Raw genomic sequence first — 144,179 nt, 5'->3', positions numbered from 1 at the left:
GGTCGACCAGCTTTCGACAATGACCTCTAATCTGTCCGTTGTGATTTGACGGCCCTTTTCAATTGATTCTGGACACTGCACAATTCTACATTCTCTGTTTCAAGGAGATCACACAGAAGCATCTTTATTCTGAGAATGAACTGTATGTGACACGGCCTGTTGTTTATTATTTTCTTTTCGTCTTTCACTGTTTTTCTTTTTACTCACAGACAAACATGGAGTAAACTTCCGGCTGACCAATGGCACTGGTCCACATGAAGGGATCGTCGAGTATTTTTATAATGGGACATGGAATCGCGTTTGCGGAAGAGTCTTTAAACTACCACACGCGAATGTACTCTGCATGAGCCTTGGATATGACCGTGCTTCTGCAATATTTAAACAGGGTGGATTCGGCGAGGCGACAAACTATACAAATGTTTTCTTCGATTCAATGGTCTGTAGTGCTGCCGCTGACTCTTACCAAAAATGTCGTCTGTACAAGTACCGACCTCTATATTGTGCAGGCGGATACGGTGCGGCTGCAATTTCGTGTGATAATCGTAAGTTCAAAGAACAAGTTCTTTGCCAAAGGGGTGAATACTTTAGAAGCAAAGATATTACAAGGGGAAGATCGGACACTTGGCGATTTTTTGAAACGCTCAATAAATGCTCATGGGAAATGACGTCCACTAGCGTTGAGTAAGTAAACCTTCGCACATCGGCACGCTGATGTGTATAAAACATTTTGGGAAAATAAGAGCAGGGATGTTGGGAGAGGGCACAAGCAGGGGCGGAAATCTCCCCCAAAAGGTAGGGGGACAATTAAGGGGCTGGAAAATTTGGTCTAATCATCAGATGGACTAACAACATTCAGGCTAAACCCACTTAGTCCAATTCTCTGTTGGTCTGATGACCACTTGGTCTAATAGCCAATTGGTCCAATGACACTTGGTCTAATCGTCACTTGGTCCATTATACATTTGGTCTATATTGAAGTTGGTCTAATGTGCAGTTCGGTTAATTTCCACTTGGTCTATTTTCCAATTCGGCTAATTTCCACTTTGTTAAATTTCCAGATAGTCTAATATTCATTTCGTCTACATGCCACTTGGTCTAATTTTTTGGTTTGGTGACTTGTTCTCAATTTTCTGGTGAAATTTTTAAAGTTACTTTCCGCACGACGGCTTCGAATCTTGCGCCCCTCGATATTTGAGTACAGTTAGAGTGACGTATATTTCCATACCCAAATTTTGAAAATATGGGGATTTTTAAAAGCCCGTGGCGATGAAAAAAATATATTGGGGGATTCTTTTTTCTGTTAATTGTGATTTTTTTAAGGTGAACTAAGTGCAGTCACTATACACGCTCTTTAAGAGCTGAATTAGCACTTCATTTTTTAGAGTGTATATATATATATATATATATATATATATATATATAGTGCGTATAAAAAAGTTTACACTTTGAAAGAGCCCTGGGAATTAAAATATATACAACATGTGGGTAATTTTTTCACATATAATCTTGGGGTTGGATCTCATCTATCCAACGAAAATAAAAAATTTGACAGAATGTTACACTTGAGTGATCACTGTTCATTTTTGTAAAGCTCACAGAAATCTGTTTCCGCAGAAATGCTCGTTTTCACGCTGTGTCAAGGGGAAAAGGCGAATTCAAACTTATCTTGCGAAACATTTCTCATACATTTCCCTTTCACCTTGAGTCAGTTGAAATAAAAACGGATACATGCAAATATATGTTAACAATTTGCCACCAAAATTATAAATTTAACATATACTTAGCTCAACCTTCACCCCATTTGTGCCAGCTGGATCTGAGGACATAACTTAATCTAAACAAAAGCTTATATCAGACATCTGCAGCAGTTTTTAACTAAAATTTTATCACTTAAAGTGGGTTTACATTTCATTTCTCATTTAATACTTGTTTCTCCACTTTTCCAAGCTTGACAATGATTAACAAAATGAAAATCAAGCCTAGGCCATTTCATGAAAATCACAGCTCAGTGTAAAGCAAATATCGTCACGATGGCTTCGGTGTGTGGGGAGTTGTGTGGAGCGCAATGGCTCTATTCGAAGTGTTTTGGGCAAGGAAACAAGTTAAACAGGGTAAAGATATCTTCAAATTCAATTTTACTAGCTAAATTTTACATGTTCTTCATGATTAAGGTCTATTATTCCCATAACTATTTCAGAGTTCTGCCCCAGCGCAAATCATTTTTCACTAACTTTGCAAAAGTAAGTGGTGCTCACTCAAGCGGAAATGTTTTTTGACAGTTATATCGTCATTTACTCTAATGGATCTGTATCAATGTTAAAATGTGGAAAAATCTTCAGGATACTACAAACGTATAATTTTACAGGAATTTTTCTAAGTGTAAACTTTTTTTTGATACGCACTGTATAAGAATAAATGGACATTAGACCAAGTGTGAATTAGACCAAATAAAAATCAGACCAAGTGACGATTAGCCCAAGTGGTCATTAGGCCAAGTGGATATTAGACCAAATAGAAATTACACCAAACGGTCATTAGACCATATGACAATTAGACGAATTGGATATTAGACGAACTGGTTGTAGACGAAATGGGTTTAGACTATGTGAAGTTGGACGAACTGATAAGTAGACCAAGTGCTATTAGACCGTCCGAAATTTCACCGGTCTATGTACTGTCCGATCTTATCTCTGTTTGAAGTCAAAGGCCTAATTACACCAGATCCGAATCAGCTGCGAATCCATCCGAATACACGCATTCGGGCGGTTTTGTAAGTATTCTGTTCTCATCCCGCGAGTGCGAGAAAATTCAGGAAGGATTCGGGAACATTCGAGTCCACCGACACCATCCAAATTAGGCCGAATTCGGCTAGAATCATTGTTCGAATTTAATCGGGAGTATTCGGTTTTGGTGTAACCCAGGCTTAAACCACAGGTTTCTTATTCCGAATTTCAAATAAATCAAAGTATAATTTTATTCCAAAAGGCGATACGACCAGATTCCGCTTTTCAGTAACACCCCTTACTGTCCTTTTCTGTAATCTTGACAGTACTTTTGAATTAATTCAATCAGAACGTTTGTTAATCTAGAAATTAATTTCAATTATTAAGAAATTGTTACAATTATAATGGCCATGGACTTTGCTCCGTATGGAATGAAACCTTATTCGAATGTCTATTTTTACGTACGATTACATGGAAAGTCAGCATGATACTTTACAAAATATTTCTAGTAAATTGCATTTTACATCTTTTCTGATGTTTATTCATTCACTATTGAAACATTTTCTCTCCCTCTCCCTCTTATAAAGAGAGTAAAGTCCTTTTGTTTTCTGTTCCAAAAGGAATTAAATCTAAACGTATTAAAAATGATAAAACTCTTATTTGTGTCAAAATTTGGTCTGATAAAGTGAACTTGTAGACATAACACACACTTGCGAATTCTAAATATTAGGTAATGTGGTAAAATCAACATATTATAGATGGCCATACTGGATTTAACTCTTTTAGAAAGTAAATTTGTAATAATTGTTTTTTTTCTCAATCTTCCATAAAATATTTGCAATGCGATATCATGCATTTGATACCCTTGTCTAAGATGTACATATTTCTTTTTTTTACGTCCGAAAACAAATAAGGCCTGGAAATGCAGAAGGGTATTAATTGTTCATTTGTTGTCGTACTAACGAACCTTGTTTTATATTCGGACTTTTGAACCTTCGGAATGGCAAACCTTATTTCATTCTTTGATTAGCGAGTACAACTCAAGCCATTTCTATTTGGACTAACGAACATGCGGAATAATGCTACAAGTTTGTGGATTAGGTTACCCTTGTTTATTTTTCTGACGAAAGAGCAGCTTAGAATATATGCAATTTTATCTCATAATATGGCCCAATATTGGGCTAAAGTGGTAAGGGAGACACAAAAGCCCATGTTATTACATGAAACCATAATTGTCTTATATTTCCATAATTGAAGAGTTTAGTTGCAAAAGGGGTTAGGTCCACTTTGGACAATTCCGAGTAAAACCATGTTTTTTTTCTTACCTATTGCGATATTCTTATGAGAAAGTAAATTGTCATGACATGCATGATGTACTACCTAATCATGTAAACATAAAATTGAGTAGAAAATAAATAAGTCTTCAATTTTTTACTATATATTTAAAGAAAATATCATTGTGGACCTAACACCTTTTGCAAGTAAACTGAAATGAATCCAATCTCTTTTGATTAAAAGAGTGATTTTTCTTTGCCACTTTTATTCACGTTTTCATTTCAATTTCATATTTTCTTTCGTATCATCAGAGTGACTAAAAATTTTAGAGACAGAAAACAATAAAATTTATGAAAAAATGGACCTAACCCTTTTTAACAAATGAGTTCTTTAGAAATTTTGTTGCAAAAGGGGTTAGGTCAATTCCAAGATTTTTTTTTAATTCTCCCATATTGCAATATTCTTATGCGAAACTGAATTTTCATGATACGCTTCAATGAGAACATGAAACTGCGTATAAAAGAAATATACATGTCTTCATTTTTTTGTGATATTCTATTCCAAAAAATAAAAATCTGTGTGGACCTAACCCCTTTTGAAAAAAAGGGTGTTTTTTTCTTTGCCATTTCAGCTCACATTTTAATAGGAATTTTAATTTTCTTTGGTATCATCTTACAGAGCTACTAAAAATCTATACATTGAGACATTTCATTTCATTCATTTCATTTATTTATTTCACCACGGTTAAAAAGCCCATTCAGCATAGCTGTTTTTCATTGGGGCCGTGATACAATATACAATATTCAATACACAAAAATGATCATAGTTTTTAAGCAAATAAAGTAAAAAAATATCAAAATATTACACGGATACAAACAATTAAAGTGGATAAATAGGCCTACAAAAAAAAAACTATAAATAAACTAAAACTACACAAATCGTTATCCCTTGTACCCCTTGCGTTTCCCCACCCTTCCCAAGTGAAATCATTATATAAATCTTAATATGTCTGATTAGAGATTTAATTAAAGCACATTAATAATGGTAGCTTCATTTAAATGTAGTCTTAGTTGTGATCTGAAACTGAAAGTGGACATTATTCCTTTTAGGTCATTTGTAAGATTATTCCAGGCAATTGCACCTCTATATTCTAATCGCCTTTTCCCATAATTTGTTTTTACTTTGGGGATGCAAAGACTATAATCCGATTTGCGTGTTCTATAGTAATATATTTGATAATTAAATCGTCTACTTATATATTCTGGAACAGCTCCATACAAGATTTTGTGAATTAGCATTATCTTTCTCATTCTAAGCCTTTCAGTGACTTTGTCAATTTTTAATTGACGATAGAGGTCTTCTGTTGGATACCTTCTGGATACCATCAATACTAATTTAAGAGCTCGTTTTTGTAACAAAGTTAGTTGTTCTATATACCCTTTACCCGTATTACTCCAGACTCCATCACAATAGTCTAAATGACATTGTATAATAGTTTTATACAAAATTAGGGCATGATTTTGAGATATATAAAGTCTAATTCTTTTCAAAAGATACATACATTTAGCAATCTTGGATTTCATATGACTGATATGAGCTCCCCAATCTAGGAATTCATCTAAAACAACTCCAAGATATTTTGTTTTAGTAACTCTTTTTAGCAATTCGCCATTCAAGGATACAGTTATGTCATTATCAACTTTGTGTATACGATTTCGGGTACCAATAAGAACAAATTCACATTTAGCTATGTTCAACTTTAATTTGTTACATGCAAGCCACTCTGATACTGCTTGGAGTATATCAATAGCATTTTTGGAACTGAAATAAATGCATGTATCATCAGCATAAAGTGATAATTTTGAATTTTTAATTACTTTACCAATGTCATTTATATAGAGAGAGAATAACAATGGTCCAAGCACTGAACCTTGTGGTATGCCACATTCAACGGTAGCATAATCAGAGTTGACACCATTCATATAAACGTATTGAGATCGAGAGGATAAATATGACTTAAACCAATTGAGGTTGACACCTCGTATACCTATAAAGTACAATTTATCGAGGAGAATCTTATGCACAATACTGTCAAACGCCTTTTTCAAGTCTAACATAATCCAGTAAGTAATCCCTCATCAATATTCTTTAAAACATCTTCTGTGAGGTTTAAGACTGTCGTGTGGGTAGAATGTTGGGGCCGAAATCCCTATTGATTCTCAACTAAGATATTATTACCTGTTACATAATTATTTATACATTTGTTCAAAAGCTATTTTTTCGATAATCTTTGCTAACACCGACATAGGAGAAATCGGTCTATAATTTGCCATCTCTTCCTTATTTCCCTTTTTAAAGATAGGTGTCACTTTTGAAACTTTCCATTGCTGTGGCACATTTCCAGTTTTTAAAGAAAGATTTACAACATGGTGCATTGGTGAGATTACGTAAGGAAGTACTTCATGAATGAATTCAGCAGTGATGTTATCTGGTCCACATCCCTTTCCCTTGGGCAATTTTTTTAATAGATCTTCTACCTTCTGGGGTGTTACTTCATGAAATTCGAAGGAAGTGTTTATTCCTTTCAAATAATCTAATGCAGACTTGTTAGTATGTGGTATCTCATGCTGTACTTCCTTACCTACGTTAATAAAGTGATTATTAAACGCGTTTACAATTTCTTTAGAATTTGTTATATAATTACTATTATTTACTTTAACTGAGTTGATCACAGTGTTTGTGTGTTTGTTTGGTAATAGAAACTTAAGGGAAGCCCACATTGAACTCTGATCTCCATTATTTTCATCAATGGATGATGCAATATATTCACGTTTACGTTGACGAATATGCATTGTTATTTTGTTCCTGAGTGCTTTATACGCAGACCAATCTTCGTGATTCCGAGATTTCCTAGCTTTTAGTTTTAATTCATTTCTGTCTCTTATTAAATTCATCAATTCTGGTGTCATCCAGGGGGATACTTTATTCTTGATTCGATGTTTCTTGGCTGGTGCATATTTTTCTATCAATTTCAAAATGTTTTGATAGAAGTTATCACAAGCAATTTGACAATCAGTGGACAATAATACATTATCCCAGTTGATTTCTTCGAGCTCTTGTTTTATATTATCCCAGTTTACCTTTCTCCAGTTACGAGAATATTTGAACTTGTGTTTGTGGGGTTCATTTTTATGTCTGCCTCTAGCATAGTACACCATATAATGATCACTGATAGTTTATTGGACGATTACAGATTCTTGCATTTTTGTACAATCATTAGAGATTATCAGATCTATTAGAGTTTGTGATGAATCAGTTACTCTAGTGGGGTATTTAATGACTTGTTGGCAATTAAAATCTTTAATGATGTCACATATTTTTTCTGCCTGCCACCTTTTCTTATTTGGTCACATATCACAGTTAAAATCCCCAAACATTATGAACTCACTTGCTGTGTCTTCAAGCGTTTCAAAACATTCTCGTATCTGGGTGAAAATTTCCGCTTTCGCACTTGGTGGTCTTTATACCGTTACAACTAAGAATGGCTTCTGTTTTTCTGGAGAAATCTCTGCAACCATATATTCAAGACTGTCATGCATCAAGTCATATCTTATTCGATAATTCAAATTCTCATTGATATACATAGCTATACCTCCACCTGATCTATTTCTATCAAGTCTTACTAAGTTAAAGTTCATAATACCGAGTTCAGTGTTTTCTATCAAATCATTTAAATGGGTTTCACTTAGTGTAATTATATCAATTTTGGTACTAAGTAACAATAATCTGAGCTCATCAATGTGCTTAATAAGAGAACCGATATTTAGATGAGAAATTACAATTCCTTTGATGGATTTTATACTATTTAACTTTTCTTCAACATTCTCAGAATATACGAGAATTGAGTCATCTTCATTAGGCATGGTTGTATTAGATAAATCATGTTGCCTTGATTGGAATTCGTCTTGGTTTTCATAAAACGGAAGTTCAGAAAGAAGACATGGGTCACAGATCCAGTCACATTCTGAGTTAAATACAACTTCAGATACAGATGTGCAATTAAAATGACACCAGGTTTTACAATTCACACAGAGCAGTGCTTTTTTATTACATTTCACTGATTTTCTACAAATAATGCATGGATATTTCACAGACATTGAAATTAAATCCCTTTTACAAAAACTACCTTAAAAATTATTATAAATTTAACAAGTTATAGAAAAGTACATATATTAAACTCTCCCATAGAATTCAATATATTGATTAAAACGATATATCTATGGAAATATAAGTGCAAATGGTCCAATGTTTAAAGTTGTTTATAACGAATTAGCGTTTAGGAAGATTGTTATCTCCGCGGATCCCTCGCGTTATAAACTTTCCTCCTGTCGCCCGGATGAGGGCAACAATCCTCCCATCTGATGACCAGGCATCCTTCACCGCTTGGTTTGCTCTTGTTTTTGCGAGAAGGTCCTGATTTTTTTGAGTTAGGTGCTCTTGTATAGACATACGCGATCCTTTTAGTAGTTTACGACTTTTTATGACGGATTGTCTATGCTGGTACGACACGAACTTTACCAAAAGTGGTCGCGGTGCTGTCGATCTGCTTGATTGGTTCTGGTCTTCTCGGCCGGTGCTTCGTGTCTGCATGCGCCCGCTAGCTGGCGTCCCATCAGACGCGTCGCCTTGGTTACGACGTTGCAGACGATGTGTTCGATCAAGAGCCGAGGGATGCAGATCAACACGTAGTTTTTCCCGCGCGATTTTGCACACTACTTCGGTGGTGTCCTCTCCTTTTGTCTCCGGGACCCCAAAGAAGAGTAGGCAATTCCGTTTTGAGTACTGTTCCAGGTCGTTAGTTTCTTTTTCTAAGTGTTGGAAAAGGGATTGGTATTCATCAATTGCTTCTTTCAGCTCTTTGATCTCCTTTTGTTGCGAATCCCGATCAGTTTCTAATTCCATTATTCTGCTTTCTTGCTTCTCAAGTTGACTAATTACTTAGCGAACTCATCACTGGCCGCTTCTTTGACAGCTTTCCTGATAGCTTCGGTCAGCCGTTCACTGGTCATTATTTTTTCAATGGCCTCATCGATGGCATTCTGATTCGATTTAGAAGTTGGCGCCATTATGAATGAAGGAAAGAAAAAGATGGTGGCTGTATATCTCAGTCGTCACCCCTGTTTCTGTGGTCTATATTTAGGCTACACTCGTTAAATATCACTGTATCGTTTATAAAATGTCTCGAAGAGCTTAACACAATAGTGCGTTGATTTATTTATTGATTTATTTTTATTTCTTTAATCACGAATACTTTCAGGTCCTTGATCACAAACACTTTTAGTTCACATAGGTTACTGCGAAATCGAAGGCTCACAATTTCAATCCAATAGCAAATACATCATGGGATCCGCGAAAGTTGGTAAAATATAGTAAAATATTACATCATTGCTATAAGCGTTACATCAAGAGTTAATTGATATTAAAGAAGTGACTGCATATCCGTCAGTTTGATTTACACGGCGTTCTGGTAACGATTTAGTATGTATAGACGTAAAGGCTTATAGCGTGCGTGTTACTGACTGCCAGTTCACGAGAGTTAGTTGTCAGATTAAAACAATCACTTACTTGACATTAAAAACACGAGGTTTCCTCCAAAAGTCAAGAAACTTATCCTCACTTCTCCAATAAAGACCTGATTCAAGGTCTGTTGTGAAAATATGACTCCAAAATTTGTATTTACGATGAAGTTTTATGGGAATCCGAGGCGGCAGCCGACTAAGCTTGTCATACGTCACGTCACAAATACAAATTAAATTTGATGAAAAATGGACCTAACCCCTTTTGCAAGTGAGCTCTTCAATTATGCATATAATAGGTCTCTCATGTAGAATAATGATTGTAGCATTGATTATCAGTTGTCTTTCTCATTTTTTTCAATCTTGGTGAATAATGTTAATAAATATATTTTCGTATTCTAAAATAAGAATAAAGACAGGGGTACACCAAAACCAAATTCACCTGAATAATTCGGACCGATTCTAGTCGAATTCGGCCTAATTCGGATAGTTTCAGTGAATTCCCGAATTAACTCGCGTTCGCAGAGGGAGAACTAAATGCTCCCGAATTCGGATGGATTCGAACTGATTCGGTTCCGGTATAGCTTGATCTATGAATTTTCATGAAGACATGCGTAGAACTAAATACACTGAAATAATGAAAAATATTAAAGTATGACTTTGTTATTCCTCATCCGATATAGAGGAAATTTTCTGTACTTGTCTGATTTTACTTTATTTTACTATTATTCTCAGCCTGGCGTATCCCTTTGAGTGTTAATAAAAAAACTCGGTTAAAAGGGCCGCCGAGTACTCGTGTCATCTTGACACTTTTTTAAAATTATTTTTTCTTGTGCGAATTCAGATGAGTATCTACCGATTCGTCTGTCTGGCGGTAGTGGCGAACACGAAGGACTTATTGAGGTATTTCATGGCAGAGTCTGGGGCAAGATCTGCGCTAATAACCAATGGAAATCCGAGTCCTCTGACGTCGTATGCCGGCACCTAGGCTATGACCATGCTTTTGTCATCTACTATGACGACACGTTTTCCAATAATATGACATTCGTGCAGTATGATCAGGTAGACTGCGCAGGCTCGGAAACCAATCTTACGTCATGCACATCTTACAGATATGAAGAAGGGTACTGTAAAGATAGTGCTGGAGAGGGCGCAGGTGTGACATGTGTATCAAGTGAGTTTCCTTTTTTTCAATCATCAAATCGACACAATTATTCTAATGCCTGGAATAATCTACTGCTAGTTTATGCCAAAAAAGCTAACTGATCGGTTTAAAACAGGATGAAAAAAAAATTGAATTTCTCAAAAATTAAATTAGTGAAATAATATATGCGGTGTATCACCATTTCTGTTTTTTATTGTTTTGCTCGAGATTTTACTATCCGTAGCACGTTTGGGTGAATGTGTGGGCAGTCCGGAGACAACTGGCTTAGACTAAGTGAAACACAACAGAAAAAAACCTAAGACTAAGTCAGCCACAGACATTTATTTATTTATTTATTTATTTATTTATTCATGTTTTATTTATAACAAATGATAAAATGAGGTGGAGGGTAGTTCGGTTCAGTTATAAAACTGCTTTACAACGAAGCCCTCCGCCTTTACAAACATAAAATAGAACATAAACATGATAATATATATAAATAAATACAAGTGAAAATTAACATAAAAAGTTATAATCTATGAAATAAACAAAAAAGAAAACAAATAAACAAAAAAGAAAGAATACTAGAAGATACTTTGTTATAATAAATGTTTGGCCAATAGGTAACCTCGTTTAAAAGAATTTATAGAATTGGTGGATTGAACTGAAAATGGGAGTTTATTAAATAGGGAGCTTGCTTTATAAGAGAATGACTTTCTTTTGAATTCAGTTTTGGGGAATGGAATGTCGAGGAGAGAATTTAGTGCATAGCGGGTACAATATTTAAAGGTGCGATAAGTAATAAGCGATTTTAAATAGTTAGGGGCGTTTACATTAATTATTTTAAATACTAATAAACAGTAGTGATATTTTAGTCTTTGTTCAACGGATTGCCAATTTAGGGTTGTAAGAAGTGTACACTGCGGTGTATTATAATCCTTATTTAATATTAATCTGGCATATCTATTTTGTAATTTTTGTAGTTTGGAAAGATTTGTTTTTGAACAACTTCCCCATGCAGTGCAACAATAATCAATATGTGGTAAAATTAAAGCAAAATATAAGGTTACAAGAGTTTTATGGGGTATTAATTGCTTTATGCGGCGAATACATCCAATTGTACGTGATATTTTATTACATATATATCTTACATGGTCAGACCAGGTCAGTTGCGAGTCAAGTATAATACCAAGATATTTCATTTTATCAACACATTGCAAGTGGTTATCGTACAATTTGATCTTGAATTGGTGATTATCTAGCTTTCTTTTAGTGCCAAAAGGCATGACCATGGTTTTCTGTGGATGAATATACATCTTATTAATATCAAACCACTTGCATATTAAATCAAAGTCATTTTGTAAATTCAATTGAACTTCAGAAAAGTTATGAGAATTGTTAAAAATAACGGTATCATCTGCATAGAGTGAAATTTTGGAATTTTTATGAATTCTTAAGTTGTTAATATCGTTAATATATAGACAAAAGATCAAGGGGCCAAGGATTGACCCCTGGGGCACCCCTGATTTCACAGTTAAAAACTCACTACAATAATCATCTATATTAACACATTGTTGTCTTCCGACCAAGTACGATTTAAACCATTCACGTACCTTATTATTCATACCATAGAAAATTAGTTTATCAAGTATTATTTCGTGTGGAATTACGTCAAATGCTTTTTTTAGATCATAAAATATAGCTCCCGTAATCTGACCATGATTCATATTTTCAAACAGGTAGTCAGTAATTTCTGTAAGGCACGTGGCTGTGGAATGGAGTGGTCTGAATCCAGATTGACGTTCCGACAATAAATTATTTTGGTTAAGATACGAATACAATTGTTTGTGTACTGCTTTCTCAAGGATTTTTGACATAGAGGGCAGTATTGAAATGGGCCTGAAATTGTCAACACTGAGCGAGCCACCCTTGTGAATTGGCGTGATTTTTGCGACTTTGAAATCAGATGGAAATTGAGAAGTTTTTAGTGATAAGTTAAACAATTTAGAAAGTGGTTCCGCAATTATATCAGCAGATACTTTTAGTAACTTAGGATGTAGACCGTCCATTCCTACAGCCTTTTTACAATCAATATTGCGTAGTTCGTTTTTGACAAATTCAGATTTAATGTCTTGAAATTCAAAAGAATAATTAGTTTGAGTTAACGTTTGTAAATCGTTAAAAGCACCGTCTACTGTGTTGGAACTTGAGCTTGTTTGTAGGTTTGAGCCTACTTTATTAAAAGCTTCATTCAATAAACCTGCCACCTTTACTTTGTCAGATATCATTTCTTCATCAATCAGGATTGTGTTGTTTATTTCCTGTTTCTTTGATGGTAAAAGCCCTTTGAGAACTTTCCAATTTTTATTCAAATCATTTCCACATTCTGAAAACTTATTCAGGTAATATTCTTTTTTAAGAAATTTGTTCAAATTATTTGTTCTGTTTCGATAGTACTTAAACTTTTTCCAATAGTAATCACTTTTCGTTTTATGGAACTTTTTCTTAAAGAAATCACGGTCACGTGCCAAATTTATGTATTCATTTGTAATCCAAGGTATTCCATTTCTTTTTCTTCTGACAGAAATAAAAGGTGCATGTTTATCACTTAAAGTAGTAAACAAAAATTTGAAATGAGACCACATTTCGTCAACTTGAACGTTTTCGTTATTGAAATCATTCCAGTTTTGATTTTTCAAGTCATCTCGAAATCTGTTTTCATCAAAGTTGCGAAAAGACCTAAATTTACTTATTTTAGAATGAAACATTGTGTGGTTGCCTTTCACTACTACAAAAGTCAAACAGTGGTCACTAAAACCAATAGAGATTACACCCGACTTTACACTTTCAATTGAATTTGAGGTAAGTATTAAGTCGATGATTGTGCTACTGTGAGGTGTAACTCTTGTGGGGTCATTAATTAACTGGTTAAGCTGATAAGTATGACAAATATCCTTAATTATTTTAGACAACGCATTATTATTACTCATGTTGCAATTGAAATCACCCATCAAAATGATATTATTTGATAATGAAATTACTTTTTCAACATTTGCTTCAAGGGTGGTAAAATAGGTACTTGGTGAGGAAGGCCTCCTGTATAAAATACCAACAAAAATCGAACTGCTATTTTTTCTTTTAATCTCCAGCCACATAACCTCAAGTTCTTTGGTTTCCAGATCCATTCTTCTCATGTAATTAAATTTCTCACTGATGTAACATCCTACACCCCCACCAGAACTTTCCCTGTCTTTCCTTTCAATCTTATAACCGTCAATGGATATTATATGGTTTGAACAATCATCGTTCAACCATGTTTCTGATAGTCCTAAAATATCAAAAGGATTTGACATAAGAAATTGCTGCACATCTGTAATTTTATTTCTCAAACTTCTGATGTTTAGATGAGCTAACTTAATGCCTTTATCATTTGGAAAATCAGTAGGTACATTGTATGCATGATCATCAACTTGGGTATTATTTGGAAAATGAGAACAATTCATAACATAATTTTCTCCAGACGGAATACATTCCTGATCCCAAAAGGGAAATTGTTTCAAAATACACGCGGTACACTGCCAGTTTTCGAAAGTTTCGTTTAAATCATCATATTTGGATTTGGGAATTCCCTCGCAAACTATATGTGCCCATTTTTCACATGAGGTACATAAAAGGGCCTTTTGGTTACTCTTTACTGGTTTATTACATTTACTACACGGATACTTGACCATAAGAGGTGATACAAACTCAATAATTGTTGATAATAAAAAAAAGTAATACCATGTAAACATAAATTACACAAAAAATACACACAAAAAATCTTAAAAGATTGTATATAATAAAATTTGATGAATCGAACAATCAAAGAAAGTCTTCCTAACAGAAAATAGGTGGTCCATATTATCAATGAAGGAGCTGCAAAGCAAAACATAGGAGTTCCGCTTATTTGTCAGCTATATAATGAAATGATGATAATTCATTTTATGTCATTTAAATGTTTATGAGAAACGGAGGTCACTTTCGTTACGGATTACTTTATTCATCGGTTTGCCATTGTTGGTTGTTATTTTTGCTATTACTCGACCATCACTGGACCATACTGATTGTACATTCTTGTTCTTCTTTGCGCAGTTGAGCAGGTTCAGATTGTATTTTGTCAGTTGTTCTTGGATAACCACCCGAGTACCTTTCAGACGACGACGTCGAGAAATGACTGCATGGCGAGTTCTGTACGAAATAAATTTCGCAACTATTGGTCGAGGGCGCTTCGATGTTACTTTCCCTTTTCCATTCTCATTCTGTGCTTTATTGGGGTTACCCAACCGATGCGAGCGATCAATATCTTCTTTGGAGATCTCCAATCAAAGTTGATCACGTGCTATTTTGCAAATGAGGTCATCCGTGTCTTCGTTTCTTTGCTCTTCTACGCCAAAGAACTGCAGACAGTTTCTGCGCGAGTACTGCTCCAAATCCTCAGTTGATAAGCGAAGATTATTAATTGTTATTTGTTGATCATCAATTATGCCGGAGAGGCGACTAATCTAGCTTGATCTTTAATCTCGACTTCATTATCTACCATTCTCTTCTCCTGATCATTCAAACGATCAAGAAGTTTGCCAAATTCCTCCTTCACTGCTTCGTGAACGATTACATTGATAGACTTAAGCAGATCTTTGTTTTCGTTTTTAAAGCGTGAGAACATGTCATTGATGAGCTTGTTGGTGGCGTCATCTACCTGGTTGTTTGGCGTCGCCATATTGGAATAGTGTGAGGGTATTTCAGTCTATCAATGATAATTATCAATGATAAATACTCAATGACGAAAAAAAAAACGGAATGACGAAATTTCGTTAACACTCCACCTCACAGTAGAAATCTGTTGTATATAAGTTACATGTAAGTTGACGAAATATAATGCATATAGATTCAGTTAACTCCGAGTATGAAGTATTGCAGCAATATATAAGGAACTCATATGTTATTCAGAATGTTTGTACTCACATCTAATCTCCAAATAATTCATGGTATAAAATAATGTCAATCTTGCAGTATAATAAATATACCGTTTACCAAGCACATTTCACTCTAGTCGCGAAGTATTGGAGAACGCATAATTCCGTAGTATATGTATCACAATCAGATACATGTAGTAGTCTGTAGCTTGCCGAAGACATGACAGGGTCCTGCTTCAGTATTTTGACAACAATGTGCAAAAATGAATAAAAATTGGACCATCTATGATGCTGGTAGGAAAGGTGTGCCTCAAATCCTACAAACGAGTCATTTTATCATTCAGTTGATAATAAATTCGGTTTCTTGTTGAAGTTTTTTCTGGTTCAACGGAAAGCGTGTAGGGTGCGTCCTTCGTGCGTATATAATAATACACGCACACAAACACACCCAAAAAAAAATAGAAACGAGGTAAGACCAGGGGCCCGTTGCAGAAAGAGTTGCGTTTTAACGCAAGTCAAAAAATCAATAGCATGTCTCAAATGCGCGCTGTTGATTGGTTGAAAATCAAGTTGCGCCTGATTTTTAGAGTTGCGATTGATTGCAACTCTTTCTGCAACGGGCCCCAGACCGGTGCTAAGGTTTGCACACTGTTATTACGATTCATGCGATCTGTTTTAGATATATTCATAAATCACTGACATTTTTTTCAATATAAATATTATCATATTGCTAATACAATTGTATTTGTTATCGTGAGTAATGGTAGTATCTGTATTATGATTTTTTTTACCATAATCCTCATCATTCTCGTTATATTATTATGAAGGTGAGGCACCTGAGGTAAGAGTCAGGCTGGAAGGGGGAAACGGCTCTCATCAAGGACTGGTCGAAATCTTCGTTAGAGATGACTGGCGGAAAGTGTGCAGTAAAGGATTTAGTTTCAATAGAGGGGACGTTGTCTGCCGTTCCCTTGGATATAACAGAGCTTTCATGGTAATGGAGGATGGCAGTATGGTATTCTCAATACAAAATGGTACAGCAATCTTCATTGACAAGTTAGTTTGTACTGGTGAGGAGCACGATATCACCGAGTGCAGAGCGTATCGACTGAAGGAGAGGTTTGATTCTACGTATGGTCCCGCCGCTGTATTTTGTGAACCTGGTGGGTGTTTCATAAAGCTGTTCGTAAGTTAAGAGCGATTTTAAGAACGACTGGTCATCCTTTCTTGTGGTAAATGGTATCTTCACTGGTGATGGTTAAGTGCGTAAGAAAGGTTCACCAGTCGTTCTTAAAGTCGCTCTTAACTTACGAACAGCTTTATGAAACGGCAACCAGGTTGAGATCATTGTCTTTTATGTTATGTAATCATTTCATACAACCCTACCTCGTTACAACGATCTTCACACTGGCTTCAAACACCATACAGTCCCAGGACTGTCCCAAGACTGTAGCGGGATTGCCTTCAGTGTGAATTCTCTGACCCGCAATAGACTATCCCGGGATAACCTCGCCTCGCTCTAACTCCACAACAAACTTTTGCTATGGGCAAGCCATATAGCAATAGCAGCGGGACAGTCCCGCGGTTTTCCTTCCGTGTGAAGGCACATCGGGATAAACCATTTGTCATATATATGTAAACTATATGTTAGGACGTCGTGGTATAGCGGTTATGACTCTCGTCTTTCAATCTGAAGGACGTGGATTTGATTCTCCGCCATCTAGTATTTCCGGTGAATCAGAGTCACTCACAGGGTCACAAACCTTCACGTGTTTTGTTACGGTGGTCATAAAAATCACTTGCTACTTGCTGCAGTGTGAATGGGTATATGGAATTTATCCCGGGACTGTGCCGGATTATTTTTTTCTACTGTAAATGCATTTATACCGGTTTATACCAGTGTGGCCGTCCCGCGAAAGCTCCGGGATAAATTTGAAAACCAGCGCAAAGACGGTATAGTAGTGTACTTCTTCCGCAAGTCCATAAATCCCGCTCCTCTATGAGCAGAAGGTTAATCGCCTGAATTGTTTCCAAATGGTAACTGATTATTCTGTTGTATCATCCAATGATGCAAGATGAATATTTGATTATTTGTGAATACGTAGAATAGGCCTATCTACTTACTGAAAAAGAGAGAATATTTTCTCAGTTAAAGTGTCGTGTTCTTTCATCACAGGTGAATCTCTGAACGTCCGTCTCGTTGGAGGTAGAGGATCTTATGAAGGCCGCGTCGAGATATCATTAAATGGATCTTGGACTTCCATTTGCGCCAAAGAGCCTTGGATTGAGAAAACCTCTGCACAAATTTGCCGTGTGCTCGGATTCGAAGCCGGTGATTCCGTTGCTTTTTACGATGACAACCGCTTTGGTAACCCGGAAGGAGATTTTCACATCGATACTCTGGAGTGCAAGGATGAAGAACCTGTTAGTATAACCAAGACGTGTCGTCTTAGAAAATTCCAGGTCGGCTATTGCGACGGTCGATATGCCAGCCTGCAATGTGATGAGCGTAAGTAACTATGTACAAATTAAACAGTGAAAAGCATCGTCAGGCTGATTCATCTTTGTTGCGTAATGCCGTCAGGAATCTTTGGGCGGGTGATAACCCCATTTTTTCCTTCGAGTTACTTCACTCATGTTGCAGTAATACCAATTAAACCAAATAGAAATAGATCGATGGAATGTCAATGTAATTCAAATAGATTTGTTGCCGGTCTGAATACTCTGGGGTGACTACGACGAAATAAAGCGTTCTCAATCGACTGTCGGTGTATTGTGCTCAAGACGGATCAAAGATTCAGGGTTCCTTTCTTCAAGCTGTTTGTCAGTTACCCGATACTTTACACACGACTCGGGATCCATTCTTTAATTGTTTCCCACAACCTGGTTTTCCAATCACTTTGATATCCATCAGCTAACTGTTCAAACCCAAGAATTGTGGGATATTTTTCCCTCGGGGGGGGGGGGGGCACTTACATTGACGAGTGGATACCATGCGCGACCCCAAAAACACGTATTAAAAAGGATGTCTTTTTCAAGATAGGGCAAGGGTGTCAAAAGCACTAAAATAATGAAAAAGAATTGTATCTATTTTGGTATGAAAGCTACGTGTTTAGGGTCAAAAATTTTCTGGGACGATCAAACAAAATTAAAATGAGTAGGGCCATCCTCCCGTTTTTCATTTATCAAATCACATGTATCATTTTATATGTATTGTTATTTGTTTTTTAACGGAAATAAATTCAATTCAAATTTTCTTGTCTCTTCAATGTTGCCTGGTTTATTAGTTTACCTTATGATATTGTAACCCAACCGACTTTCTTTCCTGACGAACTGGTTCGTTTCGGCTGCAATATACAACCAGTTGGTGTAAAGTCCGTCTTTTTCACCTCCGACTCTTTGCTCCTTCTCAGTAACTTAGATCATATCCCATGGAACCAGGGGCGGAAATCTCTCCCAAAAGGTAGGGGGACAAGGAACTGGAAAATTTGACAAGCAAAAAAAAAAAGAAAAAAAATTCATCTCGTCCCAAAACGCACGTTTTATTCCCATTTTGAGTGATGTATTTCTTAGCAACACCAAAGTCAAAGTCCCAAAATAGTAGGGGGGACATTTGATATTGTGTCCCCCTACTATTTTGAGTAGGGGGGGGGGGCACGTCCCCCCCCCTGGGATTTCCGCCCATGTATTGAACCGAACAACCATGTTGAAGACCGAATACCCAATATTTTCTTGAGGTTTGACTGTTTCTCTTGATCTAACTCACTGTTGACTTGACTTGATTTTACTTTGTCGGTTGTCGCTGATCTTAGTCTTCTTGACTTTTTACTTACTGTTCATATTGATTGTGAACGGTTTCTGTCTTTTAGTGAGAGGTTGTTTGATTAGATCTAGTTTTTATCTTTCTTTTCCTTTACCTCACTATGGCTGCTAAGTATAGTGGTAATGAAAACTCTTCCATACATGATTCTCAAGGACAGGGTTCCACTAGTACTGGTGTTCGGCTTCCCCAGCTGTCTCACTCACATACAAAATGTATTGGTCCTTGACAAACTAGTTACGAGGATTCCATCCGTCAGACTGAAATGCTAGAATGTGATGTGTGTGATGGCTGGATGTGTTTCAAATGTCTTCCGTATAACAAAACAGAGAGAAAAAAAAGTTAAGTAAGCCTGAGATACAGTGGAATTACCCTTCATGTGTGACCCTCCCAGCAATTGATCAGTCTGATAAGTCTTCAAATAGACTTGCCAGCATTGAAAGTTAGTTGGATCAGGTGATGACTATGTTTCAGAATAGCTTTAAGATGTCAGACAAGCTTGAGCAAAAAGCTGATAAGCGTGAGGTTGAGTTCCTTCACTCCCAGCTCACTTCTGTGCAGTCTGACTTGGATTTGTTGAAATCGAAACAGCTAAGGGGTGCTGAGTCAGGTGTTGATTCGTTTTCTAGTGAATTGGATGAGAAGAAGAAGAGAAAGTTTAATGTTATGATCTTCAATGTTCCAGAGAGTGACAGTGCTGATGGTAATACTAGGAAGAATGAAGATACGGAGAATGTGAAAGCTGTACTTACCAGCATTGAAGCGGCGCCAGTTATCACAGGTTGGAGACGCCTCGGTTCATATAAACGTGACTCAGCGACAGCTGCGCCGCGCCCTTTGCGCATCAGCACTGATTCTGTTACTCAGAGGGATACAGTTCTGAAGTCAGCTCATCGTCTTAGGGAGTTTGATGGTCTGAAGAGTATTAAGGTTAGGCAAGATCTAACTCCGCTCCAGGGAAGTAAGAAAAAACTTGATGGAGGCTATAAACAAGAGGAAGAAAAGGTCCTTTCAGCAGGGCGACCTGTCTGCAAAGTGGATAAGGAGAAATGGAAGGGTTGTGAACGTCGGAAGGTACCAAGCTTCTCCCATGAGATCAGCGCAGGATCCTCGCCAACCCCAGGAGATAGGGCAGCATGTAGCTGGATCTGGCAAGTAAATGCAGATCCTAGTAGTCTCAAGTGTATGTAGATACGTTCCTAAATAAAAGGCATGAGTCACAAGTTCTCATTTCTAAATATCATCCCCATGTTATTGGTTTGACAGAAATTAAACTAAAAAATTCTCGTTATAGTATATTTTTGGCTTAAGTTCAGCTAGATGGTTATGAAGTTTTCCACTACAATTAGAAGACGGACGTCGAGTATGTTTGTATACATCTTGTTCTTTGAAACCCGGGTTATTTACTGGTTTGTGTATGGATTTAAGCAGGCTGTGTTTGCTCAAATTCTTTTATCTGGAAGCATTAAACTTCTAGTCGGTTTAGTTTATCGCAGCCCAAATAGTAATGACCTTGAGAACGAACAGCTCTGTTCTACTTTACGTGGGATTGGTTCAACCTGATGGGAGTACTGCTACTTCAAATAAAGCAAATGCTGAAGTTTTGCAGGATGCTTTCAGAACAGATTTTACTCAGGAGAATATGAATGACATGCCAGCTCCCCCTGTGGGGGGTTTTATTGCTCCGTTTGATGACATAGAGATATCCTCCAATAATGTATTCAATCTTCTGTGATCAACACTCCCACTGGTCCGAAGCTTGCAGTGTAATACCCTTGGACAGTGTTCTCGGCCCATGTTGTTTTGTTTTTAATGTATGTAAATGATCTCCTAGATTCAGTGCAGACTTCAGCCAAGCTGTTTGCTGACGATACTAAGTTGTATGTTCGCTTTGATGTTCCAGGGGCTACCGGTAAATTGCAAGATGATTTGACTGAGCTTGAGGCCTGGGCTGTGAAGTGGCAGCTACGTTTTCACCCAGATAAACGTACTGTTTTTAAGATTGGAAGAAGTAGGTCTGACTCTGAGTATCATATGATCAAAGGTTCACAATCGGTTGTTCTACGTGAATGTGAGAGTGAGAGAGATTTAGGAGTTCAGTTAGACTCGCGTCTTTCTTTCAAGGAGCACATTTCTAAAGTGGTGTCAAAGTATTATAGACTGCTTAGTGTATTAAAAAAAAATTGTGTACATTTGGATAAGACCTCTATTAAGCTTTTGTTTAAGAGTATTATTCGCCCAATCTTAAATTATGGCCAGGCTGCGTGGTCACCGTATAAACTGGGTGAGCAGAGGCGGTCAGTGAGTGTCCAAGGTAGAGCTACTAAATTGATCCCAGGTATTAAGCACCTATCATACCCTGAACGTCTTCGCCTCCTAAAATTGCCATCACTCACACAAAGACGTGAAAGAGGTGACATGATTGACGTGTACAAATATCTGCATGGTTACTATGATACAAGTTCTGAGCTTTTCTGTCTGAGAAATGGTGGTAAAACACCTGGTCATTCCTTAAAGCTAGAGAAAAGATATTCACATCTTGATGTGCGTAAGTTTTTCTTTGCTAACTGAGTGATAGATGTGTGGAACGGTCTCCCAGAAGATGTGGTTACTGCTTGTTCAGTGATTCCATTTAAGAATAGACTGGGTAAGCATTGGGAGAAGATTGCCTATGATTTTGAGTGATTTTCGATTCTCGTGTATTCCCATGGATTTTCTTGCTGTCTACGATACCCCTGCCACCCTCCCTGCCAACGTAAGTAGCGCATCTAATTTTGTTTGAAGGAGAGCTGCAATAGACATTCTACTTTGATCGATGAACAGACTTAGTCCTACAACATCGTTGGAGTAAAATAAACTAAATACAGAATAATCCCATAACCTGATGAGGGTTTCCGGAAAAAATTCCTATTCAAAACAATGGACTAATCTTGTTTAGCGCAAGAACTTGCCAGCAGTCGTCATGAAACTATGCGCAATATTGGGATTGTCCTTTTTCAAGCAATCTGCTTATGATGATAATCCTCCTGCAAATTGTGAATATCATATAATAATGTGTTAATTAGTTAATCATTTTTGTCTGGAATTATTTTTTTAGTACACTTCATTTATGACTCATGCCAAAAATGCTAACATATTATGTTATGGAAAATATATTATACGAATGGATGCAGAAGAAAACAATAAATCAAATCAAATATACGAACACCACACTATGAATATGAAGCACAACCCGACGTATTGAAAGACACCTAGCAAATAAGATAAAAGCAGATATTACAAATGTGCATCCTAGTTTACTCTCATTATTTTTTAAAATCAATGACAATCTATTGTAAAGTTTTTCATAACAACCCAAATTAGTTCGAACCAACAAAATCTTAAACCAATCTCGATTTCGTATCTTATTTGAACATGATTATGCTAAAATTAATAATATAACTATACCAGACTGAAAAAATCGTGAGAATGGCCTAATATCACATAGCATATTATGTTAGCGAATGCAATGTACAAATCACTATTGTTGTTTATTCTACAGCCCCCACAACCATGGAATTTACGACACTATCCTCTACGAGTGATGTTACCACAACGGTTGCCACAACGACTACTGAAATCACAGTAACTACCCCATTACCGTTCATTAATGGTGCTGCTGCTACATCATCTGTGATCGAGGACGTTGCGACCACAGTTACTTCGATGAATAATGTTCCTCCTACAGGTACTGAAGGAAAGATGTCAAGCGATGCCACGGAAAAATCAGAAGCAGAAGTAGATTCCACTTTACTTTTAATGATGGACCTTACTACTGCAGGTACCGAAGATACCGGTATTTCAGTACGAACTGGTACCGTGTCTACATTTTCTGGAACTAAAGAAATCAAACCATTATCTACAACAAATGGAATTGAAACTACGGGTAATGCTGTCAACGGAATCACAGATGAACCTACTCCGATCGTTGATGTTTCTAATTTTCCCCACGACAGGGCAACCACCCAATTATATCCAATGAAAAATGTTGCTACTATTACTGGAAGCACTGGAATAAAGGCAATACGAAGTAATGATGTATCTGGGGGTACTGATTCATTTGATGACAGTCAGGACAATGCTTTATCTACTATTGGGAATACGAATACTGAAAATATAGAAATTACTCAAATAACTAGCATGTATGACGATGTTAATTTACATACAGGAACTAAACGAAAGAAAGAGAATGATGTTGCAGCTTCATCTGATACAGCCACTGAATCTGTCACAATGAATTTTACTGATGACGCCCCTTCTCTAGGTACTGGAGCTAATGAAACTACTAAATTACATTCGAAAAATTATGTTGATCCTCCATCTACTAGATCCAGGGAGCCTACCACATCAGCATCCGGGAATGACGTTTCCCACTTTACCGGAGGCAAGGGAACCACTGAAGGTTTACCTTCACACGGATATATGTCCACTCCACCCGATGAAAGAAAAGGGACCACTGCAAGAAGTGTTTTACCTGCAACAAACTTTGTTTCTACTATAGTTAATAACTTGAGCAAAGGACTTGCAGCGTTAGGCACAACGGAAGATGAAGATACATCTGGGACTTCTTCCAAGACCAATTCATTTTCACTCCAACCAAACGATAAGGTGGGAAGTGATTCGAAATCCCCGCTGTCGACTACAATGCAACTCAACTCAGAAAGTGGACATGACTTAGTACCAGGTGATGTTATCAATACACCTACATATGCAATGGATGCGGAGGCTTCAGATACAGTGTCTATCACAAAAATGTCTATCTCTACCGAGAGTCAAGATTGGACGGTTATCTATAAGACAAGTGTTCAGACCAACATCGTGACCGAAGTAGTCGTAGTTCCTGGCACTGGACCAGACAGATTGACTCCTGATCCTACATCGATGACTATACCAGATGAAATAATGACGTCGATTGGTGAGTATTATTGCATCACCCATTAGAAATGTACTTCCTTTTGATAAATTCCGGAAAGATAGGTACATCCAAGCTGTCTCTGAAATAAAAGCCTTTCCCTTTAATCAGTTGCGACTATGTAGCTTGCTACCATTGGCTTAATTAGACAGTAGGCCTCTTAAGGGTATCTATCCATAGAAGAGGGGCATACTTAGGTAATGGTCTGTGAATATTCATATGCCAAAGATGTATTCCTGTTATGAAGAGGGTTAATGTAAGTTCTACATTTGTTGAAACTTGTACCACCATAAAAACTTTTGACATGCTAAACCGAAATTAAAGAGGAGGATATAATGTAAATGGCCTTTTAGTTTCTTTTGATTTTCACTCTGCAGCAAGCACCACTACACGATTGAAAGCAACACACCCGATCTCGATTTCATTGTTGCCACCGAGAGATAATTCTCCAGAGTCGTTTCCAACAGTGGAGGAGAAAATAGAAATTTTCACAACAAAGGAAAGTATGGTACAAGTGACATCGATGGAAAAATACAGAACCAAGCCTATCCCGACGACTGAAAGCAGTATGGGAACATTTCTGGTAACCGACAAAATTGTTGGACAATCATCAAATACAGATGGCACCCAGAGGGGACTTGTAGCTACTGAAAATGAGCCTTCTTCATTTGCTTTGTCTACACAGAATATCAATAGAGTCAACAATACAGAGAATGCGTACTCGACTGACAAAATAACCATTTCGCCAGATTTTCAAGTAAGCATTATCTTTAACGATCGTACAATGAATGTAAATATCTTCCTCCTTACCTAAAATATCTCTCTTTGATGGAGTCATTAATTTGGATATTTAAATTCCGACATCTACAATACTTTGATCATCTGTGCCACTGAAAAATGTCTACCCTTAAAATAGCAGAAATCAAGGATTGCTTGGGAACATAATAAGCTTTCTATGACAAGCTGTAATTCAGTAGTCATTGGAAATTTGCATCCTCTATTTAAAATAAAATAGAATGATGAGATCAAAGTGTAACACCCTTGACATTGTAAACCAATCAGATCCTAGGATCATTGTAATAATCATATGCAGGTATCAATGCTCTTGATACTGTCAATAATTGCATTTTATCTTCAGAATGCACATGAAATTAGAGTACCTGTTAAAATAATGCAAATCATATGTTTTGTATCTTACAGAATTTGAATTCCAGCCAACCGCAGACAGCTAACACTTCACATATCGGCATAGTACTCTACACTGGATCCATCTCTCAAGTTGGGAATGTTATCCCTCTTATGATATATCTCTTCTCTCCGTAAGTGCTTCATCGGTGGCTCCGGGACCATCCTGATCAAAGAGTTGGGGTGGAGCAATTTTTTAAATACAACGGTTTGCCCCTCCTAGTTCTGATCAGAATGTTCCGTTATGCTCCATCATGTAACCTCTTGCAGATAGACTTCTGGGGGCGTTTCATGAAAGGACTTGTCAGACGTTTTATCCGACAAGTCCTGTGTTGTCCGACAGTTACTATAGTAACAGTGCTTCTCAACCAATCAGAATCCAGGAAAGTTGTCAGATCTGACAACTTGTCGGACGAAAATATTGATGAAACGCCCCCCTGGTATTGCACTGACACCTTTCATAAAACAAGGGATTTCCATCAGTTCTAGGAATTACATTAGCAACGCTTAACGTCGCATGAGCAGTGGCGGAACGAGCCGGGTTTGTCACAAAACAATATCACGTTCCATATTGTTTGTGCACAATCACAATTGTAGTCGATCCCCAGTTAAAATTTGGACGTTTTATGAATGTTCTTAAAATAGTCCAAGTTTGCTATCTGGACGTTTAGTCAAAACATTTTTTTAGGACGTCCGTTTGTGGAAGGTTTTCGTTCTTTTTAAAACGTTTTAAATGTAAAAAAACATTCAACGATTTTAAGGACCTGCTAAAAACATGATGAATGTTATACACGTAAGAAAGCCTTTTTAAAATATTCAAAACGTTCTGTTCCGCGGACGTCCAGAGAAGATCCGGTATAAAAAAAAACATCTAAAACATTGATAAAACGCTCAAAAATGGTTCAAAAAACATTTTACGAACCTGTCGGAACGTTTGAGAAACCTTACGATTCCTTCTATCGGAGACCATAGTACTGTGTTGAATCCAGCTGGATCCGTCACTGATGGGGAAGGATTCATATCGATTTTCCATGAATCTCAACTTTGTGATAGTTCAGAATAATCAGACATCGAGGAATCAGAGTACTTTTATTTTGTATTCTCTATAATTCTCTTCATACTTATGCAGGAAGCTCAGAAACTCAACAAGGGGCAAGGTGTTGATCGGGCAGTTTGTCTCGTTGCTTTGTTTTTACGTCTCCTTCTTGTGCCTCGTATCACTTGATCATTGGCTAACTTACCCGGCGGAAGTAAAAGGGAGAGCATGTGTGGCCGTGTTAGTGATTTGCCACTACACTGCCTTGCTATCCGCATGTTTGATAACATTGCGTGTCTCTGAGATGTATTTTACCTTCATTAGGATCCGAAACGTTCAGTCCAGGTCTTACCGGCAGAAGGCTGCGCTATTGGCTTTAGGTAATTTGCTTTAATTTATATTGACTCATTTTCACGCTGTCACGGCTTGCTGTACGCTAATCAAATTGTATGATTATGTCGTCCGCCAAGAAAAAAGGCTTTCCATGAATGTCATATACATGTAGGATTTTAAATATAATATTGTAATAATTAAATTTTATGATAATGCAAACGATGTGCTGAATTGTCCTCATTTTTTCATCTGAACGGTGAAAATTAATTTTCATATCCCATTTGTTAAGCGTTGTGGCCCAGTCGATTAGTCTTCTGACTTTGAAACATAGAGTCATGGGTTCGAATCCTAGCCATGGCGTAATTTCCTTCAGCTAGAAATTTATACATATTGTGCTGCACTCAACCAAGGTGAGATGAATGGGTACCCGGCTGGATTAATTCCTTGAATGCATGAGTGCTGAAAGGTAGCTCGAGCTAAAGCCGGGGTAATAACGATAATAACATTAGGTCTCGGAATAGAATATTTCGAGATAGATGGCGCTATGTAAAGACCTATTATTATTTCTAAGATAAAACATTAAGGCTTAGACATTATTAGTATAGATTCCATTTAGATTCCTGTACCGCTTTATAATGATATTGTATTATAATTTTATGTTTGTTTTTTTTCAACTGCATAGTCTTTTATCTGCCTGGCGTTGTTCATTATAATTTCGTTGGACGACATAAAATACATTTTCTAAATGTAATAGAAAAGTGTACAAAATGTTGCTTTTATACTCACTTTTCTAGCTCTCCCTGCGTTCCTCGTGTTTATCACGACTTTGTCTTCAACGAGTGATTACGTTTTCATAAAAGGGTGAGCAGTATTATACTTGCCTCATGTGAATATTGTGGAATAAACGCTGCTATCATATCGAACCAATCGTAACATTCCTATTCCCCCATTATAAAAGGAAAAGTCCACCCCTACAAAAACTTGATTTGAATAAAAAGAGAAAAAAATCAAGCATAACACTAAAAAATTCATCAAAATCGGATGTAAAATAAGAAAGTTATGGCATTTTAAACTTTCGCTTCCTTTCACAAAACAGTTATATGCACATCTCGGTCAGTATGCAAATGAGGGAACTGATGACATCACTCACTCACTATTTCTTTTGTATTTTATTATATGAAATATTTTGATTTTCTCGTCATTGTCGTGTGAAACGAAGTTTCATTCCTCCCTGAACATGTGGAATTCCATTATTTTAACATTTTGTGGTTCAGGCAAGGAGGTCCTAATCGTCAAATTCGTAAAAATTGAAATATTGTATAATTCAAACAATTAAAAACAAAAGAAATAGTGAGTGAGTGACATCATCGACTCTCTCATTTGGATGTAACTGGCTCGTTCATATAACTATTTTGTTAAAAATAAGCGAAACTTTGAAATGTCATAACCTTCTTATTTTACATCCGATTTTGATGAAATTTTCCGCATTGTGCTTGTCTGATTTTTCTCTATTGATTCAAATCAACATTTTTCTGAGGTGGACTTGACCTTTAAGTGTTCTTATGCCATATATTTGTTTGGCAATGTTTTCAGGGTCATGAATGTGTAGGTCAACATAAGGTTCCGTCTTGAATTCATATAAGTTCCTGCTTCGTGACTTATTTTGAATAATTATTGCTGACCTTGCCAATCACTCTCCTGGTTGATGTTTTGAATAATGACATATCACCTAAGCAGGGCCCTGGAAACGTGTTTTTTTTTTTGCTTGGGATGCTAATGTAAATTTGGCGTAATGTAAATAAAGTAATTTTGGTCGCATGGCGGCTTAAAGTTTGTTTTGACCCAAACTGGAAATATGTCGCCTTGAAACTTTGCGAACATTACAAAGGTTAAAAACTGTAGACCTGAAGAGTTTTTCATTAAAAAAAATGGCGGTATTCATGAAATTGTAACATTAATATTTGCCAATCTGAGGATAGTATAATGGCAAACTTTGCAGTCTTTTATGTCAAATTTGCCGATTTTTGCTTTTAATCTATAATTAATATAAAATTTTCGTGACGTGTGCATCCTCTATACACTAGGAAAAAAGAATGTGGCGTATATTAGAAAGGAAGGGCAGAAAAGTTTTCACTGTCAATGCACGATTTTTGTTTTCTCTTTACAGGTGCCTCTCATACACACAGTCTTTGACAGGAGGCGTTTTGATCCCTTTCTCTCTTATTTTCCTGACCAATGGAATGATACTGATCCGTTTAAAATTTCCTCCTAATCGGATTTCACCTGAACCTGAAGAAGAGGAGGGCGATAAGGGAAGTAAAAAGAGCATCCGAAATTCGATTATAATTGGCGATAGCATTTTATTGTGTCTTTATTTGACTATTGGACATGCCTTTTTATTTTTACCTAACGACCAAAGTGTCGAGATTATTTTCATTGTATATATGGTTATTCATAGTATAATATTTACCGCTTTACATTGCTTTGTTCCAACTGAACCACGTAATGAGATTAAACGAATACTGAATTCGAGTACTTCGGTGAGCATCCCATCATCCAAGAAGAGTGGCCAGAAGCGGATGGGTGATAATTCCCAGCGGGTGAATGACCTTGCTATCAATATTGATGCAGGGACTGAACCGGAATCTTTCATTCGCCATTCGCCAGAAAATGACCTCCAACTTTGGCCAGATAATTTACGAAATCCTGATGAACGCACTCTTGAACTCAAGCCACTCGGATCGCAAATCCTAAGATCCGAACCGATTTCAAAATCACCAGTGTTTCGTCTGCCACCTGTGCAAGTCGGTGATCGAAAGCGGTCTGAATGTGGGATGGACACCTTTCATCAATCGGACATTCCCCGGTTACCAGACATTCCAGCGAAGTCCTACCTTACAGATGCTCACCAAGTCCAAGAGAGACCTTCGTGGGACGAAACCATGGAGGAAATGTTACGTAATACCTCACCAAAACGTTCTCTATATCACACACAACAAGAACATATTGAATCTGAAATCGTAACACCTGAGGATTTACCGTCATCACAATTGTTTCACCTACGACCTGAGGAGAATCCTGACTACAAATCGATTCAAGGAGGCAACCAAGAGTCTGGCTGCGGAACCAATATCTCTTACCGATCCGCCAACTCTCGGTCACCTGGAATCCAAATTAATCCTGGCCACGACAGCGATCGTCCAATTGCGCATGATTGGGACGATGATATGGAAGGAATGCTGCTCAATATTTCATCCGACGATGCGAAAGGCTCTCGGTGTCACCCAAAAGATGAGCATCTTGGATCAGGAATCGTAAGACCTGAGATCATTTCACCATTGCCTCCACAATCTGAGAAAAACACTGACCTTGAACTCTCCCGGAAACGCGACAGAAAGTCTGACCCTGCAAAGCAGAACCCTTGCGTATCCGACGTTCGTCGGTCACCAGGCATTCACATGAAGACCATCCTCAGTACTGATCACTCAGTGAAACATGCATGGGATGAATCTATGGAGGAAATGCTTTTCAACATTTCGCCAAAACCGTTTCCGTTTCACACTCAAGATGAAAACCTTGGATCAGAAATCCCATCACCTGAACTCAATTCCTCATCACGGCGCTTTCGTCCGCATCCGGGGGAAAGCCTTGGTCATACGCCAGCGCATAGACGCTGCCTAGAGCCTGCCTCTGCGATACACGACTCGCCCTGCTCATCCGACAGTCCTCGATCACCAGGCATTCAAAGAAGTTTCAGCCTTATCAATAATTACGCTGTTACACAAGCACTTGATGGGAGGAGCCATGCAGAGAGGTCCCGACCACAGACGACCAATGGGAATCCATACTATATTTCTGACGCGAAAAGATTGCGTAACAAGGATTCTTTCCTCTGATGCTCTCTTTTCATGAATAAATACGAACCATATTTTCAACTGCAGATGGTTCCTGGTAAACGCTACTACATCTTCATAATCCACGTGGAGAGTGTTTAATGATAGTTTGATTCTAGTGCAGGTTAGAGCATACATTGTATCACTATCTAATGATCTAAGCGCTTGTAGATTAATTATTATCCAAGTCATGGGATCGATTGATTGATCGATCGATCGATTAATTGATTGGAAGTGCCTTGGCCAAGTGGTCTAAGACGCCTGGCTATCCATATAAAATCCGGGGTTCGATCCCCGGCCTATGCCCGTGAGCAAAGTATTTAATTTACAATGCTCTTTTATCCTGCCTTCAAATAAATGGAAATGCTTTATGCATTATTGGTAATTTGGTGTGCACTTGTTTTTTAAAAAAAATTGATTGATTGATTGATCGATTGTTTGTTTGTTTGATTGATTGATTGGTTTATTGATAAATTTTATTTCTCACAATAAAACAATACAAAATGTGTACATTCAATCAGTCATTCCCGCAATATGGTATGCACAACATTCCTGGTAGTCAGGTCCAGATTTTTAAAAATGTGCTTAGAAAAAGTGCTTTAGGCATTTTGTGTTAATGCTGATTTATCAATTGTTTTAAGGTAATTCAGGGGTGCTGAATCCAAAAATGCTGTTTGCCAAACTTGATTCCGACGTTTTCATCCTCAAATTGGCAAAAAGAAAATGGCGGCATATTTAATGCAGTTTCCCATATTAAACGATCTTTATGGGTGATTATATTTCAGAAATTGGGATCTACGCGTTATTTTTTATACCTAGGGTTGCAAACATAATGAGTCCGATTGATTCGTCAGCCATCTTTAATTCCAAGATGGCTGCCATGGTTCACAGCTGCTGATTGATATTTAATAATTTGGCCAAATGTTTTATAATTTGGGGGCGATGATGGCATATTTACATTGTGATATCTTTAACGTGTCCGCCATTTTGCCTTGCCTGCATAGCAGAAGTAAGACATGGACGTCGCTTTTCCAATGGCGGCGATGACCCTGGCGGCGGCGCTTAACTGAGGTTAAGAATTTGAAATGTCATAACTTTTAGGGTATAGTTGTCTATTTCATGAAACTTAGGCATGTTAGGATTAAACAAAATATATTGAGACAGGTTTTACAGTTACAGAAGATCGTCAAGTTTACATGAAAATAAAACATGGCGTCGACAACGGCAGCCGTTGTACCATCAACTCCAAAAATAAAGTAAATCCTCAAAATCGAAATCAAATTCATCAAAAGGCTTTCAAGGCAAATAATGAATCAGGACAGGTTTACAAGATAGTCAGTGAGTGTGTCAGAGAATCAAGAGTCAGAGAAAATGACGTCAATAATGGACGTCAGGACGTTGTAACTTTGAAATGGTCCAAATTCATTATATATACACCTTGTAGAAATACCTTTGGGGTCTACCGAAAATAAAATAAATCATATGAAAAAATCATGCTTCCAAAGGGAACAAATTATATTGGAAAAATTTCAAGGTTTATCAGCTGTGCAGTTTTGCAAAAAAAAGATGACCTAAAAATAGTCATCATAGTTTTTATTTTTAAAAAATCTGGATGCAAAGTGCATACACTATCTACCTAGAAACATTTTTGTGTCTTTCTCACGATTTCAAGGTTCAAATAATATAAGTGAAGACGAATTACATGGATACACCACAGGGCCGTCGCCAGGGGGGTGCAGAGGGTGCGAACGCACCCCCCTTCAGAACCAAAAAAACAAAAAAAATTTAAAAAAACAAAAAAACAAAAAACCGGAGGGGGTAGGGATACTTGAGGGCTATATCCATTCTGGCCGGCGGGCTATATAACTGCATGAAATTGAGTTAATACGTTGTTTTTTGTGTTTTTTTTCATAAAAAGCACCCCCCCTAGAAAAAAGCTGGTGACGGCCCTGCACCATTGTCCATTTTGTAGAAAATTGAAGAACGCTCCAAAAATTACATTCCAATTGGCCACCATTGATACAAAAACGACAATACTTCATATCTCATCTAGTGCCACTATTTTGGTGTGTCTGTTTAAGAATCGTGACAATACATTTTACAAGAATTTGTGACTTTATTAGATGGTAATGCAACAATAAGTAAATATCCGAAAAACAAATTCTAAAAAGTAACGTACACTTTCACCTAAAAAGTTCCATAATTCACTGATAATTTCAAGACATGTCATTTATGTGCTCAGGACTATCCTATGGTTTCAAGATTACGGGACATCAGTCATTTTGGACTTTTTACGACTGACCATCCTTTTTATTTGTCCCGATTATTGCAGCCTTCAAACCACAAAGTGTAGATTTTGTTCACCTAATTTTGACTATTTTTAGGTGATGGAGGGCTTTTTAGACTCATTTTGAAAGCGATCTTTAAATAATAGGTCAAATGGGCAGCTTCATACCATTGTAAATAATAAAAAAGTAATATTTAAACCTTGAAACCATAGTGTAGACAACAAAATCATATCTCCCGGATGGATTCTAAATAGATTATGCCAATTTTTAAGTATCAGCAGCCATTTTAGACTCCTTAATTGGAAGCCATCTTGGATTTTTAGACATACGGGACCATTGATTGCCCTTGTAACTTATCCTAATGTATTACTTGACCATTTAAATCAAGGTTTAGACAACATAATCATACACCCCAGGCGGACATTAAACAAACTATGTCAGCTTTTTAGGTAACAATAGCCATTTTAGACTCCAATCTCGGAAGCCTTTTTGAATTCCTGGACATGCTGGACCTCTGACTGTCCATGTAACTTGTCGTAATTTATTACATGACCCTTTAAACCATGGGGTGAACACCAAAATCATATACCCCAGGCTGATATTAAACAAACTATATCAGTTTTTTCGGTAAGAAAGGCTTATATAGACTCAATTTTTGGAAGCCATTAAGGATTTTTGGACATAATGGAACCAGTAACTGTCCTTGTAACTTGTCCCAATCTAATACTTGACCCTTTAAACCATGTGTTATACTAAAAAAATCATATTCTCCACGCGGTTATCAAACAAACTATGTCGGTTTGTAGTTAATGACAGACATTTTATTTTCCATTTTTGCACACCATCTTGGATTTTTGGACATAAAGGACCATATCATCTTTGTTACTTGTCCCAACGTATTTCTTGACCCATTAAACAACGGGTTAGACACCAACATCATATCCCCAAAGCAGATATTAAACTATTTCGGATTTTAGGGTTTTTAGATTAAAACAGCTATTTCAGACTCCTATTTTGAAAGCCATCTTGGATTTTTGGACATAGTGGAGCGCTGACTGTCCTTGTAACTTGTCCCAGTTTACTTCTTGACCCTTGCATATCACCAATGAATAAAACCCAAATAAAAGACCCTAAAAAGGTAATAGATGAATTGTGAATTTTTAGGATATGGCAACCATTTTTACGCAATCTTTGATTTTCAGGTACCCTGGGGTGCTTATGTTTACTCTTTCCTTTTACCCCATACACCATTGAATGCATGTATGCACCGAAAAAGTGTCTAGGGTAGAGAAACTGCCGGTTATTTTAATTTTCAGCTGATGGCGGCCATCTTAGACGCCATCTTGAAAATAACCACTTTCCCGGATCTGGATTTTGGTGAATTTTTACGGTCATTCCTGAGATCAAATAATACCAAAAATCGTTGACAAACATTTTTGTTCCACGTTTTGGGGGTCAGAATAGAGTAAAAATGGGTGTAGAATGGCGGCCATATTGTTTTTGCCAATTTGAGGATTTTAATATCAAAATCAAGGTTGGCAAACAGCAAATTTGGGTTCAGCGCCCTCAAATTATGCTAAAACACTTCTAAAGTCCGCATTAACACGATTTGCCTAAGGCAGTCTACTTTTCTCAAATCTGGACCTGACTATGGTAGACGCTACATCTTCATAATCCACGTAAACAGAGTTTAATGATAGTTTGATTCTAGTACAAGTTAAAGTATACATTGTATCACTATCTAATGATCTAAGCACTTGTAGATTTATTATTACCCAAGTCATGTGATTGATTGACTGATTCATTCATTTATTCATTGATCGATCGATTGTTCGATTGATTGATTGATTGATTCATTCATTCATTCATTCATTGATTTGGTTTATTGATAGATTTTATTTCTCACGATAAAAACAATACGGAATTCAATCAGTCATTCCCGCAATACGGTATGCACATCCTGGTGGAGTATTCTAGCTAGTCACCAATGCCGCGACAAGCTAAAATGGTCCTAACCATGCCTACCGGGTTCCATTAAGCTTTTGGGTGGGAATTAAGGCCTGTTCCCACTGGCCGACGGACACAAAACGTACTCATAACGGATACAGCAGACAAGCAAAATTTCGGAATGGCACCATCTCTCCACACATTGGACAAAACGGGCGAACAATAAAATCACATTGGACGGATGCTCGATGGACAACGAGCGTATAAAACACGTATACAAAGAATAAACAAGAGATACATAACGTTTGCCAACGGATGTCAAAAATTTTCCGTTTTACACCCTCTTTGCATTCTAAGTGCAGTAGGACCCAGCCTTAAAATAGCGAGGGATTAGACCACATGACACTCTGATCGGTACTTCTTTGCTTTTAGTGCCTCTAAATATCCATTATCATTATTATTATTATTTAAAGCCATCAGTAACATTAGAGGTTCATCATTTAAAAAAAAATGTTATCTAACACCCCTACGAAAAATAATGTTTCTTTAAACAGAAGTTGAAAAGGTATTACAAAGGAATCTATTCACTCATACCATATAAGGAGCACCACCCCCCCCCCCATCGGATGAGACATCCCAGATTTTAAGGGACAGTTTCGTTTATTACCAATGTATCCCGCATCTCAGAAGACCCTGTCTGGGACGCCGTTCGTCGTGCATTTCATTATTTTGAACATACTTGAATGAGCACATTAAAAAAGTACAATATACTCTACATGCGTACACACTTAAAAAGTAAAATAATATAAAGACTCGTGGCATAAATTTTCTCAAATCTTTCTTTATTGTATATGAATTTGTTCGTGATTTCGTGAAATCTTGACCCCGTCTTGCAAAGAGTTACGATCGATTCAATCAACTGCAACAATGTAAAGCCAGCATCGTCAACATCTAAAATACATATTCAAACTATTTTCAAGATATAATGTATAATCATACATTCACTGTTTTCTTGACAATTCAGTATGCTTCTCCTTGTTTTCAAATGGCATTGCGCAAAATTCATAGAGAAAGAAATGATGTCATTGATCGATTATCGTATACATGAAGTTAATTGGATGAATTGTAAATATTTGTCAGACAGGCCCTGTTGTACAGAGATAAGCACGTTTCGTTCGTTATCAGCAGTAGATATGAACGTTGCGTGTGAGCGTGGATGCTCTTTATTAAACATTAGGCGGCAATTAATCGCTTTTAGTAGTAAGTTGTCGATTACACAATCACTTACTGACTTTCTCGTAAGTCGTAGGTCCTTTGTCGTCACAATCACTGTGTCCGTTTTTTTTTCATTTGGTATCTTGTTTTATTTGGGTTTTTGAAGTTTTAATACGTTGACGGCTTCAACGTCACTTACTAAAATTGGAGAAGGGATGCATGTTCTGATTACTAGAAGATCACTTAGGCCTATGCTAAAAGTATTTCCCATTTACTGACACATGTTGCAGCCAAGTTGTGGAATCAACTTCCCCAGTCACTCCACTGCATTAAAGTGCATGACACTTTTAAAATGCATCTTAATACCCATTTGTTCAACCTATAATGCCTTCGATATCTAAATCCAGATTTATTAGAAGTAAAATTTGTTTTGTATGCATGCAAAGTACTCTGAAGGCCCGTATTCTGAACTCGGGTTTAAATTAAACCCTGCTTTTAAGTTGTGGTTTAATTATGGAAAGCCAATGGGGGGCACAAATATTTGAGCTCATTCAAGCATGAAATATGTTTTCTGTTCAATATGAAGCATATACAGAATGTTAATCTTCAAAAACAAGATGTAAATACGTAAATAAAGTTATCACATCAGTCTGAACGAAACAAGTCGAATCAGCGAGGAAGTTACCTACGACAGTGTTTCCACTTTTAAGAAATTTCCGGAATTCCGGGAAATTTGGAACATTTTCAGGTAATTTTCGGGAAATGAAAAAAATACCAGGACATTCTGGGAAATCAGAAAATTACAACTACAATTTAAGTTGTAGCAACTTCAATATTCATGTTATATTTAAATTTGTATATTTATATTTGTATCTATTTTTAAAAAGTGATTTCAACAAAAAAAAGTTAAATTCCTTGATTTTGGTCTCTTGGACCGAGTTTAGGCTCGCTTTGTTATTGTCCGATTTTGGTTTTAAAAAAAATCAATTTTAAAATTACAGGAAATATATATGAATTTTCAGGAAATTTGAGATTCATTTTCGGGAAATTAGTTTTGGATCTGTCTAAACACTGACGTACGATTAAGATTATTATTGCTGCTAATCTGCTCAGTATTTACATGCGTTAGTAACATTAACATTTTTAAATGTCTCTTCATGTTAATGAATTTACATTTCAGTTTCAAAGAGAATTACTCTGATTGCACTCGAAAGTTTTATCATGCTATTTTCACAGGTTCGTGTTACGGGCCTCATTGATATTGTGACTATCTAGATATTTTTTGTAATATTTGTAACTAATAAAGACATTTGTCTGCTTTACAATTAAGTCTCTCAGTACCTATTTTTCACGTGTCATTAATGTTTATCAGGCTGTGGTTTTCGAGGACAGGCTTAATGCGCGATTAGATGAATCCGACTTCCTTGACTTCAGAGCGATGTAAGCTCTGATGGTCAGGGGAGGATTCAGGGGGCGCATTTTCCCGGCGAAAAAAATGACAAGCAAAAGAAAAGTCTTCACTTTCAAAGGGGGAGAAACACATTTCTTTTATGACGGAATTTTAACATAACAAATTTTAATTGTGCCTCTCAAGGGGGGGCACTGGCCAGCTGTGCCCCTCCCCTGGATCCGCCAGTGGTGGTGGCCATTACTTCCTGTATAAAAGGGAAAACCGTATTCAATGGGTTATCATATTTCATCCCTTTTCCATTCCATTTTCTACTTTTTTTCTTATACAGACTTGGGTCAATGCCGCCACCTATATATATAATATTAATTGTTTTTACATTATCCCAATTAATTCTAGTTTCTTTTAGAATAATTTATTTTCTAAATAAAATTCTACTTATTTCTAAAGATCCTAAATTTAGTATGCATGTGCATGTGTGTTTGTGTGTATGATTGTGTTTTAGAGACGTGTATGAATCAGATAAGATTACTTATGTCTAGTGTCGACGTTTTAACGTCAACAGTTAGTTTTCGCAAACCTTATTGGTGGATCACTGGCAATAAGCCAGTTCATGGATAGCTGATGATCAACTTTTCTCAAATGACTTTTGTTATTTTTCATTAGGATAAGCGCTATCATTTTGCGTAAGCTTTACCAGTAGATTATTCAAATTCTAAGAACAAAAGGCATTGTATAGACCAGGTGACTAGAATAATATTTCAGGGATAAAGTTTGGATTTTTTTGGTCTGCCTTTGGCACATTTGACTATTGTTTAGGCTACTGTCTAAATACCAGTGATTAAGAAGGCTCTACTTATTACTCTTCAGCTTGGATGTGATAAAATGAATATTTTTAAAGGAATACATGAATAATCATCAAATCACATATGCCTATGTCAGTGAATTTGAAAGCCACCTTCATGGTTTATCTCAAATGACCTTTTTCTGCTCATGTGCAGTTTACAATCGTGAACAGGCTTATTGATTCCATGAGTCAGATCACCTCTCCAGCTATTTCACATGCGCTGATATGTACACAGCGCATGCAATAGGCCTATCCGCCTGAAACACATCCAACTTTGCCCGTTTTTTTCTATCCCTGCTCCTCCTACACAAACGATATGCCTCTAGCACACAATGTAATGGACATTGTTTTACTTTCCCCCGAAATGGGGGACTAGGTTCAATTTTTTTTTTTGGGGGGGGACCACTTCCATATTGACGAGTGGATACCAGACGCGACCATGGGGTTTCGAAAGGCACCCTAAACAAGGGAAGCAAGTCTTTTCCAGATTATGAAAATGCATCCCTTAACAAGTATTTGGCTTATGAAACCCTTAAGTATTGGAAATGTATCCCATTTTTAGTATTTTAAACATTGTTTTTGACACCCTTATAACGTTACATATAGGCCTATACGTAACGTACTTGCCCACTCTTTCCGTTTTTACGCTTGGTCGCGCCTGGTATCCACTCGTCAATGGAAGTGCCCCCCCCCCCCCGGGCGGCCAATCGAGCTCTGGGAGGAACAAAATGTAGCTCTGGAAAGCCGTCCTAAGTCGGATATGTCGCTGTTACCATAGCATTTCGCACACGGACCGCAGATTGGTGTTTTCATTGCAGATGCGAAAGCTAAACGAAATCCTCATGTCACACAATTTAAATTGCAAGACAGACTTTTACGACGGGCCCAAATGTCTCTTCCCAAACCAACTACCGTTATAAATATGCGTTCGCGTTTGAGTCCATCGAAAAGTGGGGACTGACCGACAGACGTGGCTAAAGCTTGAACCTGAATCCTCCACATCAATTCGTAACTTCCTCGGATTACAGCTGCACGCCACAACTGTTTTCATGGGAAACACCTTTACAGTAAATCCTATAAAAGATGGAGGAACCAACAGAAGGGGATATAATAGAGCAGGGTCCCGTCTTACAAAGAATTATGATTGATCCAATCAATCACAACTATGGATAGCCACCAACGTCAACATTTAGAATATACGTTTCTTCGAAATATTTTCGAGGTATGATGTATATTCATACATTCACTGTTTACGTGACAATTCAGTATGCTTCTCTTTGTTTTCAAAGGACATTGTGCAAATTTCCTAAAGAAAAAATTATGGGATTTATGGATTTCCATAAACTTGAGGTTGATGGGATCAATCGTAACTCTTTGTAAGACGGGGCCCAGAAAATCCAAGCAGATAACAGCGCAACATCGTAGAAGATCACTCGACAATGAACGTAGGGGACTGTGGTATAATAAGTGCTCAAAAGTCAAGTAAGTACTAGTAATTCTTTTGCTTTTCCCGTCTGCTGCAGAAAGACCAATCATCTTGAAAACGTTTCTTTCTAAGAAGATTATAAACGTATTTAATAAAAATGTGACGGGGTGTTAATACTCTATGAAGCATGTACTTGTGATATTGCCCAAATATCATGAATATTAATTACATATGGGGCCTATTAATGGTTACGGTAGGCATAATAAATTATGCACAGAAGAACAGTGTAAACATATATTTGCAGAGATTATAATGATGACATAGGCCTGCCTTGGCCTGGTATCAAAAAACAATAAAATCTGAATAGAATATATTCTTACTTTTTCATGGTTAACGTAATAGTTGTTTTTTTGCTTTTGAACCTTTTTACTAACAAAAACAATAAGACATAGCGAGGATCAATGGATGGATAATGTCCTACTCTGACCTACCAATGCCATATGCATCTGAAGGAAGTGACACTCGCCCCTCCTCCCATTGTATTACATCAACTTGCAAATTTCGAAACGGAATAAGAAATTCAAAAAGAACAAAATAGAAAAGTTTGTTAGTTTTTTATTTCTCGTTCGAACAACAGGCTGGCCTACCTAAAACATTTTACGCATTTTTATTCTACAGAAAAAACAACAACAAATTATGAGTAGGCTCATACTCGTGTATATGACAGACCTGTAAAGAATATTATTGAACAAACACAAAAAAATACAATATTACTGTTAAAAATAGACTTTAAAAACAATTTTGGTATCGTGAGTACTGGAGGAGGAAAATGCATGCCATTACCCTTAAAGCACTTTAATTCGGCTTAATTTTGCATAGTGTATTACGTTTTCATGCTAAACACTCTAAAACCCTGTCATTCTGTTTAAAGCTGCCGAGTACACATAAAAGATTCAGCCTAATTGATCTCTATTTCCTGCTGCGATCACGTTTCTAATTGCAGTTATCCCGCGACTTTTCTACACGCTTTTCGAAAGCAGCAGAAGTAAAGGTCCATTATTTCGAGTAAACTCATTAAACACGCTCAAAGTTTCTGGAGAGAAGAGTTAGAAAATGGTCGTCGCAGAAGACGGGTAATGTTACCCTCACCAGTGATTTGAAAAAAAAGGTTGATCTTATGATAGTAAGTATTGTCTTCAAGTCTGTTTCGCAGAATGGGCGATAGGTAATCTCAGTGGCGGACCGTGACCCCGAGGAGACAAAGCATTGGGGGGGGGGGACGGCATTGTTCACAAACAATGCAGTGCCCCCCCATGCTTTGTCTCCTCCTGGTCACGGTCCGCTACTGTAATTTCATGAATGTGTCCGATTTGATGAATTGTGGGCTAGACCCCCCCCCCCCAAAAAAACCAGCAATTAATAGTAATTTGCGCAACAATTGTAATTGGTCGATATTTTGCTTCTTTAACATTTTTTGCACACACAACAACGTTCTCCAACATCGTCATTTTGCGATCCTATCTACAACACAGAAAATCTATTGTCAAAAACCCTGAACGCAGACTTGTCGAAGATCGTTGAATCAAAACAGGAGTTTCGTCCTGGACTCTAGACGTCAGTACAGAATCTTACGACAATCTGCTGTCTCGGTTCACCAATTTTCGACAAAGACCTCCCAGTACTCAATACACTGATTCGAAGATATTTTCAACAGATCTTCTATGTTTCAGAATCCGCCACGTCGCTATTGAGAACACCTAAAAACAGGCAGGCCTGACACATACAGATTCCAGGGCTCCGTAACACAAAGATTAGCGATCAATCGGTAAATGAACTGACCAATCAATATCAATGTAACACGCGCATTAGGTTTAAAATATTGACCAGGGACCAATCAGTGCGGTTCTTTCATATTTCCAATTCATCGCTAATCTTTGTGTTACGGAGCCCTGATGTCCTTATCTCCTTTTCATCCAAGAATTGGTATTCAGACTCAGTAAGGAACCAATGATTATATGACTTTTATCCGTTGAGGGGCAAAGCAATTGAGTCTATTTATTCAATCATAGTAAGATGGCCTTCAGAATGTTCAAATTCAATATCTTCGGGGGGGGGGTAAAAGTATGTTGAAAATCCCACGTAAAATCGTGAATTTCTATTCCTTTATTTATCTAATTGGAAAATAGATACTACCTATCAACTTATGAACTTGGGAATCTTCTTGACGCTATTTTGTGCCCCCTCGGATAGCTTAAGTCCCTTTTACACATTCACGGATGCAACACGGATCATCACGGATCTCAGTCCGTGATGATCCGGGGTGCCAAATTTGTATTTTCCTAGCATTCCCGGAGTGAGTACGGAGTTAACTGGTTATTAACACGGATATGTACGGAAAAGTACGGAGTCTACAAGGATAGGCAAGGTAGCAATAGGGATCCTGTTTGATATGCTCCCGGAGCCAACACAGAATACCCGGATGATCACGGATGTTACTGGGTCTTTACACGGACCTTACCACTTCTTGTCGCCGGCATCTTGCTAGAATGAAGTTTCGTCCCTTTTGCAGCATCTGGAGCATGCTCGTGCTTGGTTATGAATACGGACTATTGTTCATGTACGCAAACAATACAAACATTTGACCCGGATAAAGCCGGTATCAACAAGGATCACCCGGTTCTTACAAGGAGCCTCCCGGATGCATTCGGTAGCTACACGGATGTACAAGGAGGCTACAAGGATGAACACGGATGATTATCAGTCCGTGTACTCCGGGATGAAAAATTGAACATGTTCAATTTTTCTCCCGGACATGCCGGTACATCAAGGATGGCGCCGGATGACTAACCGGAGTGTACACGGTATAGTCCCGGACTGTACACGGATGACCCCGGATTGACAATCCGGGATGATCCGTGTTGCTTCCGTGAAGGTGTAAAAGGGGCTTTACCGTTTCTTTAGCTTCCTTAAGCCCCTTTTACACCTTCACGGAAGCAACACGGATCATCCTAAACTTCATTCTAGCAAGATGCCGGCGACAAGAAGTGGTAAGGTCCGTGTAAAGACCCAGTAACATCCGTGATCGTCCGGGTATTCCGTGTTGGCTCCGGGAGCATATCAAACAGGATCCCTATTGCTACCTTTCCTATCCTTGTAGACTCCGTACTTTTCCGTAAATATCCGTGTTAATAACCAGATAACTCCGTACTCACTCCGGGAATGCCAGGAAAATACAAATTTGGCACCCCGGATCATCACAGACTGAGATCCGTGGTGATCCGTGTTGCATCCGTGAAGGTGTAAAAGGGGCTTTACTTATTCCTTTTTTGGGTGTGTAAGTCTATCCGATTAAACGCCTTATTTATAGAAAATATATCGTATTCCTTAGGTTTTAACACGGGAGTTCGTCGGAGAGATGGATTGAATCTTCGATAGGTGGAGTGCAGATTTAGAAGAACAGAATTTTGTTGAAGTACTTTGGAAGACCATGGATGTGCTTTGTATTCTAATTCTCTCACTGCTCATCCGTGAGGGCAACTTGATATCTGGTAATTTTTTTCAAGGATTTCAAACCATGATATAATGCAATACGTGATGTGATTCTTTTCAATAATTTCTTGATTGTCTTAGCATATATACAATTTGGACTATTCCATGTAATAAAATGCTAAGAAGTAGTCGATGTGTGATATCATTGACCATCTAATTTGCGTGTCACCCTCTTTTGTGCGAACTGTTTTCTGAAACTCAGCGAAACCTCCAAAGTGTTTTGACTCTCTTTTAATTTCTGAAAATATCTGAATTAGGCATGTTCTACTGTTTTATTATTTAATTTATTGATATTAATCACCCTTAGCGCAATGTTTCTTTGACATAGTGCTTGTAATTTCATGTCATCACACAAATGCGTTTTCATGGATTGCGGAGAGTATGAATGGGATGTTTAACAAAATATGGCTGATTTTTTTAAAGGGGGCGTTGGAAATGCCAGGGCACTTAGGCTGAGAAATCAATAAAAATGTAAAATAGATTATGGGAATGCAAGCATTGTTTTAAACAAAATAAATTTGCAGTTTCTTTGCCATTTCTTTAATGGGGCATGATTAAAGAGCAGAAATGGAATATTTGAAACATGCGATTTTGGTTTTGGAATGAATGAAATATGAATGAAAATGAATTTTCTGGTATCCTTTCATCAATGTTTTGTTTACCCAGTCATGTGTGAAATATGTATCGCCAGAGGTAGAAGATAATCTAAGCTTTACAGATTTAATATGTTAATCATATCTATGACTAATTTGAATAAAGCATTATCAATCGGTTTTGTTCCCTTTTTGAAGTGCTGTAATGCAGATATCTGTTCAAAGAGACATCACTTGCAGATCTATTTTTGTAGAGTCTGTCAATGAAAACCCCCGGATGATTTAAAAAATATCGGAAATTTAATGTGAATGTTGCTGGCAGCACAATCAAATTTAATCAAATGTCTGTTTTGGTCTGTCTTTGAAGAATTCGACGTCGAGCTCGACCAGGGATCAGGCGGATATGACGGCCGTGTTGGGATTTACTATAACAACCGGACGGGTTCGGTATGCGGCAATGACGAATGGGATCAGTCAGACGCAAACGTAATTTGTCGGGTTCTTGGATATCCACACGCGGAAAAGATCTACACTCTCCCATCACAACAAGAGAGCATTTCGGACACGGATAATGGAACTCAACTGGAACGAAGACCTGTTCACTTTAAAGCGCTTGGTTGCAGGGGAAATGAAACGAGCATCGCTTCGTGCCTCTTTGAGGTTGACGATGGGAGATGTGAGTCCGATGCACGCGGGGAAGCTGCAGTTTCTTGTGAGCATGGTAAATCTCTTTAGTGTTCTGGGGGTGTCTCAATTCGCATACATTCGTAATTCCGAAGCTTCGTTATTCCGAAGGTTCGATATTCCGAAGGTTCGTATTTCCAAAGGTTCGTAATTCCGAAGGTTCGTTAGTCCGAAAACTAAATGATTAACGAACCTTATTTCGTTTTCAGACAAACGAACCTTCGGAACAACGAACCTTATTTCGTTTTCGCATAAACGAACCTTCGAAACATCGAACCTCATTTCGTTTTCGGAATATCGAACCTTCGGAATAACGAACCTTCAGAATAACGCCACAAATGTTCGGATTAACGAACATCGAGGAATAGGCAATTTACGTGTTTCGGAATTATGAACCTTTGGAATAAAGAACCTTCAGAATTACGAACTCAAGTGTAACCGTCTCAATTAAAGATCATGCTGACAATGTGATTTGACAATAAAAATGATATTTATTTCCTCGTGTCACTCGATATAGGTATTGAAGAAAAACAATAACTTAACATTTACAATCACAACAATAATTTGAATATTTCCAGTTTCATATGCAGATGTAACAGTTACGCTAATTCATTAACAATCCTTAAATAGATGTATGAAGAAGAATTAAACAAAAATGCTAAGAGGAAGCGCGCTTATGTGCGCGTCACCACTAATCACAAATCCCACTTTTACATCTCTTTGATAAAAACACCCCCTATTTATTATAAGAGAATTATCAAATTAAATTCAATTCGAATTAAATATGTTGATATTTTTTTCATCAGGCAGAATAAAACGAATCCCAGTGCTTGTTGAGATTAATTGAAGACGCTGTACTTTCGTTAATACTGAGCAAATTCAAAATGATGATAGAAAATTATTTCAGGCGGTTTTGTTTAAAGTGAAGTAATCCCATCGGTATAAAGAACTAAAATACATTTTTATTCAATCGAAGTTCTCTTAAAAGTGTGGATGTGTAAGAAGAAGAAAACCTCACCCCTTATGATAGTAAATCAAGCACTCACAAAAATGATGTTTGAATAGGGAACGATCGGGAGGAGAGACTTGCTGGTCACAGTTCTGTGTGCGCGCCCTTCTAGGCAACCCAGATTGGCTGGCTCCTCCCAAAATGCGCATTTGAATGTCTTTGACAGATGGCGATATACAAATGCTGTGCACTATCATCATCATCAACTCAATTTGGGTAACAGTCGCGCGAAAATTGTGGCATATGATATCACGCGCCTTCTCTTAGCGAAAATGGCTTGGTGGTGTTCTAACAATGTGCAGTAATCTGGGAATTGAGGAACTTGTCAACAACATTTTCGTCCCACAAGTTGTCAGATCTGGGCCCAGTCTTACAATCCACCAGTGTCATATTTGTTTCTACAGGAAGTTTGCAAAATGACCTTGTAAAACAAAAGAGAACGCACCAAATTGTCAAGAAATAATGAATGTACATTTATATGTAGATATTTTTTGAGCAAATATACATTTTATATGTTAACTTTGCTGGCTTTCCATAGATGTGATATATCGGATCAATCACAACTCTTTGTAAAAACGGGCTCCTGACATTTTTTCTTGATTTGGATTGGCTTGGAATCAATATTACTAAGGTACTGTAGGACAAAGTTGGAGGCGTCGTGGTCTACAGGTAATGACTCTCGTCTTTCAATCTGAGGGACGTGGGTTCGATTCCCAGCCATGGAATGTTTTCCTTCAGCAAGAAATTTACCCACATCGTGCTGCGCTCAACCCATGCGAGGTGAATGGGTACCCGGGAAGAAATTCCTAATAACATTGTTGTAATATGCACTTGAGTATAGAAGTATAGAAATACATATAGTAATAGCGCAATATAAATGTACAAAATTATTATTATCATAGTAGGAATTTCACGAAACAGAAACGCTCCCCTGGAGGTGTGTTGGTCATTGCATGGACCTATTACATCCATTTCTTATATATATAGGCATATATATATATATATATATATATATATACCGAGCATGGAGCTCGATTATGCTCAACGAATTAAGGAGGGAGATTGTCAGCCAATAGAATTTATCATCTTTTAAAACTAGTTATAGTAATAAAATACATCCATTCAACAACAGCTTTGGTAATTGTCACTACTATTTATACTCGAACAGTGAAGAACGATTAAAGGTACATATCCGATATAATCATACAGTTGTAAACATCGTTATTTCTCAGAAAATAGTGTTTATATACATTTTAAATAAAATACGTACATAATCGATTACAAACGATTACTGACTTTCCCTATGCAACTATTTACATGGATAACAAAATTATTCTACGCTCTTCACCGTTCCAAAACCATGACAAGCATTAAATAAACCTTTCATTTCGTTAATATATATATATATATATATATATATATATATATATATATATATACAGTGTTAGTATCCCATAATTAGTAACCAACTGGAATAAAATTATTGGAAATTATTTTTTGACTGATTTGAGTAGGTATGGGTGTCAACATTTACCAAAAAAAGTTAGGAAGGATATGGGTTGGGGAAAGTGCTTTTTCAAGGTCAAATGTCAATGACCTTTTTAAATATAATGTGTCATGGTATCTCCCAGATAAAATACTACAAGTTGGTGATCATGGTGTCAAAATGCACAGGTTCTTACAAGAAGATCAAATAAAATAAAATCAAGTATCTACAATGCTCATTCACCGATGAAATTCAAGGTCAAAGCCTTTCAAAGGTCAATGACCTTTTTTACACTATATACCATATACGGTATAGTGGTATCTCTGAGATGAAAAGGCACAGGTTGGTGATCTTGGTGTCAAAATGCAGTCGTTCTTACAGGAAGATAACATGAAATAAAATTAAGTCCCCAGAATACACATTAACCAAAATCATTCAAGGTCAAAGCCTTTCAAAGGTCATCGACCTTTTTAAAAATATATTCCATATACCGTATATTGGTATATCTGAGATGAAAAGGCACAGGTTGGTGATCTTGGTGTCAAAATGCACAGATTTTTACACAAAGATCAAATCAAGTACCCACAATGCTTATTCACCAATGAAATTCAAGGCCAAATCCTTTCAAAGGTCAATGACCCTTTACATTATATACCATATACAGTACAATGGTATCTCTGAGATGAAAAGGCGCAGGTTGTTGATCATGGTGTCAAAAATTCACAGATTCTTACAAGAAGATCAAATAAAATCAAATAAGGTACCTACAATGCTCATTTACCAATGAAATTCAAGGTCAAAGCCTTTCAAAGGTCAATGACCTTTTTACATTTTATACGGTATAATGGAGGTTATCGATGGAGGGTGCAGGTTATCGATGGAGGGTGCACTGCTGCTGCTGCTGTGTAGCAGTGCTCTCCAAGTTTACCTCCGTGGACTTGATTAACACCTTAGATGTCATGACAATACTGTTACACCTTTTTATATAACCCTCAGGGAGTCTTTTGAAGATACTTTTGTGTTTTGAACGTGCTTTTTCATGGATTATGTGACCGTTTTCGCATGAGGATATTTTGTGTTTCATGACTTTCTTCTTGCTACCTACTCACTGTTGTTTGAGTACATGCAGCTACCTCTACAAGGCGCAGAACTTTGATGCCCACTCAGCCATGATATTGAGTAATTAATAACTTTTTTTGCTACACAAAGGGAGTGTTTAGCACTAACAATTACAGTTATATAAAATACTTTCACTTCTGCACCACATATACTCAATCATCTACTTTTGCCGTTTGGATGTTCTCTCCTATTTTTGTCTACACTTTTCTGCACACATTTGTCTATGCACATTATTCCTCTCACTTCCCTGCTTACACTAGGACTATTAACATTCCTTTATCTTGATGACCTCGTCGATATTGTTTTATTTCTCTCGCTCTGTCTCTCTACACATGTGTGTTCATGGACCTACTACTCTAGTCCATGGTGTGTCCTAGAAGCTGTAGTCTTCCGCATCAGGCGTATTTCTTGTGTTTTTGAAGAGCATCAGATTGAATTGTATATACACTTGCTTATATAGCGCTTTATATCAGAAGTCTCTAAACTCTTCAGTAATGCAACAGAACTACCCTGGCTTTGGCAGAGAAGCTGTTACGTGTTCAGCGTTCCAAGGAATAAATTCCTGCCAGCTTGGTTACCCATTTACCTCACCTGGGTTGAGTGCAGCACACTGAATGTGGATAAATTTCTTGCTAATACAAAAAATGCATTTATACCAGCTACAATTCTCACTTTTGGACATGGAAGATGCAGGCGTATACTATACAAGTGCTTCATGGACCCTCCAGGACATTATTTACTTTTGTTGAGTCAATGAATAAGATGTAGGCCTAGACTCGTTTGTGTGAGTGGGGAGTGGGGAGGGTTGTAAGGGGGTGTGTGTGTGTGCGTGGCTCATATTTATGTCATGAATTTTGTTTTCTATTATTTGTTAATTTCATTTTTATGTTCTTTCCATGTCTCATCTGGTTTTGAATATGTTACTATCAAATCCTTTAAGCGCGTAAAATACTTTCGCTCTCGGATTTTATATTATCATAATTCTGTGGCCACCTTTCAAACAGCAATATATCAGGAACATAATCAAGTCTTTTTTCGTGTTTTATTGTCTGGCGACGTTGAAACAAATCCCGGTCCAAACTATAAATTCCCTTGTGGTCATTGCGAGAAACCCGTTAAAAATAACCAAAATGGACTGTTGTGTACCACTTGTCAAAAGTGGTATCACACTAAATGTCTCGAGATCTCTTTAAATGAATATACTAGGCTGTATCAAAACCCAAATGAGAATTGGATATGTTTAACCTGTTCATTGCCGCCACTTTGTGACTCAATTTTTACACAATCCTTAATTGATGTTCAACCCACCTCAACAGTTAATGCACCTCCTATCCCTGAATTTAACACACCTACTGGAATTGATAAGGCTATTTTATACAAATCATTTAATGATATATTTAAAGCAAAAGGGTTGCATTTCGTTCATTTAAATATCAGATCCATTTTACATAAAATTCCTGAACTACGCGTCCTTCTCTATGAAAGTAGAATTTCAATAATTGCAATTACAGAAACATGGTTGAATTCGTCCATAAATAATGAAGAAATTTATATCGATGGTTATTCTATATTAAGACGAGATCGTGCAGGCAACCATGGTGGTGGGGTCTGCCTTTATATTAAAAATGATATTGCATTTAATCTAAGAGAAGATCTTACACCTGATGGTATTGAATCATTGTGGATCGACATTCTATTACCACATACAAAGCCTATTACTTTAGGTGTAGTCTACAGACCCCCCAGAGACAATCACTTTATTGATTCTCTCCATGATATATTGGACATATTAACAAAAGATGATGAGGTTATTCTTTTAGGGGACATGAAAATTTTTTATTACAACAATCAGCACTGACCAAAAGATACAAGAATATTTTGAATTTATATGGTTTGAGCCAACTTATAACAAAACCCACCCGAACTACACCTACCACTTCTTCATTAATAGACCATGTAATTTGTAGTAAAGAAGAAAATATTTGTCAAAGTGGTGTCTTTGAAATTGGCTTAAGTGATCACTTTTTAACGTATTGTTCAAGGAAACTTATCAGGCCTGTATTTGGGCAGCATAGAACTATAAGCATTCGATGTATGAAAAACTATTGTGAAAATGATTTTAATTTCGCTTTATCTCAAATCAATTGGTCTGTTATATTTGAATGTAATGAAGTGAATATTGCTTGGTCACACTTCAAAAGTATTTTCATGTCAGTAGTTGATAAGTGTGCACCTTTAAAACAAGTAAGAATTAAGCAAAGAACAGAAAGATGGATGACCAGTGAAATTATTGGTTTGATAAGACAACGAAATATAGCTTTCAGGAAAATGAAAAAAGATATTGGTAATTTAGAACTCGAAAGGAAATTTAAACTATTGCGAAATGTGGTACAAAGGAAAGTGAGGAAAGCTAAAGACGAATTTTTCCAAAATCAAATTGAAGACAATAAACATGATTCTAGGAAATTATGGAAAAATCTCAAAGAGTTAGGTGTAAAAAACAAACAAAAAAATATTCAGAAAAGTGTTATTAATATTAAAGGGGAACTTTGTCATGACAATCTAAAGATAGCTAACGAATTTAACAATTATTTCACAACAGTGGCCGATAAATTAGCTTGTGAGCTCCCCATTACGGACAGAAGTGAGTTTGGGGCCGACAGTCCTAATTTAAAAAAACTTTACGACAATAAAGGTATACAAAAAGGCTGTTTTAATTTTTCTCCTGTCACAGAAAAGTTTGTATTAAATGAATTATCCAAGTTGAAAATATCAAAAAGTACCGGACTTGACTTGGTTCCTGCTAGATTTTTAAAGGATGGTGCAAAAAACGTCTTTATTCCTTTAACTTACATTATTAACCTATCTATTTCAACTTGTACCTTCCCTGATGAAATGAAAATCGCTAAAGTCACACCATTACACAAAAAGAAAGACAAAACTCATGTTGGGAATTATAGACCTATTAGTGTGTTAAGCATAGTGTCGAAAATTTTGGAGAAATGCGTGTATTCTCAAATTGAGAAATACTTTAAAGAATACAAAATCATTTATGAATTTCAGTCTGGTTTTAGGAATGGTTATTCTACTGAAACATGTTTAATTCACTTGTTGGATTTTGTTAGGAATGAAATTTCCGAAGGCCGTTATGTTGGAATGGTTCTTCTTGACTTACAAAAAGCATTCGATACGGTTAATCATGAAATACTCTTAAAGAAATTAGAAGTGATGGGTTTGAATTTAGCATGTTTAAATTGGTTTAGGTCTTACTTGACAAATCGCCGCCAAGTGGTATCCATGCAAAATGTACTCTCATATTCTATGCCTATAAAGTGTGGAGTTCCTCAGGGGAGCATATTAGGTCCCATTCTTTTTATGTGCTATATCAATGATATGTGTATTTGTGTTAATGAAAGTAAATTACTTTTATATGCAGACGACAGTGTTTTACTCTATTCTGATACAAGTCCTAAGCTGATCGGTGAAAAACTTAGCTTAGAATTATCAAATTGTGTTAAATGGATGACAGATAATAAGCTTAGCTTACATGTTGGTAAGACCGAAAGTATTTTGTTTTGTTCGCGGGCTAGGTCTAAGCATACAGATGATTTCAATATATACTATAACAATCAATTAATTAAGAGACAGAATTCCGTGAAGTATTTAGGCCTGATATTAAATAGTGATCTCTCATGTACATGTATGGTTGACTCTATTGTCAAAAAAGCTAATGCTCGCTTGAAATTTCTATACCGGTATCAAAATTGCATGAATACGAAATCCAGACGCATTTTAAGCTTTTCATTAATACAGTGTTTATTTGATTATGCTAATGCAGCATGGTACTGCAGTCTTGGAAAGGTTGATCAAAAAAAGTTTAGAATTATTCAAAATAAGATTGTTAGATTTATTACTTGCTTACACCCAAGAACACATGTTGGGAAGAATGAAATCGAAAAAGCTGGCCTTCTTCGCATAGACTTGAGGTCGCAACAACTTATACTTCACCATGTTCATAAAATTTTCTATTCAAACGAATATCATTACATCTCAAAAAACTTTACACGGTCATCTAATATTCACGAGCATGAAACAAGAAATAGTCTGTTTAACTTTGTTGTACCTATGAGAAAAGGTCAAATTGGCAACACATTTTATTATAATGGTATACATTTTTGGAATTCCCTCCCTAATCATGTTAAATCGGTTAAGACTTTTACACAATTTAAAAGAGTATTGATACAACACTTAAAAAATGTCCCCACTCTGTAATGTTAAATATTCTTTCTAATTTCATGTGTATCATGTAGTCTTATATATAACTATTTAGTTATGATTTATTTTGATAATCAACTTGTTTTACATTTTATCATCATCTTTTGTTGTTTGCGTGAAAGTTTGATGTCAAACTTATTTGTACTTTTTCATATCTTAGGTTTTACGATTCATGAATCTTGTATTAGTTACGATGCATTTAGCACTATTTAAAAACTGATTATAGTATAATTTTCATATGTAACCTAGAAGTAATGATCGTTTACTCAACCTGTTTTACAATTATTTTAATCATATTTTGCGTAAATGGTTTTTATGGCAAACTTATTTGTTTTGTCTTTTCATATATTAAGTTTTACAATTCTTCGTGTAATTTCAGTGGTCTAGACTTAATTGATGTAGTTTGTAGATTTCTATAGGTGTTTTTCATATATGTACATTGTTGTCAATTACTGATGTAAGGACCCCATTGGAAATAAGCCATCTCGGCTTTCATGGGCAATCCTGTCAAGGTATACACTACTGTTCATATTTTCATGTACTTGTTCACAGTTACCTGACAAATAAAATCAATCAATCAATCAAACATGTATCTCTGAGATGAAAAGTCGCAGGTTGGTGATTTGGTGTCAAAAAGCAATTTTTGCAAGAAGATGAAAAGGCACAAAATAATCATAAAGAATTAACCTTCACCTTTGATATCCAGAGTCAAAGGTCAAAAGTTAATAAATATTTATACATCCATGCATGATTCCCCCCCCAAAAAAAAAAGAAAGATAGTAATTCATAATTATTATATTCACATTTTATTTGTGAAGTATAGAAAGAAAGATACCTATTTGTAATGAAAACTTGGATGTTTAATAATTTCACTCTGAAATAAGGATAAATAATGGCGGCCATGGAAAAAATATTTAAGGGTTAGAAGTCAATCAACTATATCAATAACGTCAGGGAATTTAAGTAAATAGGCCGATAACTCGATAACTTCATTGTATAAAGTGATTCTGATGGGAAAAAGACTGACCTGCATGGAAAATGAACACAAATTTAATAGTTAATTCCTTGACCAATGATGACGTCAAAATACAAGTTTGAGGTGAAATCGATATCAAATAGCACTTTTTAATATATATTATTGTAGTAATGCATTGCCAAAAGTGCAAAAAAAATCATGTATGATATAATCTAAAATGGTTAAGTTATCTAAAGTAGGCATTTAGATATGCATTTTATAAATATAAATCAAGGTACTAATTTTTCTGTAGCAATAGGTCACTAACCTCAATTGCTACAAGTACAATCAATACTATAAACTATAACTTAATCTGTAAATGGAAAGGATAGGCCTAACCCTAATGGCATGCATCATCTAAGAACATTTTCATATAGCCAGGGGCAATGGTGAAGAATTAAAATACGGCAATCAGTAGAGCTGCAGCTTTTGTCATAGTAAATGAAGTTAAGTGTCTCAAATTCAGCAAAGAGTAATTAAACTTTTGAAAAGCTTCTGACATTTTCAGGACTTTGATCTGGCCCATTCAATGAAAGCTTAATAACGTTCTGTCAAGGGATATCAGACCAGGGTCTATATTATTGCTGATATGTTGCATAACTTGATTCTCAAGAACTGGACGTGATGCTGTAGGAGTTTTGTAAGGTCAATGGATGTGTACTTTTAAGCTATTATCTCCTTTTGAATTTCATTATCATATCATATGCCTAATTCGTGCATGATAACACTCAGTTATTCTGGACCAAATAATGATCCTTGTACAAACTGACACCTAGTAGAAATAGTATCATGGGTGACGTACGGCAGAGAGCAGATATGAAGTTTTGTCCTGCAACATTAGCATCTCAAGAGATTCTGGCAGCTCGCAATGAGAGGTAATTAATAATAATACGGGAATTCATCTTTGTTGAAGTTGATATACATTCAGCTCTAATGATGGCCTTCACTTCATCATCCCTCTGCTGTTTGGAAATGCTCTAAGATGATGCTAGCTGTGACATGAGAGTTAGACCTATCCTACTCATTTTCAGAAGATTCTTGTACAAATCTTTGCATTTTGGCACCAAGATCACTAACCTGCGGTGTTTTATCTCAGAGATACCATTATTATTATCTAATGTCAAAAAGGACATTGACCTTTGTCTTTGAATTTTAAGGGTGAATGTGCATTGTCGATACTTAATTTCATTTTATTTGATCTTCTTGTAAGAATCTGCGTATTCTGACACCAAGAACACCAACCTGCGCCGTTTTATCTTCGAGATATCAGTATATAATATAGTATATAATGTATAAAAGGTCATTGACCTTTGGCCTTAAATTTTATGGGTGAATATGCATTCTATGTCCTTAATTTTATTTTATTTGATTTTCTGATCAGAATCTGTGCATTTTGACACCATGATAACCAACTTGTGCCCTTCCATCTCAGAGATACCATTATACAGTATGATATTTATAATGTAAAAAGGTCATTGACCTTTTGAAAGCTTTGACCTTGAATTTTATTGGTGAATGTCCATTCTAGGTACTCACATTCATTCTATTTTACCTTATTGTAAGAATCTGTACATTTTGACACCATGATCACTAGCCTGTACCTTATCATCTCAGAGATACCATTATACAGTATGGTATATAATGTAAAACAGGTCATTGACCTTTGAAAGGCTTTGACCTTGAATTTCATCAGTGAATGTGCATGCTAGGTACTTAATTTTATTTCATTTGATATTCTGGTAAAAATTTGTGCATTTTGACACCATGATAACCAACTTGTGCCCTTCCATCTCAGAGATACCATTATACAGTATGATATTTATAATGTAAAAAGGTCATTGACCTTTTGAAAGCTTTGACCTTGAATTTTATTGGTGAATGTCTATTCTAGGTACTCACATTCATTCTATTTTACCTTCTTGTAAGAATCTGTACATTTTGACACCATGATCACTAGCCTGTACCTTTCCATCTCAGAGATATCAGTATACGGTATATATGAAAAGGTCATTGACCTTTGACCTTGAAAAAAACCATTTTCCCCAGCCCGTATTCCTCCTAACTTTTTTTTGGTAAGTGTTGACACCCATACCTACTCAAATCAGTTGAAAAACCATTTCCAATAATTTTATTCCAGATTGGCTATTTTGAGGTCTAATTTAGGGATACTATGTGCCCCAGAAAAACGAAACCGAGATTTAGAGATGATTTATCATAACTTAATCATAAATACAATAGACAAATGACCTACCATTTTAAAGCTTAGAATCTCCTCTTCCATCTGAAATTAATTATATTATTTCTCATTTACGCATGATAGAGCAAAAACAATTCAAAAATAGGATGCCAAAAACTCATTTGGCTGGGGGTATCTGAATTTCAAAAAGAAAATCACATGACTAAAAAGTTCAATATCTGCCCTTGAATTTGTTACCTTAATCACAGAAAATGGTCAAGAAGTAAAAAAGTTATGATCCCTCGAAACAATGCTTGTATTTCAATAATTTCATTAAATAAACGTGTTTTCACTGGTTTCCCACAGAAGCTAACCCATGGTAACAAAAGGCTTAATGCATGGCTGATCGTCAACAAAACGGATTGTCGACTGAGTTTGAACGCTAGCCTGTAAAACCTCTTCATTTTATGAAATTATTGAAATTCAAGCCTTATTTCAAATAACCAGAACTTTGTTATTTCTTGACCATTTTCTGTATTTGAGGTATCAAATTAAAGAGCAGGAAATGAACGTTTTGAAAACGTGGTTTTCCTTTTAAAACCGAGATACGCCCCGCCAAGTGACTTTTTGGTATTTCCTTTTCAAATTGTTTTTGCTCACTCATGCGAGAATGAGAAATAATCTAAGTTATTTCAGATGAAAGAGGAGATTCTAAGCTTTTAAATGGTAGGTGATTTGTCTATTGTATTTGTGATTAAGTTATGATAGATCATCTCTAAATCTCGGTTTCGTTTTTGTGAGACGCACTGTATATATATATATATATCGTCGGCCTTATGCCAAAAGGGCCTTAACCCGATTTTAGGGGTTCTGAATATTTTATAATAAATTTAACACATTTCATGTAAAACTTAATAACTTAACACGTTTATCGAAATTGGCTTCAAAAGCAAAAAAAACGACCACAAACTTTTGATTATTAGAGAGGCCAAAACCTTTAAACGCCATTATCTCAGAATGGCCAAAAGCAGTTGAGGCCCTTTTGGCATAAGGCCGACGATATATATATATATATATATATATATATATATATATATATAGTGCGTATCAAAAAAAATATACTGAGAAAATATACTGAGAAAATATCCTGAAGATTTTTCACATATTAACATTGGAACAGATCCATTTAAGCAAATGACGATATAACTGTCAAAAATATTTCGGCTTGAGTGAGCACCACTTACTTTTGAAAATTTAGTGAAAAATTATTTTCGCAGAACTTTGAAATAGTTATGCGAATAAAAGTAGACCTTAATCATAAAGAACACGTGGAATTTAGTGAGCCAAATTAATTTGAAGATATCTTTTATCTTTTTTAAACTTGTTTCCTTGCCCACAACACTTCGAAGAGTGCATTGCTCCCAGCCCAACTCCCCACACACTGCTCAGGTCAGCGTGACGATATTTGCTTTACACTGAGCTGTGATTTACATGAAATGGCTCAGGCCTAATTTCCATATTGTTAATCATTGTCAAGCTTGCGAAAAGAGCGGAGAAACAAGTATTTAATGAAAAATGAAATGTAAACCCATTGTAAATGCTGGAGATGTCTGATATAAACTTTTGTCAGATTCAGTTGTCCTCAGATCCAGCTGGCACAAAAAGGGTAGAGGTTGTGCTTACTTCGTGCTGACATTTCAATTTGGGTGGCAAAATTGTTACAAAATGCTTGAATGTATCCGTTTTCTTTCAGTTGACCAGAAGTGCCAGGGAAATGTATGAGAAATGTTTCGCAGGTGGGTGTAGGTGTGCGTGGTTGGGCGAGTTCGTGTGTGTTTACCCCTTTTTCTCGTGTGTTGTTTCTAATTTTAGATAATCATGTCCGTCTGTTGTCCCATTTGTCGTTTCCTAGGCAAGATTCATGGCTATATACTTTTCATTTATATTTTCCCTATTTATCTTTGATTTCTCAATTCATGTATTTCTGCCATACTCCCATCGTGGATAATGATATCGATGTCATCTTGCCCGTTATTTTCTATTGTGTGTGTGTGGGGGTGTATATTTGATTTCTATGGAAGAAAAGCACCAGGTTTCTGTTTTTTTTTCTATACTTTGTCCCCCTCTGTTTTACACGCAGAAACTGCGACATCTGTACGTCTCACTCGCGGAGAGACCCCAAATATAGGCCAAGTAGAGATCATGGTGAACGGATCGTGGGAAGCCCTCTGCGGAAATAACAATTGGATAGCTGATGTCGCGGAAGTAGTTTGTGGATCTTTAGGATACGGACGGAGCAACGTATTGACGCGACGAAACTTATGGGGGGATTCCGATGTCGATATTACCTACACTCTAATGGATTGCCATAGCATGGCCTCTAGATTACACGAGTGCACCCTCGGTAGGGTTGGGGAATGCCAAGGAAGCAGGTACGCCGGAGTAGCATGCGACACATGTAAGTATCATTGGAGTGGGTTGTCGGAGATGCAGGGAACAGCTCTATTTTGGCCTCAAACTCGACACAGAGGTGCTTTGGCACAGTGGATAAGTTTCCGAACTTTGAACCGAGAGGCTCGGGGTTCGAATCCCAACGCAGCACTCGCGTCCTATTTTGCAAGGCGTTTAGTTGCATTTGCCATTCTCCTCCCAGGTGTAGTATTGGCATCCGGTAGGAAGAAATTCTTTGAATGATGGAACTCCCGATAAGATGGGGTAATAGTATGCAACGCTTAGAATCTTTGAATTAAGCGCTATATAAACATTGCGTATTAACATCGTTTACCGTGTTTACACTTCATCGGCTTTTGGTTCAGAACCGAAAGCCGATGCAGAATCGACTTTTGGTTTGCGTTTACACATTGTTACAGCTTGCGTTTCAGAACCGCGAGCCGATGCAAAAACCTGAAATGATACGCACACCAACAATATACGTCATAATAAAGACAACGCTGGATCAGTGCGCTTACAATTACGTCACAATGGTAAAATAAATGAAATGGGCACAAATTGCCGATGCAGAATCGGCTCTCGGTTCAGAACTACTACTTTGGTGGTGCGAATTGCCGGTTCTGAACCGCGAGCCGATGCAACATACTCACGTTTACACGCTATGAAAAAAGCTGATGCTGAATCGGCTCGCGGTTCAGATCCGCGAGCCGATTCAAAAGCCGATTAAGTGCAAACACGGTATTAATCATCATCGTCATCATCATGGAGCCGTGGTGTAGTGGTTCTGAATCTCGATATGTAAACAGAGGGTTGTGTGTTCGAATTCCACCGCGATCTGGCGTCCTTTGGCAAAGCGTTAATCCACATTTTGCCACTCTCGACCCAAGTGCTAAATGCTAAATGGGTACCCGGTAGGATGTGAAAGTCGTAGCTTGCCTAGTACTGTGTGCGCCTCATCGGCAACTGACTGGAATACTCCCAGGGAGTGGAGGATGTGCATACATTGTGTGCGGGAATGAATATGATGACCGGGGTGATAATATATCGTAAAAGTGCATAGACACGTCGTTCCGACTTTCGGGCATGTTTGCAAGATTGTCATCATAAACTTTGCTTCATATTGGATATGGTTAAGACCAAGTCCGATTGAGAATATAAACGACAATGTCGAAATCGAAGCCGAATTAGAGCTCTTCCTGTGGCATTCAGGTGGTCGATTAATTAGATGGTGACACGACAGTTTCTCCTGCAACATTAGCTTCGGTCTTAATATCTCGGAGAACATAGGGTAAGAGTTAGGAATGTAAGAGTTTTTGGTTCAGAATAATGTAAAAGTATTGATTAGGGTGTATTTAGTTTTGGAGGTTAGATTTTCTGTTTGGCTTAACCTGCATGTTTGCCATCGGAGCAAATGTCATGGAACCAATTAGATATGCGACCTGCCACAGCTTACAAACAATAAACCGCCATGAATGAATTTTGAGATCCCCAATAAATTAGAAAATGGGCATCTCAACCTTCAATGATAGATAGGCCTACTTTGTTAATACTGAGGAACAGTTTCAAAGTTCACCGGAAAAGCTTTTTTGGAAATAGCCCAGAAAGAAATTTCGTCTTCAAAATATGAAAAGAAGGAAAATTAGGTATTCTGAAAACGTAGCGGTAATTCTTGTTCGTCGTACTTTCTAAGTTTGAACTTGTTAAGTTTATCGAAGACGAGATCCAAGATTTTCTCTGACATCATTTTTTCCGCCGGACTACTCGGGCTTTTCACTGAGATTGGATGCTTGAACGAATTCAAACCTTCAATTTCTCCTTATTGCACTAAACTCTCGATAAGTTAAGTATTGATAGCACAGCTTGGCAAAGATAGAGCTGAAATCAGCCTGCAATCATTTGCACACATTGCTTTTCGGAGTGCCTACAAACAGCATGTACCGCGAAATCTAATGTATATTGTACTTACGTACATTGCGACGCCGCCGTCCAAGTTTGAATTTTGCTAACTTTTAGCCACCTCAGATCGAATTCGCTCAAATATTCGGTGAATATATTGTAATTTAGTGATATTCTAGATTGTATTATGAACTCAATTTCAGAGCTATCTCTCTAAGTGTTATTCTTCCACTGATTGTGCCCGTGAACTGACTCTTGTTCATTTAACAGGTGTTACTAAAATCTTAATGTTCTTCATGAATGAATGAATGAATGCAACATGAGCCATTTTCCACCGAATAGACACGATTTCATCCACCCATCATATTATTTCATTGTTATGTATGACGTTATGTTTTTATTTTCCCCTCCTCCCCTGCAATTATTTACCCACCCCTATTCAATTCAAGATATTTTACCTAGTTTCTAAAAAAAATTACACCATAAAACAAAAACACCAAATTCCAATTCACGAATAACATATTGCTCTTTCTTCTTTGTTGGTAATCTGTTCTAGTCCAACTCAATAATATGAGTCTTCGATTGACCAATGGTACCGGTCCTCATGAGGGTCGAGTTGAAGTCTCATACCTTGACAGATGGAACGGCCTCTGTGGAAGGAAAGTGGATCGTACCAGAAGCGACGTTCTTTGTCGAAGTGTGGGCTATGATCGAGTGTTTGCAGTGTTGCAGCATGGGGCATTTGGGGAACCTTCAAACCTATTCTTCGACCGCATATTCTGCCAAACAACTGATATGTTTCAGAAATGTCGTCTCAGCGTCTATAAGGACAATTACTGCATAGCTGGTTTTGGCGGTACTTCAATTTCCTGTGACACTCGTAAGTAGTGGTATATATACTTTTGCACCTGGATAATCAGGATTTATTTTTATTTTCATCCTTTATTACCAATGTATTATTATTTTATTTTAATCTATTTATTTTTTATGAGGGGGTTTAAAAAGGGTGATGACATCGCAAACATAGCGGGAAGGGTATAGTAAGGTCATTAAAAGTCACGTCCATCCCGGAAAATTGATGATATTAATCAATAGAGAAAAATCAAACAAGCATTACGCTGAAAATTTCATCAAAATCGGATGCAAAATAAAAAAATGTTGCGACAATTTAAATTTTCGCTTATTTTTCACAAAACAGTTATATGCGCATCTCAGTGATATGCAAATGAGAGAGTCGATAATGTCTCTCATTCACTATTTCTTTCTTTTTTCGTTTGAATTTTAATATTTCAATTTTTACAGATTCGAAAATAAGGACCAACTTGACATAATAATAAACTGTTTAAATAGTGGTAATTCCATATGTTCAGAGACGAATAAATTTTGTGTCACATGTCAATGACAATTTCATACAATAAAACACAAAAGAAACAGTGAGTGGGTGACGTCATCAGTCTGCTCATTTGCATCCTGAATAGGATGCGCATATAACTGTTTTGTGAAATTAAGTGAAACTTTTAAATGTCATAACCTCTTTATTTTACATCCGATTTTGAAGAAATTTTCAGTGTTATGCTTGTTGAATTTTTCTCCTTTTATTCACATCAAGTTTTTACCGGGGTGGACTTGTCCTTAAAATGCGTTGTGATAACGGCGTCAAAACGGGACATCGACCGGGAAGAAATTCGTTCCAGCTGGACGTCGCTCTTGATACTAGACCCTGTCGTTCTTGCTACGAATTGGCAAACCTACAAAGCGAGCACGACTGGGGGAAATAAACAAACGTTTTGCACGGAGCCAGCGAAAAATACTTTGCAGTACTTTAGTACGACTGGAAAAAAAATGGCTACGCTCATACTACATACTTCCTCCAATTTTTGTTTCCATTTATAACAGCCAACACGTTGAGCAAAGTCTCCCATTATCTTTATGAAAAGTGAGTGTTACGCCTCACTGGCAAACCCTTTCTTGTGCTCTGTTATTCTCAGATTTTTGACTGGTTTAGGCAAATCCGTTAATTATCATCTTGTAAAATTCTATTTGTTGAAACAATTTGATGCCACTGGACTGTTTTGGACTTGTAATCTAGTTGCTTCATGGTGTTGTTGCTTCATCAAGTTTTTGAGTTCTTGTCTCCTCTACCTACAGTCCACAGTGTAGCCATATAGGGAGGAAGCATATACGCCTCCTACATGGACATTGACTTCATTCACTCTTGCTGATCCAAATGATGAATAGGATTAATCTATTGTTGATCTCATTGTACCTCTATACACAATGGACCTTAGCAGATTAGCAAGTATTGTTCTGATATTTGCTTGGATCTTGTGTATGGAACTACGAATCTTGAGCTCTAACCAAATGACAATGAAAAAGGATGGACATGACCTCTGCACTTCGACAGATAATCATATAATGTATGACCGGAACTTTCTTCTTTAGTCTCAACCCAGAAAGAGTGAGTTTGGCTCAACTACTGACTGCAACTGAAGGCGACAAATTTTGCATCCGCGTCTCAAACGAAGGGACTCTATAAATGGAACTCGCTTCAGAGTGCATCGTGGAAAACGAGGAGGAAGAAGAAACGTCATCGTAGGGCATCGGGAATCATGTCCATCTTCCCGTCAGTATGGTGCGAATCATGACAACCTGGTTGGTGTACGCAGCATTAGCAAGAATGCACTTTGTGTACTCCTTAATGCTCAATCAGTTTGCAACAAGACACAAGAGAGTGAATCTTTCCTCATTGAAAAAAGATAGATGTCTTGGCTCTCACAGCGATTTGACTAAACGAGGGAGACGATACTTCTTTCAAAGGGATATAGTTTCATCTCAGTCCCAAGGAAAGGAAGGGGCGTTGGAATTGGTCTTAAACACACAATCAAATCTAGATTTTACCATGCCCTGTTGAGCATTTCAGGAGTTTTTAATGTGCCAAGTTCCAGTTGAACATATGGGAAATAAATGCCTAATACTAGTCATAGTATATACAGACCACCACCGTCTAATCAAATGGTCTAATAAGACATGTTTCTTCCTGAATTTATGCCTTTTCTTGACGAGCTATCAATAGTGAATGAAGACTTCGTCCTCATGGGCGATTTTAACATTCATGTGGATGCTCCAGATAATCCTGAGACAGTGAACTTCTTAAATGGACTTCATGACAGTAGCTTCATGCAACACACCAGCCAACACATATGGCAGGACATCTCATCGACCTTATCATCACAAGTTCCAAGTGTGAAACGGTCAGTAAAGTGAAAGTTGGGTCATTGTTATCAGACTATGCTGCCGTTCACTTTCTCTGTAAACTTAACGAGCCAACGCAGCGCGTCTTGGTTAAGAGATACAGGAAACTTCGGTCGATTGTTTTGCCGTCTCTCTTGGAGGATGTTGAGACATTGTTGAGTCGGAGAGACTACATTGACTTAAACGTCGACCAACAAGCAAAGCTCCTCCACACTGCAATGAAGGACACGGTCAATGCTTATTTTCCAAATAGACAATGAACCGCGAGCAAATGCCTATGTATACTTCTGACATGCGAAAATAGAAACAGCGCAGTATGAGGGTTAAAAGACGCTGGAGGAAGTCTCGACAGTCAATCGGCAAAGTTTCATCAGTGAGCGTAGTCTCTGTTACAAGTCATGTCTATCTATGCCAGTGACCCAAATATTTTATCTTGGTCATGAATCTTTTCCTTTTGTCCAGAGTTATGCAGTGCAGTCGGCTATTAGCACATTTTCATTTGTGTGTTTCATACCTTGCATAACTCGGTGTTAGGCAGCTTTAAATAGACTCTCTTCCAAGTTCCGAATTCTGATCCGTATTCAATGCTAGGATGGTTCAGATAGTTTTCTTGCAAGGTTTTTGTTATGAGCAGATGAGTGCAATATTTAGGTAGCTTGGGTTTAGATGGGAATTGTTATATGAGGAATCCTAGTTAGAATTGATAGTTGTCACTCTAAGAGTAGCCGCAGCAGCTCTTCTGCTAGGGTTTGGTAGCATGAGCTAGGCCGACATGGTCGGGCGACGGCAGCATGTTTAGGCTGTACATCTAGAAACAAGGCGTGGCAGTTATATTTTTCTAGCTATTTTGCACCAAATTTGTCTGTACTGGATATAGGCTGCTCCGGTCTTCCAAGCTTTCTTGTCACCAGTTAAAGTGTAAGTGAATTTGAAGTGTTACTTCTTTATAATAGTGTTATTAGGCAAATTGTTGAGAGATATTAATGAAAAAGAAATGAAGATTTTGGCTACATTGGCATTGCAATCATTCAAGTCATTGATGATTGATTTGAATTTGTAGTATTACATATGTATGCATCCATTAAATGGATCAAAGAGATTATAGATACCTAAAATCTCATTTGACTCGAAGCTGAGGTATATTATTGCAAACATTTTAAAGATTATATTCTTGTAAGTTCGATTATTATTCTTAATTGTCAAAGATATTTATTGCTCTTTTCCAAAATGGATGTTGCTTAGTATACACTTGCTTGTTATGTAGAAACGGCTCTTCTTAGGGTAACAAACGATATTTTGATATCATTAGACAGAGGTGAAGAAGTTATTCTTATATTACTAGACTTTTCGTCAGCTTTTGACACCATTAAACACGACATTCTCCTGAAACGTTTAGAGTATATATTTGGGATACGTGATCTGGCTCTACGATGGTTTCATTCATATCTTTTAGGTCGAAGCCATCGTGTCGTCATTGGAAGTGAGAAATCAACTTTCCACTCTTTAACTCAAGGTGTTCCTCAGGGATCTGTACTGGGGCCGATCTTATTTACACTGTACACTTCCCCACTTGAGTCAATCATTGATAAGTTCAAAATACAAAAAATGTTTTATGCGGATGACACACAACTGTATGTTACCCTTAAAAAGTTTAAGGATTCTGACCCCACTGCTGAAATTACACAATGTATTCAAGAGATTAAAGAATGGTCACAGATCAATAGCCTCAAACTAAACGGTGAAAAAACAGAGTTTTTACACATTTCCTCACGTTTCCGAGAAACAGAATCAATCCAGATGTTAAAACTTGGTGGAATGGACATACGCGCAAGTACTTCTTGTAGAAATCTAGGAGTTATATTTGATGATAAATTGACATTCGATGAATTTATATCCCAAAAATGTCGCTCTGCATCATATGCCTTATAAAAAATTGGTAAACTTCTTGAATTCTTGGATAAACCCACCACTGAAAAATTGGTACATGCTTTTGTTTTATGTCACATTGATTTCTGCAATAGTCTCCTTTCAGGATTACCTATTAAACAAATTAAAAAACTGCAAACCATTCAAAATTCAGCTGCGAGATTAGTAACACGAACACGCAAGTATGAAGCAATTACTCCAGTTCTCAGAGAATTACATTGGCTCCCTGTCCGTTCCCGGATTGTATTCAAACTTCTAGTTTTTGCACACAACTGTTTTTATAAAATTGCCCCGTCCTATTTACTCGATTTAGTTTCATATTACCAGCCATCCCGAAATCTTAGATCAAGCTCAAAAGCATTATTTGTTGTTCCCTCTGTATTTACAGTCATATGGTGAGCGTGCTTTTACTTATGCCTCTGCTGTCCTCTGGAATGCTTTACCGAATTCAATGAGATATCAAAGTGATTTATGTACATTCAGGAGATCCCTCAAAACATATCTTTTCAATGCATAAAAAAACTAACTTTGAACTAATGGTCCAATCTAAATATCTCGATTACTTTATTCTTATATACCTTTCACTATTTCTTCTTTAAGCACATAGGGACATGCTATGCTATGTGTGATGCGCTATACAAGAATTGAGCATTATTATTATTATAATGTTACGAGAAATCAGGAGTTATTTTACGGAAATAGCATGAGGTTGAATATTCTTGATTGTTCTTGTGATATTTGATATATTTATAGTATAGAGTTGAAGCTTATGTTTTGTTAGGGACAGGTACTTTTTATGCCTTGGTATTGTGTTATCTGTAGATGGCTTTGACGTTGATGTTGATGCCGACAGTTTTAAGGACATGATGTTGTCCATTGAGTGAAGGCGTTTCTCAAGCATGGAGGTGTAAACCCGATGTAAACTACAGTGTGATGTAAAGTCTACACTAGTCAAGGTGAACGTCGAAGAACTTCCGCCATGTTAGACGGTTGATTCGAAAAAGTTCTTCAGATCAGGTTCCATATTTTAAAGAAAGGAGGATATACACATGAAAGTACTTTTGGACTTTAAGCAGTAACACAGTAAACTGTTCGTTATATTTAGATATATCGATTCTTTATATAATGAATTGATCAGGAATAGTTAATGGTTGAATTATTTGATTATATTGCAAGGAATGATCTCCATTGATTTTGATGATTGTTTTATATTGAATACTTTTCCATATTTTGTGTTTTGAAGTAACGTAATTGTTGTTCCAGGGAACACTTGGACTTGAAGATTGAAATTTAATTTAATTTCCTTAAAATAGTGTCTCCATTGTTACTCTGTCTGAGTTCGGTATTTAAGAAGTTGCCACTGGACCAACAAGTCATCACACCCTTCTCATGGCTGTGACAATCTCTTTTTAAAAAAATGATGTCTTGTGCCAAGAAAGATTACATCAAGCAGAAGGTTGATGATTGCAATGGTGATCAGAGGCAACTTTTGTCGACTTGTAGATCATCTTCTCGGCAGGTCGAAATCAATTGCGTTGTCCTCGGATGTAACATATATCAAAAAGCGTTTCAGTGTCTTTTTTTCCAAGAAAAAGTTAGTAATATAAGCGAACCAATGATCGGATTGGCTTCCTCTACCAGGATATTTGAAACACCTCCTGAGCATCAATGAACATGGATGCATCATGGATCATCAAATCATCACAAAGCAAATCTTGCGCTCTCAATCCAGTACCTACATGGATGATGAAGAAAACGCCAGATATGTTTGCAGAGATGATATTGACTTTAGCAGATTCTTCCTTGTCATCTGCTACAGTGTCAGAATGCTTCAGGGTTACTCTTGTTTCTCCAATTCTAAAAAGAGCACCATTAAACCTGACTGTCTAATCAACTGTAGACCCATCTCTCAGCTATCATTGGTCTAGAGGAAGTTGTCTAGTGTCTAGAGGAAGTTGTAGCTCACCGTCTCTGTACCTTCTTGAAAGACATTTGTCTATCTGTAGACCCTCAGTCAGCCTACAAGCCTGGTCACAATGTTTAAACTGCCTTAAATAATCAGGACAAATTATATTTTAACAGCTGTAGAAAAAAATAGTGCTTCTTGTCCTGTTCGATCTTTCAGCAGCGTTTGACACTGTCGACCACGAGTTACTTCTGAGAAGGATTTCTGACCGATTTGGGATAACTGATGATGTTATTAAATGGTTTCAGTCATATCTGCAGGCGAAATCACAGCAGGTAGCTGTTGTGGATACCACATCTTAGAAAAAAATCGTAAATTCCGGTGTGCCGCAGGGACCTGTGCAAAGACCGGTGCTATTTGCTTTGTAAACAATCGCTCTTGGAGACATTGCGTGGCATCACGACATGAAGTACCATCTCTACGCAGACGACACTCAACTTTATGTGGCTTTCAATCAAGATCCTGATAACAAATAAAGCTTACCTTTGTATTCAGAACTGTGTAAAGGATATGCAGACATGGATGGAGAGAAATTTACTGAAACTGAACAAGGAGAAAACAAATCTTCTCATTGGTTCACGCCACCAGCACTCCACTTTCGACCTGCAAGAACTTACAATAAACGGAGATGTTCTGCCTGTTTCTAATACTGCTCGAGACTTGGGTGTAATTCTTGACAAGGCTTTGAACATGGATGCGCATATTTCGTCTACCTGCAAAAGTGCTTTCAATTCGCACATTCCTCTCTGAACCAGATGCTGCGAAAATCATCCATGCCCCTATCACGTCGCGAGTGGACTGCTGTAATGCCCTGCTTGCTGGTCTACCACATTCTTTGGCCTCAAGACTACAAAAAATATTTCAACAACGCTGACCGAGTTCTTAAAGGAGTGGGCAAATACGAACATATTACTCAACCCTAAAAGAACTCCACTGGCTTCCTGTGTCGAGAAGAATTGAATACAAGATCCTGATACTAGTTTTCAAATCTCTTCATGACGTGACGCAGCACCTACTCACATCAAGGATCTTCTTGTCGTGAAGCAAATCCACCATTCGTCACGATCTTCCACATCTTCTACCCTTGTGATTCCGCGTAGCCGGACCAAGCATTATGGAGATCAGGCTGTCAGCTATGTGGCCCCAGTTATGTGGAATAGACTGCCAAGTATTATCAGGAATATGAACACTCTTAAGAAATTCCAATCAAGTGTCAAATATTACCTATTTTCACAATCATATTAGTGAAGTCTATGTCTTTTCTTCATATGAATGTTATGTTTGATGCTTTTAACTGAATATTTCCAATGTTTTTGTTTATTTAATGTAATGATTTGTTTAGAAAGTACGCATTAGAAATACTTGTTATTCATGTTATTATCATATTTTAGCAGGATTATCGTTGACTGAATTGAGCAGAGAAGAAATTAATGTGGCATATTCTGATTTTGGTTTCATTTCTTTCTATTTTTTTAGATCAGGAAGTAGATATTAATCTAAGCGGCGGTGGTGGGGATTACGAAGGCCGTGTTGAAGTATTCTTCGATCGAACTTGGGGAAAGATATGCGGCAATAGCAAGTGGACCTTCGATTCTGCTGACGTCGTGTGCAGACACAATGGCTATGACCATGCTTTCATCATCTACTATGACGACACTTTCAGTAAAGACAACATGACAACGGTGCAGTTTGATGAAGTTGACTGCGAAGGTTCAGAAACAAACCTGACATCATGCACAGCTTACAGATACAATGCAGGGTTTTGTGGAGACACCCCTCGAGAAGCAGCTGGCCTGACCTGCACTTCGGGTTAGTAAACAGCTTCTGAAATCTATGCTCTTTCTAATTTATTTCTTAATTTATCAATTGATGTCTGCAGCCTCAAAATTTTGATTGTTGTGACGATATATTATTTTCAGCTTACATGAATAACATTATGATATGAATAAGTAGAATACTCAGCATGTTCGCACACTCTCCTGTACATACAGTATTTCATTCACACCCTTTCTTACTTCTCCACACTGTGATGTGCGGTATGGTATATAATCATGATTCAAATTGATTCTAATTTCCTTATGATAACTCATGAAATAAAAGCCGTCGAAAAGTAGCAGGTCCTGGAATAATTCGTAACGCAAAATGGTTCTTTATCAGAATCGGCGTCAGAAGTCGACATCAGGCTGGCCGGAGGTAAAGGTGCCCATGAAGGTCAAATGGAGTTCCTCGTGGATGGTGTCTGGCGAAAACTCTGCGGCGAGGAAACGACTTTCCAGGAGGCTAACGTCTTCTGCCAATCACTCGGATATGAACGGTCATTCGCTCTTGTCCAGGACGGCAGTGCCTTTTTGAACAGTGACGACGGAGACCCATTCTTTGACTATTTGGACTGCACTGGGTCAGAAGACAAAGTTACCAGCTGTAGAATGTTGCGTTCTAAAAAAGGGACGTGTAGTTCTCTTTATGGTGCAGCAGCAATATCTTGTGTGACAGGTTTGTGGAACAACCTTACCATGCTTACGTACGTACTAGATCCTTATAACATTAATTGAATATGATATTCTATACTCCAAGGAAAATGTCTATACAATAAATTTTAATTACAGTAGCTCATTTTGAAGTAATTGATAGCGTACATGTTTTTAATCTAACTCATTACTGTTATAACCTTCAAGGCCATCTCTTATTTGACCTAGGTAAAGATCACATTCCAATGCTCCCCATAAATAATGATTATGTACAAACCAAACTGAGACGTAAAGTTTAACTACTTTCTTACAGAAACGCATAAGACACACTGAACATAACATTTATAAAGAAATTCAAGAAAGTTGATTTCATTGCCATTGAGCTGGTATTTTATATTTCTCCTAGATGATCCAGTCAATATTCGCCTCGTTGGTGGTCAGGGATCTTACGAAGGTCGCGTTGAAATCTTTTACGATGGATCCTGGGGTTCGGTGTGTGCTTCGAAACCTTGGAGCATTGCCACGTCTGCCCTTGTTTGTAGCTTGCTCGGATACCATGATAAGAATTACGTCACCTTCTTCGACGATGATCGCTATGGCGACCTGACCGACCCTGTCCGTTTCGATAAATTAGACTGTAAAGGTGTCAAAACCGCCAGTTCGATCAAGTCATGTCTGCTTCATAAGTTCAGTGCAGGTTATTGTAGAAGCGGATACGCCAGTGTTCAATGTGAACGAGGTAAGTATCGTCAATACATAAAACTGTCAATATCATTTATGTAATTTTAATTTGCAAGACCTACCGTTAAACAGTTCCCCGGTAAAAGTCAATTTATACAAGATGGTTCATCCAAAAACAAATTTTAATAAAATGCTAGCTGACGAATTGTTAGCTATAGGAATGATCTTTTTCAAATTGGTAATGGGACAAACAATCGCTTGCGAAGCGATCTAGTATGGTTACCATTCACAAGAAATTAAAAAAAATAAACCATGTGAAGTTATCAAATTAAAATATTCGTTTATTTGAAAATGATAACAGTATTGTGGGTCGGCTAAACAATTGACCAATTTTTTAACCGACCATCTTGCATGTAAGTATTTATGTGGGGATTAATAGTGTTACACGCAGAGGAATATGTGTAGAAAATAGATATATTACTCAAAAGACAAAAGGTTCGAGAATCATAGAATGTAACGAACTTTAACAAACCCTCAAGTTAAAACAATAGTTTGCACCTGCATGTTCGAGACGAATGCAAAATTGCCAGCTTTAAGAACAAATCGTCGTAGTCGTCGATGAGACGCGAAAGCTTAGTCGGTAGAGTGGGGGAGGAGGGGGTCTAATTCCGGTGACCCGAGTTTGAAACCCACTTGGTGGGCGAGTGGCCTTTGGCAAGGCATTAATCCTCATTACCAGGTCCCTCGGAGAGGACCTTAAGCCATCGTTCCCTAATCGGTTCTTGTGCAAGATTCAGGGTACTACCACAGTTGCAGCGCAGTTACCGATATTAACGAGTTTTCACACTGCCAAAGAAAGCTAATAAAACAAACAGATTGATAATGGAAATCAAATTAAAATGAATAGCTGAGAGGTCTTTGTTGAAAATTGGTGAGCCGGGACAATATATCGTTTCGGAGCTGAAGAAAAATTGATGAAAAAAGAGCAAATATGTCGTTTATTGTCCAGGTTCCAGGATGGAACTGCTGTTTTGATTCACCAAGTTTTCGACAAAGACTACTGGGTTGTTCATTGTAACAAAGGATAGTGGACAATACATTCTCTATGCTCCTGAAAGCATTCTGCGTTGCGGTGCGAAAACTTCCTATTGAACTGAGATTTACAACCGGCCTTGGCGAGAATAACGCCAGTCGATGATATTAATTATGACCGTGAGAGTTTTAGAGTGAAAGCGAGAGCTTTTCCCTGTGCTGATGTCGCGCAGTTGGCCGTATTTGAGAAACTGTTTATAAACGAGTGTTAATCGAATACCACAGACGTAGCTCGCCATCGCACCCCCGTCGGTGAAAGCTCTGTATGCCGCTTAGCGAAAACTCGTTAATATTTCGACATCTCGGCGAAGAATGATAAGTATGCATCATAATAATTATGTATCATAAATATTAGTGAACAAATTATAATAGACATATCCTTTAAACGTTTATTATGTTAAAAAACATAGTTATGGGTAACTAGTTGGTACTCGGATTTGCAAGTAATATAAAAAGTCATCGAGGACATTGGAACAAAGTTTCAGTAGGTCGATGTAATCTCACGTGTACGTGCAAATCGGATTATTCAAGTCTCTATTTCAAAGGCTCAGTGCATCTGCTCCTTGCATCTGAATTAACAGGGACTTTCATATTCTTATATTCATATTTTAGCTCCGACCAAACCTGTGCCAACATCCATCCAGACCACTCAGGCTACATGGGCTGTGGCTACATCCCTTCGACAACAGGCGCCGACATACCCAACTACGACGCCATTTATTGATGCGTTTGAAGACAGTTCACCTGACATTTATGGCACTGATCGACAACTCACTACCCTGATTACTGTGATAGACGACGTGATTGACATTTACGAGAGCAATTCTACTTTTAATAATCGATCTTTTAATCGGGTAAATAAATTAATGTGACTGCTCATACTGGCTCCTTGCATCGCTCATTCACATTTGTGTTTCTTTTCTTTAGTTGTATTCTCAATAGACTATACTAAAGGAATAAATTAAACATTTCTGTTCATGTCTTATGAATCAAATATCTCTAAGCTTGTTGCCAATGAATTAATCGTATATTCATGATAATGAGTTCATGATGAGAATCGTACATTTTGATGAATGAATTAAGTCGATGAAACTTGATTAACGTTCTTGCCGATTAAACGATTGATAACAACGTTTATTTTTTCTACTTTATTTCGTATTGAACAAAATAAAACTCTTAACCACGAAGTCTGTGCACGATCAATCACAGTCAAACTAACTGGTAATGCTGTGGAAGTAAGATCTACTTAACACGTCAGGGCCTGTTGTAAAAAAAAGTTACTTTTATGGTATAACTTTTCCATCCAATGGTAACTTGCCTGTCCTTGATTCTGATTGCCTGCTTGATGGTAGTTACCACTGGATGACAAAATTGATATACTAGTAACTGTTACGCAACGGGGTCCTGATTCATATTCAAATTCGTATCAATACATTTCCAACAGAAAAATAATACTGTTAGAAAATTTATCCTTAAAATAAAAGAAGTTCCTGCGGCAGAGTCTCGAGAACACCTGTAATCTTACCAGATTGCGTAATCTTACAGGAAATTATTTGGTGTATGGAATCTTACAAATTTCCTTGAATAAAACACCATTTTCCCCTTTTTAAACAGACCTGTTCTGTTAAATTGCAGAAAAATTCATGTTTTATGAATTCACATAATGATTCTGTTATTGCTTTCTGAAATATCTTTTTTCTGTAAAATCACGGTGTTTTTAACAGTGCAGATCGAGGTCGGTTTTTAGGGCGTAATTCTGTTTTTATCAATTGTTTCCTTTCAGAATATGAGTGAAATACATATTTTGCTGAGTCCTAACCAGAGCGTGTTACTTTACATTGGGTATGCAGTAACCATCGCCTGTATCTCGCTTACCTTACTGATATACGTGATCATTCGGTAAGTCTAATGTACATTCCACTCCAAGTTCTATATGTCCTTTTTTTAATGTCATAGCAAGATAATTTTATGATCAGATACCCTAGCATGGTTCTTACTGAGACAATGTTGAAAGAAGTGCAAAAGTTTTCAGGACTCCTATTTCCGATCCAAATGATTTGGTCTCGTCTAATATTCAGATATTCGAGCCTTTCGCAATAATGCAGAAAACGCCGGTTTTCAGGAATGATGAAAACATTGATCGGGTTCTTTCCTGTTTCAAGTTTAACCCGAAATTGCTGAGCGCCAATTTATCATCTTGTTTTCCGCATCTTGAACAGGCCCCACTGGATGATCCAAAGCTACGATCCAAATTGACAAGAATAATTGTTAAGAAGTTTCCAATCATTTATTTAAAGACAAATTATATCAAAAGCAACCTTCATTTCCTGATCCATTTTCTTGCTACCAGGATAAGTTTCTTGAGAATGCAGTAAGCGTTGAAAACGGCGAGCTCTCGCCATGGGCCCTGCGTCCACGGTCCATGCTCGAGCTAAAGCTAGGGAAGTAATATTAGGGAGTTGTTGAATATGATGGTGGTCTTCAAATCCATCCAAATAAATGCCTATCAAAATCAGTGGTAGGCTTTGTAGTAGTAGTAGTAGTAGTAGTAGTAGTCGTAGTAGTAGTAGTAGTAGTAGTAGTAGTAGTAGTAGTAGTAGTAGTAGTAGTAGTAGTAGAAGTATTGTTGTTCTGGTTACCATAGCAAACTCAGACGGAAATTGCTTGGCCTGGTCGTGATTGGAGAGTGCGTCTCCTTAATCTGCTTCCACATCATCTTCATCTGCGTCCTCACGGTTGACCGTTGGACAAGTAACCCGGAAACGGAAGTCCAGTTGTGCAAGGCGTTATTGGTTGGTTTACATTACTCAACCTTATCATCTGCTAGCTTCATTACCATGCATGGTATATGCTTGTACCTAGCTTTCGTGAAACACCTTCGCATCGATTCCCTCTCATACATTCGTAAAGCTACATTGTGGACACAAGGTAAAGTTAAGTCAATTGGTTTTGACAGATGATTTTTTTTCACTGAGTAAAGTTTGACCCATCATGTCCAACCTTCCCCTAACATACAGTATTGCAAAATGAAGTGTTTGGCGTTGTACCGATAGTAGATACAGTATACAACAATCGAAGTCCCATTCACATTTAAACAGGGATGCTCAAGGATCTACACGACAATGACAGCATGATCCGGCGTCTATATGTATATGTGACTGGGTCTTGGTGCTAATTTACAATTCTTATACAATGAGACTCTTAAAACACGTCAGATTTGATTTGAATTGAAGTGTTATAATTATTGTTGGCATTCCGAAGCCAATGGGATCTTTTTAATCATTGTGAATTCTGCATTATAGAGGTATTTCTTCATCAGTGTTTGGAATTCCACCAAGATACATTATAAGCACTCAAAGACAATTGCCAAAATTCAATGGGAGAAAAATACAGACCAACTGCTACTATTTCGTTACGACCAATGCCAGATCATTGGCCGGCTTGGAGAAGTTTTCTTCAGTGTAACCAGGCGCAGTCACATTTAAAACGTTTTTTCTGATATTTCTTCAATGTCAAATTTTAGGATTCCCAGCCGCAGTAGTGGCTATGTCATCGATAGGTGCTGAAGATACGTATCTTGCCACAGACAGGTGAGAATAACATTAGGTTTAGTTTACCTTCTCTATCTTCCGTTTTATTTTATTTTTTCAAATGTAGAGTAGAGAGTTTTAGCTCGACGACGCACTACGTATTCAAGGACATACACAAATTATTGTCAAATGCTCTTCAAGACAAAGAACAACTAAGAAGTCTTTGTCTGAAATTTGTCAATCTAACACCGTTTTCGTTTTGGACTCCAGACAACAGACAATTTTTCTTCAGCTCAGAATTTTAGGACAAAACTGCTGCCAAGGTACGAAGACTTCCCAGCCGTTATTGGTTATGTGACTGACTGCGGAAACGACTATACTGCCCTTTCAGACTCAGTGATCATTCATTTGACTTATATAAAATAATTTTCTTTGACGATTCATTTTGCTATATATTTTTCACTACTTTTAAAATGCAAATGCTTTCTTTTATTTCCCTTGCTTCACTTTTTCAACAACCCCCTACAGGTGTTTCTTTGGTGTGTGGTTCTTGTTAGGAGCCGTGCTACCTGTAGCTGCTCTACTTTTCTTCGTGACTTTATACCTCCTGATAACGATCCATTTTCTATCAACACCAGACCCTCTACGAGGGAAAATAAATTATGACCAAGGACTATGGCTTATGATCAGAGCGCCGGTGTGGATCACAATATCTGATTTCGCTCTCCTGTGCCTTTCCTTTACGTTTGGATATTTATACGCCCTATCACCCACCCTGTACAAAGAATGGGTATTGGTGAGCTACTTAGTTTTCCAGGGAGTGATATTTGTTGTCTTACATTGTATCGTACCTTTAAATGTACGAAAAGAAATTAAAAGACTATTGTGGCTTGGACGGAGACGTCAGGGTAAAGAGTTGGAAAAGCAAAGGAGTCTTCAAAACAACTCCCGATGGCAGTTTAAACCAGAAATAAGGAAAGTTCACCTAGGTGATCAAGACGCTACCCAGGAGTCGAATAGTTCTTTTGATTCGCTTGTATCTGTATCTAATGGAGCCGATGGATCACCTTCGCAGAACATGTCTGCCACTCTCACCGGTAAAGTTTCTTCAACTTCATCTGGTGAGGCCGAAGGTCTTTCAAATATTCATACAGGATCTGAATCCGAAGCATGTGGACATAGCGCAGAAGACACCCACTTCTCGGAAGAAGAAGAGTCATCAACAGCAGACCATTGTCAAGTAATGTCAAAAGATGACGCCTATTACATCACCAATGCAAACTCCGATTTAGTTGAGGTAATTATCATGGTGACTTGAACAGTTTCTCTGCATGACATAGGACATGTGCCAGTTTGATAGCAGCGTATAAGAGAACAATTAGGTTCTACTGTAATACTAAGGTTTTCAACAGTATGTCATTGTATAAAACACCTGAATCGTAATGCGAAGAGATTGCGATTAAGATAATCGAGCAAATGTACTAGAAATGTTACTGATTCTTTTGCTGTGTGAATGGAATTAACTCCTAGATATAGTGGCAACAACGCTTCATATTTTTATTGGGTAGGGGTGAAGGGCAACACACATTCCATTTATCATACATTTAATATTAAAGTCAATGATTTCCTTACACACTGACACAGATCTCTTTCACCCGTCGAGGGCATGGAACCTCTTCCAATCCCAAGGGGACGTCAAAATCATCACGTCGCAAGAAGAAGAACAGGCTCAGGTTGGAGGAGAGGAACCCATTTGGAAGGTCATGTATGTGTACCAAACGCCATGATCTTTCAAGGCCATCAGATATCCAAAAGTATTTTGGTGGGTCAGAGAAATACTACCTTAAGGTAAGCAATTCATTCTTAGAGTGCGAGTTGTCCATGATGATATCCAAAAGCACTTCGGTTGGTAAAAATAGCACTACCTTAAGGTGAGGTATTCATTCTTCGAAAAAGACAAGTTGTCTATTTTGATCTCAAAAGGCATTCCGGTGGGTCGAAAGAACACTATCCCCCAGGTGAGGTATTCAGTCTTAGAGGAGGGCAAATTGTATGTTTTGATTATCCAAAAGTATTTCGCTAGGTCAAAAGAACACTAATTTAATGGTTGTGTTTTAAGATGTCCATGCCTTTCCTTACCATTTCATTCCTATTGTGCCATCGGGAATTTCCATGATTCACACAAGCATCTACACCTGCCTGTTAAATTTTATACTTGGCTGTTGACTACCCCATATCGTCTTCTTCCCAAACCAGAAATCTTGGAAATGCACCATATTTTCTAAAGGGGTTTTGTCGTGCATGATTTGTTTTCAATTCTTGACACATTCGTAGATTTTGTTGTGAGAATTTTCCCAGCTAATTAGATTAGCCAATAATATGAGTTTCTATTGGCCCTTATTCCAACTACTATGTTTTGGTAGATTACATCGGTTACCAATCTACGTTTACATTTGGTCTAGCTTATCTCCTCCCCATTTACTTTTTGGTTACTATTACACATTTATTGCCTCATAGAAACATGAATAACTAGATACATTTTATTGTGACTGATATGATTCAAACAAATCTAATTCTCTTCGATTTCTTGCGACCGTAAAGAGCACATCCCTGAGTGGAACTACGGAGCTGTCCGACCGTTCCATCAAAACCACGAAACTGTCCAAACATCTGGATTACTTGAGGAAGAAACAGAAGGATGTCGAAGATGAGAAGAGACCCTTCAGAAGGTCATGCCTCTGCACCAGACCTGACCACTTCCAAATCAACAGCCATGGTTTTAAGATATCCTGTGGCTCGAAGGGTACCAAGGTTCCCTATTACATCACCAGAGACAGGGTAGGACTGGGAAGGGACTTCGGTCCTGGAATCGCAGGACGAGTTTGTCATTCTTCCTTGATAAGCTCGTCGTCCGATTGCAAGTCCAACGGCCTACAGAAGGAATCACCGGATGAGATCAACTTAATGTTCAGCAATGACTGCTCGATCACGATTGACTCAAACGAGGAACTGACAGTGGTTTCAGTCGTGTAATTCTTAAGCCTTTCTTTTTTTCATCTTGAAATGTTATTGGTCGTTTCGATACACTATTAATCTTCAACATTGTAATTAGTAAACATGGTAAAGCCACATTCCTTCTGGAAAATTTCTAAATTGATTTTTCTCATTGCATAATTAATGCGAAAAATCTTCAACAGTTCTATTTGTCCTCTGAAGGCCTGCATTTTGTAACTAGGCTAGGGTTGTTGTTAAGTCGCCTGAGATGCGTCCTGAAATTGTTATAAAATTCATGTATTTTCTTAATTTCGATGATGTTTACGTTAGAAAAACAACAAAATACAATAAGGAAAATGATGTGGACAACTATACCGTAGATTTTAGATTTTCTTTTAATGACAGATTTTGAATTTGAATTGACGTCGGATGCATGCGTAGGCATGTTCTCTTAATCATACAGTACATTTGGAGAAAAGATAAAACTCTGAGTTAAGAACATATTGGGTTATTCAAATGATTAATCTATTGGACGAGAAATAAATTTATTGATTGTAGATCATTTGACCTAAGTTTGATGAAATGAGTAGGATACTCAATCCCTTTTGCATGGAGAAGGCGCTGATTGATTGATTGATTGATTGATTGATTGATTGATTGATTGATTGATTGATTGATTGATTGATTGATATATTAAATCGTCTTGTCGATTGTATCTTCATGAGATGTGTTCAGGATGGTAATTGTAAGGTTTGTCTGTTAAATACGCAATTGCTCCATAGCTGTTTCCTGTGTTTTCCTGTGGTCACTTGCGTAATTGACCAATTTACTCATTGATTACTTGTTTGATCAATCGATCGATTGATTATCTTATCAAATGTTTGCTGAATCGATTAAAAGTTAAATTGTTTTATTGCATTTTAAGATGATTGACAGGTTGATTTATTGATTGATTGATTGTTATAAATATAACATGTATTATCCAAACATTCTTGATGAATTATTGAGAATGTAATGAAACGCATTATGTTATGATGAAATATCTTGTAGTATAAGAAATGGTTTCTAATCAAGCATTGTACGAAGAAATGAGACCATACCAGATACTTCCGAGCGAAGCATCCGTGATGTCCTTGGAAGTTGCTTTGCTTCGAGTACAAAGGGCATTGTTTTGTTGATGGCTTTAGCCCCCCCCCCCCTCCAAAAAAAAAAAAGATCAAGAAAAAATTAAAACAGAAAAAGGAGAAAGGGGAATGCATCATAAATTTTCTCGCTCGCTGGCAGAAAATTTAAAGATATTGCACGAGAATTCACGTATTTACCCTCTCATTTTTGGCTTAATACACCATTGTCAGGAGGTACACAAACGATGGAAAGAAATCAGTGTTGCTTGTTTGGTAATGAATGTTCAAGTATCATGCTTTAACATTTGCTTGAATGATTGATGATGTCAGCCTGTTTGGTTTCTTTGACTGACTGTCACACTGATTTATATAGATGTTTCATTTTGATGAATAATCCATTCATTCTATTATTAGTATTGTGATACCGGGAATTCAAGAGTATAGATTCAATTCAATTTTATTTATTTCACTTCCATCAAACAAAAAAAATTGTATACCATATATAAACATAAGTATTTGTATCCGTTGCAAAGAAACAAAAATAATAATACATATGTTGTGAAAAACACATACACAATTTGGGCAACACATTGGAGGTTTTAAACAAGTATACTATTTTTCAATAGAAATTAAATTAAGATGGAAATGGAGGGACCCACTAAAAAGCAATGCTTGTACAATGTGGGCCCCTCAAAAAATAGATAACACAACCAATAACAAAGTACAAATACAGACATATGTAATCAAATGAGTATAGACGGGCGGTGGATGTTATTTTTTTTTTCAATTAAATTTTATATCGTATCAGCCATGCAAAAATATTAGCACTTTGTAGGTAATAATCTGTACATTGATTGCTAAATCAATAAGTGTTTTTAATAAGTCGAGTGGCTTTTGCACGCTCTTAAAATAGTTAAGCAAAAAATGAACAATTTTTAACCAACACTGGGCAACATGCTGTTCACATAATTATTGGTTAAATCTGTTCAAGTTGGGTAATAAAAAGTAATAATTGGGTATATAAATTTGCTCAATTGGATAATAATTGCTCAGAATATTTATATTTTTATTACCAAGATACATTACCCAACAAAGTGGACAGTATGTTGCCCAACATTTTAACTGTGCAGATCATGACCTGATTGATTGATTGATTGATTAATAATTTTTTTTTACGATCAATATTGCGTCAGTTGTAAAAATAATTTTTATTGAAGGTGGATTTTTTTTGGTAATGATGATTAGTAATTACTGATTGAATAATAAATCTTATCATTCATGGATTGGTTTGTGACTGTTGATCTATGTGACTTTTGTGACAGTGTATTTATCAATCGATTGATTTGTCAGTCACGTACTCTTATGTTTTTACCTATAACCTTATATTTGGAGCTTTAAATGCACTAGCATGTCTTGACGTTTCAAAAGGGTTATTTTTGTCTCTCTTTGGCCGAAACATTCGATCATTGGTTAGTTGAATGGACAAATGTGCACTTGTTTTAAGGGATTCCATGAAACTAAGTCACCATCTTAAATTACTTAAATGACTAGCTGTGTGCTACAGTTCCATTATCGTTCCATTATTTCTCTGGTCATATTTCATCATATAGAGAGCGCATTTATTTCTGACTAGAATATAGTACGAATTGTGACTAGGCATATCGGTTGCATCCACCTGACTACTGATCTATTAACTTTGACTAATTTTTTCAGAATGCGTATTGTATATTTCTATTTTCGTTAATGAAACTGCAACACTGTTTGTGTTTTAATGCCATTATTACATAATTAGTAGATGGTATAATGACCTTGTCAATTATGATCGACGACTCAATATATTGTTGATTAGTGAATGGATTTATCATTTATTTGATTGATACATCGATTGTCTTGATCGATATATTGATTAATTGAAATATCATTACATAATATATGAATATTCTAAATTATATTTATTCAAATCAGTGCGATTTGTAAATTAAAAATAATATTACGTTAATCGTCCATCATGGGCATCAAAATCATAAATGATAACATCGATTTGCACAAGGACACCTACACTCTAAAAAACGAAGAGATACGAAGAGCTAATTTAGCTCTTAAAGGAGAATGAAACCATTGGAACAAGATAGCTTGTGTGAAAACCGAAAAATCAAAGAAACAGATCAACAAAAGTTAGAGAAAAATCAGACAAATAATGAGAAAGTTATGAGCATTTGAATATTGCGATCACTAATGCTATGGAGATAGCAAATTGGCAATGCGACAAAGATGTGTGATGTCACTTGTGAACAACTCTCCCCATTACTTTAGTATATATTTCACTTGAATTGCCTCTTTTATCACATCTATCCATAGATCATGTGTTCTTTCTACATAAGGGCATGTATTACATATTTCTAAGAATACATCATGGATAAAGAGTTTGTATCATCATTAGAAAAAGCAAAAAGATACATTTTGAGGGTATTTTATAGCCCACCAAAGGGAAAGTTGTTCATCAGTGACATCACACATCCTTGTCGCATTGCCAATGGGAGGATCTCCATAGCATTAGTGATTGCAATATTCAAATGCTCATAACTTTCTCATTATTTGTCCGATTTCAAACTTTCTTTATTCTTATTCTTTGATTTTTCTGTTTCTACACAAGTCTATTTGTTTCAAAGGTTTCATTCCCCTTTAAAGAGCGTGTATAATGACTGCACTTCGGAGTGCTGATTTTTCTCGTTCAAATTTGAACTAGACAAATCAGCACTTCGAAGTGCAGTCACCATACACGCTCTTTAACATTTAAGAGCTAAATGGGCTTTTCGTTTTTTTAGAGTGTATTGGTAATGAAGTAATGTCGTTAAGAAATAATGTCATTAAATTATCATTAGTCCCCATTTTTTCCTTTAGATATTCAGTGTAATATTCTAAACATATCTTCATGTCATTTCTAGCGAAATCCATACCCAAATATAACACATGAACAAATATTTCGATCTCTAAATATCTTATGAATATGAACCCAGCCATTGTAATTTCAAATTTTGGTCTCATTTAATGACCTGTATCGAACTAGGATAAGTAGACGTACGATTTTCAAAACGAACTATAATGGTTTGAATATGATTCATAATAATCAAGATAACTTACTAAATTATGTAACAATAAATTCATATTTACGTATATTTAACTACAAAAACTTTATCTTGAAATAAATCCCCTAATCCAAAAATGTGTTTGATTGTTATTCTTATTGTGTAGTCTTAACATGCAACATTTATCGCTTTTTTATTCAATATACATATGTTAGGAGTTGTTATTATCATCATGGATCAATATATAAGTATCACAATTATATTTGTTTCTTGTCGTTGTCATAGCAATGATAAAATATAACCATAGTAAAAAAATGTTTTATGACACAACGCTTTGTAATCTCTAAGTAGCGCTGGCTTAATAGTGCGTGCCGTTTATACTTCCGTTTTTGTCATATCTCGAATCTGTTGATTGAAGTGCACTTTCTAAAAGTATGAGCATGTCTAAATTTAAACAAGGAAACCATAAAACATCATCATCAATATCATAATTATGAGCACCACTTTGAACTACCGAGCAAAATAATCATCTAGAAAACCGATGATGATGAGAAGGACCAACTTTTTTACCCTCACATTTATTTTAAAGGGCTTTTTGAGAAAAAAAATAGTACTCATTCACAGTACAGAGGTGAATACCATTTGAGTTGGTATCGCGGAAAAGGGAAAGATGTTGTGTGTAATCTAAGGGTTCCCTGAGTCTTTGATGATTCTTTGTTGGCAATCTCGGCTGTCAGATCTTTCAGAAGATCTAGGAAACCTCCACGTCTTGCCATCAATATATTGGATACAGTACCTCTACGCTTGAGGACATCAACGTAGTTCTCTGCTGTGGTCGCCTTTACTCGAAGCTCCTCCAAAGATTTGATGAGCTCATTGGTTGCTTTAGTTGAGTCAGTCTCGACCCTGGACACCTTCGCCAACATGGACATTTTCTTGTCCTCGAGCTGCTGCAGGAGCTCTGCCCTGGCAATATCAGCATCTTCAATGATCTGTTTTCGAAGTTCTTCGGCCTTGTCCGCAATGGCCTTTTTATGCTCAAGGTGTGCCATGAGCATTTTATCAAACCTTGATGGTGTGAATCTGTTGACTATGCTAATTGCTTCGTCCAGGAATGGCTTGATACCATCCTTGACATCTATACAAAGGTGCATTCGATGATCTTCGGAAGACACGCAATCAGTGCAGATAGCCACCTGACAGATGGTGCACAGCTTCGTGGAGAGCGACGTTGGATGGCTGCTGCATGTTGTGTATGTGTGAGCATTGTCGACGTCAACAAGATTCTTTCCTCCCTTGATCTCATCTGTTGAGATGATCGAGTGATTTCGTGTCACGGATAATTTCTTGTGTGCCACGACGCAGGTTGCGCAGATGAATTGTTTGCAATCGCTGCAGAAAGACGTTGCCTTGCAACTGTTATCCTGGCACGACTCACAGGTTAAAGTATCACTTGATTTAGCTTTCCCACGAAGTTTTTCCGTGAAATCCACATTCCCGATTTTCATCTCTGCAAAAATATTTGGAAAGTAATACTGCCTGGAATTCTGAGTTTCTGCCTTCCCATTGCGTTTACAAATCGGGCAGGCTGGGAGTTGAAGTCCTTGAATTTCCTCTCCATCAGGGTCTAATGTAAATAGGTTTGCTGCTACTCTAAAGACACCCTGCGCTACACTAATTGCACTATTTCCAATGCTAGCGAAACTTTCTGATTTGGGTCTCCCCGACTCCCGTTTCTTCTCCTGCCTCAAACACTGATCACAAAATGTATGAAAACACTTCAAGAACTGTCCATTTCGGAGCTTTCCCTCACATATACCGCATGTCAAGTCGTCTCCTAAACTGTATGGATTGTTCTTGGATGACGCCATTTTGAAAATGAAGAATTCGTAAGAGAGCTACATGTATGTTGCTGTCAAAGTGAATTTGCATTCTGATGTGGCATATTCAATGCTTTGTGGGTTCCTGTCTGTGATGGTGACGTCATCGTGAACGGAACTAGAACCCCGGAACCTATCTTCCATTAGTTGTTACGAGGGACGTTGAGACAAACGGGCAATTTCCGTTTGCCAACTAGACTGTGTTTTGTTTTTGCACAATCTTTACCGCTAGGGTATATTTGTACCTTTTTAAGATTTCCTATCATTATACCAAATGAAAGTGAAGAGTAATATTGTGTCAAAAAAAACTTTTTATCCACTTATCATAATATGATAAGTGGATAAAAAGTTTTTTTTGACATATATATATATACTATATATTATACAGTATATATATACATGTATCTTACAATCTTGACTAAGCTCTATATTCTAACATGAAATGCGAAACAACTATCATTGTCTCAGATTATATACAATTTAACTATTAGCACTGGAATTATTACGTGGACACCCATGGCCGTATGCAGCGGGGCAGGTTGTAGTTGTCCCCAGAAATGATAAAACCTCCTTTTTTTACAGAAAATTTTCATTAAATTCAACAAAAGTGTACACGAAATCCTTTCACTTTCGAAAATTCAAAAGCGCCCCCTTTAAGGAGCTCGGTCGTTTCGTTTTCAGGTTTCTTCGAAAATATTTACGCTTCTTGCATGCCCCCCACCCCAGAATAAGAAATCTGGTTACGTCCATGTGGACACCTGCACTTTAAGGATTGTTTTTCGCAGCCCGACGATGTATGCTCATGATAGTGCAAAGGGTATCAGCAATGCTAAACTGGGAGACAAATTAAACTTTTCTATTCTTTGCATGAAAACATAAAATTTTCGGTATTTTTAGGGTATGGAAGCCACGAAAAATATTTGCTTAGGAAATTAAGACCAAGGTAGTCATTAAGACCATGTTCAAGTGTATTGGCCCCAGTGATGTTGGGGGTCGAACCCACTGTATACCTTATATCCGAACACGCTCACTCACGCACCGACGCCCACTCCCTGACATCCACATCCCTCCTCCCCCTTTCTTCTCCATATCTAAACATTGATTTATATTTCTTTATCAAAATTCATCGAATTGTCTTTTATTTTTGTAAAAGTTCATGTGTGTGAGCGTGTGGGTTCATTTGGGCTTGTGTGTGAGGGTACGTACACGTGTGCGTGAATCGTTTGTCTTAGTATGGACATCCAAACCATCGACTTATTACTCCCAGAGTCGCTAATATGTAAATCTTAACCCTATCTTAACTGGGCTATTTCAGACCAGTATATACGGGGGGGGGTCTATTTGACACCCCCCCCCCCTCAGATCTTGGCCGCTGATCGCGCGATCACCGCGAAAATTTGCACGCGCGTAAAGCTTGATGTAAAATACAAGACTGTATGGTAAAATTAAAATATATATATATTTTTAATTAGTTATTTATGCAAATAAGCGTATGAAATTTCCCCTAAATTTTGTCTTTTGTATGTTTTTTGCTTTTAACTCAATTTATATAGCTAGTAGAATGCTAATTTTTTATGTGGAGTATCAATTATTACATTTCTAACTAATATTTAAAAAAAAATGCAAATACATAATTAATTTCTTATGTATTTTATTATTGTTTTTTAAATTCATATGTATTTTTTTGTATTTTATTGTTTTTTCAATGGACTTTGACGGGGGCCCTTCTACGATCATAAATAGCATAAAATAAATCCATTTAAACCAACAAAAGTAATAGTAATCATACATCTAAGATTTTTGGTCGAAAAACACAATTTGCATTGACTTTGTACACGGAATCACGTTTTTGAGCAATTTCGGATCTGACATTCACTTACAAAATGTTGCGTAATTTCAGAACCGCGTCCCCAGGTGTCGCAATTTTGGTCTCAAAAGATGTGCAAGACTTGATAGTAAAAGTCAGTGAGCAGCGCGATAGTGATGAAATTTGTTGTTTGTTGTCAAATTGCCCCCCCCCCCCAGTTTAGTAAGGGTTAGTAATCTCCCCCTCCCCTCCATCCATCTCTTTTTCATTCTCTCTAGCTCTCTCTCTCTCTTCTCTCCCGCTTTCTCGAAGCCCCACTTTATGTCTGATTCTGATTCTCTACCTTTCTTTCTATCACTTTATTACTGGGGGTAAAAATCAGAAATCAACATCAAAAATGCATCTTACACATATCACTTTCATTTATTACTTTTAATTGTTAGCATTTATCATTTGATCAAGTCTTTCGAGTCTTAAAAACACATTTTCTTTGAAATAATTCTACTTTCTCTTTTCTTTACAAATGACAAAAAATCTTATCTTGGTCCAAAATAGAACACAATCTTTTTTATATTCTTTAGATCACTTTGTCATTTGGTAAGGGAAAGATATTACCAAAGGTTTACAGTGTGCAACGTTTCGAAGGTTATTTCCATGAACTTGATATCTAAAAATCTTTATTTATGTAATATAAAGATATTATCTCATTACACTTCATATTTTTCACATTCATCAATCAGTGATAAAACATAATCTGGAAGAATGCAGTTAAATTTGTAAAACCGGTTAATTACAACTTGCTCAATCTATTTTAGGATGTGTGCTAACATGACTATTTCTGTTCTTTTTAATAAAGATTGGAATGAATTTCATTGTTTTTCTGACATTTTTTTCATTAAATATATTTCAAATAACGCTTCATCATAAACATCTCCTTTTTTATTATTTCTCGAACCAATCAGAACATTTATCAGAATGAAAATCGAAATGATAAGGCTAATCGAACTATAAGAACGATATACTTGCTATCATAACGGGAGTAACTTTTAACCAATCAGAATCGATATTTTGCTATCTTTCTCCTACGAGCCTCTTAACAGACGTTTTGAATTTAAGGTTCAAAGGTCAGAACGTGGAGCCGACCGTCTGTGTAAGCTGGAACAAAGATCTCCGCCAAGCCATCACCGGTGACGTCAGCAAAAGACATAGAGCCAACCGTTCCGTGTTCGGCAACGAAGATCGAGTTCTTAGTGTATCGCCAGTCGTTGACGTCGTCGTCATTGACGGCTTCGAAAATGTATACGTTGCTGTCATCGTCGCCTGCCATGGTGATCATTGGTTTGCGCCTGATGTGACAAAGAATAATAAATGAGAGAAAACATCGAAGTATTATAACCAGTGGGTCTTTTCTGTTTGAGGGTTCGGTGACTTTTTTAAAGACCATACCTTCTTGGGTTAAGTTTGCATTGAATTAGAACGCGTCTCCAAATCATCACAATACAATGACTGACAAATATTTGTTCATTTCCTTATTTGATATGATTTGAAACAACAAAAAATATAATGGAAATATAATGAATAACAAATAAATTCAAATATTTGAATGGAACAAACCTTGTGGTGCTGCTGTCCGGATTGATTGTGAATGCTACCCCGGGTGAACCCATGCCCTCTACGGTGATAGGGCTGTTAGGTTTGAAGCCTTCAGCGAGCACCTGTCGAACCCAGATACCATTTTCCCAGTCGTCAGGGATCTCGTAGGCTAACAACTTGCCATTGGTTTCACTAGGGATATGGAGAATATAGAAAGGAAAATTAAGAAAGGCACAGAAGCCATGTTCAAGTAAAAGAATTGTATGTAAGCGGTGGCAAAGTGATGGTAACTGTAAAGGTAAAACTAATAAAGGACAAGTCCACCCCAACAAAAACTAGATTTGAATAAAAAAAAGAGAATAATTCAACAAGCATAACACTGAAAATTTCATCAAAATCGGATGTAAAATAAGAAAGTTATGACATTTTAAAGTTTCGGTTTATTTCACAAAACAGTTATATGCACATCTCGGTCGGTATGCAAATGAGGGTACTGATGACATCACTCACTCGCTATTTCTTTTGTATTTTATTATATGAAATATGAAATATTTTGATTTACTCATCATTGTCATGTGAATTTAAGTTTCAATCCTCCCTGAACACTGGAGTTCCATTATTCTAACATTTTGTGCTTCAGGCAAGGAGGTCCTAATCATCAAATTCCTAAAAATTGAAATATTATATAATTCAAAGAATAAAAAACAAAAGAAATAGTGAGTGAGTGACATCATCGACTCTCTCATTTGGATGTAACTGGCTCGTTCATATAACTATTTTGTTAAAAAATAAGCGAAACTTTGAAATACCATAACTTTCTTATTTTACATCCGATTTGGATGAAATTTTCAGCATTGTGCTTGTCTGATTCTTCTCTATTGATTCAAATCAACATTTTTCTGAGGTGGACTTGACCTTTAAAAGTGGCAGGAGCATTCACCAAAGAAGAAACACTACAAGTGGTATTAGTTATGAAGGTATATACAGTAGTAGTAGTAGTAGTAGTAGTAGTAGTAGTAGTAGTAGTAGTAGTAGTAGTAGTAGTAGTAGTAGTAGTAGTAGTAGTAGTAGTAGTAGTAGTAGTAGTAGTAGTAGTAGTAGAAGTAGTAGTAGTAGTAGTAGTAGTAGTAGTAGTAGTAGTAGTAGTAGTAGTAGTAGTAGTAGTAGTAGTAGTATAGTAGTAGTAGTAGTAGTATAGTAGTAGTATAGTAGTAGTAGTAGTATATATAGTAGTAGTAGTAGTAGTAGTAGTAGTAGTAGTATAGTAGTAGTAGTAGTAGTAGTAGTAGTAGTAGTAGTAGTAGTAGTAGTAGCAGTAGTAGTAGTATAGTAGTAGTAGTAGTAGTAGTAGTAGTAGTAGTAGTAGCAGTAGTAGTAGCAGTAGTAGTAGTAGTAGTAGTAGTAGTAGTAGTAGTAGTAGCAGTAGTAGTAGTAGTAGTAGTAGTAGTAGTAGTAGTAGTAGTAGTAGTAGTAGTAGTATAGTAGTAGTAGTAGTAGTAGTAGTAGTAGTAGTAGTAGTAGTAGTAGTAGTAGTAGTATAGTAGTAGTAGTAGTAGTAGTAGTAGTAGTAGTAGTAGTAGTAGTAGTAGCAGTAGTAGTAGTAGTAGTAGTAGTAGTAGTAGTAGTAGTAGCAGTAGTAGTAGTAGTAGTAGTAGTAGTAGTAGTAGTAGTAGTAGTAGTAGTAGTAGTAGTATAGTAGTAGTAGTAGTAGTAGTAGTAGTAGTAGTATAGTAGTAGTAGTAGTAGTAGTAGTAGTAGTAGTAGTAGTAGTAGTAGTAGTAGTAGTAGTAGTAGTAGTAGTAGTAGTAGTAGTAGTAGTAGTAGTAGTAGTAGTAGTAGTAGTTATTGTAGAAATCGAAGTATAGAAGGACTACATGAAGAAGTAGCAATATTAATGGAGCATGATTTTGCGTTGGGATTATAGCACACAAAGAAATTGTCCGACATGAATTTGAATGTTGTAAGAATTAACAATGATTGGGAATGAAGCAAGATAAAGGTTAGTCAAACAAAGAGAATTGGCGGAACCGCTGTGAATTTGAAATTTTCTAAAATCCCATTTGTGGGGAGCTCGCGCTACAATTCAAGTTAATGACCGATGATCAGTAGGGGAAGGCGGGGTAAGTTGTGACAGTTTTTGCTTTTTGCATGTTAGAATTGATATGATTAATAATCTTGTCGAAATAAGTACCTTGCCTTGAAATTTAATTCTTCTGAAATATTTTCCACCTATATATAACTTTCTATCCCCACACTGAAAGTCATCGTGACCTTTGAAAAAAACGATGTCAAATGGCTCAACTTGCCCCATATATGGGGTAAGTTTGAGCCACCTTCTGGGGTAAGTTGAGCCACAAAAAATATGTACAAAATGTATGGGGGAGAACCAGCATGTCAATTTTTTGTTTAAAGTCTTTTCACTTGCTAATTCTCTATAAATACTAACATCCTGTAAAAGGAAAAGAGCAGTCATGTAAATTTGCTCCTTTCAGCCTGCTTTTCAATCGATTTTTATGGTTTGTTTGTTTTTAAGATACATTACCATAGGAATTACCATGGCTCAACTTGCCCCATGCTGTTTGGCTCAACTTACCCCAGTCCGAACTTAGTGCGATAATTTTGTATCCACACATTTATTATGGATCCATCATATAAAAGACTATGACAAGAATGAAGATCCATACCTGGACTAATAATGTTGTTATCATGTCTTTATTATACTTAAAGACGTGTGTGTTTATGAAGCACTTATCTATTTCACACTCTTTTTTACTTTTTTGGCTGAAATTCATATTTTTCCCTCCAAAAAACTACTTTTTGTTTCAAAGTTGGAAACAATGTGGTGGGGTGAGGGGTTATGCTATGGGTCATCAATACATGACACCACCACAATGTCTGACTCATTCATTATTGGCCTGGGGCTGGTGGCTCAACTTGCCCCTATGCTCAACTTACCCCGCCTTCCCCTAATGTGTCGTTCAGCTAGACGCTATCACGTCTAACGATAAGTCGCAATAGGTAATCACTATCATTACAGTGTCAGGTGTTAACATCACTTATAATAAGTTGTGCGTTTTACCCTCATATATCGACAGCAAGGAGAACGAACCCAGCCCCCACCCCTCCCCTCCCCCCCCATTCCCCTGTCAGTTGCGCCGCCCCTCGGGAAGAGTTATATCTTCAGTCGTTTTTGTTCATGGTCAAAGAAGAATTGAGTGACCATGCTCACCTGTTTGCAGTTACTAAAAGATCGAGCCTTCCGTCACCATTTAAATCGACAATCTGTAAATAGCGGAGAATTGAAGTGAGCGAACGCAACGATCAAAATATGTTAAGTCTATTTGAACACCGCAGCATTATTATTACTATCTAAATATCATTCAGAAGCAATAAGACTTATGTATATTTTATATCTCAGAAATGTATAATTTCCGAAATCAATTTTGAATAAGCAGTGGCATGCACTGGCCAGTATGGTGTACCGGGTGGATGTTTCATAAAGCTGTTCGTAAGTTAAGAGCGAGTTTAAGAACAACTGGTGATCCTTTCTTGTGGTAAATGGTATATTTATAGGCGATGGTTATGCGCGTAAGAAAGGTTCTTCAGTCGTTCTTAAAGTCGCTCTTAACTTACGAACAGCTTGATGAAACGGCTCCCGAGAACTTTTTATTAAAGGAATTTCTCCGACATAGTCCGTTTTTAACCGAAAATTGCCAATCGGCCAAACACATTTGCTTATTAGCGAATTAAGACAAAATAAGATAAAAATTTGTCAGATCTGAAAATTTGCCGGATATTAAATGTTGATGAAATTCTCCCCAGATGATCACCAATGCTCGCACTGTATTAGCACCCCGCTCCATAATGCATTGCATGTAAGAACCACATATGACTTCACAATCTCATAGCGCCCTCCCATAGAGGATATAGGGATACGAGTAAACGGGTTGTCAGAGATGCGCCATCCCGCCCATCTGCAAATCACAAACACATGCAAAGCAATTACTTCAGCCTCTAAGATGGCGCCGCGATGACATCAGTGTGTAATAGTTCTATTATTCCAGTGCCTGAGGGATCTTGGTAGATTGCTTATAATACCCGTCCTTACCTCACACTCAAAGAACCTCTCATCTGGTACGTTGTCTATCACTCTATGTTTGATATTAGTCCAATCGGCTCGAACACCTGATCAAGGTCAATACAAAAACGTACAGTCTCCAGGGGTAAAATCATAAAATAATTGGTAAGTCATAAAAGCTTAGTTTTGAAATGTACAATCAAATTTTTGATAAATAGGTTCGTGTGATTTGTAATATTCTGAATATGTGGCCACTGCTCAGTCATGAAATTTAAGATTTTGAACAAGGATCATCTTTCCCAAGCTCATCAAACAACCTCAGTTTATGGAATCTCACCCTGGCGATAAAGTGGTTTTGATAAAATCATTAACTCTAGAGAAACATATATTGTTATTTGTAGGTGATAATAGATCCATTAATAAAAAAATACTGTTAAAGGGGAATGAAACCTTTGGAACAAATAGGCTTGTATAGAAACAGAAAAATCGGACAAATAGTGAGAAAGTTATGAGCATTTGAATATTGCAATCACGAATGCTATGGTGATCCTCACATTAGCAATGCGACAAGGATGTGTGATGTCACTGATGAACAACTTTCCCTTTGGTGGACTATAAAATACCCTCAAAATGTATCTTTTTGCTTTTTCTTATGATGATACAAACTCGTTATCCATATGTATTCTTAAAAAATATGTATTACATGCCCTCATGTAAACAGAACACATGATTTATGGATAGATGTGATAAAAGAGGCAATTCTAGTGAAATATATACTAAGGTAATGGGGAGAGTTGTTAACACGTGACATCACACATCTTTGTCGCATTGCCAATTTGCTATCTCCATAGCATTAGTGATCGCAATATTCAAATGCTCATAACTTTCTCATTATTTGTCCGATTTTTCTCAAACTTTCGTTGATCTGTTTCTTTGATTTTTCTGTTTTCACACAAGCTATCTTCCAATGGTTTCATTCTCCTTTAAAGAGTGTTTACATCATTACCATGGTTACACCAGTTTTATGGTGTTTGATTTGCTGGAGGATTAATCATCAAACTTGAATTATTTTACAAGGCATCGAATACAACTAGTTTTTAGGACTACTGTCTAGCGTTTCATGATCCCCCTAACTCTAGTGTTTTTCCGGCAAAAATTGCTCTCAGCCAATTAAAACAATGATTTTAGTAGCTTATGACAGTTTTTTTTTCAGTGCTGAATCGCTAAAGAAAAGCCCTCATGTTACCTTCTGACCACGAAACAACCAGCTGCTCCGCAAAATACTGCGTGCTGAAAATGGAGAAGCGTTTGTCGGTGCGTGATCCGGGGACTGGTAGCTCTTCATATCTAAAGAACGCGTCGGGTCCAGTGAACATGACTTTCTCCTCCCATGGCTTGGAGAGGGGATCACCAATCTGAGGATGTTTAAACCAGACCATCTCTGCCTTCACTTCTCCGACTATACAACAATAAAAACAACAACAAACCAAAAAGTTAACATTGACCAACCTCTTTTAGGCATACGATTAGAAGGCTGTAGTCAAAGTAGGAGTTTAGCATTATAATATCGGTATTTAAAAACAAAATGGATGAAGCAAATCGAGCTCTATTGAGGCCAAAGGATACACTTAAAGGGGAGAAGTTTACCCTGACGAAAGGTTTGTTGTAAAAATAGCGGTAAAAATAATGCAAAATATTGGTGAAGGTTTGGGGAAAATAATTAAAGATTAAGAAAGTTATTAGATTTTAAAGTTTTGGATTTATGACGTCATAAAAGAGCAGCTGCCCCATATGCTATGTAATATAAAATGTATAAATTTCAATTTTTTAATTGTTCGTAATAACTTATTTTGGTTTCTTTTTAGAAATTGGTGTCAAATGATTTGTATATTGATATACTGAACATACAATGATAACAATTTCCAATTTTCTGAGAAAATGTCTTTTCATTGATTTTTTATTCACCATACGATGTAGGAAAGCTGCTCGAATATACATTACAAATCGAATGATTAAAATTCTGTTTTATGCTTTATTCTTTGTTTGTCTCAAACCTTCCATCGGCAAAATTTTTCATTATTTTTTTACAATAAACTTCTCGTTGGGACGAACTTCCCCTTAAAAGTTCTTACAAGGTCATGCGCACACAAAGTTCTTTTTTTTCTTTCGCGTGTATACTGTCATTGGTGTCATGCGTAGCTCCAAAGTCGTATATATGGTGTATGCGGCCACAAACAATCTTTATCCAGATATTTTATATTGATGCATGATGAAAGGATTACCGACTGGAACGTAGGCCCGACATGTGAGGGCGTCCTTTAGACCATCCTGATCCATGTCGACGAACACGACTCGGTGATAGAACCATCTTGATGTATCGAGGATTCGGGATGTGATGTCATAAGTTGTAGCTGGTCCTACTGGAAATGTAAAAAAAAAATCAGAACGTAGTGAACATCCAGACGGTCACGTATTTTAATAGGCGTTGTTTTTCAAACTGGGTGTTAAAATTATACTTTAAAAACATCACTAAAATAAACTTTTAGATAATTGTGTCATCATGCGGACAAACCTTTATGTTTTATATAGATTTAACATGGGAGTAGATATCAAAAGTTCAATCATGTCCTTGGGACTCGATTCTTAACCTACAATCATCATGATCATTATTACAGTTAAATAGTTATCTAAATCATTTATTATCATTGTCGAGTTTTTTCATCATCCATAGAATACAATACAAACTTAAGGTGAATATCCTCTGTTCCCGCTTCCCAAGCATCTGGGAAAGATGACAAAGACGATTAGCAAGATTACCTCACTGTCATAGTAATCACAATATGAATAAAATCAATATAGGCCTTTGATAAAGCTGATGACGACATGCAGCAGAAGAGAATTCAAAAGACAATAGCAAACTCATCAGTCATCCGCATAAGTCATTCGCAGTTAAGATTATCGTTGCTTTGAGTACTTAAACTGATAATAATCATAATATTTCAATTTTGAGACTATGATATAAACGATAGAGGCTAAAACAAGGGCAAGACGGTGCAAAGAATGTATACCATTTTTAATGAAGAAAATTAAACTTACATGAAGTATCGTTGCCTGCCTCGATGATCTCGATATTTCCGTCAGTTTTAGTGGGAACTAAGAAGCCATTGGCTACCCACCATAAACCATGGCGACCGAATACATCATCTGCAAAACAAAACCTCAAGAAATTATACAATCTGTTATTTTTGTTCGATTATTTTCATATTTCTTTTGACAAAGGCGTTTTTATTATATGAGAGAATCGAGATCACCTTCCCCTCGTGATTAATGATAATAATAACAATGGTGATGATAATAATAATAATAACAATAATAATAACAAAAACGATAATAATAATAATAATGATAATAATGCTAATAACTAATAATAATAATAATAATGATAATAATAATAATAATGATAAATTCCTGGATTTAAAAAGCGTTTTTTGCCAGAGGATACAAAGCGTTGCTATTATTACCCCGGTCATAGCTCGAGCTACCATCACAGGCGCTCAGTGCATGCAATAATAATAATATTAATAATATGCATTTATATAGCGCCATCTATCTAGAAATATTCTATTCCAAAGCGCGTTGTTATTATTATTACCCCGGCTTTAGCTAGAGCTGCCTTTCAGCGCTCATGCATTCAAGGAATTAATCCTGCTGGGAACCAATTCACCTCACCTGGGTCGAGTGCAGCAATGTGTGAATAAATGTCTTTATTAAGGAAAACATTATATGGCTATACGATTCGAACCCACGACCCTCTGTTTCAAAGGCGAGAGTCAGAACCACTAGACCACGACGGACACACGATTACACTTGAAGGCGATTAATTTGTTACATAAGTATAACAAGTAACATTGGAATATGTATCTGATATTTTATCTTTTATCCAAAGGCAAACCTGATACTAATTTCTTTTAGATGCACTTATACCAACTGAGCATGGCCAAGATTGAAGACGCTATTGAGATTCGGAAAATGTAATGGTAAAGGTTACCGAGCTTACGCAAGGATTTATCTGGTGGTTACTCTTATCTATTTACCGCCTAATATTATATTTACCTCAGCTGCATCAACTGTGAGGCTATACCATCCTTATCGATAACTAGCTGTCACCATGTGTGAATATTCTCATAACTATACTGGTTATCAATTTAACGGACGAGTGTAATTGGAGAATATGGCCATGCTTTCCTCTGTTATAGAATCCAAGAATGTGTATTTAAAGTGAAACAATGTTGATAAAGAAATAAGTAAAATAGTCACCCTAGGGGCTTAAAATCAAGTATTTCATAGGGAACATGCACCTAACTATAAGAAGGTAGCTCTGGCTTTCAAATAGGGGGGGGGGCTTTGGGACCATGGACCAAAAGGAGTCATAATGCACTCTAAAAGGATGTGCACTCTTCACCAACCCTGGGCTGTACTGTCCACACAAATATCGGTTAAAATCTGTCCAAACTGGGTAACAAATACTAATAATTGGGTACTAAATTTACTCAATTGGATAATAATTTCTCAGAATACACACACATACACACACACACACACACATATATATATATATATATATATATATATATATATATATATACATATATATATATATATATATATATATTACCAACATATATTACTCAACACAGTCGACAGTATGTTGCCCAGCATGTTTAGTGTGTACAGTTTACTTCAAAGGGATTGACCCCCTAGTATCACCCCAAGAGGAGTGTAATTACGGACTAGACTCTTTTGCAATTAGAGAGTAGATCAGTGAACTACTGAACCCCTATATTTTTTTTCCAAATTTTTCTTGAACGAAATTTTAGGTGAAAACCTTCTCTTTTTTGCGTGTTAAATTTTCATCGAAATATGTGCCCCCCCCCCCCCTTCCTTTTACAAAAATCCTAAATCCGCCCCTGATTCAAGGGACAACATTCTGGTAAATACATTATTGGCAATACCATCTCATATGTTCAAATGAAATTGAAATAATGTGACATTTATTTTTCGGTCATTATTAGGCGATTGTAGGCATTTGAATTCCATTTGCAGCAAAGTTATATAACCCACTGTAATGAGGTTTAAAAATGACTAGATATCATGTTAAATCGGTATATATTTTATCATTTTTAATCATAGCATCCAATAATATTGTTGAAATTTGACTTGGATGCAAGGAAGGAAAAAAATGGAAATATCATTTTGAATTATTCCGTATTTAAAATCGATACAAATTTTGTGGGAAAGACATCTACAGGCAGAAGAATAATGCTTTAATCTTGAATACTTAATACTAATTTTGCATTTTCATCTATCGCTTGGAGAAAACAATATATTTATCAGCCCAATCCGTTTCTATCTGGAATTTCAATTCGTGCACCTCATTTGGCCATAAGGCCACTCGCCAACGCCTTATACTCAAAGCTCAAACTTTCCTCAACCTCATTCGGCCTCAACATCATACTGACCAAGTCCTCATACTCAAAGCTCAGCAAAACCTCGTTCCTCCCTGGTATTCCATCCACCGAAGTCGACTATCATCTTACTCACTAATAAGGCCTCATTTCCAAAGCTCAACTCAATCTCATTCCTACCTGGTATTTACTTCCTCGACCTCATTTGGCCATCACAACCCACTCGCCAAGACCTAATTCTCAAAACTCAACTCAACCTTGTTCTACCTGCATGGTATTTCATCCACATTATATCGACTATATCATACCTCTCACTAGGAGCTCATTCCCATAAACTCAACTCAATCTCATTCCTACCTCAGACGTCCTTCTTCAACCTCATTTGGCAATGATAAGTCACAAACCACTCACCAAGACCTCATTCTTCATGATCAACTCGACCTCGTTCCTACCTGGTAATTCCTTAACCTCATTTGGTCATAACAACCCACTCGCCATTGCAAAACCTCAATATCAAGGCTCAACTCGATCTCGTTTCTACCTGTTATTTCCTCAACCTCACTCTGCCATAACATCCCACTCGCCAAAGCCTCATTCACAAACCTCAACTCAACCTCGTTCCTACTAAGTATATCCTCAATCTCATTTGGCCATAACATCTCACTCATCGAATCCTCGTTCTTAGAGTTCAAAATCAGCCACGCTCCTACCTGGTATTTCTTCAACCTCATTCGGCCATAACATCCCACTCGCCAAGACCTCCGTCTCCAAGGCATCTGCTCCTCGGAACGCGAGCTGAGCTCTGACGTCACGTATGATGAAGATGTCATCGGTCGTTCGGGGGATAGGGTTGAAGGTGCTGATCGTCACCGTTTTCACCCCGGTGATCGGATCTGGGATGACGGAGGTGAAAGCTGCGAAAGGGATGTCAATGTGACCGAGTTCCTTTACAGTCCATCCCAAGGCGGTGGTAGACAAGATGGTAACCCAGACAAGCGTGGCAACCAAATGCATTTTCCAAGAATACTGTCGCTCTTTTTATATTCCAGAACTACAAAGAAAAATATAAAAGATACGATTGGTGTAGTTCGAAAATATATTGGAATTTTCTTCCAGGCAAGCTATTTAAAGATTTATTTTTAAGAATGATTATTTCTTTTATTATCAGATCATTGTTTTTTATATCAATTAGCGGTATGATAATTAGTTATTCTTTTGGGGTGAGCAGTGAGATTGATGAAGTCAAATTAAAATCATGAACGTTCTCGATCTTACCCTAATCGTTTTGAGAGAATCAGAAAGACATAACAAGTATGTATCTCTCTTTTATACAAACGGAGACAATACACACGTGGATGTACACGGTTAATAATATCCTTGTAAAATAATTTGGTTAATCCGATTTTCTTGACATTACGTCACCCCTATTTCTCAAAACTGCAACGTTATACAAGTAATGGTTAAAGAGCATTAAACGTTAAAATGGATTTTGAGGAAGGAAATATATATGAATAGTTCGTTCGCTGCAATGTTTTCTTCTTAAAACTTTTTCCTAAACAGTTTCGTGTTTGATTCTTAATAAGAATCCAATTATATGTATCACTAGTCATATTCTTCTTCAATTCTTATCAATTATTTCTAAAGATCTATTTAAATGAGTCACCTTGTGCCACATAGTGGGCAACCAACCCTAATGTGTTAAAAAAAATATAAAAAAATAAATAAAAATGAAAAATAAGGAGTTGCATACGAAAGAGAGAATAAAGAAAATCATAAAAAAAGGTTGCAGACTAACAGCTTCATTCCGAATGAGACATTGTCGCCCAACCCTTATAGTGATATTGAGAACAAAATGGGCCTTCACCCCCCCCCCCCCCCATCAACATACCCTTGCGCTGTCCCTGATATCATACGTCAGCAAATGCGTCGATAGCTCACTTTAATATGGTGATCACGCGCGTAAAACATTTCCCATAGACGCGTGTGTAAACATGACACGATTAAAAATTCATTTTAAAAAATGAAGTTTAAATTTCAATTTCAATTTTATTTATTTCACTTCCATCAAACAAAAACAAGGTGTATACCATATATAAACATAAGTATTTGTATCCGTTGCAGAGAAACAAAAATAATAATACACATGTTGTGACAAAAACACACAATATGGGCAACACATTGGAGGTTTTAACTAAGTATACTATTTTTCAATAGAAATTAAATTAAGATGGAAATGGAGGGACCCACTAAAAAGCAATGCTTGTACAATGTGGGCCCCTCAAAAAAAGATAACACAACCAATAACAAAGTACAAATACAGATATATGTAATCAAATGAGAAAAAAATAAATAAATGATAAATAATACTCACAAAATAAATACGAAGTTATCAAAAAAATATAGTTTGTATAGGACAAAACAACCCGTCCTCAAATATCCCCACCCCCCCTAGAAGAAAAAAAAAGAAAAAGGGGAGAATGCCCTGATAGGATGGATGGGTGCTGCTGAACGTAGATAAAACACATGCAATCGTGGACTCAAGCAAACTGGATTCAATGATGTGTATAAAAGGAGAAAAAATATATGAAATGACCTGGAAAGAATATAATGCGCAAAAATGTGATTGATGCCGTAAGTAAATAAGTGGTATAAGAAGGCGGATAAGGACAGGAGAGAAAGAGAAAATAGAGAGGATAGACACAATAATGTACGAGGTTCGACATCGAGCACAACTGAGAAGGACTTGTATCAGATTTGTTTTTCTATTAAAAAAAGATGATTAATTTGTTTTAATTATAGTCTTTATAGTAATATTGATGACTTGACAGAGATGATGAATTAGATCTAACTTTAGGGTACATTATAAGATTTTAATAGAGATAGTTTGAATTTAGAGTTCAAAGATTTAGCAGTTCTTAAATCATTATGAAATGAGTTCCATAACTTTGGTCCATCATATATAAATGTGTTCTGAAGTTTAAATCAGAGGGTCGAATGTTTACTAGCAGTGGATGGGATATATATCCATCTTGCATTCCATATCTGACCCTTGACCAGCTCATTTTCAAAATGAATCGGCATTTATAAAGACGGGATCAAATTCATCACCTGAAACAATAAAGTAGCCCTTATTCTTCCGCCAGCCAGAGATGTTCCAAAGTCATCCATATTTCTTCCCAATTTGGGCAAAGGAGGTTCAATAGTTGCCCTCCCTCTAATCAGTGTTAGATTGCCATTCATATTCAAACACTTTTTTTCTATCAGCAATATCAAATTTTAAAAATTAGCAGGGGCAACGGAAGCGGGGGGGGGGCTGGGGGAGACACCCCCCCCCCTTCCAAACCATTACAAACACGTAAAAATGACCATACGATTGTGATTTTTTGCATGGTCAGCCCCCCCCCCCCACTTTGAAAACCATTCCGCGGCTTCTGATTGGAATGGTATTGGGTCGAATCTTTATCCTTCATGTTGTAATCAGGCTCGTGGCACCAGTAACGCTGTTCAGTGGTTTAATTTTGCTATGCTATACATGTATAGAGATGAAGTAATTTATGATAAATGTTTCTCTATTGAGAAATCATATATCATGTACTTTGACGAAATACAATGTATTTGAGATATAATGCATCCAACTATACTTTTATGCAACGAATTTTAGATAAGAACGAAAACATGAAGGTGTAAGATGAAGATGAGGGAAGTTCACAATTCACGCCACTTCGAGAGTAAATTGGGGGTATCGTTAATATCTCTTTTCGGACTTTAGATTTATCATTTCTATCTTGTAAACGCCATTATACATGAATGTGTTGGGGGAAATAGCAAGGCATTTCGGGATACTTTTCAAAAGTGGCTAAACTTGAAAATTTGTAACACTTTTCGGATTCAAAACACTTATTTTTATTTTTTCATCTATCTATAACGGATTTAAGTTTTTACATATTAATTATTTCATTTTACTTTTGATTATTCAATTTTTTTTTTCTTTTTAACCCTTCCACAGGGTTCTTTTATTGAAATCATTATAATACATATTTTCAAACAATACATAATTGAATGATTAACACAGTATATGACACACAGGTTAAATATGTACATTACAATATTCCATGAAATTGTCATATTATTTGTATAAAAAAACGAAAAATCAAAATGCAAATGATAGAAAAAAAATTCATACAAGATATATACCCACACACACAGACACACACACACACATATATATATATACATATATGTGCCTGCGTGCGTGCGTGTGTTTTAGAATGTTATCTGAGAGATTCAATGTAATAAAATGAAAGATGACCACCTTTTTATGAATTTCTTCTCTTTCAGATTTGTTTTATATATATACTTTTCCATACTATAATAAGATTTTATTTCAGACAAAATATGGTCGAAAACTGGAAGACAGTGTTTGCATTTTGCTGCAAAAATTTGTTTTCTAACTATTATCAATATACAATTAAGAGCTCCATTATTGTTTCCGTAAAAACCGAATAATTTATTCTGATTTAAAATTTTGATGTGCAAATTGTTACGAGAAAACCAGATTTCGAGTTGAGACCATATTTCGTTTGTGTGGGCACAAAAACAAAAAATATGCATAATAGTTTCTTCATTATTATTACAAAAAGTGCATAAGTTATCTGTAACTAATTTAAATCGCAACAAAGCATCTTTCATATAAATAATTCTATTCATTATTTTGAACTGAAACCACCTCATGTTGACATCTGCAGTAGAATAAAAGGGTAACTGATAGTAAAACCTCCATATGGTGTTGTCAAAGTCAAACATCTGTTTCCATTTTATGAGACTTTTGCAATCTTTCAACTTATACTTCAAAAAAATATTGTAAATGTGAGCACAACCTTTTTTAAATTTTATTATCAAAAGCAGTGCTTCTGGAATGATAGGTTCCATAGATTTTGGTATTACATGTTTATTGAAACTGTATCTAATGGCGTTGCATAGGCCATAATATTGAAGAAAATTTACTTGTATATTGTATTTGCGTTGAAAATCAAAATATGAGAGAAATTTTCCATCTGTTCCTAAAATATCATTAACAAAACGCACCCCATTAACACACCAAGACCTGAAAAATATTACATTATCATTCATTTTAATTTTTGGATTATTCCAAAGGGCTTGACATGCCATTATTGACTTGACATTATTCAATTTTGATATATTTTAGAGTATGGATAATAGTATACAATTTATTTCTTGACATGAAAACAGTTTTCATACAAACTTGGCAAGTCAAATATCCATTTCTTATGTCTGGAAAGGTTCTACGGCTACATCAAGTCGTCGGTTTCGCTATCTTCTTAGAGGTGAAAGGTCTGTTGGTGTATTGATTCTTTATGATAATGCTACGTGTGATACTCGTTAATATAATAAAGATGATAAGACAAACGATCCCATTTCTGATACCCGAAGGCTTCGTTCTGGATGAGTTTTAATAACGACAAGATGCTCAACATGCTTCTTAGCTTCATCGGGACTCTACTGGTCTTGATGCCCGCAGCTCATGCATGGAATTACAAGCATGTCGGTAGCGTTCCCGTGGAGAAGGCCGCTTTCTCCTCACTTCATAGAGTGGGCAGCACTGACAAATTTGATCTCTCTGTTAGTACGTTCAAGTCAGCAGTAAAATATGATGTCGTGTACGTGTTCAGAGACGTCGGTGGTCAGCTGTTGAGTGGAGGATCTTGGAACCCAGGAAATAACCTTCAAAAAGAAGTCCTTGTTGACGGTTTACTTTGGCCAAATGAAGTTGAGCCCGTCCCAGGTAAAGTTAAAATACTTCATGAATATGACTTAACCATGATGCTCAACATAATAAATAATTGGAAAAAAAATAACCTTATGGTTAGTAAGTAGTTGAATCTTTGGAATTTACAAAATTAATCCATATGACTAACTTTTGAATTTATTATTATGAGTTAACCCTTACTGGGTTTGGCAGGTCACCTTTCACTGCCGATCTGAATTCATTTCAAATCCGTGAAATTGAGAGAGCCTGTATCACTCCAGCTGAGCACCCGCCAAACGATTACAAGCTTTTAGCACCTATATGATTTTCCGCGATAAGAAAAACATTTTCAGCTAATTTTCGCTCGCCCTAGTTTCATATGATTATCTTAAACATTAATTGATTCATTGTAAATTATTTCTTTATATTCATTGTATCATGTAATGCTCGCATTGCAGATACTGTCTTTTTTTTACATGTTTTTAGTATATTTCCCGAAAGTGCGGAATGAAATAATGACATTCGTACTATTGTACACGCACTTCAAATACAAATACATGACCAATTCCAGTCCTTTTTAGCTCAGTTTACCTCTTAAGTCTAACTTTGAAATAGGCGGATGTTTAATTTCATACTACAATTGCGGAAACAGAATATATTCCACGCTGATAAAATGACATCTTAAGTGTAACAAGATTTTCCATTACATGACAACCTTAGAGTCGGCCAGGCTGCTACTACACTGCAAAAACTCCGGTGTTTATTTTACACCAGCCCGGAATCTATACTTGTCCACACCAGAGAATTCATAAACAACATCAGTTTCGTTTTGGACTAACACCAGAGAGGTGTTTATACAACACCAATTAGTATTAAAACAGCATCGGTTTGATTCCAAACTAGTGTTGTTTCAATACTTCTCTGGTGTAGACATATAAAGATTCCGGGCTGGTGTTAAATCAACACCGGAGTTTTTGCAGTCTACTGTTGAAAAACAAGGTTTTTGGAAGGATTAAATCATATTTTTTGTTGTTCCTATTTCTCTTTGCTTTTCATCTTCAGCAAATGCGTTTGAAGGAGATGAGAAGGAATATTGGTGGGTAGCCAACGGATTCCTGGTTCCTGGTAAAGAACAAGGGAGCATCGGACTCATTGAAGCATACGAAGCTGGCCAAGGTATTGGTCGCAAATTCTTGCAAAGTTAACATGTGAAGTGAATGTGATGACGATAGCGATGGTGATGGTTGTGATGATGATGATGATGATGATGATGATGATGATTTTGTTTAATATGAAATACGAAATGTCTTTCCTCACTATAATGTGAAACAATGTTTGGTTCCTTCGTGAATATGTGCATTGCCACTGTGATTCATGAAAATGTTTCGTCCTCATCAGATCTGCAGAAAAATGAAACATTTTGTAACTCACGCAATCAACTAAAACATAAATATTGATTGAGTGACGTCATCGACTCTCTCATTCATACATTTCCTGTTTCTTGGGGGTATGTTTTAGTTAGAATAAGCGTAACTTAAAAATGTCATCATTTCCTTATTCCAATTTTTATCGAAAATCAAGTGATATACTTGTTATATTTGTCTCTGCTTAACAAAATCTACCTTTTGCCGGGGTGGATGTGCTGTTCAAAGTTAGTAAACAATTTGTGAGAGTCATTTTTAAAGAAAATATCACATTTTAAAAAAAAAAAAAACACTCGAAAAATATACATATGTGATTTTCTTTTCCTTTTTGACATAGAAAGATTTTTTTACATAGAGAGATACTGACTACGAGATCCGATTCTTCTTTGTGTGCGTGTGTGCGTGTACGTAGTGCGTGGGTTTGCGAGTGCGAGATGCGTGTGTTTGCTTGCATGTGTAGCGAGGTGCCGTGGCTGAGCATTGAAAGTCTCAAGTCCAGGGTTCGATTCCCGGTCCGGACTTGACAAGACATTCGTAACTACTTTTGATCTTGCATCTAATAAATGAAAATACTTCATGCATTTTTTATACCAAAGTGTGCATGTGTTGAAAAAAATGTGTGTGTTTGTAAACGAGTTTGGGTGTGCGGGTGTGGATGTGTGTGTTTGTACGCTCTGACTTATTTTCGGTCCTTTGATAATTGTCAATATCATTATTGCCACTTTTACTACAGATGGACGCTGTCCCTACCACAACTTGACCGATAACGGGCAGGGTGAGAAATGGTGGTATCACCGGGTTTACTTCGTGGATGCTGATGGAGATAACAAGCTAGATATGCTAACAGCTCGAGCCGACACCTGTAAGTCATTGACCCGTATTATGAGGCCGGGTTGAACTTAAACAACTACTTTAGGAGACGGTGGCAGATCTAGGTGTGGGGGGGCACTTTCGGCACGTGTCCCCCCCCCCCCCTCCTTAGGCATAATGAAATATTTTTTAGAGGAATATGTCATGCATACGCAAGTGAGGATTTTTTTTTTTGCTTGTCAATTTTTCGTGGAACAAAATGACCTCGACTTGGAGGTGAAAACCTTTTTTGCTCAAATTTTTCCTATACAAAAATGCCCCTCCCCTTTAGAAAATCCTTCTTCCGCCCTTTTAGGAGGTGTTACAAAACTTAAACTATTTTGCATCAGTTTCAAATTTCAGTTACACATTCACAATTAAATTCACAATTTGGAGGAAGAAAAAGATTTAGGTAGGATGGTTATTTTGTCATTTTCTTATTTTTGCTAATTTTCTTTAACTTGTGCTTTCTTCAGCTGTTTAACATTTCTATTCCGTCTGAAATTTTAACCAAAGTAAATCAATCTATACATGTTTGTGAAAGAAACAAGCCAGCAATCAATTGGAACTTTGAAATCAATTCAGAGATTTATAATTAATTTTAGGACCTAACATTCACTCGCTATTAATTGCAGGTTTCTTGCAATGCTCCATGAATCTGTGATTAAACATCTGAAACGCAGCTCGAGCTAAAGCCGGGGTAATAATGATAATAATAACGTGCCTTGGAATAGAATATTTCTAGATAGATGGCGCTATATAAATGCTTGTTATTATTATTATTATTATTATTATCATTATTATTATTATTATTATTATTATTATTATTATTATTATCATTATTATTATTATTATTATTATTATTATTATTATTATTATTATTATTATTATTATGGAGGTGCCGTGGCCGAGTGGTCTAACTTCATGGAAAGTCCGGAGTTCGATCCCCGGCCGCGGCACCTATGCCCTTGAGCAAGGCATTTAATCGACAATGCTCTTTGATCCTGCTTTCAAATAAATGGAAATGCTATATGCATTATTGGTAAATAGGTGTGCACTTGTTTTATAAAATATATATATATTATTTTTATTATTTTCATTATTATTATTATCATTATCATTAGTATTAGTAATATTATTATCATCATTAAACCAAAATATACTATTGTACTATCGTAAACCGTCAATAGTCAGCCAGGTGCCGTGGCTGAGCGGTCTAAGGCGCCCGACCACACAATAAACATGATAAAAGTCCGGGGTTCGATTCCCGGCACGGCCCTTGACCATGACATTTTTTGAAAACATTGCTCTTTTATCCTTCATCATATAGATGAAAATGCTTTATGCATTGTTGATATTATTGTTGTAATTTTCATAATATAAGGAATTCCACCATTTCGTTTTTTACAATTTTCTCATGGTTGTTAAAGCTGGACGGGGCGTACTTGCCGAGATGGTCTATTTTAAGCAACCAAGTTCCAAGCCACTCACCAGCACACCATGGGATGTGACCGTCCTCTTCGACGGGCCCGATGCTCTCTTCCGGTATGAGAAGATGTCCGTCAACTCGGCCACACGACATGCTATCTTCAGCTGCCAATACTTCGCCGAGAAACTGGTCGTATCCTGGTCTGATTCCAGTAAGTACAGGAATCTTGAAGTCTTGTGAAAACAATTAGGATTACCATGGCCCTGGAAAGCGGGGGTGCTGAAACACACCCCAAAATTTTCTTGGGGTGCTGCGTGTATAATAATTCTCCATGGGCAGCACCCCCAGGTATATTCTGGAAGGTGTGTAAATATGGAAAAATGTAACCAAATTGACCTTCATTTTTTTAGTGAAAACCTTTCTTTTTTGGGGTGGGGTTTCAAATTTCTCGGGACCAATGTGATCTCCATTTTGTAATGAAAGCCTTTCTTGTCCTTTTCAAATTCACATTAGCACCCCCAGTTAAAAAAAATTGTTCCCAAGGCTGTGATGAATACTACTATCTATAGTAACCATGATGATAATGATAACTATCCTAATGGCAATTAATGATATAAATATTTTTTATCATAAAATGCTAAACCGATAATCTGTACGAGAAGAAGAGTGCCGTTTGATTGGGTCCTAGTTGTGAGGAGGGAGAGGGGGCGGTCTCCGTAGAGTCGTCATACGGATTTTGATTGGTTGTCTCTGAAGAGGTTTTAAGATGGGAGTTGCTGCTACCCTGTTTGGCGTTCAATGATTAAAGGGATAGAGCCTCGTCGATCTGCATGGCGCTGCACGGCGGGTGCCGGGCACACGATCAATTGGGCAAAGCAAAATTTCGGAGTATTTAATTTCAGGTCTATTTCGAACAATAAAATATAGATTTTCATCATTCATCATTTCATTTTGTTTAAAAAGACACATTAGGGAGTTGGCGCTCTACGATGCACGATAGATTCGAGAACATAGAAAATTTATTGTTATATGCCATTTATGACAATGAACAACCAAGAAGTCTTTGTCGAAAATTTGTGAATCAATACGGCAGTTTCGTCCTGCGCCACGTTGCATAAAATTACTACTATGATGGTAACTTTGCCATCCAATGTTAGCTACCATGGTAACATGTAAGTTAGTAACATGACCGAACAGCCAATCAGAATCAAGGATTTGTTGAAAAATACCATTGGGCAATTGCAAAGGTGATATTATATTAACTCTTATGCAATGGGAGCCTGGACTCTGGATAAATTATATTTGCAATTTTTCGTCAGCTACGCGAAACTTAGGACGAAACCGTGTTGCTCACAGTTGCTGTAATATTTTAAGCCCTGAAACTCGGGAAGTAGGTCAATGCATTCAGTCTTGTAGAGTGTAAGATGTTATTAGTAAATGTACAAGAATTATGTTATGCTTCTCTAACTATAATGGAGATTTGTATAGATGGCTCGTATCTTTATTGTTAATTGTTCATCATAAATAAGAACCATGCATATCTCCCTACTGAGTGAAATGATACATGTTTTAGATAACTTTTGAAGATATGGTGGTCGTTAGATTGGCCTGGAATTTACATCATGGCATTCTTCTGGGTTATCTGTTGATATTATACCGTGATACACAGCATATAACTTTTTTCCCGTGTTATTTGTAGTTTGTCTTGTCATCAGTAATTGTTATAACGATGTTTTCCTTTCTTTATATAAATTTTCAGATCCTCCTGATTTCAAGAACATGAACCACCGTGTCATTGAAGATATAGTAGATAATCGATATTTCGATGCAGAGGTAAATGAAATAATTAGTAATATTATCATTTCATTGCAAGCATTATTATCATCAATACTTCATTGCTTTATTATCATTTTTATTATTGTCCTTTTTATTAGCATTATTTTATTATTTATTATCATTATTACTGTTATCATTAAGATTATCATTATCATTACTGTTGTTGTTGTCATTATAATCATCATTATTTTCATAACGTGTTAGTAAGCGTAAGGGTAAATTTGTTGGTTATCCCCATATTCTAAAATTCCCCCCTAATGCAGATATATTCGGTTCTCCTTAATGCCACCTGCCCTGTTCGGCTCCCCAACGTCGATTCGCCCTGTATATAGTGGATTTTAGGCAGATTATTTTTATAAGTATCATTAGAAGTAGCAGTGGTAGTATTAGTATTAGTAGTAGTAGAAGAAGAAGAAGAAGTAGTAGTAGTAGTAGTAGTAGTAGTAGTAGTAGTAGTAGTAGTAGAAGAAGAAGAAGAAGTTGTTGTTGTTGTTGTTGTTGTAGTGGTAGTAGTAGAAAAAAAAAGTTTTAGTAGTAGTATAAGTAGTAGTTGTTGTTGTTGGTGTTGTTGTGGTTGTTGTTGCTTCATTATTTTCATCATTTATTCTACCGTTATATACAAAAAACACAAATATTACATGAAAGATACAAGTTTAATAATATATATCATCCCACCTCTATCTCTTTCTCTCTTTCTTTCTTTCTCTCTTCCTCTACCTCTTTCTATCTATCCATCCATCCATCCATCTATCTATCAATCTATCTATCTCTTTCTTTGTTTCTCTTTTTTCTCTCTCACTCTTCTTCTTCTTCTTCAGATTGTTGATCTCAATGGAGATGGTAGGGAGGACCTCCTCGTATCGATTAATAGGTGAGTAGAAGTGGCATCTTTATCGTACACCGATTTATTTTTTATTTTTGTACCAGCTACATGAGGGTGGTTTGAATAAAATTGGATAAAACGGCTGTTTTCGACTCGCCGTACAGCGGTCGTAGAGAAAATGTGACTGAGGTATTATACTCAAGATTGTCAATAGAAAATAATCAAATTTAAGACTCTTATTTAAATCTAGTAGCTTTATCATTGAATGATTACTATTATTCAAATAAATACATGGGATTTGAATACCGTAAATTTAAAAAAATGAATTATTGTATAAGATTTTGATACGAATCTTAGATTTACAAATAAATATGTAAATCTTAATAGAGCCTTCAAAAAGTTACAATCGGTTGGGAATTAAAGTTATATTATTTTAGAGTGTACAGTTGAATTCATCACACTTTTCACATTATCGAGGGCTGTTCCATGGGTTTTTCATAAAGTTACAGACTGATAAACAACTGGAGTATGGCAAGCCAAATGACTGTCGCAAGTAAGTGAAATAAACGTATGGAGATTAACATTTTAACTCTACAGTATCAAATTACATAGTTATTGATTGTACTTTTTCCTCTTAATACGGCTTATATATATATCAATGTTTTTAAAAATACTAGTACTATATTACTACTACTACTACCACCACTACTACTACTTCTACTACTACTACTTCTACTACTACTACTACTACTACTCCTACTACTACTGCTGCTGCTGCTACTACTACTACTACTACTACTACTTCTACCACTACCACTACTACTATTACTACTACTATTATTATTACTAACTACTCCTACTACTGCTGCTACTACTACTACTACTACCACCACCACTACTACGACGACGACGACGATGTTTACTGTTGCTGCTGCTGCTGCTGCTATTAACAATACACACTTAAAATGTTGGGAAACATACTGTCCACTGTTTTGGGTAATGTATGTTAGTAAAAAGTAAATAAATTCTGGACAATTATTATCCAAGTGATCAAATTTCTTACCAAATTATTGGGTTTTATTACCCAATTTAGACAGATTTTGACCAATAATTGTGTGGACAGTATGTTGCCCAGGGTAGGTTAAAAGTTGGGCATTTGTGTCCAACTTTTTAAAGAGTGTATCACTACTAAAACTACTACCTCCACTATCGATGCTTCTGTTCTTGCTTTTATTATTTCAAAGCATGACGAACGGTCAGTTGGTTGCCTTCGAGATGCCCGATAACTGGGCCACAGGTACATGGACAAGACATCTGATCGCCGAAGGGTTCAAGCCTCATGGCCCCATTGTGACTGAGGGCATGGGATCTCCTGGTACAACATTCACCTTTAAACCAGATGCCTCGTAAGTTATTTCCTTCTGTTCTCCAATGGGGGAGGGGGCGGTGTACTCATCATAATTAGTATCATCTATTAATCATTCTTTGTGTTTATTTTAAAAGTTCTTAATCCGTTGTTCGCCATAATTTTGCTCTCATTTTTCCCCTGACCTAATTTCCATAAAACCCCAAGAATTTTATTGTATGTTCATTGCCACTGTTTTGTTTTTGTTGCTGCAATTAATCAAATTCTGATAAGCATAATTTAGAATTATGAATATTATAGCAACAATAATCATAATTATAACGATAATGTTAAACATACCTTGCGATGATAATGATGGTGAAGAAGATGATGATGATGATGATGATGATGATGATGATGATAATGAAGAAGATGAAGAAGGAGAAGAAGAAGATAAAGAAGAAGATAGGAGAACAACACTATAAATATTAATTTCATATCTCCTTATAATTATTTATAAAAATAACAAAAATCATTTTACCCGCTCTCTCACAGCACTTTCACCAACAAACCTCAAATCATGCTGACAGGAGATGATGATAGCAACATCTACGTCTTCGAAAGCATGGATGACTCGGACCCAGCTAACTGGGAGTACTCCAAAACCGCCATTTTCACTACTGCAACCGGAAAGGGGACCGTGGGCGCCCCATCCGTCGGTGACGTCACTGGTGACGGGCTGGTTGAAGTCTTCGTGCCAGAGTACAGCGGCGACCTTCTTCATGTACTCAAGTACGAGAGTTAAAGGAGAATTAAATCCTCAAAACCAGTCGAATTCTATATAATTATGGAAAAAAAACGGATCAAGGATTGGTAAAAAAAAATGACTGAATAATAAGAAAGTTAGCATTTGAATGTAATAGATCACCAATGCTATGGAGATCCTCCCATTGGCAATGTGACCAGAATCTGTGATGTCACACAATAAATATCGAACAGTCATGACAATGGACTATAATCAATCGATACAAAAAAATAACAGAACTAACTGGAAATATATATTTAATTTCCATTTTTACACTGGGTCTGTTAGTGCCGCCACAAGCCCATAACAAGTAATTCTTTATTCATAAAAATTCCCCTCAACATCGGTTAATAAATCAAGAATATTATTTCAAAGACTGGGTATGTACTTATAAACATTGATTCAGCACTCAGCAGACCTCCATGAATTTTCATTAATTGAGAGAGTATATAGATATAAATCTTCCAAACTTCTGTTCATTATTTCAATGCTATGAACCATTGTAATTAACTGAAATTTACTCAAAATGTAGAATACATGGGAAAATGTCGCTATGTTGCCAAATTAGTCATGTGAAATCATTATGAATATTTTCTGTCATGATTAAACTCATGCAAACAAAAGAGGAATAACTGTCATGAGTGTTATTACTACTGAATGTAAAGAATACAATTATGTGCTTATGTGAGGGAATATAAAGCTAATAGGGCATTTTAGCAATCTCTTCGCAGACGTGTTCTATAAAGCAGAGAATCTTTTATCACAACCCCCTTTATGACAAAGCAGTCTTTGTCGAAAATCGGTGAATCAAAACAGTGATGTCGTCCTGGGCTCCGTAACACAAAGGTTTACAATGGATTGCAAACATGAAAGAAGCGCACTGATTGGTCCCTGGTCAGCATTTTAAACCGAATGCGCGTGTAACATTGATATTGATTGGTCAGTTCATTTAGCGATTGATCGCTAATCTTTGTGTTACGGAGCCCTGGACTCTGGATAAACGACATTTTTGCCATTTTTTGTCCGGTCCGGATCTTAACACGTTGTTCTGTCCCGGCCGGTCCACCAACTGTCGACAATGACCTCTAATTTGTCCGTTGTGATTTGACGGTCCTTTTCAGTAGATTCTGAACGTTGCAGAAAGCGTCCTCGAAGGGGATTCTAAAATACGCTATTTAAGAGAGCGAGTGAGAAAGAGTGGGGATGGACAGGGAGATATGGTGAGAAAAATAAGGTTCACATAATAGAATGCTCCTACAGACCATTGAAGGATTTAAGTATGGGGCAATTCCATAAAATGATAAACCTTTTTGTACGTCCGACTCCCATTTTCTCAAGTCTTACTTCACTTCATAGTCTGACCAAGTCATGGTCATTTGAGAACATTAAAGACTGTCAAAAGAACAAGAAATCATATACAGAAGATTTTATTAAGGTCCCACATTATAGGGGGGTCGGACGTACACATTTTTATGAAGTTCCCATAACAATAAGGTAATTAAAATTGTTTTAACATACAACACACACTCTTAAAACTGTTGGGAAATATATTGTCCACACAACAATTGGTTAAAACTTTATCCAATTCTATGTAGTTTTAAACCAATAATGTGTGCTTTGGGTGAAAACTACCCAGAGTTGGATATTTTTTTTAACCAATTGTGTGGACAGCATGTTGCCCAACATTTTAAGAGTGCACGTGGCTCATTGTATAACGTATTAATAGTGATTTTAATTCGTTTTTTTTAAGTTATAGTACTCTGATAAGTACATTTTTCGTCGGTTCACGGTCAGGCATTGGCCTCAAAGAACATCAAAACGGAATGGTTGGAAAAAGAAAGAAAGAATTAAGAAAGAAAGAAATTAATGAGAAAGAGAAATAAAGAAAGAAAGAATTAAGAAAGAAATTAATGAGAAAGAGAAAGAAAGAAAGAAAGAAAGAAAGAAGAAAGAAAGAAAGAAAGAAAGAAAGAGGGAAAGAAAGACAGAATTAAGAAAGAATTAAGAGAAAGAAAAAAAAAGAAAGGAAAAAGAAAGAAAGGTTTTAATCTATAGTATTGAATCGTGAAGAAAATTAAGTCACCTTTATTTCATGCCATCCCCCTTTCTTTAATGGTTCGTTTAGACTAAACAGTCTTTTTCTCTAAAATAAATACAGAGGTCAAAATCATTTTCCTATCATTAGACAAAATGAAATTTTATGCAATTAAAGGGATGGTCTGGGCTGAAAGTATTCATAGCTTAATAAATAGAGTAGAGTTCACAAAGCAAAATGCCGAAAAATTCATCAAAATCGGATAACAAATAACAAATATACTGAATTTTTAAGTTTAGCAATATTTTGTGAAAACAGTCGTCATGAATATTCATTAGGTGGGCTGATGATGTCACATCTCCACTTGTTCTTTTGTATTTTATTATATTAAATTATGTTTATTCAATTTTTTTCCTCCAAGAACTAGAAAAATTGGATTGACAAATGATTTAGTGCATTGGATATTTATTGCTGCAACTTATTTCATTATAAGGGAGACATATCCACACAAGTATAAACTAATTAAAAAAATATGATGTTATGTAATAACATAAGAAAACCTAAAGTGGAGATGTGACATCATCAGCCCACCTAATGAATATTCATGACGATCGTTTTCTCAAAATATTCCTAAACTTTAAACTTCAATAACTTTATTATTTGTTATCCGATTTTGATTAAATTTTCGGCATTTTGCTCAGTGAATTCTACTCTATGTATTAAGATATAAATATTTTTAGTCCGGACCATCCCTTTAATTATCACACGACGTATTGTTTGGTCAACTCGCTTATCACGTCAAGTCACAAAATTAAAACTTTCTAAATTATTTTAATTATTTTTTTCATCTACTTCTCTCCGTATTGTAATCCCGACCCCTTTCGACTTCGCTTTCTTGTCTCGTTGTCTTTTTGTCAAAACACACTTGCAATACAATAAATTCTAAACACTTTTCATTGTCTTTAAAGTTTGAACCTATTGATATTCAATTTTATTGACCTGAAATTGATCACGCATCATTTAATGATGAGAGCATTTCGTCATTTGATGACATGTTTACTTCGATACAATTTTACCTAGATATTCTAAATATCTCTTCTTTATAGAAATCTTTGAATATATTCTACGTTTTAAATAGATCTTTTGATACATTCCATCAATAGTTTGACAACAGTACTTATAGAAAAAAAATAAAAGTTAGATATTATAAAAAAAAAAGAAAACTCAACTTTAAACACAATTTTCATTACAATGGTAATCTCCATTTTTCACATTAAGAAAAGGACGGAGTAATCATTCACTAAGTAAGCTTTTCTTGACGAGATTGCGATATTTAACCGAATATGTCGACTTCATACCGCTTTTATATTGATTTGTAGAAATTCGTTGACTTGACAGGTCGGCCTATAGCGTGTTTATATGTCAAAATGCGAGATACACTATATAACAACGTCGTTATGACGAATTCATAGTAGATGACGATATGGTAATTCGCCATGAACATGGCTTGACAACAATTCAAGTTAACATTACAAGATAACGTATGTCGAGGAAATAAGGCTATGAAATCGTAGTTCATCTCGTCAAGTAAATGGCACTTTAAAGCTTCAATCAGTTATATCAAGCGCTTTTTTTTTACTTGGTAAAAAAAGCATGAGAATTGCATGTACCAAACGTGCTTCAGAGCTCTCCTAAAACAGCTAAACATTATTCATAACTACAAAGGCATCATACATATGTAAGCTTATACATATTGTTTATGTATTAGACCAAGCAACATGGAATTGTATACAGTGCGTCCCAGAAAAAAACGAAACCGAGATTTATCGATGAATTATCATAACTTAATCACAAATACAATAGACAAATGACCTACCATTGTAAAGCTTAGAATCTCTTCTTTCATCTTTATATGAGGGTTATGAAAGAGGAGATTCTAAGCTTTACGTTGGTAGGTCATTTGTCTATTGTATTTATGATTAAGTTATGGTAAATCATCGCTAAATCTCGGTTTCGTTTTTTGTGGGACGCACTGTATATTACAAATTGCTAATTACAATTGTAAACATATCCGTTATGATGAGATTATTCCTTTTTGAATTAACACACTGTCCCCACAGTGAGTTCAAAGTGTGTCCATAGTGTGGGATGCGATATGGAATGATCTTCCCCCTGCTAAATGCAGACGTGTGAATACCATGTTGGAGAAAATTGGAACAAAATCAATAACCGGAACTAGCATTTTTTTATGGGGTGTAACTACTGATCAGTGAGTGTAACGAATACGTTATGTGCATTTCAAATTGGCAACACAATTCAATAGTGATACGAGTAACGCTATTGCGAGAAAGGATATGGACAACTTTTTTTATTTTCCATAAAAGCAAGTCTAAAATGTCAATTTTTTCTTTCTGTTTTGAAAGAAAACTATTATATGATTCGAGATGAATTCGCTTAATATCTATCCCAACATTCCTGAGGAGAAAGGCGCCCAGAAATAATCACTAATTATAATTAAGCAGACGTTCAGTGAATGGGAAAGTTGGTCCAGCTGTTCATTATCTGCCGTTACTATTGGACGGCACAATTATACATTTAGCCTCACTTCGCGAACATCCATAGTTACATTGGTCATACACTTTCATACAGCAAGCAAGTCCTCTTTTTTGCCACTATATTGGGTTTATTGATCAATCATAATAGTCTGAAGAAAAATGAATCCTAATCAAACCCAATACTGCTTGCATCCGATAACCGGCACATACGCTCCGTTCACGAACCGGATCGGCTGGTTAGTGTAACCCGGATCGTAGAAGTCCCACTCGTACGACGTTCTCTTACTGGTACCGACTGTAACCGTCAAACTGGCATCCGAAGACACATTACACTGGCTGACTCCGGCACTGACTCCGATTAGACTGTCCTGTGACTGGGAAGATGAGTCGTCGGTCTCGGGTGAGTTGGTTGGCACCACGAGTCGAGTTGGCGGTGTAGTCGCAGGCTGAAAGGAGTAAAAAAAAGGAATGAAAGAGTAAGAAAAGAAAAGCAGGGTGTGTCATCAATTAATATAAATTTTGAATATGAATATTCTGGCCTGAATATTACTTTTCTGGCCTAAATATTAAATTTCTGGCCTAGATATAAATTCTCTGGCCTGATAAATTCTCTGGCATGAATATCAATTTTCTGGCCTGAATATCAATTTCCTGGCCTGAATATTAATTTTCTGGCCTGAAAATCAATTCATCGAAGTGATTTCAAGGCTGTAGCATTGAATTTATGAAGCAGCACATTATGTTTTAATCTCTGACTCAATTTGATATTGAAATTTAGTTTAAAAGAAGAGTTTAGAAACATTATCTTGGTGTCGAAAACTTGCAGCCATATTTTGTCGCGAAATATGGACTAAATATGACCGCCTGTAAGATTCATTTTTAAATTAAATAAAAATCTTTAACCTAGTACAAAATGAAATATATTTATCATTAATTATTGATTCAAATGCATTACTCTCATTTTGGATTTATTCTTAATTTTAAGAAAATCTCTATACATTATTGGTATAAATAATTAGCTGCAATTCGCAATCATGTTAATGAGTTCTGAAAAGACAGTATTCGTTTCAATCAATTTATCTCAAAATTGGAGTGGAGCAACAACTATTAAAGTCTCATTAAACTTGTGTACAAAATCAAACTTTCATTGGCCATAATTTGCTCCGGCGACAATAGCTATATTTAGGCCTATGTATTTCATTTGAAAAGTGATGGCTATCCAATATGGTTAATTAAATTCAATACAAGACTTGATCTTCTCTTATCCCAGACATATAGTAAAAGATTACATCTAAATAAACAGAATAACATTCACTGAGTAAAATGCTGAAAATTTCATCAAAATCTGTTTGAAATTTACTTATTGAGTTTTAAAGTTTAGTAATACTTTGTGAAAACAGTTATATGCACGCCGTAATGAATATTCATTAGTTGGGATGATGCCACATCCCCACTTTCCTTTTTCTTGTGTTATGAGATGAAAACATAAGTATTTCATATTTTCATGGATGTGTGTATGGCATGTCTCCCGTTTCATAAAATAAGTTGGGAACTGCTCGAAAACTTGACGGAATGAGGTCATATTTTTGTATGTTATTCCACTCTCCCATCATTTTCCATTAAGGCTAGATATAATACTGTTTTCACAACATATTGCTTTAACTTTAAAATTCAATAGCTTCGCTATTTGTTATCAGATTTTAATGAAATTTTAAGAATTTTGTTTCGTGAATTTTTTCAGCCCGGAGCATTCATGACAACATGCATAGAACTCTTTTACTGACATAATGGCAATTTTTGAAATGTTATAAAATTGTTATTCCTTGTCCGATATTGATGGAATTTTGAGTTTTTTGTTCGTCTGATTTTTCTCTATCTGTTCCAATCAAATTATTTTTTATCCTGGAGTACCCCTTTAATCATAAAAATGATATTGATCAATCTGAATGCCTCACCTCGAATACTGTATTATCAAAGCTCAAGTCATCCCATATTGAGGGATATTCTGCACCGACGGGACAACCGTTTCCACTTGGTTCTGATGACGATATGATGGCTTCACCTGCGAGATTAAACTTGGGAAGCTTCGGTACCGTATGTCTTAACCTCTGCCCCATCTCATGTCGCATTCGACCATGTCCTCGGTGTTCGGGATACCTACTGTCCAGGTAGCGTCGTCTACTGGTTGGATACCTTGCAGGTGCTGACGACACTGCTCGTACGGAGTGCGGGAAGACGCGGGAACGGGCAACGGGACGGACTGCCGTGTTCCATCGCGACCTCGGGTAATGATGATGGCGTTCGTGGTCGACATCCGTCGGGGACAATGCGATATTCGCGTTCTGATCTCGAACCACGTTGAGCGGAATCACGCGGACGAATTCATTGGCGTTGTCGTTGGGGTGTCGGTGTAAGATCGGATGTTGGACTTTGGGCTTGTCGTGATCTCTAGGCGAGCGAACGAAGGAGTACTCCTGCTGTACCTCTCTGTTCTCAGGGATACGATCGAGGCATGTGTGTCGATGGGATGTCTCGCACATTGGAATGCATTCATGGCTCTGCTGACCACCGCTTCCCGACCCCTCGATGAACTGTAAAGATGTCGAGAGATTCCCCGAGAGCCAGCGTCGTGTCGCCTCTTGACGCCGTGCCTGTACGTCCCCTCGCTCAAGACTGTGAAAGAAGTTCTTCCTGACACTTTTATGGTCAGCCATCACACCACCGGGTCGGGCCGGAAGTTTGAGCGTCCCCCGCCGAAATCTCGGGATGCGTCGACCAGGCTTTCGCCCGTCTTTGGGGTTTGGTCTTCGCAGAAAGGCTAAGCAGCGGAAAGAAAGAACGAGTAATATTATAAAAACCAGCAGACCAGCCGCAATGACAACGCCCCATAAAGCCCAGACGTGGGCGATGTCCACCTTACTATCCAGGTGACCGGTGATATTCACGGCAGTGATATCATTATCAACCGCATCCATCGGAGTGGTAGAAGCAGTCACAAAGGCCCTCGAGGTTGACGTCGGATTGACCATACTATCCGAGGTTGTGATGACGGTGGTCTTATTATCGACGACTGGTGTTGAATAATCGTAAGCGTTTTTATCCTTTATTAGTTCAACGTCCGAAGGCGCTACCGTTGTTACATTTTCCATTCCATCAACGAAGCCTGCACGTGTACACTGATCAAAATTGATGACAAGTCTTGCTCGGATACAAAATTCAGAGTTGCACGATCAATTTCCTTCACGGCTCACGGACCCCAGAAACAACGTTTCAATTTACACCAACCCTTCTCGCAGACACACATACCAAAGCAACAATGGAAACAATTTAGCATCTATTAAGACATCAAGACAGTAGACTATTACACAATGACTGTATAATGGTGTTAGTGTGATTGCCAGGAGAATGATAAAAGAGTAGGCTATGTCCGTTTTCAGGTGAATGCGTTTCAAGCATACCAGAGAAACCATTGCACCTGCTGTTAGGATTATTGCTTGTATTCATTCAAACATGCAAGGCCTATTCAAAACCATCTCAACAGCTATGTTCACACCACATTTTTTAATTCATCTTGCTGCTATAGTTTCAGCTCATGTGGACAGACCCAATACATGCAGTTTCAAATCTTTAACCAAAATAAAAATAAACTTCCTAATATGCCAAAAACCTCGTCGTAGATTCAACAGAAGAATCAGCGAATCCTCTGTATTGTAATTTCTCACTTTTGGCGCACGAACCTCCGATCGTCCGCGTTGAATTCTGGGGCCCGTCTTACAAAGAGCTGTTATCTAAAATGCATGTTTGTTCAAAATGTTTTCTAGCTCTGGTGTATATTCATAAATGTATAGTTTTCTTGGTAATCAAGTGTGTTCCTCTTTGTTTACAAAGGACAATTTGCAAATTCCTGTATAAAAAATATATGACACGGATGGCTTTCCATAGAGTTACGGTTAATCGGATCAACGAAACTCTTTGTAAGACTGGGCCCTGATGTCACGATACTAGCTCGTTCCCAATGTTGTACGATCCGTTACGATTGCCCATTCGTAGCTGATCGAGAAAGTTTTTGAGCGGTACAAAATTTATTTTACAATCGCGACGGTTGCCACGAGTGACCTCAAGATCTGACACGATCTGACACCTTCACGACGATTACTCCACGATGTAGGTCACATATAAAATAATCTAATTCGTCGTTCAGACTGTCTTAAGGACTATGGACTTGAGTTAATAAGTCCATTTCCCACCTCATATGTAATAATCTTGAACACATTTTTTTGTACAGGGATACTTGAAATATGTTTTGTTATTTGTATGTCAAAATGTACAAAACAAACTGTTATTGTTGAAAATGGAAATAAACGAAATTGAATGAAATAATAATAATGATAATGATGATGATGATGATGACAATAATGATTTAATAATATTAACAATAATAGTAATAATATTAATGATAATAGTAACAGTAATGATATTGATGATAATGTTAACAGTAATAGTGTTAAAAATGTTAATAATATAAATGATGATGATAATAACAATAACACTACTATTAATAATAATAATAATGATAATATTAATAATAATGATAAATAATGGTAATAATAGTAACAATAATAATAATAAAAATCATAATGATAGTAATGATGATAATAATTCATGATACAAATATTGAAGCTGAAGCATCTCTATAAAGGACAATTGGTCATTTCTTGAGGTGCTTCAGCTACAGTATACACTCCTTTCTGCCTTCTTATGTGTATATTTTCATAATACACGTCGATGTCTCCAAATTAGACAGATTTCATCAACTGGAATTCGAAAATGGTGCCATTTCCAGATAGCAAAATTAGTAGCCTGAAGATGGCGCTACATAACTAAATTTAAACCAATCCAAATAATCGTCAAAAAGGATCAATCACTGAAACATGGCTCCTTTAAATTATTAATATAATTTACCAAATAACGATTGATCGAATTATCACAGATCGTCGATAACCTAAATAGACTTTCTTTCTATCCCTTTCTAGTATAAAATTTTGATCGTGCATTATCAACAACAATATGAAACTAATGTACATACTATGCATGTCGAACAGTCTTACGATCAATTAAACATGTTATCAAATTAACACTGTATATAACAAGGTAATCAATCCCAACTTGCTTACTCTCAATAATATGCAGCACAGTCTTATGAAAAATATTGTTTCCTATGAAATTTTACTGACATTGACTGCCTTTAAATGATTGTAAAGGTTTGTAACCAAATTCAAACTTAGCTCCAAAAAGGTAAATTAGTTAAGGTCTTTCACCAATAATTAAACCAAATGCAACTAGCACAATCCAATTAATGTTTTGTATAACATCTTTTCTGCTTTGAATAAACAATACATCTTAACATCTCGCATGAGTTTTCGTCTGAATTCAAGTGCGAATAAATTCACTATCCTCTTGCTTATCTCAATTAACAATTTCATATTGATAAGCATAAATCTTTGTAAATTGTATAAAAAAAAACACAGAAGCAATGTTCATATCTATCTAATATTCATATGTAAACAAAAGTTTCATAGTGACTCACACATATGCCCATTGATACTATATTATACATTTCCATAATTTCTGGAATTCAGCCACTTTGTAAATTTAGCCATCAAAGATGAATGTGACTTCCCTTTTACATTCACCCTTTTAAACGAATCAAATAAACACATTCTTTCCCAATTTGGAAAATTTTGGCTGCTGTATTACATAAACGTGTGAATTCCAGAGCATTGACTTGTTAAATCCAAACTTGTTGAAACATCATAAATGACCTGTAAAGAGATGAATGGTTATTACATAGAAAAATGCAATACATAAACTTTGCTGTTCAATGAAAGTTTTCACATTTTTCTTGTGCAAATTTAAAAGTTCAGTCAGTCTCAGTTCAGGCACTAATAAGGTCTGTAATAAATGAGTTTGTATAGTCTTTCATCATGCAGACCTTGAAGATATGAATAGTCTTGACTCTAGACTTCCAAATTAATTTGTTGCTCTTGATGAATGTTGTAGCCTTCTTTTCAGACTTAATCAATGGAATATGCTGATATATTATAGAAATTAATGTTTCTGGAAAAAATTCATATCAATTAGTCTCATTCACAGACCCTTTCGATTAATCAAACTATAATAAGGCCCATACTTTCTAGGCTTTCTCAACATTTTAATCCTAAATGAATAGATTCCCTGCGTAAATGTTCGAAGTCAGGTTCCTTGGCCGGGAATTCCTATTGGTCTTCTTGCGGTAACAGTAATATCAGTTTGTGAATAGGACGCTCTAATTCTTGAAGTGGACCTTTACGCTTACCACTATTACCTATTCCGGGGTCTCCCAAGGTGAGTTTCACTTTGCGAATGTGTCCATCTTCAGATGGTAGGATTTCGGCAACACGCGCTAGGGACCACTGATTTCTTGGAGTATTGTTGTCCTTCAGAATGACGATGTCTCCAACACAAGCTTCGCGTTGTGGGCGTGTCCACTTCTGGCGGACCTGAAGGTTCTGAAGAAACTCCTTTCTCCATCTACTCCAGAATTCATTAATGAGGTGTTGTACCCTCCTCCATCGCTTTCTTGAGTAGATATCTGCATTCTGGAAGTTTCCTGGGGGGAGGAAGGAACACCTTTGACTTCATTGTTATGAGGTGGTTTGGTGTCAGAGGTGCTAGATACGTTGGATCATTGAGATGAGTTACTGTCAATGGTCTGCTGTTGATGATAGCTGCAGCCTCACACATCAAGGTTCGTAGTGATTCATCATCAAGCTGCCTTCCAGATTGGTACAGGAGAGTATCTAGAACACTGCGAATAGAGCGTATCTGCCGCTCCCATACTCCTCCCATGTGGCTGGCAGAGGGAACGTTGAAGATAAAGTGAACATAATCACATCCTTCACTGAGAAGACAGTCCTTGACCTTCTGATGATCCATTTCATGCCAGGCTTTTTTTAGTTCTGCATCCGCTCCGACGAAATTTGTCCCTCTATCACATCTCAGTTGTTGAACTGGTCCTCGGAGAGCTGTGAAACGACGAAATGCTTGAATGAATGAATCAGTAGTCAAGCTGTTGAGTGTCTCGACGTGTACCGCCCGAGAGGCCATACATGTGAAGATGAGACCGTATCTCTTCAAATCCTTTCTACCTTCCTTAATCATCCAAGGTCCAAAACAGTCCATCCCGCAATATGTGAATGGTGGAGCCTCTGTTACTCTGTCGGAAGGAAGATCTGACATTTTTTGGATTTGAGTTGGACTTCGTAGTTTCTGACATATGACACATTTCCGTATGAGTTTTGATACTCGATTACTGCCTCCGAGAATCCAGAATCCATTCTCTCTGACTTGATTGAGCGTCATGCCTCTACCCTGATGTGCTGTTAATGCATGGCAATGACGAAGGATTATTTCTGTGATATGGTGGCTTTGAGGAAGGATTGCGGGATGCTTCCTTAATGTACGAATCATCACCTCTTCGAATCCGTCCTCCTACCCTCAGGATATCGTCTTTATCTAGGAAGGCGTCAAGACCATGGAGACGGCTAGCTTTCTTTATCTGACGTTTCTTCTTTCTTTCAGTTAGACCCTGATCATTTTGGATAGATTTCAGAATCTGGATTTCATCTCCAAAGGCTTCTCTTTGAACATGCTTCAGAATTTCAATCTCTGCTTGATGGAGATCCAGCACTGCAACATTAGCCTTGGTTGATGGATCGTCCTTTCCTTTGTTGGCATGTCTCTCTCTACAGCGTTGTTTCAAACGTGAGATGAATATCAGGCAGTATGCAACAGCTTTCCTTGCTACAAGCCAACTAGAGAAACGTTGAAGTCTTTGCAGGTCGAACCCATCTTCTCTGGATTGAGAGACATGTACTTGAGTCCTTTTCACCTCTGGGTCATTGGGAAGTATATCGAATGTCTCTCTAACTTCATCTGTGGGAATTGACTGTTCCCATAGCATTTCTGGTCCATGTAGCCATTTTGAGTCATTTAGCTGATTAACTGTTAGACCTCTGGATGCTTCATCAGCTGGGTTATTTTTTGACTCAATGTACTTCCACTCTGAAGGTCTGGAAAAGTCCCGGATCTGTTGAATCCTGTTGGCTACAAATACGTGAAAGCGTTTGTCAGTGTTATTTATGTAGCCAAGCACGACTCTGCTGTCAGTCCAGAACACATGTTCTGCATCATCAAATTTGAGCTCTGCTTCCAGAAACTTCTTAACCTTAGCGGCGACAACAGCAGCAGTCAATTCCAGGCGAGGTACTGTTACAAACTTCAGTGGTGCTACTCTGCTTTTTCCAAGTACCAGTGAGCAATGTATTTTGTTAGTGGCATCAGTCAACCTCATGTAAGTACATTGACCATATCCTGTAGTACTTGCGTCTGTAAAGTGGTGGTATTGTACCGACTTTATTGACTTGAAATCAGTAGGTTTGTAGCACCTAGCGATTGATATGGATTCAAGTTGCAGTATGTCCGTTCTCCATTTTTGCCATTGTACCCGGAGATCATCAGGAAGAGGATCGTCCCAGTCTGTTGACATCTTGCAAAGTGCCTGGAGGATCTGCTTTCCTTTAAGCACCACAGGTGCTAATAATCCGAGGGGATCGTAGATAGACATAACTGTAGAAAGTATCCCTCGTCTGGTTAGCGGCTTGTCCTGAAGTGTGATTCTGAAGTTAAATGAGTCAGATTCAACACACCACTGGACTCCAAGAGCTCGCTCTAGTGGTAGATCATCCTGGAGCAGATTAATCTCTCTTACATTTTTTGCTCTATCTCTTTCGGGAAACGTCTGCAGTACCTCTCTTGAGTTAGATACAAGCTTATGGAGATGGAGACCGCCCTTCTCACATAGTTTCTTGGTTCTGGATATGAGATCTACAGCTTGGTGTACTGTAGGCAAGGACTTCAAGCCATCGTCCACGTAAAATTCTTGATGAATGAAGTCTCTTACATCTTCACCGAACTCAGCAGCATGGTCTGAAGCAGTTTGTCGGAGACCAAAGTTGGCACATCCCGGTGAGGAGGCTGCCCCAAACAGATGTACTTTCATCCTGAATTCATTTGGTACTTCATCGTAGTTACCATCCTTCCACCACAGAAATCTGAGATAATCTCTGTCTTCCATGTTGACTCTGAACTGGTGGAACATTTCTTGAATGTCACACATGAATGCGACGTGATCCAGTCTGAAGCGGCAGAGTACTCCGACTAATTTATTTGTTAAGTCTGGTCCTGTGAGTAGGTGCGAATTTAACGACTCTCCTCTGCATTTCGCACTGCAGTCAAATACGACTCTCAGTTTATTTGGTTGAACTACCCCATGGTGTGGGATATACCACACTTTACCATCTGTGTTGTGGTCTGGTGCTGGTTCCGCATAACCTTTCTCTAGAAGAGTTTCCATTACCTTGGTGTACTTCTTGCGATACTCGTCATTTTGCTTGAACTTTCTTCCAAGATGATCAAGTCGTCCCTTCGCAAGAACTCTGTTATTTGGTAACTTTGGCTTCTCATCCTTGAATGGCAAAGGCATTTCATAATGCCCATCGTCTAATTTGTGAATCTTATCTCTCATAATGTTCATAAATTTGACGTCATTTTGTGAGTATGCCACTCCTTCAGCCTTGGTGTCAAGGAAATCAGCTTCCATCAATCTTGTCACTGTTGCAGGGGTGATCTCTTCCTTGAATGATGTGTTATGAGCAAACAACACATCCTTGTTTCCTGTTTTTAGCTCAGCAGGAATCTCACAGGCTGTCAATCGATGACTTACACCAACTGGATCATCCTCATAGTTGTGTTCACTTTCTTTCACAGTACCCACAATGCTCCATCCTAAGTCTGTCTTTAGGCCATATGGACTATTAGGCCAATCACGATCAGGAGGAATGACGTCTCTTGGAATGAGGGCTCTAGCACAGTCGTACCCAATCAACAAACCAATTTCACAATCTTGTAAGGGCAGTAGGTTATGTGAAATCTTGGAAAGGTGAGGGATACTGGTCGCCATCTCTGGAGTGGGTATGTGATTACGATTTGCTGGTATGAACTGTCTGGTATAGGTTGATGGTAAAGCTATCTTCTGTTCTCCATCAAATGACCTGATTGAAAGACCTTCAATGCGTTCGCTTGGTACTCTTTCATCCACAGCCGACATCGTTGAAAGAAGAAGACTTACAGGAGTTCCATGCAAATTCATCTCATTCTTGGTTTTCTCTAGCAGAAACGTGGTGTCGGATTGAGTGTCAAGTAATGCATACATCATTCGCTCATCCGATGTGGTCGAGTGAGAAAGCCAGACAGGAACTATCATTGTACTCTTTGTAATGGTCAATCCAGCGTTAGAGTGTTGGCTAAATGAAGCATGAGACCATGACGACTGAGTTTCATTGGGTCTTGGATTTACCTCTTGTTCCTTCTTTGGTTCTGGTCTCTTTCTGTTTTCATGTAGTAAAGATGGATGTCGTCCGTTACAAATGTCACAGGTACTTCTTCGCCTACAAGCCTTAGACATGTGACCATACTTTAGGCAGCCGTAACATAGACCTTTCTCTCTTATGTGACTTTTACGATCCGCCATGTTCTTTGACGCAAACTCGGTACATTCTTGTAGGGAGTGGTCTTTCTTGCAGCATGAACATGATTGTGGCTTAACTCTCTTCTCCCTTTCCCTGCTGCCTGAGTTTGGATGCGTCACATTGGTTGAGAGGGTTCTGACATCTGACATAGACATCGTCTTGTTAGATCTTCCATCGATTTTGCCATGGAGAGAGGTAACAGGGTAGCATGCTACCTTAGCTTCTGCTTCGATGAATTTTGCAAATATCTGAAAAGGAGGAAACTGTCCATTCACGTCTCTCCAATCGATAACCTTGCGTGACCATCGTGCAACGAGCCAGTCTGGCAATTTATACAAGATCTTTTGATTCTCCCTTTCGTCGTTTAGGTGGTGAAGGTTACCAATCTTGTCCATGGCACTGACACATTGATGGAGGAAATCTGACAGATTCCTCAGACCGATGGCATCCTTCGGAGATATCTTTGGCCATCTGTCCAATTTATCGCGAAAGGCATTTGCTATGATGAAGGGGTCACCATATCTACTGGTGAGGGCTGTCATGGCTTCCCCATATGCCTTGTCATTTCCAACTAGAGCATATCCTCGAACAAGTTCTAGAGGTTGACTTCTTAAGTATTTCTGTAAGTAGAAAAACCGATCCATAGGCTGAATACCGCTTTGTTGGATCAAAATATCAAACGCGTGCTTCCACGCAGGAAAAGACATAGGATCTCCTGCAAATGTCACTGGTTCGGGCAATGGGAGCCTTGTCATCCGCATCTGTTCTATTAAGACGTTCACTGCGTCACCTCGAAGGTCATTTACATTCGGGTGGGTTTCTGGTTCAACTTCGCGGATGCCATTCACCCAATCTTGACAATCTTTATGCTTCTCTGATACCACGCGTACAGCATGAGATTTCTTCGACCTTTTTGTCGAAGTCCGTGATGAGGCAGTTCCTTCTCTTTGTGCGATCAAGACCTCAAGAGTTTGTTTCATCAGGTTGCTGTGCTCTTCCTCTACTTCATCTAATTTACTGACACTGTCGTCATCAATCTTGGCAGTGGCACGAAGTGCCATCAGCTCATCTTGTGTCAGTATCATTTTGTCTACATTAGTTTGTAGACAATCTCTGGTTTCTTGGATAGTCGAGGTAGCACTCTCGTCACCCAGCAGCACTCGAAGTTTATTTGCTGTGCGCCTCCAAGTCTTGATGAGACTTTCAAACTCCTTCGACTTGATGTCGATTTGCCACAAGAGTCCCTTTTCCGTTGCTTTGGCTTCACGGTGTGGTCTACCTTCAGCCTCAGCCATGACGAAACTGTTTCCGAGGAGACGTCCAGACGTAAAAGGAGTTTTTACTGTAGCTGAAGCACCTCAAGAAATGACCAATTGTCCTTTATAGAGATGCTTCAGCTACAGTAAAAACTCCTTTTACGTCTAGACGTCTATAAAGGACAATTGGTCATTTCTTGAGGTGCTTCAGCTACAGTAAAAACTCCTTTCTGTCTTCTTATGTGTATATTTTCATAATACACGTCGATGTCTCCAAATTAGACAGATTTCATCAACTGGAATTCAAAAATGGTGCCATTTCCAGATAGCAAAATTAGTAGCCTGAAGATGGCGCTACATAACTAAATTTAAACCAATCCAAATAATCGTCAAAAAGGTTCAATCACTGAAACAAATATACTAATGAAAAGGACGATCATGACAATTATAATGAACGAATATTGATATGGAAAATGGCAGTAGTGATGATGATGATGATAATAATCATAATTTATTATTTATTTATTTATTTATTTCACATCTTTATACAGGGTAACCGATTCAGCTATACACGATGAAAAATATTAACAAAGATAAAAAGCTGGTTTGCAATTGGGCCCTGTTAATCAAAATACATACAAATTATAAAATACATAATATGCAAAATATACAACAAATAAAACTTTAAAAGTCCCAATCCTCATCAGAAACACACAAACACACAGAAGCACCCAAACCCACACACACACCCCATTACACTCTGCAGACTTACTTGTAACATAAATTCAACATTATGTAACATAAATTCAACGCTATGATTATATATTGACATAAGCTTTATAATAATAACAATACGATCTATATTAAATGCGCCAAATCCAACATGATTGTGATGTGCTCAAGGTGCAATGAAAGAAAGAAGAAGAAATTATTAACAGCAAGAAAATAAAGACAAGTCTCCAGGATAATTGATCAAGATCAGGACAATCAAAGGCAGGAATTATTGAATATACTTGTCTTCAGGTAACATTTAATTGTGTCGAGAGGAGTGCAGTCTCGTATGATATAAGGGAAATCAGTCCTGAGAAATGGACCAGCATCGAGAGATCTATCTATTATATTGCCTATTCTCTTTGGTATTGGTATTGGTATTTATTTTCTATATCACAATGTTTAAAAAAACAAAACAATACAATGTAAATGTATGTACATAATAAAAATCGAAAGTAAGATGGCTGGATTAACCCACTCAGCTTTGTTAATGTAACAAAGCTGTTCTTCCTTGGGGTCCAGAAAATATGTAACAACAGTTACTGTACATAACATATGATATAACAACAGTTACTGTACATGACATAAAATAGAATTAAACATAATAATTTAACTAAACAATAATGAAAAACAGTAAAAAGAATACAAGAGAATACATCTATACCCTATAACGCGGCACCCCCCCCCCCATCCCCACCCGCCCACTTGTCACTAGTATTTCTTTTAAAGGTCAGGGCAAGACTGAATTAACTTATTTAAATTTTTATAAAAAGTAAATAGGCTATTTGACAATTTTATTGTAGATGGTAGGTTATTATATTCTTGTGATCCTCTATATAAGAACGTTCTTCGACAGCATTCACTCTTGGGTTTGGGGATTTTAATATTTCCTTGCGATCGGAGAGAATACGAATGATTACAATATTGAAAAGACTCTGCTAAATAAGGTGGGGCTAAGTTATGAAGGGATTTGTATACCATTATGTTTAAATGTGATTTACGCCTTGATTTGAGAGACTGCCATCCTAGTTTTATATGAATATCATTGTTTGAAACGTGATTAAACGGATTTATTTTTAAATAGTCTGCCTTTGTCAAGTATGTGTGTCCTGCGCAGTAATCCTGCTCCATTTTCACTTTCCATTTTGAGAATATTCGTGGACATCGAGCAGAACCATGACATAGCAATATCCTGACCTACAAACCTAGTTACCTGGGGGTTTATTTTGGTAGTATTTGCCAAATGTCAGTATTGATAAAAGGACTATATCAATTTCAAACCCGATTATGGAAGCATAATAATCGTCATCTCTAGCATCATGTACATGTTTTATTGAAAAGTGGGTCATTGGTGCACTCTTCAAAATGTTGGGCAACATACTGTCCACACAACAATTGGTTGAAAATTTATCCAATTCTGGGTAGTTTTAAACCAATAATGTGTGCTTTGGGTGAAGACTACACAACATTGGTTGAGAACTTCCGAGATTTGGATAGATTTTTTTTAACCAATGGGTGTGTGGACAGTATGTTACCCAACATTTTGGAAGAGCCGTGGTGTAGTGGTTCTGACTCTCGCCTTGTAAACAGAGGGTCGTGTGTTCGAATCCCACCGCGGCCTAGCGTCCCGGCTTTGGCAAGGTGTTAATCCACACTTTGCCACTCTCGACCCAGCTGCTAAATGGGTACCCGGTAGGATGCGAAAGATATTGTATGTTTGATTTTGCCAACGCCATAATGTGGCTGCGACGAATGCAAGGAATGCTCCCCAGGGAGTGGAAATTGTGCACTTTTCGTGCTTGACTGAAATGAATCCAATGACCGGGGTAATAATACGCTGTAACGCGCTTTTGGCCATTCTGGGAAAAGCGCTTTATAATAATTGGCTATTATTATTATTATCATTTTAAGAGTGTTTAGTGTGACCGTGTCACCTAAAAGATACATCGTAATTGGGTAAAGTAATAGATATTTGGTGAAGAATCAAAATTGTAATTTGCAGTTGGCATCGAGTTAATGTTTAGGGTTGTCTCTTAATTAAAGACTTAAATGTATTTGTTTTAAGATATTTTTATATTAAACTGTATTTCAACGTCATTTTGAGTTTTGTTTGTTTGTATTCTTGTTTTGCTTTGGTTTGGTTTGTTTTCTTTTTGTTACGTTATATTAGTGCATCTTCCGCGTCAGGGATAAATTCTGGAACAAAAACGAGAATCAAGCCTAATCAAAATGTTGAATAATTAAATTAATTTTACACCACCTCCAAACACGAAAAGGTGCGACTTCGAGGTGGAAAGGAATACTTAGGCACGGGTAAATGTGCATTCACAAATGTTCGAAAGGGACGTATATTCATGAATAACTTAATGTACTTTAGAAATGAAGATGGAAAGTTCAACTCGTCAGAGAAAAAGTTAAGAAAATATGAGCTCTTTGATACTTGAACAAAGTACAATTTAGGAAGAAAAAAAATCGATTTTTTTTTTTTCTTTTTGTGGTGGTGGTGCATTTTTACATTATTTCATAAATTCACTTTCGTTAGCTTTAGATGGCGTGTTCACTCTTTTTTAAAATATTTTCTTATACTTACTTCATTCACCTCAATTTGATCTTTTAGGATGGGCACCCCTTTAATGCTGTGTCGCCAAAGCCAAAATAACCTTTTTCATAAGGTGACCCGCTTTTACGATGAACTCTAGTCAGCATGTACAACCTTCTGTCAGCTACGATTATAAACTCGAGAAATTATTCCAAATACTGCCAAGTCACAGAAATAACCGGGGAAATTGTTACACTTTTTGTGATTGCCTAACCTAAAATGTACTATGTTTAACTTCAAAAAGAGTATTTCATTTTGGAGAAGGGGGACAATTTCCATGCTGAAAAAATGCATTTCTTCATGCAAGGGATTTTTTGTGGGGAGGCACTCCCCTTCCCCGTTCCACCGCCCCTGCCTTTCAGCTTCATTTTTCGCTGGCTTTCTGGGGTTATTTCCAAAATATTCATTATTTCTTCAAATATCCTATTAAAGCTAAAATGTTGAAATCCATGTAACGAACAAATATGCTGTTTCATTTTCTTTATAAGCATATCACTTTTTTCTTTTTAAAGCTTAATTTTCTATCTAAATACCAATTATTTTTTCCCAAAAAAATCAGTATATTTTTGTCGCAATTGGCTAGCGCAAAGATACCGTTACATTTTAAACATATTTTGAACAATGTAGTATCGTGAATAGCTTCTTTCTACGCAGAAGCATATCGTCAAGACCATTAACGGATTGGACACGAATCAAAAACCCATCAAATAATATTCAAAAGTAATTCTCTGCATTGCCCCCCCCCCCCACACACACACACACAAACACACCCTCTAAATCACCAAACCATCTGCGAAGATTACCTGTAACTTGCCCACATTCCTTTACAGGCAGATGATACCTTTTAACACGTGTGATTGAGTCACGTTCTTGGCAAGCTACAACTTTGATTTCTCTTGAACCACGTCTTACCTTATTATAAAAAAATATTCCATGGAACCCCTCCTCCTTATATTATCATGTTTCTTCGATTTCATGTTTAATGTCAAGGAACCAGCGTTCAAGCACATTTGTCTTCATTGAATGTCGGAGGAATTAGTGTTCGGGGTAAGCGATTTATTTTGCGTTCATTCGTTCTATATTTCTTGTTCTCTTCACTTTGCTTTCCTCTGATTGATGATACCGCTGTTTTTAAGGAAAAAAACTTTGATTTTATAAATATTGGTGACATCATGAGGGTTTTTTCCTCTCTTTTTATCGGTCTGGTGATTCACCTTGTCAACGAACATAGCTAGAGGATTTGTTGAAGCTTAGCCATAAGCAAATCACACTTGTATAGCAAAGTGATTTTTAATTGAGTTTGTCAGTCTGATTTAAATCAATACTATCCAAATGTTATTCCACTCTTAATCTTCTTGTGGAAGTAATGATAACGTTACTTGATAGCGTATGTATATAGTTACATTATTTTTCTCTATATAAAACCATATTACCATGAAAACACTGAAACATTACCAATGTTGTCTTGGAGAGAAAAAATACTCTAACAAAAAAAAAATGAGTGGGTTGGCAAGGGGATTTTCCCTAATAGCAATTAAATTCAATATAAAATATCCTCAATCAAACTGTATGCCAATAGAAAAATGATTCTCATGATATTCTGAATTCTTGAAATTATTCCCACACCGTTTGTATCTTAATTGTATCTTATTTGTATAATTTGTTTTCGCTCATGTCCATATGTAATCATAATGTTTAATTAATTATTAAATGTTACAAGTAAGTAACGAGTCTGCAGAGTGTGATGGGGTGTGTGTGTGGGTGTGGGAGGGTGGGTGCTTCTATGTGTTTGTGTGTTTCTGATGAATCTGATGACGGCACAGAGGGTTGGGATTTTTAAAGATTTATTTCTTGACATTTTTTGCATATTATATACTTTATAATTTGTATGTATTTTGATTAACAGGGCCCGATTTCAAACAAGCTTTTCATCTTTGTTAATGTTTTTATCGTGTATAGCTGAATTGGTTACCCTGTATAAAGATGTTAAATAAATAAATAATAAATAAATAAAAAATGAATAAATATTTGACTTAATGTTATGAAAGAATCAATCGTTGCTTGACTACGCTGGGCTACTTATCTTCATTCACGTAGGCTCTTTATATCATAATTATGAATTCATAGATGACTTGCGGAATTTGCAAGTCTTCGGCGACCTGGCAATGGAGGGCTATGTATGGCACTGCTCTGACAATTCCCAGCACTCCTATTAACAATAATTGTGATAATTCTCGACCGCTAAAGGTCCCTGCTCCTGGAAAAGTTAGGCATGTGGTTCGGGATTCGAATCTCGCCCCGATGCCTAGCATCCTTTAGCAAATGTTAATCTACATTTACTATGTTAATCTACAATAATTATTGATGCACTTCACCTAGGTGAGATACTAATGGTTGACCGGTAGGAATGGCGTCGTCAAATGTTTACGGTCAGGTCATGATGAAGTACATAGTTATACACGGTTTTAACGTGATGCATTCATCGATGGGCATGATGAAGTACATAGTTATACACGGTTTTAACGTGATGCATTGATCGATGGGCATATTGCGGGTGATTAATTAACCAGGAATTGGCCGGCTTTCATCCACAACTGTGTAAATTAGTTATTTCTTAATAATGGTTTGATATATAATTAGTATTTTTTTAAAGAGTCATAACGTACGCCGTCTTGAGGATTTATATTGCTGTTGATTGTTTATCAAGTTATGATGAAATCGGACAATATTCTTGGTATTTTATGAACAGTAACCATGGAGATATGAATTTGATGAGATTTGTGTAATTTTCTGATATTATCTTCTACTCTATTTTTTCCATTTATCGTTTTATCTTTCAGTATACCATGAGGCTGTTGACTGAAAGTCTTTTGTTAATATGTGCCCAGCTTATTCAATGCTCCTCATCACTTCTAGAGGGAACTAGAGGTAGGACTTCTATCATTCATTTAAAAGGAAAATTGTCATTATAATCTAAAACAGTGTAATTTACGGACAGTAAAGTATTACATGTATTAAACATTTAAAACAGTAAGATGTTTTCCACATTATAGGGATGTTTCGTGAAGTTTTTGCAGTGATTTCAGTGTCAAATGTTATGAACTGCTGACATCATTATGAGTTTCATGACTGCACATACATGGACCTGGGAAGCGGTGTGCTGGGGTGCTGAAGCACCCTTAAAGATTTTCCCAGGGGGTGATGCGTGTATTATTTTCCATAGGCAGCACCCCTTGGAATTCTGGTTGGTGTGTCTCATAGGAGAAATGTATGGAAAATGACCAACATCTTGTGTTGAAAACCCTTTTTTGGCTTATCAAATTTCTTGGCACCAAAGCGACCTTCATTTTGTAGTGAAACCTTGTGTTGCTTTTCAAATTTACAAAGGCGGATTCAGGGGCCCAAGGGGCCCGGGACTCCCTATTGGCGGAGTAAAAAAGGGGGAAGGCATTTAAAAAAGAAAAAGAAGGGAAAGGAGAGGAGAACAAAGAGAATAAGGAAGAGTGAACAAAATTAGGTGACGGGACAACTTGGAAATAGAAATAATAAAAACCTTTCATGTCACTATATAAAGTTTTCGCTCGCGCTTCGCGTTTGCATTGGATGTTTGATGAGATTGGCCTACATGAGATTCTTCCTCGATAGGCTGATATGGAGCTTAGAATTTTTGAGTTTTGAAGTCAATATACAAAACATATTTCAGCTCCGACATCGAGTTTTCATTATTTTGTTTGATTTAAGAAATCGATTTTCAAAAAGTGCTCTGTAAAAAGTCCGGGGTTTTGGGGTCTCAGTATCAACATTTTCAGCTCGCGCTGCGCTCGCGTTATTTGATTCATCAGGTATTTATTATCTTCGTGTATTCCTTAAAGTTTCTCAAAATATCCCTTAATTTTGAGATTTGATTGTCAAAACCTATCAGCCAGAGCTGCACGCTCGCATTTTGATTGATGAGTAATGTATACCTCGATATTTTCCTCTATAATAATAAGCAATTCTAAAACAAACTTAAAATTCCCTTTTCATGACATCGCGATTTGCGCTCTCATTTATTTGTTAAAATATATTAACCCATGTATCCTATTCATAATTACAAAAGTGCTTAAAATGTCCATTTTTCAGGAATAAATATCAACAAATTTCGAGCTGGCATTAGGCTTAGGCTTATTAGATTAACATTAACATTTTCATGAATTCCTAGTAATCAAATTGTTCTTTTTCAGATGGAACATCTCGCGCTTAGGAAGAGGAATACAAGAAATTCATCATTGTAATATAATGACTAAATTTCCTTAGAATGTCCAGGTCCTAGGTCAAAATGAAAATATTTAAAAAAAATCAGCTTGCGCTTCGCGCTCACATCATTTAATAAGAGCGATCCATAATATCCACTTCACGATTTTTATACACAGTGCTTGAAGTAGTGTTTGAATAGACCCTTTTTCAGATATCAAATGTTTTCAGCTCGCACTTCGCTGCCCAGGATGTTCGATTATTGAGGACAAGATACATGAACTTTCCAAAAAAATATTTCGCGCTCGCACTTTTCAAATATGGCTTATGAGATTACTATGTTTTACAAGAATAAAGCAAAAAGGTTACTGTTACGAAGAAACAAACAAAAACCGTCTATGAGTGGCCGATCGGGGAAAATATGGGTGACTTTTTTTCGCCCCCTTATTGGCGAAAGCTGGATCCGCCCCCGAATTAAGGCCTACTTCAGCACCCCAGCCAAAAAAAAAACGTTCCCAGGGCCCTGTGCACATGATAGGCTAAAAGCGAAATGGTGAATGAATAGTAATACGTATGAAGTTTGGTCAATCCCAGGCCCTTTGTGGCTTAGTAATTTTATTTTTAGAGTAAGGATGAAGATATCTGTTCATATGCGGTATATAGAAGAAAGGTTGTGTTTTTTCTTTATCATGTGACCACACCCCCTTATCCTTCTCCTTCCGTGCAGTTTCTGCTATGTTTGACCGATCCCGGCGTTCCCTGCTCGAGTTTGGAATCATGATTAAATGCTCTACAGGACGATGGCCACTTGATTACAATGGATATGGATGTTACTGCGGGAGAGGAGGAAAAGGACATCCCATTGACGAAGTCGATGCGTAAGTAATAATTACATGTACTCAAAATAATGACCCGTCGGCCCGTATTCTGAAGTCGGGTTTAACTTTATTTCAGGTTTAAAGTTGTGGTTTAAGTATGGATAGCCAATTTTTACATAAATCACTAACAGTAGGGATATCATATTTCAGCTCATTTTGCTCTCAAATCATTCATAATTGTCTACATGGTCTAGGAAGTATAAATAGATGATTGTCTTCACCATCGATGAATCAGAAAAGAGCACAGTAAACATAAGAAACATACAACTTAATAAAATTTTACACTTTTGGCTTCCCATAATTTTAGCACAGAGTCAGACCGTGGTCTAAGTTAGTCCCGACTTTAGAGTACGTGCCATCATATTTTAACGATCCAGTAGGTATTCATTCATTTACCAATAATTTGTTTGAATGAAGGAGGATTTCGCGTTATGACGCAGAACGAATCCAAGAAGAAAGCATATGCATTGAAAATACCCGTCTAATAACAATGAACAGCTAGCAGGTCTTTTTTAAATCTGACGAAAGTTGATATTACCTGTATGTCGTTTGTACAGAGTCCAGGACAAAACTTTTTTTTTTTATTCACCGATTTTCGACAAAGACTTTTTGTAACGAATGACGCGCAGAGCATTGACAATACATTTTCTATGTTCTTGAAAGCGATCTACGTCGCAGTACTTTAATTCCCTGTTAATTTGATGATCGATTTATTGATTAAATTGCTATCATTATTTATTATTATTATTTTTGCGTCGCCTGTGCCTGGGAGGCGAAAAGTGAACTGAATCACTATGACCCGCAGGTCTCTCCCGATATAACTGATTGAGGGGAATGCAGGTGGACCACTACACCGGGGTTTCCCCCTACATTTGTTTATTACTCGATGATCTATTTTTTTACCCATTTGTCTTTAGGTATTTATTGACTTTTCCCGCTATTGTTTACTTTTATATGACATAATGATATAAGCCAGTTCGTAGTTCCTTTCTGCGCATGATCAAAAGATTCTACGCATGATCAGAAGAAGGTCATTTGCACTAAAGTGACATGGTGCTTTAAAATCTAATGAGATAAGCACCAACTCTGATGTCTTGATTATTCATATATTCTTTTGAATTGTCGTTTTTATTTACATCCACAAAAAACAACAATGCTTCCACAAACGACTAGTATTTCACAGTTTGTCAAGTACATTGTGCAACATGCTAAGATATGCATTCAAAGTAGGAATGCAACAAATACCTTCATTAAGCGTTCATTGGTGTGCTATTCTGGTCACCTGGTCTATTCAATTCCTTCATCCTGCTATGTAAGGCAAGCTTACGTTATATCTTGCTTTGAAATCTGCCTATCATAATGAAAGAAGTGAAAGGTCATTTGACCAAAATTGCCCATGAAGTAATTACGAACTGGTCTATTATGATCGTTATTGATAATACCATGGACCTATTACAAATAATAATTGTAGTAGGTCCATGATAATACAGAGATTGTTTATGGGCAGTCTGGGTAGGAAAGACGATCTCACTGGTGTGGGTTGCTGGTTGGGTTAGGGGGGTTCTGAGCATTTTTTTTTATTGTAGATTTTGATATGATATCATGTTTTACATCATTTTATTTGAAAATCTTGTGACGTTTTCGCGTGTCATTCATGACGAAGCTATGATGTTGTTTTTCTTACTCTCTTCGATCTCTCGAATATTTCCGAAACATAGTGCTTCATAGCCTAGACTCATCCCACTCGAGACATTCTTCAACGATTCCAAAGAAGATATTTAATGGAAATCGTTGTCTTCCCGTCATTTGAGTTACTCTATCATCTTTAGAATCTGTCACTGTGTATACCCACGTATCAACACTCTAATATTTCAAAAGTAACTAACGACTTGGCAGACATTTAGTCTCCAAAACGCCTTTCAATCTAACATTGTGAGTGGGTTAGTCTTCATTTCGCTGAAACAGACATATGGCCTTATGCCATTGGATGTTTCTTCATCATTTGCCATTTGATGGCCGAAAGATGTCTGATGATTCTGAATGGGATTTGATTTTAATTTTAGTTATTTAAACGGCATTATTTTCCATGAAATTGTGCATTCGACTTCATGATCACCTCACCCCCTTTCCATGTACTTCCACTCCCCTCTTCTCCTCTCTCCTCTCTTTCTCTAACCCCCCCCCCCCCCTTATCTCATTCCCATACCACCACACTCGAGAAATCTAACTTCTGAATTTTAAATTCGGATAAAAGTGTCTCTTTGGACCAAGTATCAGAAATAAAACGTGTATATTTTTTTCATAAGAACACATCATTGAAGCAATCTCACTTACCTGTTCTCTTGCAGCTGCTGTAAGCAACACGACGAATGTTACGATCGATTGCTAGAATCCAACGCTTGCAAGAACCTGGTCCATGCCTATATCAGACCGTATAGGTTCTGGCAGAAACGATGCTGGAAGAAAGATGCTCAGGTCACGTGTTGTAAGTTCACATAATTTGTAGGCCATTAATTTTTCCGACCCCCACCCCCTTAACTAAAGTGGGAGTTGTCTTCAAACCTCGGAAAGTTTGGGGCAACTACAAACATTTTTTTCTTTTAAATATTTATGTTTCATTCGTTTCTTCCAGAGACATCAATAATTCAAAACATGATACTATTGTCATGGTTTGTTTATTCTAGTTCCTATTATTATCATTTTAACACTAAATTCTTTCAATTTGTATTTGTTATGCATAGTAAAAAAAAAACAATTAAATAGGGCCTAGATCTAGAATCATGAACATACAAATAATTAAGTAGGGCCTATACATCTACAAAGATAGACTTGTAAATCACTTCAATGAATGGTGCGTTCCTGATTTTCTTTCACTAAACTGAGATATTAAGAAAATGAAAATAAAGAAGAGAAAATATCCATTTATAATCATGTATCCAAGGAAGGAAAAACGTTGTAATCTGGTCATTTGCCTGTGTCGGGGTATATGTGCAATCATTTGAATTTATGTAATGCCCTGGAAGTCACATGTTCTTTTCTCTCTCTCTCTCTCTCTCTCTCTCTCTCTCTCTCTCTCTCTCTCTCTCACACACCCCCTCTCCCTCTCCCACCAGCCCTCACCCCTCACTCTCTCTCCTCTCTCTTTTACTCTCCCCCTTTCTCATTCCTTCTCTCACTTCTATTTTCTTTATTTCACTTTTGTATGTACTGTCTCTCCCTTCTTTTATAATTTCCACCTCTCTTTTCTCAACTGCTTTAGTTCACATTTTTTTTCCTTTTACACACTGTACTTCTTTATAATAATTTCATGGGTTTTTTTAAATATTTTGATTCTGGGTAATTATAGTAATGTATTGTGTATGCTATTATGTTGATATAATCTACATGTATGTTATTTATGTATGCCCTGCTTGTTCTGTTACTCAGATATGTCCTGGGCGCTCCTTCTATGTTTGTATATATTTTATTCCTTTGTTTGAACGATTTGAATGTTAATAAAGTGATGAATTACTACTTGGTACCACGCCATGCACCCCCCCCCCCACCTTCTGAAGTATCTCAATTCATAGCATAATTATATTATGAACAAGAAAAACTACTTAACAAACTATGGTAGGCGGTCATGTGAAAACAAATAGGCCTAAGGTTCAAATTTTAAAGGAACTCTCAATTTTATTAGTGATTGCCATGCTATACGAGTTCCGTTATGTACTTGTGTTGATTGGTGATTTTTATATCTAAGTCATAAATGTCAGTTATGGTAATTTCATTTAAACGTAATTTTGAACAGAATCCAATCCAATGACCACCCAAATGTTTTTATGTGCATTAAAAAATGTGCCAAATTATTCTGGTAGAAAAATGTGTAGGCCTAGGCTTTAATTGCTGGGGAACAGACAAAATAAGCGTGACGCGGACGACGAGATGTCCGAATCCTTCCCAAGCAATAAACGAAAACCTTCCAATTAATGAATGATGATTATAATGGTTACATTTATATAGCACTTATTACATTTTAATACATTGTTATTATTATTATTACCCCGGTCATCGGATCCTTGCATGCCCGCATACAATGTATACATTTTCTCCACTCCCTGGGGAGTATTCCAACAATTAAGAGTTCCAAGACTCAATGCTAGGCATACTAGATATGATTTCGCATCCTACCGCGGGTACCCATTTAACACCTGGGTAGAGAGTGGCAAAGTTTGGATTAACACCTTGCCAAAGGACGCTATGCCATGGTGGGATTCGAACACGCGACCCTCTGAGTGCAAGGCGAGAGTCAGAACGGCTACACCACGACGCTTCCAATATCATTGGTGATCTTCAGAGTCATATATTCCAGCGTAGAATGTATGATTTCATAATAAGCTTTATGTAAATGAATCAGTTTTAGATCTAGGATGATATGATGACAATTCTCCTTTATTTTAAAATTTATCAAGAAATCATTGTTTACTATATTATACAGAACAGATTAAGATCAAGATATATCAAAACTCTCATATCTACTCTACGAGCTGTCATTTTTGCCTTCATCATGACATATAGGCCTATGGAGCGTCGTGGTCTAGTGGTTATGACTCTCGTCTTTGAATCTGAGGGACGTGGGTTCAATTCCCCGCAAGACATTTACCCATATTGTGCTGCACTCAACCCAGGTGAGATGAATGGGTACCCGGTAGTAGGAAATTCCTTGAATGCTTGTGCGCCTGTATGGGCAGCGCAGCTTAAGCCAGGATACCAATAGATAGCAGCGCTTCGTATCCTCAGGAAAAAAAGCGCTTTATAAATCCAGCTTTTATTATTATTATTATTATATCTGTATTAGTTATCATTATTAATAATATCATTGGTATTACTATCATTATCGTTATTATTATTATTATTATTATTATTGTCGTCATCATCATCATTATTATTTTTACCATCATTATTATTTTTACCATTGTTATCATTATTATTATTATTATCATCATCATCATAATTATTATTTTTACCATTATTATTATTTCTATCATTGTTATCATTGTTATTAGTATTGTTATATCACTATCATCTTCAGAAATATCGATTTGTAATGTCTTAAAAGTTTTCATGTATGGTTTGAATTTTTAATCAATATTTCCTCTTATTTTTTCATGACAGATTCTAAGCGCCCCTGTTCGAGAGGGCTGTGTCATTGTGATAGACAAGCGGCTCTGTGTTTTTCTCGTGCTAAATACAACGAAGACTTAGAGGATTTCGATCGGGATAAATGCCATCTTCCTTGGTGGATAACAAGATCCTTGTCAATGTTTGATTTGATATAAACTGCCTCAGTAGAGCAATGAGTGAAACAATCTTCGAGGGCAGACATGGTGTATAGGGGAGGGGATTTTTATATAAATCTGCGAGCAAGCACAAATTTTGAACTTTTCAATTCAATTTTGTGATATAATACATAATATTTAGAAAATAAATTATTTCAATCTTTTCACTTTCCCATTCTTTCTTTTTCTATATTGGTTTCTTTGTCTTGAAGATTTTCCGGGTTCCGTGCTCCCCTCCCCCATCCCTACCTTGGCAAATTCAGGAAAACAATGGCAAAACATAATTTATTTAGACAAACTAGGTTTATAGATGTGTAAATAGGTAAATAGATAGATAGGTAGATAGATAGATAGATAAATAGATAGATAGATAGATAGATAGGTAGGTAGGTAGGTAGATAGATAGATAGATAGATAGATATGTAGATAGATAGATAGATAGAGTATGTGAATAGCTGGAATGTTTCTACCTCGAAAGTTCGATATAAGATTTCACAACATTGCCGTTTGGTCATAGGCTAGATCTAGAGGAGATATTGCTTAAATAAATAACCGTTCATGTGTTCTTTTGCATAATTATGTCCATGCATATACTTAGGAATGAATATGATATGTTTGGCTATATAGCCATCAGCAAGTACATGTATCATAGTTTAAGATTAAATTGTTTGTTTACTTTTCATTTTCGTATTTTTTGGGGGAAAATTGTTTGCCGTTCGACAAGTCAAATCATGGTTATGGCATTATAACCCTTCAAAATGCTTTCACACTGTATGCAAAGGTTAAATTTTGGCAATAACGGTCGGTGACGGTTAAGTGACCAGTGTTACCGTAATGAAACGGTACAATCGTAGCTCCGCCGTAACATAGCCGCAGACGACCGCAATGCATCATGTAGTAGGCCGTAATACCACCGCTGTACGCCTCTACAGGAAATAACTCAGTGTCACACAGAGTGAACACAGTTGTGTTTATTTCATTGAGATGTTCCATTTCAACAGAGTTATTAATATCTCGAAAGCATTTCTTACGAGTTTACTACAAATTCTCACTATGTCATGTGCAGTGTATTCTTTCGGATAGCATGAATAGGGGGCGGTAATCCAAACAACTGCCGTCCTCTCTAATTCTGTCTTATGGAACGATCAAGACAGTTACTCGATCACCATTAACCGACTCCTATCTTTATTCTATCAATGAGGGCATCCTTAATAAGGTGGCATTTGCTTTTAGAGGAGGTTGATAATAAATATGAGTCATGAACAAAACTTTAAACTTCAACAAAGCATAATTTTGTCTTGTGTCTCTTTCTTCTTGGTTGGTGTATTTTTCTCAAACCGTGCAATACAATCTTTTAACTCGACTTAGGAGATGATATCAACCATTAGTCAGCAGGGGGATACGTGAACATTATGTCACCACGGTAACGCTGATAATCTTAAAATAGATTTTTTTTTCTTTCTTTTTCTTTTTACAAACGCTTTGGATATTTGCCAGTGACGAAAAAGTCAGGGTTCAAAGTGATGACAATCTTCAAGAAAATGGAAATCGATTCATCATCATCGATCTAAAACATGATTCGAGATAAGGGGAAGGTATACAGATAAGATCTGGGTCCCCTAACACGAAAGATTAGCGATCAATCGCTGAATGGACTGACCAATCAAGATCAATGTTACAAGCGCATTTAGTTCAAAATACTGACCTGGAACCAATCAGAAGTGTTCTGTCATATTTTCTATTTATCGCACAGCTTTGTGTTACGAGACCCAGAAGGGGTTATGCCTCAATCATACCAACAAATATGGCATCAATTCGACCAACGATGTGCCATTGGAAATAACGTAGCGGCCTCGATCGGCCTTGAATCGGTTTCACCGAGGTGTGACAGCGGTCAGAACATGCATCAGTGTCTTGTGAGTAGTAGCACGGTCACACTGGCACAACAGACGCCAGACCGACCGAATCGATTACGTGTATTTCCAATGACATGCCATCGGTTGGTTTGGAGTCGGTTTCGTTGGTGTGTCTGAATAGATAGAAAGTTCCCAATTGAATCGATGCTAACTATGCACCCTTTAAGATTATTCACTTGGGGTGCTGCGTATTAAACACCATAGACAGAATCCGCGGAAATCAGATTAGTATGCTCAAAATGTACACTTTTTTACCCAAATCACCTTCATTATGGTTGTTGTTGGGAAGTTGTTTTTTTTTGTTTGCTTGTAAACCTTTTCCCCTGCCAAAATCAGCTTCATTTTTTAGTGAAAACGTTGTTTTTTGTGTTGTTGTTTGTTTAGGCTTGTCAATTTTTTATGGCAAAAATCAACTTTTCGTTGGCCTGTCATTACCACATCTTCAAATTCGTTCCGAGGCCCCAGGCCTCGTCATCCATAGGCCCTTACTCCATGCAT

The 144,179-nt window shown here is 36.8% G+C and overlaps 10 protein-coding genes across 11 annotated transcripts; 5 read left to right on the top strand and 5 right to left on the bottom strand.

Moving 5' to 3' along the window:
• Window positions 1–9,398: 9,398 nt before the first annotated feature.
• Window positions 9,399–18,187, top strand: LOC121423534 (neurotrypsin-like). The gene is made up of 4 exons (XM_041618888.1): window positions 9,399–9,417; window positions 10,419–10,748; window positions 16,498–16,833; window positions 17,847–18,187. Exons 1-4 carry the CDS (start codon window positions 9,399–9,401, stop codon window positions 18,185–18,187), a joined length of 1,026 nt encoding a protein of 341 aa, XP_041474822.1.
• A 39,880-nt stretch (window positions 18,188–58,067) lies between these two features.
• Window positions 58,068–66,334, top strand: LOC121423533 (neurotrypsin-like). The gene is made up of 3 exons (XM_041618887.1): window positions 58,068–58,383; window positions 60,829–61,152; window positions 66,273–66,334. Exons 1-3 carry the CDS (start codon window positions 58,128–58,130, stop codon window positions 66,332–66,334), a joined length of 642 nt encoding a protein of 213 aa, XP_041474821.1. The 5' UTR covers window positions 58,068–58,127.
• LOC121424231 lies at window positions 62,855–79,122 on the top strand. The gene is made up of 11 exons (XM_041619839.1): window positions 62,855–62,924; window positions 68,893–69,225; window positions 69,574–69,909; window positions 70,291–70,623; window positions 72,270–72,511; window positions 73,441–73,556; window positions 74,302–74,585; window positions 75,181–75,247; window positions 75,716–76,484; window positions 76,832–77,035; window positions 77,789–79,122. The coding sequence occupies exons 2-11, from the start codon at window positions 69,090–69,092 to the stop codon at window positions 78,218–78,220; spliced, it is 2,919 nt and encodes a 972-aa protein (XP_041475773.1). The 5' UTR covers window positions 62,855–62,924; window positions 68,893–69,089; the 3' UTR covers window positions 78,221–79,122.
• Window positions 79,123–82,813: 3,691 nt separating this feature from the next.
• Window positions 82,814–84,348, bottom strand: LOC121423802 (tripartite motif-containing protein 45-like). Its single transcript, XM_041619293.1, has one exon. The coding sequence runs from the start codon at window positions 84,260–84,262 to the stop codon at window positions 83,006–83,008; it is 1,257 nt and encodes a 418-aa protein (XP_041475227.1). The 5' UTR covers window positions 84,263–84,348; the 3' UTR covers window positions 82,814–83,005.
• Window positions 84,349–86,485: 2,137 nt separating this feature from the next.
• Window positions 86,486–98,588, bottom strand: LOC121423970. The gene is made up of 9 exons (XM_041619525.1): window positions 98,490–98,588; window positions 97,925–98,265; window positions 94,846–94,953; window positions 94,032–94,169; window positions 92,996–93,208; window positions 91,780–91,856; window positions 90,901–90,953; window positions 87,693–87,863; window positions 86,486–87,424 (listed from the first exon to the last, which is right to left on the bottom strand). The coding sequence occupies exons 2-9, from the start codon at window positions 98,226–98,228 to the stop codon at window positions 87,190–87,192; spliced, it is 1,299 nt and encodes a 432-aa protein (XP_041475459.1). The 5' UTR covers window positions 98,229–98,265; window positions 98,490–98,588; the 3' UTR covers window positions 86,486–87,189.
• Window positions 98,589–102,622: 4,034 nt separating this feature from the next.
• LOC121424144 lies at window positions 102,623–111,894 on the top strand. The gene is made up of 8 exons (XM_041619743.1): window positions 102,623–103,017; window positions 104,044–104,157; window positions 105,139–105,267; window positions 106,685–106,894; window positions 108,443–108,516; window positions 109,338–109,390; window positions 110,587–110,748; window positions 111,243–111,894. Exons 1-8 carry the CDS (start codon window positions 102,678–102,680, stop codon window positions 111,490–111,492), a joined length of 1,332 nt encoding a protein of 443 aa, XP_041475677.1. The 5' UTR covers window positions 102,623–102,677; the 3' UTR covers window positions 111,493–111,894.
• A 3,896-nt stretch (window positions 111,895–115,790) lies between these two features.
• Window positions 115,791–119,794, bottom strand: LOC121424362. The gene is made up of 2 exons (XM_041620021.1): window positions 118,038–119,794; window positions 115,791–116,528 (listed from the first exon to the last, which is right to left on the bottom strand). The coding sequence occupies exons 1-2, from the start codon at window positions 119,229–119,231 to the stop codon at window positions 116,253–116,255; spliced, it is 1,470 nt and encodes a 489-aa protein (XP_041475955.1). The 5' UTR covers window positions 119,232–119,794; the 3' UTR covers window positions 115,791–116,252.
• On the top strand, window positions 119,079–142,109 carry LOC121424364 (phospholipase A2-like). Of its 2 annotated transcripts, none has more exons than XM_041620023.1 (5): window positions 119,079–119,168; window positions 134,177–134,264; window positions 136,297–136,447; window positions 138,796–138,932; window positions 141,602–142,109. In XM_041620023.1, exons 2-5 carry the CDS (start codon window positions 134,183–134,185, stop codon window positions 141,763–141,765), a joined length of 534 nt encoding a protein of 177 aa, XP_041475957.1. In that variant the 5' UTR covers window positions 119,079–119,168; window positions 134,177–134,182; the 3' UTR covers window positions 141,766–142,109. The 2 variants fall into 2 exon arrangements, with proteins under 2 accessions (XP_041475957.1, XP_041475956.1); XM_041620022.1 differs by lacking the exon at window positions 119,079–119,168 and adding an exon at window positions 132,193–132,383.
• Window positions 122,668–123,483, bottom strand: LOC121423532. Its single transcript, XM_041618886.1, has one exon. The coding sequence runs from the start codon at window positions 123,481–123,483 to the stop codon at window positions 122,668–122,670; it is 816 nt and encodes a 271-aa protein (XP_041474820.1).
• LOC121423531 lies at window positions 123,488–128,005 on the bottom strand. The gene has a single exon (XM_041618885.1). It carries the CDS (start codon window positions 128,003–128,005, stop codon window positions 123,488–123,490), a length of 4,518 nt encoding a protein of 1,505 aa, XP_041474819.1.
• Window positions 142,110–144,179: the final 2,070 nt, after the last annotated feature.

The sequence above is a fragment of the Lytechinus variegatus genome, chromosome 11 (genome assembly GCF_018143015.1).
Source record: "Lytechinus variegatus isolate NC3 chromosome 11, Lvar_3.0, whole genome shotgun sequence".
NCBI classification, from domain to species: Eukaryota; Metazoa; Echinodermata; class Echinoidea; order Temnopleuroida; family Toxopneustidae; genus Lytechinus; species Lytechinus variegatus.
This window is presented reverse-complemented; position numbering and strand designations above follow the sequence as displayed.

What these genes read in the sequence shown, in the direction of transcription:
- LOC121423534 (XM_041618888.1), top strand. An exon ending in AGGTGTGACATGTGTATCAA is followed by an intron (nt 10,749 to 16,497) that starts GTGAGTTTCCTT and finishes ATTATTATGAAG; the next exon opens with GTGAGGCACCTGAGGTAAGA. An exon ending in CGCTGTATTTTGTGAACCTG is followed by an intron (nt 16,834 to 17,846) that starts GTGGGTGTTTCA and finishes CTTTCATCACAG; the next exon opens with GTGAATCTCTGAACGTCCGT.
- LOC121423533 (XM_041618887.1), top strand. Translation starts at nt 58,128, where the DNA reads ATGGTGAACGGATCGTGGGAAGCCCTCTGCGGAAATAACAATTGGATA. An exon ending in CGGAGTAGCATGCGACACAT is followed by an intron (nt 58,384 to 60,828) that starts GTAAGTATCATT and finishes AATCTGTTCTAG; the next exon opens with TCCAACTCAATAATATGAGT. An exon ending in TTCAATTTCCTGTGACACTC is followed by an intron (nt 61,153 to 66,272) that starts GTAAGTAGTGGT and finishes TGTTATCTGTAG; the next exon opens with ATGGCTTTGACGTTGATGTT.
- LOC121424231 (XM_041619839.1), top strand. Translation starts at nt 69,090, where the DNA reads ATGACAACGGTGCAGTTTGATGAAGTTGACTGCGAAGGTTCAGAAACA. An exon ending in AGCTACATTGTGGACACAAG is followed by an intron (nt 74,586 to 75,180) that starts GTAAAGTTAAGT and finishes GTCAAATTTTAG; the next exon opens with GATTCCCAGCCGCAGTAGTG. An exon ending in CAGAGAAATACTACCTTAAG is followed by an intron (nt 77,036 to 77,788) that starts GTAAGCAATTCA and finishes GCGACCGTAAAG; the next exon opens with AGCACATCCCTGAGTGGAAC.
- LOC121423802 (XM_041619293.1), bottom strand. Translation starts at nt 84,262, where the DNA reads ATGGCGTCATCCAAGAACAATCCATACAGTTTAGGAGACGACTTGACA.
- LOC121423970 (XM_041619525.1), bottom strand. Translation starts at nt 98,228, where the DNA reads ATGCATTTGGTTGCCACGCTTGTCTGGGTTACCATCTTGTCTACCACC. An exon ending in TCGGGCCTACGTTCCAGTCG is followed by an intron (nt 93,209 to 94,031) that starts GTAATCCTTTCA and finishes ATTGTTGTATAG; the next exon opens with TCGGAGAAGTGAAGGCAGAG. An exon ending in CTTTTAGTAACTGCAAACAG is followed by an intron (nt 87,864 to 90,900) that starts GTGAGCATGGTC and finishes CCATATCCCTAG; the next exon opens with TGAAACCAATGGCAAGTTGT.
- LOC121424144 (XM_041619743.1), top strand. Translation starts at nt 102,678, where the DNA reads ATGAGTTTTAATAACGACAAGATGCTCAACATGCTTCTTAGCTTCATC. An exon ending in AGCATACGAAGCTGGCCAAG is followed by an intron (nt 104,158 to 105,138) that starts GTATTGGTCGCA and finishes CTTTTACTACAG; the next exon opens with ATGGACGCTGTCCCTACCAC. An exon ending in CGTATCCTGGTCTGATTCCA is followed by an intron (nt 106,895 to 108,442) that starts GTAAGTACAGGA and finishes ATAAATTTTCAG; the next exon opens with ATCCTCCTGATTTCAAGAAC.
- LOC121424362 (XM_041620021.1), bottom strand. Translation starts at nt 119,231, where the DNA reads ATGGAAAATGTAACAACGGTAGCGCCTTCGGACGTTGAACTAATAAAG. An exon ending in TTGATAATACAGTATTCGAG is followed by an intron (nt 116,529 to 118,037) that starts GTGAGGCATTCA and finishes TACTCCTTTCAG; the next exon opens with CCTGCGACTACACCGCCAAC.
- LOC121423532 (XM_041618886.1), bottom strand. Translation starts at nt 123,483, where the DNA reads ATGACGCTCAATCAAGTCAGAGAGAATGGATTCTGGATTCTCGGAGGC.
- LOC121423531 (XM_041618885.1), bottom strand. Translation starts at nt 128,005, where the DNA reads ATGGCTGAGGCTGAAGGTAGACCACACCGTGAAGCCAAAGCAACGGAA.
- LOC121424364 (XM_041620022.1), top strand. Translation starts at nt 132,360, where the DNA reads ATGTCGGAGGAATTAGTGTTCGGG. An exon ending in CGGAGGAATTAGTGTTCGGG is followed by an intron (nt 132,384 to 134,176) that starts GTAAGCGATTTA and finishes TTTATCTTTCAG; the next exon opens with TATACCATGAGGCTGTTGAC. An exon ending in ACTTCTAGAGGGAACTAGAG is followed by an intron (nt 134,265 to 136,296) that starts GTAGGACTTCTA and finishes CCTTCCGTGCAG; the next exon opens with TTTCTGCTATGTTTGACCGA.